Raw genomic sequence first — 118469 nt, 5'->3', positions numbered from 1 at the left:
TTTGAGACAGGGTTTCTCTGTGGCTTTGGAGGCTGTCCTGGAACTCGCTCTGTAGACGAGGCTGGCCTCGAACTCACAGAGATCCGCCTGCCTCTGCCTCCCGAGTGCTGGGATTAAAGGCGTGCGCCACCACCGCCCGGCTCAGCCACTGATTCTTCTGCCTCTGCTTCCCATGTCCTGGGATTCATTCATTACATGTGTAAATTGTATGTGTGTCTCTCCAGTCAGAGCATCCTGGCTAACAGGCAACTACTCTGTCAATTGGGCACCACATTCTGAACTAGTTTGTCTCTGAGACAATCTCACACTGTAGCCCATGCTGGCCTCGAGTTTTCCAAATCCTCTTGCCTCAGCCTTTTGAGAACCGAGATTATGGGCATTAGCTACTATGCTTAACGTCTTGTTCTTTTTAAATATTTAGTAAACTTGGGCTGGAGAGATGGCTCAGTGGTTAGGAGTTCGAATTGCTCTTCCAGAGAATCCAGCACCTACATCTAACAGTTCAAAACTGCCTATAATTCCAGGTCCAGGGGAACCAACGCCCTCTTCTGACCGCTATGAATACCTGCACTGACATGCACATACCCTGCTAGAGACAAATAATTTAAGGTAAATCTAAAAACAAGGAGAGAAGATTCGGTAAATTTAATACAAACTAGCTAAAACACCATGCTTCCCAATTCTGGCGCCCTAATTCTCCCGACTCTGTACCTGCCCCAAGCATAAATGACTTTTGTGCTCGTGTAGGGCAGCAGGAGGTTGCATTTTCAAGCTATGCTTGAAGAATCTAACTTCACAAAGCCTCACTGGAGTCCTCTGCCCAAAAGTGATACAATGTAAATAATGATACTTTCCTTAAACACCCAATACTAAATAAGACACAAATGTCTTCGGGTGAAGAGCAAGAAGGAGGCCTGAAAAAGGATAAGATGCGTAGAGGCCCAATAAACACGTGACAAGTTCCTAGTGCCACCCGACCCGAACTAAAAGGCGCACCCGGGGCTTTGCGGTCTCCGGCGAGTGCGGGCTAAGACTAGGAGCACACCGAAAGGCCCCGGTGTGCGAGGGCGGAGCCCATCAGAGTCTGGGAAGTGACGCAGGACGTGCGTGCGTACGTGTGTGCGTGCGGGCTCGCTCACGGCAGCGGCGGCGGAGCGGAGAGGCCAGAGCCGGAGACCGAGCTGGGATCGGGCCCCGGGCGGGGGCGGTGCGAGAGGCGCCGAGCGGATCCAGGGGGCGGGGACGGAGCCCGGGCGGGCGGGACTGGAGCAGAGCCCGGGAACGGGGCGGGAGGTCCCAGGGCCCCGGGTTGGGGGGTGGAACCGCACTTCGTCGCCGCGGGGGTGCCGGGACTCCGGCCGCAGTGCCGCCGCCATCACGGACTTCCTGTGGGACAAGCGCACGGGCCTCGCCGCCAGAACGGTGAGCGCGCGGGCTGACGGATCTTGGGGCCGCGGAAAGATGGCTACCACCAGACGGGCGGCGACGGGATGAGACGAAATTAGGAAGGAGTGTTGGGCTCTGGAAGCGGCAGAGTAGCGCGATAAGAGGGAGGGAGGAGGACCTGCCTCGCGGGAGCGGCGAGACCTGTAGTAAACTTGGAGGGAGCCGTAGAAGTGATGAGATAGGGACGGGAGCGCTTCCGTACGTGCAAAAGTTGGACTAAGGGTTTCATACGAACCGAGAAGTGTTACTTGAAGTGTACAGGAAGAGTTTGACTCTAGGGAATTATTCTGTGTTTTCTGCGTAAGAAAGGGGGAGGCAAGATTTAGAAGTTGAGAAAAGTTAGACTGGATTTGCTTTGCTAAGAAAGACCCGAGTGACAGTGTTGGTAGGGTCTCCGAAGTGAAATGGCAATTATGTTAATCAAGATTGAGTTACCTGGGCCAGTCTCGTGCTTCATCTTCTTGGTTTTCTGCCAGTCACTTTAGGCCAATGTACTGTAGGTCACCTTCCTTAATTTAAGAAGGTTGGGAGGAAGTGGCCCAGGATGGCAACCAGATGTTGGCGTTAAACCTGCAGACCTCATGTTCTCAGTCCTGGACCAAGGCTGTCCTTGAGACTCCTCTTACTCAGTTTGTCTTGTGCTTTTCCTGAATTATGACAGTGATTTCGCTCTGAGTTTTTCCTTTGACCGAAAAATTACTCATAAACCTTAACCAGCCCAGTTTTGTTTAATGGAGGCTCAGCTGTCAGCCAGGTAGTACTGATACTAGTTAAAAACTGGTTATTAGGCTGGGTTATAGTTCAGTTGATATGGCGGTGCTCACCTAGCAAGAATGAAGCCCCGGGTAAAGCCAGGCATGATGAGGCCGAGCCTATTCCTCCACTTGGAAGTAAAGGTGGGAGGATCAGACATTCAAGACCATCCTAGGTGACGTATCAAAACTGAGCACGGGGCTGGAGAGATGGCTCAGTGACTAAGAGTACTGGCTCCTCCTCCGGAGGAGGACCTGGGTTCAATTCCCAGCAGCCACATGGCAGCTCACAACTGTCTGTGACTCCAGTTCCTGGTGATTCGACACTCACACAGACATACATGCAAGCAAAACATCAATAAAGTAAATAATTTTTAAAAATTGAGGACAGCCTAGAATATGTTAAGTCGCACTTCCTACAAAAAGAAAACAAGCCAAGTGTGGTTGTGGAAGCCTTTCATCCCAGCACTCAGGAGGCAGAGACTAGAAAGATCTCTGAGTTCAAGTTCAGGTTTGTATAGCAAGTTCCAGGCCAGCCAGGGTTATATAAAATGACCTTGTCTCAAAACAACAACAACAAAAAGCCAGGCTATGGTAGTTCACACTTAATCTTAGCACTTGGGAGACAGAGGCAGGCAGAGTTCAAGACCAGCCTGGTCTACACAGAGTTCCAGGACAGCCAGAACTACAAAGAAACCCCATCTTGAAAAGTCAAAAATAGAAGGCAAATCTCAGTTATTTTCTACTTACTAAATACAGTGGTGGTGGGAATGTACAACTACCTTATGGTACTGTTTTACAACTTTGTCAGAAATTTGGTCAGATGTGCGAGAGACATTTATTTATAGGACCACACCCTGGTCCCTAGAACTTGCTAGTATCTGGTACTAGCTATTTGTAAGATCCTGGGAAACTGAATTCCTGCCCTTGTGGTACTCCGAATCTAGTAATGGGGGTTGTGTGTGTGATAAGATTTGCTGTTAATAACTAAAGCAGCCATGTAAACTGAAGCTTTATTTTGTTTGCTTGTGAAGAACTTGGGACGGCAGAGCTGCATAGCTTAGATTGCAGGAGAGATGAACTTTGGCAATATTTATCAGACACATTTGTCACCTCTCATGAACTGTGTGGCTCAGGCCTGATGGTCTTCATGGAGCCATGTTTGAGGGAGAGCAATTGAATTGGACTTTCTTGAGCTTTTAGCCAAAATTTGTAGGTGGCTGTATAGTCCGTAAAGGAAAATTTGTGAACACAAAGACTGAGGAATCTGTGTTAAAAGGCGTATAAGGCAGCTTCGCATCTTCATAAGCACACAGTCCCAGAGAGAGCTTCAAAAACTCAAGAGTGTTCCTACCATCTGCTTTTCCTCCCTTCCAGATGCCTCATCCACGAAGGTACCGTTCCTCAGAGCGTGGCAGCCGAGGGAGTTATCACGAACACTATCGGAGCCGAAAGCATAAACGAAGAAGAAGTCGGTCCTGGTCGAGTAGCAGCGACCGGACAAGGCGGCGGCGGAGGGAGGACAGCTATCATGTTCGGTCCCGAAGGTGAGGCCTCAGCAAGAGACTGACTCCAGGTCACTGGTTTTCTCATTCATTCAATAAATGGGCTAAGCAGCTGGCTGATGGTGACATGGGGCTAAGTATGTACTTCTGTGACAAAGCATGTACTTAACATAGCATGCATTTGTCCCTGGGTTCACTTCCTGGCATTACAAAAATGTTGGTGGTAGGTACCTATAACTCCCAGCACTTGGGATTAGGCAAGGAGGATTATGAGTCCAAGGATCATTTGGGCTTCGTACTGAGTTTGAGGCCAGCCTGGTCTATACAGTGAGACTCAAAGAAAAAAAGTATTTTTCTGAAAGGTGCTTTTGTAGAGGAAGTACTTAGGGGTGGAAGCTATGCCCCCCGGGCATTGTTGGAATGGATCTGGACCTGTGTAGTTAAGGGGAAACTTGCTTTTTTTTTCCCTTTAAATTTTATGTGTATGTGAGTTTTACCTGCATGTCTGTCTTGGATTACATGCACCCCTGTTACCCTCAGCGGTCAGAAGAGGGCATGGGACCCCTAGAACTGGAGGTGCAGATGGCTGTGAGCTGCCATGTGGGCCCTGGATCCTCTGAAAGAGCAGCCAGTGCTCCTAACCATTGTGCTGTCTCTCTAGTCCTTTGCTTTTGTTCCTGAGACAAGGTGTCACTGTATAGTTCTGGCTGGCCTAGAACTTTCTGTGGAGACCACAGGCACCGGCCTCCTCTGCTGGAGCACTTGGATTAGTGGTGTGTACCAGCATGCCTGACTCATGGACAGCCTCTTAAGAAAGGGAGGGACAAATGCAAATCAGTGGTGGAAATGTCCTCAGGTGGCAGACAGTACATGCCATGGACCAATAGCTGAAGAGAGCTCATGAACCACATGACAGTTAGGTCTGTGGGGCTTTAATAATTCAGTGGAATGGAGAGGAGTGGGTTGGATTGGAGCAAGGCTGCATTTCATTTGGAAACATTAGAGAGCAAACGGCTTCTTTGTTCCTTGTGTCATTGGGGGGGGGAGGAGCCCCCAGCAGAGAAGGTGCAGGTGCTTTCAGAGAAGGCTTGGTGATATGCAGGTGTGGGCAAGCACCCTCTGCCTCCTTGTGTTAGTCCCATGGTTCTTTTCCCTAATGTAGGACCGTGCTGCATGGTGTGACAGGGAATGTGGCCTGGCCTGACATTCCTAATGAATATTTGTTGTCCAACAGCAGCTATGATGATCATTCATCTGACCGGCGGGTATATGATCGTCGGTACTGTGGCAGCTACAGGCGCAATGACTACAGCCGAGAACGAGGAGAGGCCTACTATGACACTGACTTTCGCCATTCCTATGAGTACCATCGGGAGAACAGCAGTTACCGAAGCCAGCGCAGCAGCCGGAGGAAACATAGACGACGGAGAAGACATAGCCGCACGTTCAGCCGCTCATCTTCAGTGAGTGCCAGCCCGGGCCTTTCTCTCCCCATTCTTCTTGAGTCCCTCAGGGACCATGATAAATAAAAGTCCCTTGTTCTCAATCATGCTTTGGAGCATGAACATTGAAGTGGGCACTGAGTGTGCCTACCCTCTTGGAAGCTCTCCGACTTTTGAGGGACTCCAGGCCTGCTTTGGAGATAGAAGGGCATGGGACCTTTATGCCCTAAGTGATATGTTGGGTTTGTGTTGGGAGCAGCTGCTCTGCCTCGAGGCCTCCAGTTTTTGATGAGGACCTTGGTTTTGAAAGGCCGGTGTCTACCAAACCCTGGGCTCTGGCCCCTCAGCAGGAGAGTTCGGGTGGGGTGCAAGGGAAGACTTCGTCTGCCTAGAAGGGAGCTTTTTATAGCATGGGGTGTGGGTAACACTGGCAACATCATCACCTCTCTGCTCTGCCCGTGCCTCTCCCTGTCCTGATTTGGGTTTGGGGACTTGGGATTATGCGCCGCTCTCTCTTCTCACACCGATCCGCCTTACCGCATCTGACGTGTTCCCTTCCACTGTCCCCCATCATCGTCTGTCCCCCCCTGGCTGGGCGCCTGTGACCGGTGACCCCTCCACCACCCACCCCGTCTCCCTCCGGCCCCCGATCCGACACCTGGCTTGCTCCGACCCCCCCCACCCCCCGACAGCAGCACAGCAGCCGGAGAGCCAAGAGTGTAGAGGACGACGCTGAGGGCCACCTCATCTACCACGTCGGGGACTGGCTGCAAGAGCGATGTACAAGCCAAATCGTAACAATCCTATAGCCTGTAATGGTCCCATAGCCATCCTAACGTCCCATGCCAACCCAAGCCACGGCCTCTCGCCTTTTCTCAGTGGTGTTGCTCATCTGGGTGGTTTGAGTTGCTGTTGAGAATTGACCTGTTGTCCACTCCCAGCTCTCATGGCCCGTGGGTTAAAGGTGGTGGGAGTCACACAGGGGTTTTCTTCCCTTGCAGCCATCCATATCTGTTCCCCTTCCTTCATCTCCTCACCCCAGGCTGCTGTGCCCTGTTTTCTTCCAATTCATCTCATTCCCCCCCTTTTCTCCCTCCCTCTCCCCGACCCTGCTTTCTTTCGTTTCAGATGAAATTGTAAGCACCTTAGGAGAAGGGACCTTTGGCCGCGTGGTGCAGTGTGTGGACCATCGCAGGTAACTGCTGGCCTGCTGCTCCCTCCACATCTGTTAAGCGCAGAAGATTATGAGGGCATCAGATTTGTTTGCAGCTTAAACAGAATGAATGCCTTAGTGCTTACACTGATCCATTCTGTCTGAGATGTTCTTGAACCCAACAGAAGCCTCCCCTATTGACCTGCAGGGGTGGAGCAAGAGTTGCCCTGAAGATCATTAAGAATGTGGAGAAGTACAAGGAAGCAGCTCGACTAGAAATCAACGTGCTAGAGAAAATCAATGAGAAAGATCCTGACAACAAGAAGTAAGCAAAGGACTGTGAGGAGGCTAAGGGGCTCCACCCTCCAGAAGGAAGACTCCAGATGGGGCTAGGCAGGCAGGCAGGAGAATATAGAGTTTCTCATCCATTCAGTCTTTCCTTTTAAAGATACAGTTTTCCTGTGTGGTTCTTCCGGGCCTTGAACCTTTTTGCGGACAGGTTGGCCTTGAGCTCACAGAGACCCTCCTGAGCACTGAGATTAAAGGCCTGTGCCACCACACCCAGTCCATTCAACTTTTCTTTTTCTTTTAAGGATTTATCTATTTATTATGTACACAGTGTTCTGCCTTCATGTATTCCTGCAGGTCATAAGAGAGCACCAGACCTCATTACAGATGGTTGTGAGCCACCATGTGGTTGCTGGGAATCGAACTCAGGACCTCTGGAAGAGCAATCAGTGCTCTTAACCTCTGAGGCATCTCTCCAGCCCTCCATTCAACTTTTGATCCTATGAGTGCAGTAGACTAACCCTGACATTCTTTAACCCACTTGACTTGTTTATTATATGACATGCAGGTTGCTCTGCAATAAGGGAATGTACCTGGCATTGATGAGCATCACTATTGATGATGTAAGCCTATAATCCCAGCCACTTGGGAGCAGAGGAAAAGACAGATTGGAAGCACAAAGCCTGCCTGGGCCACAGAGCAAGCTCAAGGTGGCCTGAGCAATTTAGTAAGACCTTTTCTCACAAGTGAAAAGGTGCTGGAGGAGATGTAACTCGGGATGGAGTGCCAGCCAAGTGTCTTACAGAGCACTAAATTCAAACCCAGTACAACATGGACACACACTTGCTCAGGAAGCCGAGGCAGGACAGTCTGAAGCTTGAGACCAAGACTGCAGAGATGGCTCAGCAGCTAAGAGTGCATACTACCATTAGGTAGGATATGAGTATAGTTTCCAGCACCCACATAGGAGCTCACAATAGCTTTGCAGGGGCCAGGCAATGGTGGCACACAGCACTCGGGAGGCAGATGCTGCTGGGTCTCTGAGGTCAAGGCCTGGATGTACATAGTGAGTTATAACAGAACCGAGGCCATGCAGAGAAACCCTGTCTAGAAAAACAACAAATAGCTCTAGGGGAATCCAGCACCTCCAGCCTCCTCAGCAACCCGCAGTCACATGCACATAACTCACAAACATAATTAAAAATAAAATCTTAGCCGGGCGGTGGTGGTGCACGCCTTTAATCACAGCACTCGGGATTGGGACTAGGTCAGATTGGGCAACGGTGAGACCCAGACTTAATAAAAAGGTTATGTTGGTAGTTGAGAGTCCACATTGTTTGGAATTAGGTGCTAATAGCTCTTCAGCAAATAGTTGGGGGTGGGGTGCTCATTTGAGTTAGGGTCATATTACTTGGCCCGAGCTAGCCTTAAATTCATGGTGATCCTCCTGCCTCTAAGTTCCTGGGTGCTCTGATTGTTGGAGTCCACCACCACACCCTGCTTAACAGATTTTGTTTTCCTTGTTTTTTTTTTTTTTTTTTTTTTTTTTTTTGGTTTTTCGAGACAGGGTTTCTCTGTATTGTTTTGGAGGCTGTCCTGGAACTCACTCTGTAGACCAGGCTGGCCTCGAACTCACAGAGATCCGCCTGCCTCTGCCTCCCGAGGGCTGGGATTAAAGGCCTGCGCCACCAACGAACGCCCGGCTTGTTTTCCTTGTTTTGAGGTTGGGGATTGAACATGACCTCTTGCATGCCAGACAAGTGTTGTATGCCTGAATTACAGCCCAGGCCAGCCAATAGGTTTTTTTGTTTTTTGTTTCTTTTGTTTGTTTGTTTGGTTGGTTGTTGTTGTTTTGTTTAGTGTTTTTGTTTTTTGGTTTTTCGAGACAGAGTTTCTCTGTATTGTTTTGGAGGTTGTTCTGGAACTGCTCTGTAGACCAGGCTTGCCTGGAACTCACAGAGATCCACCTGCCTCTGCCTCCTGAGTGCTCGGACTAAAGGTGGGCGCCACCAACGCCCGGCCAACCAATAGGTTTTGAACTACTTAAACTGTTACAAAAATATGTTTGAGAATTTGCAGGTAGTGCTTTTTGGTACCTCCAAAAAGGCTATTCTCTTAACTGAATTTTGTTTTTTGTTTTTTGAGTTATGGGGTATCATGTAGCTCAGGCTAACCTTCTCAAACTCACTATGTAGTTGAGAATAACCTTGAGTTTATGATTCTCCTGCCTCCACCTCCCAAGTGCTGAAATTAAAGGTTCATGCCATTGTAACTTATATGTGATGCTGCAGATTGCACCTTGGGCCTTGTGCATGCTAAGTAGCCACTATACCAAGTGAGCTACATTCCTAGCCTTATTATTGATACTAACTGGTGTGTTTATACAACTGTGGAACCAACAACTGTGCGGCCCTTCCTTTTGGTGGGGTGGTGGGCTGTTGGGAGCTTATTGGACATCCAACTTCCCCTGTCTTTCCCCAGCCTCTGTGTCCAGATGTTTGACTGGTTTGACTACCATGGCCACATGTGTATCTCCTTTGAACTTCTGGGCCTTAGCACCTTCGATTTCCTCAAAGACAACAACTACCTGCCCTACCCCATCCACCAAGTGCGCCACATGGCCTTCCAGCTCTGCCAGGCCGTCAAGTGTGAGTGGGGTGGGTGAGGCGGACTCTGGGGCAGCCTTCCTTCCTTCCTTCCTTCCATCAGACCTCTGTCCTTGTGTGCTGGAAGCCCTTAGCCAGCCAGTGCACCTGCACACCTGTGGCTGTGCCGCCGTCTCCTGACTCCCCCGACTGATGTCTTCACCTCAGTGAGCTCCGTTGCTCTTCCTGCACGCCCACAGCACTTAGTGTCTTTTCCTCATCCCTTCTTTCCTGGAGCAGTGCTGGACAGCAGGCACAGACGCACAGACATACTCTTGCTGGAGTCTTAGGTGTGTGTAGTGAGGTACTCTTCATTCAGGCAGAGCAGATGGGAGAGCACTGAATCATTCTGCTTCGATGTGAGCTTCAGAATCTAGAGTCGTCGTCCTCTGCATTTTCACAGTGCTGCCATTTTAATGAATTGAGTTTGCAGAATGTCTGATAACTACATAGACCAGAGTGGAGACCAGACAAAAACTCCCACTGTGGCACACTGCTGCTTTTCTATCTGATGAACTATATGTGCGTTTTTTTATCGCTCAGGGTAGATCTTAGACCAGGCGTTTCATTTAGTTGCAGAGCAGAAAGTAGTCCCAGGAGAGTCTGGGTCTGCCTCCCCACCAGCTTTATCCTTGGTACTGCTGCCCGCTAGCACTAGCCACCTGGGTCAAGCCTGATCTAGCCTTCTCCCCTGCAGTCCTCCATGATAACAAGTTGACACATACGGACCTCAAACCTGAAAATATTCTGTTTGTGAATTCAGACTACGAACTCACCTACAACCTAGAGAAGGTAAGATGGACAGGGCCAGCCTCTGGCCAGAGGGGAAGGCGACTGGGCCGCGTGGCTTTTGGTTAGCACCTTGTGTTCTCTTACTAATGTTTCCCTGTTTGCCTCCAGCTGGGTAAAGCCAGTGTACACAATAAGGGAACAATTTAAGAAGTCTTAAATTGAAAGACAATTTGGAAAGTTTCTAACAGGGTGAAAATCTCCATGTTCCCTCTCTTAGATGTGCATTTCTGTGTGTTAGGGAAACAGCTTGCTTGGCAGCTTGAGGTCTCAGCACTAAAGGTCCTCTTCACCCTTCGCTACACATTACAGATTTCCAGAACAGTACACCAGACACTTGAGTCTAGTCTTCGGGTACTTAGAGACTTCCATATTATCCCATAATCATTTCTTAGTCTTCTTCCTTTCCTACTCTTAAGGTACTGGAAGAGATGGGTGTGGTGGCCCATGTCTGTAATCCCAGCACTTGGGAGGCTCTGAGGCAGGAGGATTGCTGCAGGTTTAAAGCCTGACTGGGATACATAGTGAAATCCTATTTTAAACAAACAACAAAATACCAGGAGCCAGATGTTCCTGGGTGTGGGACCAGGCTGCATTTTCTCAGACTCAAGCCCCTTAGCCTGGGAACCTCCGTCTGACAGATTCCTTCCCGCTGCTTTGCTCCTAGAAGCGAGATGAGCGCAGTGTGAAGAGCACGGCGGTGCGGGTGGTGGACTTCGGCAGCGCCACCTTTGACCACGAGCACCATAGCACTATTGTCTCCACTCGCCATTACCGAGCCCCAGAGGTCATTCTCGGTAAGGGAGCTCAGGGCTTCCCGGTGTGAGGTGATGTGAGGGTAGCGTGTCCTAAGCATCGTCATTCCCCTTGCTCCTCACTGCAGAGTTGGGCTGGTCACAGCCCTGTGACGTGTGGAGCATAGGCTGCATCATCTTTGAGTACTACGTGGGCTTCACCCTCTTCCAGGTAAGTAAGTGGCCATATTACTGGGCCACCTGGCATTCTTCTGATTGGTTTCTCGATCGGCTGAAAACGTACCCCTCAGTCCTCCACATTAGCCATCTACCAACTAGTCCCCAGCATTCCTTCCCGGTTTCATGCTTAGATCTATCTTTGTTTCCCAGACCCATGACAACAGAGAACATCTAGCCATGATGGAAAGGATCCTGGGTCCTATCCCTTCTCGGATGATCCGAAAGACAAGGTGAACCTTGAGCAGAAAGGGCTGCCCTTTTCTTTCCATGGGATTTGTCTGTTGTGTATCATCTTACCTCCCTAGCCCCCACTTTCACTTAGGTAAACAAGGGAAAGCATTTTATAAAAGGGGAACCTTCTGATGCAACAACCTCCCCTTCCCCTCTAGAAAACAGAAATATTTTTATCGGGGTCGTCTGGATTGGGATGAGAACACCTCAGCTGGGCGCTACGTCCGTGAGAACTGCAAACCACTACGGGTGAGCCCAGCCAGGGATACATATATATATATTTCCACAACCTAAAGGCTGCTTCCTTCTTAGGGTGGTTTGCCCCTGGAATGCATTTTATAAGCAGACGGTTGGGGGGGGACTGAAAGACGACAATATGATCAACAGTGGATAGAAAAGAATGCTCTCACAGAGGCAAGGAGGTTAGATAGCCTAACCTCGAGACGACCAGAGATCACAGCAAGTCCTGGATTCTTTAGGTCAGACAGAATAAAGTACCTTTGAAGAGCTTACGTTTTAATGTGGAGTAAAGATTCATGAAGTTGACAAGTAAAACTTCAAAGACTGTGAAGGCAATTGTGCTAGTAGGAAGGTGGGCCATGCTGTGGTTGTAGTAAGGTAGCATTCAAATTGTGTGCAAACCAAGCCTCGGTGCTGTTTTTCCAAAAGGGACAGGTAGGGCTTTAAAGGAGGCAGAGAGCTCAGCATGGTGGCACAGGCTTGTGATCCCAGCGCTTGGGGTACTGAGGCAGGAGAATATTGAGTTCAAAGTCAGCTGCAGTGCACAGTCCCAGAACCACCTGGGCTGCGTAGAGACCCTGACTGAGAGGAAAGAAAGGTGACACGAGTGTGTGAGGCGCCCTGCTCTACCTTATTCCTGCCTTCCACCAGCGGTATCTGACCTCAGAGGCAGAGGAACACCACCAGCTCTTCGATGTGATTGAAAATATGCTTGAGTATGAACCTGCTAAGCGGCTGACCTTAGGTGAAGCCCTTCAGCATCCTTTCTTCGCCTGCCTTCGGACTGAGCCACCCAACACCAAGTTGTGGGACTCCAGTCGGGATATCAGTCGGTGACAATCAGGCCTTGGACCCCCCTGCTTGTTGTGTAGCAGTGGGTGTCCAGTCCAGGACACTGGTGCTTTTTTATACAAGAGAACAGAGCCAGAAATCACCCCCTCTCCTGCCCCTGGCTCCTTTATACCTGTGAATATGTGACATAGTGTACATATGACAGATCTTGTACCTGTCACTGCAGCCCCTGCCTTGTACATACTGCTACTTACATGCTTCCAGCCTCGTCTGCCTCTTCTGTGGAGTTGGATGGGGGCAGAATGAGGTGACCAGGTGGTGTCTACCCCAGGTTTTATAAGGGATTTTGTACAGTCTTTGTGAAATAAAATGACATGCTTCATCTGACCCCCATCCCTGGAATTTGAGGTTCAAAGGTACTGGGGTAAAGGGGTAAAACGATTGATACCTATTTTGAATTTGAGTATGAAGGCAGAGCTTCTCTGCCCTGCTAATTTAGAGCCAGATTATGAGTTTAAATTGCACTTTGTGTTCGAAGGTACTGAAGATTAAAAAAGATGCAATCAGGTAGAACTTGTGTGATCTGGACTAGTTAGTGTTGGGAAACAGCTTTGACCCTGTAAATCACTGGATGTGTGACGGTAGCCCTGAGGCTGTCCCCACCCATACAGCCTGAAACCCATGTAGAAAACTCCCGCCACCGGCCAGTGCAAAAAATTCCCATCTGTACTGCTTTACACTAGTCTACCTGGGATAAGTAGTTCTTTCCTGCTAGGAGGTCACGTGGAGGAAGTGCAGCGGTAGGCTGCGGAGACTGGTTCAGAGTTGTCACGTGAGGTACTTCCCGCTTTAGGTTTTTTTTTTCTTTTTAACCAATGCGCAGGCGCAGTTCGCTACTGCTGCGGGAATCTTGGTGACTCTTCCGGTTGGTTCAGCTAATCGGAACACACAGAAGCGGGTGGCCCGAGTGCACCGGAGGGAGTTCTCAGGGCCGCTGCCGCCTTACTGCTGCGGCAGGGGCGTGGAGGGCAGGGGCGGCCGGGCTCAATTGCAAACATGGCTCAGAGCAGAGACGGCGGGAGCCCATTCCCCGACTCCGGCGAGCTTGACAATCCCTTCCAGGTGACTTGCGCCGGCCTCTTTTGGGCAGTCTTTTCCCCAGTTCTAAGGGGTCGGGCTACTATTCCCATTCGTGACATTTGACCCGGGGAAGGTACGTAGAGGTGATGGTAGCTCCAGACCATTGAGATTTGGGGCACTAATGGGGAGCGGGCACTGCTCCACTAATGAGTGGGTTCTAGCAGTGTAGGGTGAACTTGAAGGCAAATGTTGGAGACAACGGCGTGGCACCGAAGTCTCAGTACTTGGAGTCACGAGCAGTTTCAGGAAGTTCCTAGGAATTCCCGTAGCCCCGAGTGCCCGCTGAGCCAAGTCTCTGCTCTCAGGACCCAGCTGTGATCCAGCACCGACCCAGCCAGCAGTACGCCACGCTTGATGTCTACAACCCTTTTGAGAACCGAGAGGTGAGCAATTAGGAGCACAGAAGAGCAGGAAAGGGGGAGTGTGCCATAAACTGGGTCCGTGCACACTGGGTTTTGTTTTTGTTTTTGTTTAATGCAGAGAAGAGAATCGAGGTTGGGGCTAGTCAGGGTTGAGAAGCCGACTTAGGTGTGCGATTAGAGGGCAAACAATGAAGAAGAAACAAGTGAGTAGAGATTAAGGAGGGAGTCAACTGGTAAAGTGCCAGCTATCAAGTGCACTACCCTGTATTGATCCCCAGCCGAAGCACTACAGAAACGGAGTGTGATAGGTAACACAGCTGGGCAATCCTAGCACGTGAGAGGTACTGGCGGGAGTATTAGAAGTTCAGGTATCCTTGGGTAGTGGCAAGTTGGAGGCCAGGGTGCAGTGTGTGAGACCCGAGTTCAGTCCCCAAGAACGATGTGATGGAGGAAGAAAACAAGCTTCCACAAGGTACCCTCTGACCCCCACACTCACTCCATGATTCGAGAGAGCACAGACAGGAACGCACAATGAGTAGGTAAATTGATTTAAAAAAATAAGACGGGCCGGCGGTAGTGGCACACGACTTTAATCCCAGCACTGGGGAGGCAGAGGCAGAGGCAGGCAGATCTCTGAGTTTGAAACCAGCCTGGTCTACAAGAGCTAGTTCCAGGACAGCCTCCAAAGCCACAGAGAAACCCTGTCTCCTCAAAAAAATAAATAAATGAATGAATGAATAAAAAGTAAGACAGCCTGGCCTACAGAGGGAGTGCCAGAATAGGCTCCAATACTACACAGAGAAACCATGTCTCAAAAAACAAAGAAAAAAAATTAAAGACTTAAAGAGATGATACTGGGTAGATGCTTTAAGTGTTGCTGAAGCATCAGACATAAGAGGCTGTGGCCAGGATTGCTACAAGTTCTGATTAAGTTATCCAACTTAAATAAATTCACAGAAGAAGTAGCTTCCTATCTAGGAACGTGACACAGGGCTGTCAGTGCTTAGACTGAGGCATGAGGATTGCAAGTTCTAGGCCAGCCCAAATGTCTGTCTGTTATCTCAAAAACAAAGCAAACATCAAGGGGGCCCCTAACTTGTAGGGAGGAGCGCTGCTGATGTGACTGATGAGTTCTGGTTGCAGGTGGTATCAAGCAGACTAGCGCGTTAGCTGATCTCTAAGGCTTGTTTCCAACAGCCTCCCCCAGCCTATGAGCCTCCTGCCCCAGCTGCAGCCCCAGCCCCGTTGCCGCCTCCCACAGCTCCCTCTGTACAGTCCTCAAGAAAGCTCAGCCCCACAGAGCCCAAGAACTATGGCTCCTACAGCACTCAGGTAAGGGGTGTGCCGTTGGTAAGGACAGGAGCCAGTGCTGGGTCTGGAAATCACACCTTCCTATGCTCATGTCCCTTAGGCTTCTGCTGTGGCAGCCACTGCTGAGCTGCTCAAGAAGCAGGAGGAACTCAACCGGAAGGCGGAGGAGCTGGACCGCCGGGAGCGGGAACTGCAGCACGTTGCCCTGGGTGGCACAGGTAGTAAGTGGTTCCTGGTTAGGGTGAGAAAGAGTGCTGGACAGCTTGGAAGGAGCCACTAAAACATCTGAAGAACATGGGTTCATCAGTCAGATTGTTAAAGCTGAGTTATAATTATAGTTGGCACTGCTCCTCAGCCTTGGGTTCTTAAGCAGTTACATAATGGGTTGTTTGGTTTTTTTTTTTAAGATTTACTTACAATATTTTTATTTTACATGTGTGTTTTGCCTGCATGTTTATAAGTGAATCCATATGTGTGCAGTGTCCATGGAGACCAGAAGAGGGCAACTTACCCCTGACTCCCCGCTCCCTGTTGTTAACCCTCCTGTGGGTGCTGGAAACACCGCCCTGCGTCTGTGCCAGAGCAGCCTGTGCTTAAGCACAGAGCCATCTCTCCAGCCCTTGGGTGCTAATCTTAGGCATCCTGCCACTGAGCTACACCCCAAACATTTGGTACTTTATATTGAACACTTCAGCTTACTATTTTCTAAAGCATTCTTCTCATTTTACAAAAGGAGAAAATTGTGATGGTTGAATAAAATCGCCTATGTAGAGCTCTTGACATGAGCCTCAGATACTTCAAATAATAACTGTTTGCTTACCATTATTTTTCTGTTCTTTGTTTTGTCTTGGAAGGGTCTTGCTGTGTAGACCAGGCTGCACTGGAACTTTCTGTCCTCCTGCCTCAGCCTCCTCAGTGTGGGATTATAGGCAGCACTACCATGCCTACTATTTTCCACGTTTTGTTTCTTTGTACCTATAATTGAGGAGACGTAGGAATGGAGGGAGGGGAGTGTGTTCCTTCCTGATTCACTCGTTTTTTGAGGCATTCCTCCTGTTTTTTGCCTTACAGCTCGACAAAACAACTGGCCTCCCCTTCCATCTTTTTGCCCAGTTCAGCCTTGCTTTTTCCAGGACATCTCCATGGAGATCCCTCAAGAGTTCCAGAAGACAGTGTCCACCATGTACTACCTCTGGATGTGTGAGTGTGAGAAGTCTTTTTGGGAGGTGCTACAGATAAATCTGCTAAATGCCCTGGAACACACTCTTGAGAGCTTTAATGTTTCTTCAAGGACCCTTAGAGTTTCTCGTGTGTGTGTGTGTGTGTGTGTGTGTGTGTGTGTGTGTGTGTGTGTGTGTGTGTGTGTGAGTGTGGTGTGTATGTTCTTAGCCCACCTTCCCCTCTGCCACCATCCGTAAATGGATTCTGAATTTTTGCAAAGTCTCTTCAAGGAGATCATATCTGATCAGTGGGGTTGATTCTCCAGAGCGTGGGCCCCATCCTTTCATGCTGCTGCCTCATTGGAAAGGCATATGTGACAGGCTTCATTGCATTCCAGAAAGTTCCTTCATCCTGTCCTCTGCCCCTCAGGCAGCACTTTGGCTCTTCTCCTGAACTTCCTCGCCTGCCTGGCCAAGTTCTGTGTGGAGACCAGCAGTGGCTCAGGCTTCGGGCTGTCTATGCTTTGGCTCCTCCTCTTCACCCCCTGCTCCTTTGTCTGCTGGTATCGCCCAATGTATAAGGCTTTCCGGTAAGTGCTGGAGGGCGCCGCACGTCCCATAGCTGCTCCCCCAACCCTCATCTTCTAGTTCTCCCACACGTCTCTCTCTCTCTTTGCAGGAGTGACAGCTCATTCAATTTCTTCGTGTTTTTCTTCATTTTCTTCGTCCAGGATGTGTTCTTTGTCCTCCAGGCCATTGGCATCCCAGGGTGGGGCTTCAGGTGTGTGCGTTCCCGTTTATCCTCCCTCGCCTTGGTCTCCCACTCTGGGCAGTTCAGTTAGGAGGCAGAGTTGTCCAGCAAAAGGGCATGTGTGCATTCTCTGGAGAAGCTAATGTAACAAGAAGTCAGGATGCCTGGCCAGAGAGCCCAGAGAGCTCTAGACAGGCCGCAGCTGAAAGGAAGTCTTCCTGGGGGAGGCCATACCGCCGTGGTTGAAAGAAGGGGGCACCTTTGAAGGGATCATCCTCAAGTGAGAAGATCCTGTCCTGAGTGAGGGTGTGAGGAGAGTCGGGAGCTAATGCTTCAGAAACGAGTTACAAGTGTAAAGCGAATAGATGTGGTAGGGCTGGCTCATGGAATGCCACCACCTTGGCAGAGCAGTGACCACCGATGGGCATGGAGCGTGCCCGCAGCATGCCCAGTGAACACTGGGAAACAGCCCGCTCACCAACACCTCCTCCCCACAGTGGCTGGGTGTCTGCGATTGTGACGGTGAGCACCAACACCGCCGTCGCTGTGCTCATGCTGCTGGTTGCCCTGCTCTTCACTGGCGTGGCTGTGCTGGGAATTGTGATGCTGAAGCGGGTGAGGGCCTGGGTGGAAGTGGGGGTGGGGATCCTAAGTCCCTAGGGGCGCAGAGTGGAACGCTGAGAAGGAGCTCGGGAGGGCAAGTAGAGGGCCGGGTTCTCAACTAATGGACTTCCTTGGGTGGGTGAATTTATGTGTTTGCAGGGAGTGCCATCCCAGAAGGAAAGGCAAGAGCAGCATGCTGGAGGTGGTGGTGTCACTTGGGGTGAGCTGGAGGGCCTCGCCTGTGTTGTGATGTCGCTGCCATCTTCTTGCAGATTCACTCCTTGTACCGCCGAACAGGAGCCAGCTTTCAGAAAGCCCAGCAAGAATTTGCTGCCGGTGTCTTCTCCAACCCCGCAGTTCGAACTGCTGCCGCCAATGCAGCCGCCGGGGCTGCGGAAAATGCCTTCAGGACCCCATGACCTGACCGCCACTGGAATGTCCTGACCCTGCCACCTGTGGGAACTAAGATAGTCCCTGTCCCTGAAGTCACAGGGATTAAGAGACATCACTACTTACTGACTTCTATAGGGCTCTTAATTCCACAGCCATGACTCTAAAGCTGACTCAGAGGTGTGGGAGCCCACTGTGACTAGGTCATTACTTGCCTTTATTCCCCCATCTGGCCACATTGCTGCCGCCTCTCACATACCCCAAACCCAGTTTCCCTCTGCTGTGCCAAGGATGTCTCTTCCGTTATTTAAATTAAAAAAGAAAAAAAGTATAACTGAAACTCCCCATTTCCTGGATCTTTACTGGATGTAAACTTTTTGAAAGAGTGTTGAGAGGGTGACGAGTGGAAGCATGTCTGCAGGAGAGGTTTCGCTTGACACACTGGGTGGGGTGGTAGGAGCCCTGAGACACGGGGAGCACCTGCCCAGTCTGCTATCCCCTCCCATTAATGACATTAATGATGGGCAGTCAGCCTCTTCTGCTGAGAACTCTGCATCGTGGGGACCTGAAGCGTTGGGTAGGGCCGGAAATGGGCTCAGAAATGATACTTAACCAGCCAGGCTTCAGGGTGAGGCTGGGGTTGGAGGAGGGCCTCTCCCTATCTCCTCCCCTACCCAGGATTACTTTCGGACTACAGCTCCCAGGATGCACTGCACCAGCCACCACACCCCTTCTCCGCACCACACACCATCCCCCATCCCTGGCCTCTAGAGCCTGACTTGCTGCGGCTGGAGGAGCTAAGGGAGCTGAGCGTGGTGGGGAGGGGAGCGGGCCCCGCGACCCTGGAGACAGTTTCCGTGGCCTCTCCCCACCAGGCGGCCCTGGATCACCAAAGGCAGCTCTAGTCCCTGCATGCGAATCTTTCTCCTCTTCTGTAGACTTCTTTGCATCCCTCTCGCCTTTGCCCTCCCCACCCTGCCCTGGGCTCCGGAACGCTACTCTCTTCAGTCTGGGATCAGCCCTTCTCGGCACCCCTCTTCGTTAAGGAAATGCAATGAGCCAGTGCCTTCGCATCCTCATCGCTGCCGCGGGCACGGTACCCGTCTGGTGGTGGGGAGGGAGCTCCCCACTGCCCCTTCGTGACACCCCTCCTTTGGGCCTCCCTCCAGCTGGCATCCCTGGGCGATGTCCCAGAGGACCTAGCCAGGAGGTGGGCTTTACAGTGAGGGTGCTGGAAAGGATAAAGAACGGGGCCTTGGGCGCCTCTGAGATGCTCCCAAGTACCGAGGGGGACCGAGCGAGGTATGGGCAACCGGGCAGCAGGCATGATGCTCTCGCCTAGTGACTCCAGCCGCTCGCTCACCAGCCGGCCCAGTACCCGGGGCCTTACCCACCTCCGCCTCCACCGACCCTGGCTGCAGGCCCTGCTCACGTTGGGGCTAGCCCAGGTGCTCTTGGGCATCCTGGTGGTAACCTTCAGCATGGTGGCCTCCTCTGTCACCACCACCGAGAGCATCAAGAGGTCCTGCCCGTCTTGGGCTGGGTTCTCGGTGAGTTGGGTAAAGAGTGCTCAGTGGTGGGGTGGGAGAAACTTCTCAGGCCCCACCCCTCCTCACCTGCAAGCCCACATGCTTGTCTTTTCCTTCCTCTCCCAGTCCTCTCCCTCCTCCAGGGCTGGGTGCATCCTGTGGCGAGGGGCTCACTAAGGTGCTTCCCCTGCCAGGCTGAGCCTGTGCCCACTCTGTCCCTAGCTGGCGTTCTCCGGGTTGGTTGGCATTGTGTCCTGGAAGCGTCCATTCACTCTAGTGGTAGGTGCCAAAGCCCAATACCCACTGGGAGGCAGGTGCCCAACACCAGAGGGGATATACCCTTTATGCCCTCAGGAAGGGACTTGGCTTTCCAGTTGGTGCCAGGCTGGCAGGAAGTGTCTGTTAGGAGAAGAGGGTGGCTCATTCCGTGGAAGAGGAGTGCGGGTGCCGGCCCCAGCCCTGAGGTGACACCCTCTCTCCCCCAGATCTCCTTTTTCTCCTTGCTCTCGGTGCTCTGTGTCATGCTCAGCATGGCTGGCTCTGTTCTCTCCTGTAAGAATGCCCAGCTGGCTCGGGACTTCCGAGAATGTTCCATGGTGAGATGTAAGGGGGCAGATGTGAAAAGAAGTGGTGAGGGGAGGTGTGAGGGACCCTGAGTTTGCTCTGACCGCGCTGCCTTGCCCTTTCCACTCCACACAGGAAGGCAAGGTCTGTGTGTGCTGCCCCCCTATCCCTCTCCACAGGCCCTGTCCAGAGTGGGGCCAGGAACTGAAAGTTGCCCTTAACTCCACCTGTGACGAAGCCCGAGGGGCCCTCAAGGTGAACACGCCCTCCCCAGCCCCTTCCTCCTACACTATCATCCGGTTCTCCCTCCCCATGGCCCCCCTCCTGGGGTTCCCAAAGGCTCACATATGTGGGGTCTGCCCCTCCCAGGCCGTGGACTCCTCTCCTTTATCCTTCCTTCTCCAGAACCTGCTCTTCAGTGTCTGTGGGCTTACCATTTGTGCTGCAATAATCTGTACCCTCTCCGCTATTGTCTGCTGTGTCCAGATCTTCTCCCTGGATCTGGTGCATATGGTGAGAGAGACAAGACCAAGCAGACAGGGCGGGTGGGGGCGCGGAGTCTGTGCTGCGGTTGGGCTCGCAAATAAAGCTACAGGCTGGGTTTTGAGCTTGGGGTTCTGGGTCACCTGAGGATATTTATTACAGGGATGTTGAGGGCCAAAGGGAGTAAGGAAGACTGGACGGGGTGAAATCAGGAGGGTCCTAGATGGGAGTAGGGATACAGGACGGGTAGTCCTGTGGTGACTGGAAACAGGTGATAAGTGCAGACAGATGTGAAACTAAAACAGGTTTATGAGCGAGTGGATAAGGCTAGAGGTACCGAGGAGGCACAGGTCGAAGAGGGAACTGGGTGTGGTTCAGAAGGGCTGGAACTGGATCTTCTTGGAGGAGGTGGGACCATAAAAATAGTGGAAAGGAAAGAAATTTGAAACCAGGCTTGCTCCCCAGCAGCTGGCCCCTGAACGCTCAGTCTCGGGCCCCCTGGGGCCCCTGGCTTGTACCTCATCGCCTCCAGCTCCTCTCCTCCACACCATGCTGGACTTGGAGGAGTTTGTCCCACCTGTGCCCCCCCCACCCTACTACCCTCCAGAGTACACCTGCAGCTCAGAGACTGATGCGCAAAGGTAAGGCGGGGCCAGGTCCTGCGGGGGGGCCTGGGAAGGGGCCTGGGGAGGGGCCAGGTCCTGCGGGGGCCTGGGGAGGGGCCACGTCCTGCGGGGGGGCCTGGGGAGGGGCCACGTCCTGCGGGGGGGCCTGGGGAGGGGCCAGGTCCTGCGGGGGGGGCCTGGGGAGGGGCCAGGTCCTGCGGGGGGGACTTGGGCTGGGCGGGGACTGGTGGGGAGGTGTAGCTGTGGAGGAGGGGGGGCTGCTTGCCAGGCCCTGACCTTCCCCCTCATCCTGCCAGCATCACATACAACGGCTCCATGGATAGCCCAGTGCCCCTGTACCCTACTGATTGCCCTCCCTCTTACGAGGCCGTCATGGGGCTACGAAGAGACAGCCAGGTGAGGAGAAGGCTTGGTGAGGCTGGGAGCAGCGGATAGAGCCTGGAAAGCTGCTTGATAAGGATACGACTGTTCTCATGCCCTCTGTAGCACACCCACTGCCATCTTTGATGTGCCCTAGAGCTGCTGAGGTGGGTGGGAGACAAGCTAGTATTTCTCTATTAAAGATGTGCTGCTGAGTGCGATGGGGCACTCCTGTAATCCCAGCACCGGGAAGGCGGAAGCAGCAAGCGCCACAAGATCAGGGGCAACCTGGTCTACATGGAGAGGTCTAGGCCAGCCAGGCTTCAGTGACCTGTCTCAAAAGATAAAGACACAGAAACTAACGCCTCATAAGTGACCTACACAAAGGCAACTGTAGTGTCATGTGCCTATAAGCACAGCACTTGGGAAGTAGAGGCAGCAGGATTAGGAATTCAAAGGCTCAAAGGTTAAAAGCACTGGGTGCTCTTCCAGAGGTCCTGAGTTCAACTCCCAGCAACCACATGTTGGCTCATAACCACCTCTAATGAGATCTGATGCCCTCTTCTGGCCTGTAGGAACACGTGCAGACAGCACTGTATACATAATAAATAAATAAACTTTAAAAAAAAAAGGAATTCAAAGGCTAGCCTAGGCTGCTCAGTAAACCCTGTCTCAGAAACAAAAGCAAAACCCAGATAACTCACACAGAGTGACAAAGCTGCCCTGGAATCTCTAGTCCCCAGAGCTCTTCCCAGTGCATAGGAATGGTCATGTCAGTGTGATCCGCCAGACTTCTGACCCTGTATCTTCTGCAGGCCACTCTGTTTGATCCTCAGCTTCACGATGGCTCCTGTGTCTGTGAGCGGGTGGCCTCCATCGTAGATGGTGAGCGCAGTGGGGCCTGAGGGCCAGGGCAGGGTGGGGCCGTGAGGAGGGAAAAACAAGGCTGAAGTCAGCCGGTGGTTTGGAGTTGAGGACTGTGGCTTCTTAGAACCCTGGCCTATCTGTCTCCTTGAAGACAAAGCTGGAGTCAGATTGGCGCATGAAGAGCAGCTGCCCTCCTGCAATCCTACCTAGCGCTCCCTTGCCACCCACAGTGTCCATGGACAGCGGGTCCCTGGTGTTGTCAGCCATTGGCGACCTCCCTGGGGGCTCCAGCCCATCAGAAGACTCTTGCCTGCTGGAACTCCAGGGCTCTGTGCGCTCTGTGGATTATGTGCTCTTCCGCTCCATCCAGCGAAGCCGAGCAGGCTACTGCCTTAGCCTGGACTGCGGCCTGCGGGGCCCCTTTGAAGACAGCCCCTTGCCACGGCGACCCCCGCGGGCTGCCCGCTCCTATTCCTGCTCAGCCCCTGAAGCCCCACCCCCACTGGGTGCCCCCACAGCCGCTCGCAGTTGCCACCGGTTGGAGGGCTGGCCTCCCTGGGTGGGGCCTTGCTTCCCCGAGCTGAGGCGGCGGGTCCCCAGAGGAGGCAGCCGCTCAGCTGCACCCCCTCCTGCCCGAGCCCCCACTCGACGCTTCAGCGATAGCTCAGGTTCCCTCACCCCACCCGGGCACCGGCCTCCTCGCCGGACACCCCCTCCACCGCTGCTGCTGCCGAGGTCTCACAGCGACCCAGGCATCACCACCTCCAGCGACACTGGTGAGCCACACCCTCATCTGGTGCAGGGACGGGTAACCACTAGCTTTGGGACTCTGCAAGATTCCTGACAGGGAAGAAGGTGAAGTTAGTTACTCCTGTCTGAGTGCTCACCTCTGAGGGACAGAGGCTTCATGGCTAACCAGAAGGACGTGGTTCTTGATGCCTGGGCTACATAACCACCCAGTTATACAAACAGATCAACCAGAAGTCTCTGCAAGTTACTGAGAAAAGATAGAAAGCAAGATAGCTCACAGCCACACAGGAAGTCCCCATCTGGGGACAGAGCTGGGAGGCTGCAGCAGTGAGATCCCTTCTTCCTACATTATACCATGTAGTTGTGGGCAGAGATGACCCCTTGAATGGGGATGGAGCTTGAGAACCAGGAAAACCCCATTGAGCTTGGGCTCTAGCAGGACGGCGGACAGTGGGGGGAGGTGTGTGTGTTCATATAGAACTCACACTGTCCTTTTTTCTTTCCCCAGCTGACTTCAGGGACCTTTATACCAAAGTGCTTGAGGAAGAAGCTGCCTCTATCTCCTCTGCAGACACAGGTCAGGCGGTGGTGGACAGCTAGAGGGTGTGGGGCCACTGTGTGGCGCGCGCGCGCGCGCGCACACACACACACACACACACACACACACACACACACACACACACACACACACACACCCTCTCTCTGCAGGGCTCTGCTCCGAAGCCTGCCTTTTCCGCCTAGCCCGCTGCCCTTCGCCCAAGTTGCTGCGTGCCCGCTCCGCTGAGAAACGCCGCCCAGTGCCCACCTTCCAGAAGGTTCCCCTGCCTTCAGGTCCTGCACCCGCCCACTCTCTAGGGGACCTGAAAGGAAGCTGGCCAGGCCGAGGCCTGGTCACTCGTTTCCTTCAGCTGTCCAGGAAGTCCCCAGATCCCACAGGGACTGCAGCCCATGGACATAAGCAGGTGAGCATTAGCGGTGCCAAGAAGCATCACTAGGAAAGCCTGGCGCTTTAGGTTGGCCCATGCCAATGCCCTCTCCTGTGTCCCCTTCCAGGTGCGCAGGAGCCCATGGGGACGACCAGGTCGGGAGAGCCTCCACCTTCGCAGCTGTGGTGATTTGAGTTCTGGCGCCTCTCTAAGGCGACTCCTGTCTAGCCGCAGGCTGGAGCATGGAGTACGCCCACACAGCCTCAGCCTCAATGGAGGCAGCCGAGAGACCGGGCTCTGATTGGGCTTGTACCAAAGAACAGATCCAGATGAATGCTGCTGCCACAAGCCTCGGCTGGTCGGGACCTGCAGCCCTGTGTACTGGCTGGCTCAAAAGAAACCCGCTGCATACCCTCACAAGGCGTTCCTTTCCTGCCTGCCTTTGGGGGCTCCTGCTGCTTGCCTCTGTCCCTCTGGATGGGAGAGCTTCTGACCTGTGCTGCTTGGGTGTTCAAGCTGTGGGAGGAGACGCCCCCTGCTTCCAGCATTGATGGAGGGAAATGAGTAAACTCCCCCCAGCATGAGAGTGCCTCTTTCTGATATTTAATGGCACTGTATGGGGACAAACGGCTGAGTCTTTGAGACCAGGTTGATTTGTGCCTTGCCCTGTGGTGAGGCAGGCAAGAAAAGACAGGAATTTAGGTGGCTCTTGAGCTCCGCCGCCTCTAGCTGCATGACCTCGGCCAAGTTACTTAACCTTAATTGCCTGGCCTGTGAAACATTGTGAACGTGAATGTTTGTAACACTGAGTAAGCCTTCAATAAATTTCAGTTCCTCCCTTCTCTTTTGGACTGTTCTGTTGGTGTGTAAGCAGAGTTGATTAAAGGCATTCCTAACAGTTTTTTGTTTGACTTAGGCAGGGTTTCTCTACATAGCCCTGGCTGTCCTGAAACTCACTATGCAAACCAGACTGACCTCACTGGGATCCGCTTGCCTCTGCCTCCCAAGTGCTGGCATGTGCCATCGTGCCTAGCTTTTTAACATAGATCTTTTGGGGGGGTGAGACAGGGTTTCTCTGTGGCTTTGGAGGCTGTCCTGTAGACCAGTTTAGCATAGATCTTAAGCACAGAAGTTAATACAGGGATTTTTAGAGGAGTGAGATAGGGGCTGGAGAGATTCCTCAGTGGTTAAGGGCACTGGCTGGTTTTGTAATAGACCAGGATTCAATTCCTAGCACCTGCAATTATCAGCTAATCACTGTCTGGGACTCCATTCTTAGGGGGGTTTTGCTTTTTGAGGGGGTGTTGGTTGTTTTGAGAAACCGGTCTCATGTCACCCAGAAGGATCTCAAAGTTACTGTGTGGCTAAAGACGACTTTGAATTTTTGTTTATTTTTTTGTAGAATGGTGTGTGTTTATGTGTGTGTGTGTGCACGCACCAATGGTATACAGGTATGTGCACCACAGCATGTACAGAGTCAGAGGACAGTTCTGTGAAGTCAGCTGCTTCCTTCCACTCTTCCATGGGTGGCTCTGGGAACCCTAGCCCAGGTCACCAGGTGTGCACAGCAAGTTGACTCACTGAGCCATCTTAACAGCACGGTGAACTTTGCATGTCTGTGTTCTGGTGTGAGACCGCACGAGCAATGGTTGGTACGTGCGCCAGAGCACGTGTGGGAAAGTTAGAGGGTAGTGTCAGGCCTGGCCGTGCACCTTGTTTGAGACAGGGTCCCTAGTTTTCTCACTGCGTCTTCAAGGCTAGCTAGGCCTCAGCTTCTGGGTGTTCTGATTCTACCACAGAAGTAACTGGGATTATTGTCTTTTGACTTTATGTGGGCTGGGGACAAGTGAGCCTGGGTCCTCATGCTGATGGCAAGCACTTTACCCACTATTTCCCTAACCCCAACCTTCACTATATGAAAATATTTATTTACTTAATGTTTTGCCTGCATATATGTCTGTGTACCAAGTGCATTCGTGGTGCCTGCAGAGGCCAAAAGAGGACTTTAGGTCCCCGAGGACTGGAATTACATGTGGTCTTAAGCTGCCACGTGGGGGCTGCAAACTGAACCCTGGTCCTCTGGAAGAGCACCCATGGTCCCTGACCTTGAACACCTGATTCTCCTACCTCCACATCTCAAGTGCCAGGATTACAGGCCAGAATTAACATGCCTTCACCAAGTTTTTATTCAGTTCTGCCTGTATTTTATTTTATTTTAAACTGCAATCAACCAGCATTTTTCTTTTGAGTTTTCCCCTTCTCGTCTTTGGAGATACCACAGTTTACTGTTTTTCTTCTTTACTTTGCTCTCTGGGTATCCTTTACCAGCTTCTACATCATTATGCGTTGCTCAACACTGAGGGCCCCAGGGCATTCTCCACAACTTTCTTAATTTTTTAATTAATTATTTTTTTAAAAGTCCAATCCCAGTTTCCCTTCCCTCCTTTCTTCCCACTCCTCCCACTCCCACCCCCCATCTGCTCCACAGAGAGGGTAAGGCCTCCCCTAGGAAGTCTACTACGTCTGCCCCATCATCCCATTGAGGCAGGACCAAGGCACCTCTCCTCCCCACACCCCTGTGTCTAGACTGGGCAAGGTATCTCTCCATATAGAATGGGCTCCACTAAGTCAGTTTGGGCATTGGAGTTAGGTCTTGGACCCACTGCCAGGGACCTCATATATTGTCCCAGCCACACCATTGTCTCCTATATTAAAGGAGTCTAGTTTGGTTTTATGCAGGTTCCCCATTTGTCAGACCTGAGTCAGTGATGGCTCACTAGCTCGGGTCAGCTGATTCTGTGGGTTTCTCCATCATGGTCTTGACTCCTTTGTTCATATTTTTGCTCATCCCTCACTTCAATTGTACTCCAGGAGCTTGGCCCATTGGTTAGTTATGGATTTTTACATCTGCTTCCATCTGTTTCTGGAAGAGAGTTCTAGCTTCTCTGGGGTTGTGGATTTTGCTTTTGCTTTATGTCTGGTATCCACTTTTGAGTACATATTACATTTGTCTTTCTAGGTTACCTCACTCAGGATGGTTTTTTTCTAGTTCTGTCCATTTGCCTGCAAATTTTCGGGTGTCATTGTTTCTTACCTGAGTAGTACTCCATTGTGTAAATGTACCACATTTTTGTTATCCATTCTTTGGTTGAGGGGCATCTAGGTTGTTTCCAAGATCTGGCTGCTACAAATAATGTTGTATGAATGTCGTTGAGCAAATGTCCTTGTGGTGTGAATGTGCCTCTTAAGGGTATATGCCCAGAAGTGGTATTACAGGATCTTTTTTTTTTTCTTTTGGTTTTTCGAGACAGGATTTCTCTGTGGCTTTGGAGGCTGTCCTGGAACTCGCTTTGTAGACCAGGATGGCCTCGAACTCACAGAGATCCGCCTGCCTCCGCCTCCCGAGTGCTGGGATTAAAGGCACACGCCACCAACGCCTGGCAATTCCTAACTTTATTTTATGATAAGTCGCCTTACTGATTTCCACAGCAGCTGTACAAGTTTGCACTCCCACCAGCAGTGGAGGAGTGTTCCCCTTTCTCCACATCCTCTCCATCATAAACTGTCATCAATGTTTTTGATCTTAGCCATTCTGGTCAGTTAAGATGGTATCTCAGATTTGTTTTCATTTGCATTTCCCTGATGACTAAAGATGTTGGGCATGTCCTTAAGTGTCTTTCTGCCATATGAGATTGTTCTGTTGAAACTTCTTTATTTTTAAAACTGTGCATATATATATCATATATATTTGTTTTGTTTGCTTTGGGTGTTTTTTTTTTTTTTTGGTTTTTTGTTTTGTTTTGTTTTGTTTTTTGGTTTTTCCAGAAAGGGTTTCTCTATGGATTTGGAGGCTGTTCTGGAACTAGCTCATGTAGACCAGGCTGGTCTTGAACTCACAGAGATCCTCCTTCCTCTGCTTCCTGAGTGCTGGGATTAAAGGCATGTGCCACCAACACCCAGCTTTGTCTTTGTTTTTTGAGACAGGTTTTCTCTATGTTGCCCTGGCTGTCCTGGAACTCACCTTGCTGAACTCACAGTCATCTACCTGCCTCCACCTCCAGAGTGCTGGGATCAAAGGTGTGCACCACCACCGCCAGACTGAGTAATAGCATTTTACCTTCCATGTGTAGTAAGTACCACTCATGCCTGGTGCGCACGGAGGCCAGAAGAGGGCAATCCCCCAGAACTAGAGTTTCTAATGAGTATAAGCTGCCAAGTGAGTGCTAGGAACCTAACAAGTGCAGCATCTCTCCAGTACCAAAAAGCATGTGCGCGTGCGTGCGTGCGTGCGTGCGTGCGTGCGTGCGTGTGTGTGTGTGTGTGTGTGTGTGTGTGTGTGTGTGTGTAGGGAAACATTCTTGTTTACATGTGGAGGTCAGAAGACAATTTGCGGGAGTTTGTTGTCATTTTCCACCATGTGGGTCCAGGATAGTCAGGGCTGAGAAACCCTCTCTGGAAAACAAAGAAAAAGAATCCTTCCTTCCTTCCTTCCTTTCTTTTTTAGGACTAATTTTCACTATGTAGCCCTACTTGCTATGATCTTTAACTCATAGACACCCTGCCTGCCTCTGCTTCTCAATTAAAGGCATATGTCACCAAGACAACTGCGTTTATATGTATAATTTTAAAAATAAATGGGTACTCTGCCTGCATGTACGTCTGCCTAGTGCACTTAGAGGCCAGAAGAGGGCATCAGACCCTTTGGGACTGGAGCTATGGAGCCTCGAGAACTACCATGTGGTTGCTGAGAACAGAACCTAAGTCTTCTACAAGAGCAGCAAGTGCTCCTAACCATGGGGCCATTTCTCTAGCCCCCTCTGTTTTCTTTCTTTTTCATTACATTGTGGTGATATATTATTTATCATCTAATAAAGATTGCCTGAAGTATCAGAATGCAAAGTCAGCCGCACTAGTTAATTAAAGAAGTTAGGAGGTGGTAGTACGCATGTTTAATCTCAGGAAACAGGCAGGCAGATCTCTGTTAGTTCAAGGCCACACTGAGCTACAGGACATTGATCCAGTCCTAAAGAGAAACAGCTCACACAAAGATGATCTCAGCTCTTAGGATGCCTCACCTTTAATCTCAGCACTAGGGAGGTGGAGACAGGAGTAATATGGCTGGGCGGAGAGAAGAGAGAGGAATATAAGGTAGGAGGAGACAGGAGCTCAGGGCATTTGCTTCTGAGAAGTGCAGTCTGGGGCTTGGTGGAGAGCAGTGCAGTCTGGATTGCACTCTGAGGATTCATGGAGACAAGATCACCCATTGTGGTCTGAGATAGAGGCAAGAGCTAGTGGCTTGCTGCTCTGCTTCTCTGATCTTCAGCTTGAACCCCAATATCTGTCTCTGGGTTTTCGTGTTAACATTTTATTGTCATCCCTCCTTGCGTGCGTGTGTTTACCACAGGACGTGTATATGTGGAGGTCAGAGGATACTTTACAGTTGCCTGTTTTCTCCTTCTCTAACTAAAGGTCAGTAGGCTTGGAAATCTTGAGTCATGCACCTTTAATCCTGAGAGTTTGAAGCCAGCCTGGTCTATAGAGCGAAATCTAGGACATCCAGGGCTACACAAAGAAATGGGAGGCCTGCCCCTTTCTGAACAGAGTTGGAGGAGGAGTGGAAGAAGAGGGGGGTAAATTGGAAGGGGATCTGGAGGAGTGGAGGGAGTGGAAACTGTGGTCTGTATGTAAATAAATGGGAAAATGCTATTTAAATAAAATTAAATTAAAAAACCCTCCTTGAAAAAAAACTAACTAAATAAATAATTCTGGAGCTGGAGAATTGGCTCAGTAGTTAAGAACACTAGCTGCTCTTCCAGAGGACCTAGTTTCAATTCCAGCTCTCAACTGTCAGTAACTCCAGTTCCAAGGGAATCTGACGCCCTCCACTGGCATCAAAAGCACTGAATATACATGGTGCACAAACATCTATGCAAGCAAAACAACCATATATACACATTAAAAACAAATTAAAACCGGGGGCTGTTGGGCCAGGTGTGTTGGCACACTCCTTCAGTGCACCCGAGTCAAAGGCAGGCAGAGTTACAAACCAGCCAGTTACAAAGACCTTATCTCAATAACAAAAAACAAAACAAAAATTAAGGAGCTGGAAATAGTTCAATGGTGCTACAGCTCTTTTGGAAGACTTCCTTTGCTGGGCAGTGATGGACCACACCTTTGATCCCAGCAGGCAGCGGCAGGCAGATCTTAGTGAGTTCAAGGTCAGTCTGGTCTACAGAGCGAGTTCCAGGACAGCCATGACTTGTTACACAGAGAAGCCCTGTCTGGAAAAAAAACAAAACACAAAACAAACAAATGAAAAAGAGTTGTGTTCCCAGCATTCACCTGAAAGCCCACAACCACCTGTAACTCCAGTTCCAGGAGATCTGATGCCTTCAGCTCTTTGCAGGCTCCTGTGTGATTGTGGAGCACAGAAATGCAAGCAGGCAAACACACACACACAAATGAAACCTTTTTTAAAATTATTTTAAGCTCAGGGATGTAGGTCAGTGTTGGAGTGCTTGCCTAGCATTTGAGGCCCTGGGTTCAGTTCCCTGTGGAGCAAATAAAACAAAAAATTGTACCCAACTTTTAAACACATTATTATTTTAGTTTTTATTGACAGACTCTCTCTACATAGACCTAGCAGTCCTGGAACTCACTATGTAGACCAGACTGGCCTCAAACATACAGAGATCCATTTATTTCTGCCTCACTAGTACTGAGATTAAAAGTTCGAGCCACCATGCCCAGCTTTAAGATGTTTTGTTTTGTTTTTTGAGACAGGGTTTCTTGTGTAGCCCTGGTTGTCCTGGAACTCTCTGCAGACCAGGCTGGCCTTAACTCAGAGATCTGCTTGCCTCTGCCTCCTGAAAACTGGGATTAAAGTTGTTCACCACCAACACCCGGCTAAAATGTATCCCCAGGAACCTGTGAGACACAGTGTGTAGATACTACAGACTACCGGCTCCTCTAGAAGAGCAGGGAGTACTCTTAACCACAGAGCCAACTCTCCAGACTTTTTTTTTAATACACCATCTCACACCATAGAATATAGGCTTCAGATCAGGGATTTGCTCATTGAATCTAAAACAGTGTCTCCAACTAACACTAATATTGCCAGTCGTGGTGGCTCACACCTGTATCTCACAGCACTTGAGAGGCTGAGTGAGGCAGGAGGATTGCCGCGTGTTCAAAGTCTGGATAGAGTACAGACACCTTGTCTCAAACTTAAAACAAACCCCTACAAACAAACAAAAAACAACCCGTCAATTATCAAAGTGGCAGCAAAAGTACCATGTGAACAGGTTCCTACTACTGTGGGAGTAGCAAGATGCCCTTAAGTAACGGCAAAAGAAGAGGCACTGCCCAGAGATGGCGTCAGGCTGCAAGGCCTGTTGAATTATTCACAACCATAACAGTGTAGCCTCAGGAAGGGGTGGGGCGCAGCCAGGACGATAAAAAGAAGTAGCACGTGAATACTGCCCCCCAGGGCCAGTTTTTGGAGACTAGATCTGTCCTATGCCAATGCTCTTTAAGGAGTAAACTCGGGAATCTTGATCTGCTTCCGTGGAGCAAATCCAAATACCACCCCCACAACCACCCCAGGCAACATATTAGCAGAGCGAGGCCCTACGGACACAGTGACGCATGCGCCAACCCTTGCCTCACCACGCAATCCTGGCAGCAGTGTAATCTACACTGTAGACCAATAACAAATTTAGGCTGCACGTGAGCTACGCAAATTAGACAGGCAACTGTCCCTGGAGAACCAATGAAAAGTAAGAGAAGGCCCGGATCCAACCTTCTAACTAACCTAAACGAAGTCACTGCCTCTAGTCCCGCGACTGCGCATTTTTGGACTGCAGCTCTTGCCGCGCAGGCTCTGAGGGGCACACTCCTCGCGCCCCGCCCACCTCGTGCTCATCCAGTCTTAGGATTCGCTCCGCCTCCTGTCTGCTGACTGTCCCCACTCTACTCGTCCGTTTCCCCGCCCCCTCGGCTCAGGCCCTGCCCCCTGATCCCGCTTTCCGCCCCGCCCTGCCTCCCTTATTATGGCCCGCCCACTCGCCTTTTGGCTGCTGGGATTTCCCTTAGCCTCCTGTTGGGGTTGCTGTTTCTCCGATTAGACGTCAGGGCAAATTGATCCTGGTTTTGGAGTCTGAATTTTTCCCTTTCCAGCATTTACACTGAACCACCCCATTATCACTGTTAGTTGCTGGTTAGTTTTTGTCAGCTTGACACCAGCCAGGAAGAGAGACTCATTGAAGGAATCGTCTCCATCCGATTAGCCTGTAGAGCATTTTTTAAATTTTTTATTTATTATGTATACAGTGTTCTGTCTGCATGTATGCCTGCAGGCAGGAAGAGGGTATCAGATCTCATTACAGATGGTTGTGAGCCACCATGTGGTTGCTGGGAATTGAACTCCAGACCTCTGGAAGACCAACTAGACCATCTTTCCAGCCCTAGAGTATTTTTTAAATTGCTGATTGATGTGAGAGGGCCCAGCCCACTAGATGATGCTGCCCTTAGACAGGTGATCTGGGTGTGGTTGTGTAAGCTTTTTCCTTCTAAAACAGGGTTTCTCTGTGTAACAGCCCTAGCTGTCCTGATACTAGCTTTGTAGACCAGGTTGGCCTCGAACTCACAGAGATCCACCTACCTCTGCCTCCCTAGTGCTGAGATTAAAGGTGCACCACCACCACTACTGCCTGGTTGGTTGTGTAAATTTTTAATCCCAGCATTTGAGAGGCAGGAAGATCTCTGAGTCAGAGGCTAGGTTGTCTACATAGTGCTGGAATTAAAGGCCTGTGCTACCATGGCTCAGGAAATAATCAAGTTCTCTTTTAAAAATATTTTATTTATTTATTCTGTATACAGTCTTCTGCCTGCGTGCCAGCAGAGGGCACCAGATCTCATTCAAGGTGATTGTGAGCCACCATGTGGTTGCCGGGAATTGAACTCAGGACCTCTGGAAGAACAGTCAGTGCTCTTAACCGCTGAACCATCTCTCCAGCCCCAACAAGGTCTTATTCAAACAAAATTAAGCCCCTGGTAGTGGTAGCACACTGCTTTTTTTTTTTTTTTTTTTTTTTTTTTTGGTTTTTCGGTTTTTCGAGACAGGGTTTCTCTGTGGCTTTGGAGGCTGTCCTGGAACTCACTTTGTAGACCAGGCTGGCCTCGAACTCACAGAGATCCACCTGCCTCTGCCTCCTGAGTGCTGGGATTAAAGGCGTGCGCCACCAACGCCCGGCTGGTAGCACACTGCTTTAATCCCAACATTTGGGAGGCAGAGTCAGGTAGATCTCTGTGAGTTCCAGGTCAGCTTGATCTACAAAGCAAGCTCCAGAACAAAGAAGAAGAAGAAGAGGAGAAGGAGGAGGAGGAGGAAGAAAGAAAAAAAGAAGAGAAAGAGAAACCAGCAGCTCTGGCTGAGGTGATAGAGTGCTTGATTGGTAAGGCCACAAACACAAAACTCTGGACTTGTGGATGGATGAATTAGAGGGGAGTCAGGCAACATGGAGAACAGATCCTAGGCAACACTTCCTGGAATTCAGGAAGTCTAAAAAGGGTGGGTACAGACAGTCAGAGCCATACAGCAGTTCTATAAGTACAACAATTTGCCACCTATCCCTGTGACATAGTAGATGCCACAAAGGCTTGAGGCTCCTAGAACAAGTAAAACATTGCCTTGTAGGCTCCCACATAAACACTGTTTAGTTGCAACATTCAGTATGAAGTACTGTTCCAAACACACTCATCTCAAAATAGCGCTGTGAGGCGGCACTCCTCTCCTATAGATAAGAAGCAGGTTTAGAGGAATTAATTTACTGACCTCAACATGATAACCAAACAGTAAATGATTATGAGTTGCCAGGATTCAAACACTATGAATAGAAGCTACACTTAAATAAAGCCCGAATCCAAGATAAGTAATAAATTTTTAGACAGTATGTGGCAAAGGTTTCACTGTTATAATCATAAAAACATAAGAGACTCAGACTGGAGAAATGGCTCAGAGGTTAAGAGCACTGACTGCTCTTCCAGAGGTCCTGAGTTCAATTCCTATATGGCTCACAACCATCTATAATGAGACCTGGTGCCCTCTTCTGATTTGCAGGCAGAACAGTGTGTACATAATAAATAAATCTTAAAAATACATAAAGAGACTCAGTCAACAAGCGTAAGGCTCCTGATGCCTGTTAAGTGCCCCACTTGGTTTATCCTCCTGACTTCTGGAATGCCTCTGTGAGATTATGTTGTTGTCTCTGTTTTCCAAGAGAGGAAACAGGTTTAGTGACATGGAATTAGTCAGATCATATTGTATGTGTCACTACCAGTAAATCTTACTTGATGTGGTTCACAAAGAATCTTCATAGACAGCCCTCTTCCGAGTCCACCAAAGATATATAACTTTGTACAGCACGCTCCAGTCCTGGATTACTTCACCAACCTCCCAGTCTTGTGTGGGAAGATGACTGCTTTCCAGCCAGCATCTGATGATGAAATGAGGGGATCCAGGAAGAGCCAATGAGCACTGCTCCCTCCTAGTCCTGCCACCCATTGCGGGACTGTGACTCCCTCCACCTTCTCCTCTGCTAAGCCTTTATGGAGGAGTCACCAGCAGCAAAGGGTCCCTCTTCCTCTGTGCACACCTGTCAACATTTCTATCTGTCTTCATCTGTAACTGTGTAACTGACTCTTGTGCCTCCCTAGTCTCCTTAGGGCAAAGATTGTGTGCATGTACTTTATTTTTTTAATTATGTTATGTATATCCATGTGTGGTATGTGCATGAACCCTTGGAGGCTAGAAGTTCCTTCTGTCTTGGAAATAGGAGCCTCTACGCAGCTCTTCACACAAGTCCTTATTCTAGCCTCTTCCTAAAGCTGTCAACCACGTAGACTTCCCAGAGTGTCATAGGTTAAGCAATGAATGAACAGCCTGGAAGAACCCCCGCTGCCCACTACAAATATGGCTTCGATTGCTTCACTTCCTTATCAGGTGACCATCTCAGTCGTCACATGACTTTGCCCTCCCCCTTTAAGCCGGAATTAACTTGCTGTGCTGGTCCAGATCCTGTGGCTATGGTACCTACCTACAGTGCTGTTTTTATTTCATAGGTCTTCTATCTCTCCTCAACTCTAGAACTGCCACAATCTCCTCCTCATTCATCGACGCTGAAGAGCTCAAGTCTTCACGACCTTCTAGAAAGGTAAGCAGGCAGGATTGCAATTTGCCTTGTCAACCTTGCTTCTGGAATTCAACGAATGGCAGATTCTTCTTTAAAATTCAGGCCATCATGGCTCTTTGAGTAAGGCACAGATAGAGGAGGGCTGAAGGCTGAAATCGATGGGATGGGCAGGAAACTCACTGGCAGAGTGGCTGCAAAGAGGGACATATCCAGTGTCTGTGTGCATTGTGTAATCACTAACAAAGATGGGGGTCTATGCCGTGGGCATCCACAGGCAGCTAAGCCCTGTCCAGGAGAGTGGCTGGGAACAGAGAGGGGCTTACCTTCTAATCGTTTCTCATTCTGTTCTCAGGAGTGTCTCAGACACCTGGGCGGGGTAGGTATCATGGCTGCCAGGCTCATAGGATTCTTCCTACTTCAGGCAGCGTCATGGGCATATGGTAAGTGAGCCAAGGAGGAGGGTGGCAGCATGGACATTTGCTCTGCCCCACAGTCCTTTGGAAACCTCCCACTAAGATGGAGAGCTTTCCGCAGAGGCTCTAACTCTTTTAGAGTGCCTGAGACAACTATGGGCTGGGAGTGCAGTGGAGGGATTTTTAAAATATTATTGTTCAGCATCCTTGACTCTCATACCTGCTCCCCCAATCACCCACTTTGATGGTTGCCTTTGTTTGTGCCCCTGCCTTCTAGGTGCCCAGCCCTGCATCCCTAAAAGTTTTGGCTACAGCTCAGTGGTCTGTGTCTGCAATGCCACCTACTGTGACTCTCTTGACCCCCTGACCTTACCTGCTGCTGGTAGCTTCAGCCGCTATGAGAGCACTCGGAGTGGGCGTCGGATGGAGCTGAGTGTCGGATCCATCCAGGCCAATCGCACTGGCACAGGTAGCCACGTTATCTGCCACTCTAAGCCCGCTGGGCCCCCTGGCTTGAGGTCACACCACACCACGTTATCAGTGTGTTCTCGACTGTACACTAACTACGCCCCTCCTCTCCGCATCGTGTCCCCAGGGCTGCTACTGACCTTACAGCCAGAAGAGAGGTTCCAGAAAGTGAAAGGATTTGGAGGAGCAATGACGGATGCCACTGCGCTCAACATCCTTGCCTTGTCACCCTCTACCCAGAATCTGCTGCTCAAATCATATTTCTCTAGTGAAGGTGAGGAAGGGCAGTATAAGGTTACACAGTATAATTGATATCTTTTTTATACCCTGGTTTTATTTTTTTAATTTCTATTACATTTTATTATTTATTGTGTGTGCTATACGTGGGTGTGAGGCCAGAGAACAATTTTCAGGTGTGCATTGTCTCCTTCCACCGTGTGGATGGCGGGGATTGAATCAGGTCCTTGGGCTTGGCACCAGGCACCCCTACTCACTGAGCCATCCTGCCAGCCTTTTTACTCTGATTTTCATGTTCTTCCCTGAAATTTGCCTCCGCCCTTCTTCCTCTTCTCCCCTCCCCTCTCTCTCCTTCTCTGAGCAGGTCTCATGTATTCCAGATTCAAATTCACTATGTAGTCACTGATGACTTTGAACTCCCGACCCTCCCGAGTGCTGGACTACAGATTGTGTCACCACACCCAGTTTACTCAGTGCTGGAGCTCAAACTTGGGGCTTTGTGCATTCTTGGCAAGCTTTCTGCCACCTGAGTTACATCCCTGTCCTGCCTGTCTCTTTCCTCTCCCCCTCTGTCCCTTCCCTCCCTGTTTCTGTAGATCAGCCTTGCCGTGACTGGCCTCAAACTCTTCCTGACTTGGTCTCCCAAGGGCTGGGATCACACACAAGTCCCCAAGTGTTGGCGCCTCAGTGCCACTGAAACAGATCGCTTTAATATTCTGCTAAGTACTTAAGGGGACATGAAAACTGCTCAGGAGGGGCTTGTTCTTCACTCTGGTTCTGCTTCCTACAGTTCCATACCTCATTCCCTTTGGAGAAGCGACTGTATTGAATGAGACCCCATTGAGGACTAACACATGGTTAAAGTCAATTTCCATACTTGCTTTCTTTTTTTCCTTCTCTGCTTTTTTTCTTCTTTCTTTTTATCTTTTTTTTTTTCTTTCTTTTTTTGTAGCCCTGGCTGGCCTACTCACATGCCTCTAGAGGTATGGGATTACAGTCAAGGCGCCACCTCACTTGGCTCCATGCTCTGTTGATTCAGATTTCCCCATCTTGGCCATCCTTTTCTGCAGGAATTGAGTATAACATCATCCGGGTACCCATGGCCAGTTGTGACTTCTCCATCCGTATCTACACCTATGCTGATACCCCTAATGACTTTCAGTTATCCAACTTCAGCCTCCCGGAAGAAGACACCAAGCTCAAGGTGGGCATTCTGGTTGCTTCAGCCCTCTTGGCATTGCTGTCTGGGGACTGGGAAGGTCCAGGCTAGAGCTTTCTGCAGATCCAGGTAGAACCTTCTCCTGCAGCGTGTTTGACCTGGGGGTAGGAGGGTGGGGGCTGGAGGTTGGACCTGACGCACTGGTTAGGCTAGTTTGTGTTCAATTCTGGGTGTCTCTCTCTTCACGACATCTGTCTCCAGATACCCCTGATTCACCGAGCTCTGGAGATGTCCCCACGCCCCATCTCACTCTTTGCCAGTCCCTGGACATCGCCCACTTGGCTCAAGACCAATGGAGCAGTGAATGGGAAAGGGTCACTCAAGGGCCAGCCAGGGGACATCTACCACCAGACCTGGGCCAATTATTTCGTCAAGTAAGGGATCATCAGGGCCATGGGGTCTGTACCAACCTCTCTTTTGGACACCTCGGTCTATATCCTACCCTTTGACCGGCTCCACTTCCAGATTTCTACATTTTGTGCCCCTCAGATGGTCAGTTTTACCTATTCCCAAGGTCTTGGCCCATTTTCTTGGTCTTGATCATTCATGTCATTTCTCTCTTGCCAGGTTTCTGGATGCTTATGCTAGGCACAAGCTAAAATTCTGGGCAGTGACGGTGGAGAATGAGCCTTCTGCAGGGCTCATAACCGGGTACCCCTTTCAATGCCTGGGCTTCACTGCTGAACAACAGAGAGACTTCATTGCCCGTGACCTAGGGCCGGCGCTCTCCAACAGCTCTCACGACGTTCAGCTGTTCATGCTAGACGATCAGCGTTTGCTGTTGCCCCGCTGGGCACAGGTGGTAAGGTCTAGAACTTCCCAGGGTGTCCTAGTGGACCTCAAGTTGCCATCCAAAATGACTGGTTACAATTTTAGGGTTCCTTCCCTGTGCCAGGGTTGAGACAGGATCTTGTTATATACACTAGGCTGGCCTTGAAGTTGTGGTCATCCCCCTGCCTCTTAAGGGCTGGGATTATAGGCATGAGCCACCACACCTGACTTCTCCCACATTTATTTATTATGGGTTTCAAGACAGTGTTTCTCTGTATTTTGGAGACTATCCTGGAACTCGCTTTGTAGACCAGGCTGGCCTCGAACTCACAGAGATCCACCTGCCTCTGCCTCCCGAGTTCTGGGATTAAAGGTGTGTGCCACCACTACCGCCCGGCTATTATTTTTTTATTTATTTTAAAGAGGATTGCACTATGTAACTCTGATTGACCTGGAACTATGTAGACCAGACTGGGCTTGAACTCATAGAGATCTACTTGCTTCTGTCTCCAGAGTGTTGGGATTAAAGGCCCACACCACATACCTGTCCTCTCAACTCCTTTTTTATGTACATGTAGGTGCAGATGTGGGCCTTAGATAACAATTCAGGAGCAGCTGGTTTTAGTGTGTCCTTTGCTTTGTTTTGGTTTGTGAGCCTGAGTCCCTCACCGATTAGGCTAGGTTTGCCAGCCCCTGAGCCCCAGGGATGCACCTGCCCCTTACCTGCCCAGGTCCTCAGCTGCATGGCAAGCACTTTACCAGCTCCCAAAAGCCTCCTGGACCACCCTAGGCTGGATCTGGTTGCCAGGGCAGCGCCGTCTCTGGATGTCGGGATGGCTGTCCTGTCATTTCCAGGTCTCTCATCCTACTGCCCACTCCCCAGGATGTGTAGTTCCTTTCAGACCCCCCTGTGCAGGACGTGTGGCCAGGGCCCCTCCCTAATGTTCCTCCCATCTCTCTGCAGGTACTATCAGACCCAAACGCAGCGAAGTATGTTCACGGCATTGCTGTACACTGGTACATGGATTTCCTGGCTCCAGCCAAGCTCACTTTAGGGGAGACACACCGCTTGTTCCCCAACACCACACTCTTTGCTACAGAGGCCTGTGTGGGCTCCAAGTTCTGGGAACAGAGTGTCCGGTTGGGCTCCTGGGGTCGAGGGATGCAGTACAGTCACAGCATCATCACGGTGAGCCATGTCTCCCTCTCCAGTCTCAGCTGGCCGGGCAGCTTGCTCTTCGGTGCAGCTGTGGGATGCCCTGGTTCTTGTTCCCCTCACAGACGTGCATTCCGTCTCTCTTTCTTCATGCTTGGCCCAGACAGCCATACCTGCCTTAGATTTCCAGCTCCAGAGATGCCTCCATCTTCACAATCCTCTTCTCAGATATCGAGGCAGACCGCTCTTTCAAAGAACAAGCCCCTCCTAACCCCAACTTCCTGATGTGATTCTTACCTATCCTCTCTAGATATCTCACCCATTTAACTTCTACACTTGCATCTGCTCTAGAACCTCCTTTACCACGTGGCTGGATGGACCGACTGGAACCTTGCCCTGAACCCTGAAGGAGGGCCCAACTGGGTCCGCAACTTTGTTGATAGCCCCATTATTGTAGACATCCCCAAAGACACATTTTACAAGCAGCCCATGTTCTACCATCTTGGCCACTTCAGGTGAGTGGAGGGCGGGCATCCCCATTCCATACCAGGCCTATCTGTAACAGGCTTACATCATCCTATACCGTGAAGGAGCAGGAAGGGTTCAGGGTGGAAACCCTGGGAGGGCCACACTGCTCAGTTGCACCATGTAGGCAGGAAGTAACTAGGTGGCATCAGAGCTACAGATAATCCCTGGATGACTGATGCTAGAGTCGTGATGCAGGAGGACAAGGACAAGGCCCAGCAGCGCAGCTGAGGCTTAAAATTACGTGTGGCTGTGTTGCCCGGAAAACCTGTGGTTTCCTATTTCCCTGTCCAGGTCTCCCACATAGTTGTACATCCCCAGGTAGCTTTGGTAGATCCCAATAGCAGAGATGATGCTGAGGAGAGCTTGATGGACGGTACCCTCAGGGCTAGAGTCCCTGATGATGCCTGTCTTCACATTCAGCAAGTTCATTCCGGAGGGATCCCAGAGAGTGGGGCTGGTGGCCAGTGAGAAGAATGACTTGGACACGGTGGCACTGATACGCCCTGACGGCTCTGCAGTTGTGGTTGTGTTAAACCGGTAAGCTGGGTGCGGGGCAGGTCTGGGCCTGAGCAGTGTTGGCAGTCAGCCTCGGTGGGTTGATTCTCAGTTTTCCTTCTCTCCAGCTCCTCTAAGGATGTCCCTCTTACCATCAGTGATCCTGGCCTGGGCTTCCTGGAGACCATCTCACCCAGCTACTCCATTCACACTTACCTGTGGCGTCGCCAGTGATGGGACAGATACCCAAGCAGGCACTTGGGCTTAGCATGGGCATTAAAGGGCAGAGTTAGCTTCTGTGCTGTCTGTGACTAAAGAAGGCATGGCAGAGCCTGGGAGCCTTACAGTGGCCCAGGCACAGGAGCCACGTTTGGGTGTCTTATTCTCCCTTCCAGTATATGCTAGGGGTGGGAAGCCCTGGCTTCCTTCCAATTCCCCATGCTTGTAAAGTGTGTGCCATGTACTAGTTGCCTGTGGAATCTGGGCCTAAGTCCAGGGTGAGTTCCCTGTCGGTAAAACACAAACTAGGCGTGGGGACGACTCCGGAAGTTGGACCTATGCAGAGAAGCAATTTAAGGCAGTGTAAGGACTGAAGCAGGGTTAGAACCCAGCTGTCTACACTTAAGCATTCTTATTGAAGCATCTAGGAAAATGGCAGCACTATAAAGAAGATAATGTTTGATCCCAGTGTAAATAGCTTTATTCTATAGATAGCACCCCATTTTTGGCTGCTCCAACAATGAGGAGACAAAGGGGCATCTGGAATGAATGACAGTAGAAAAATCAGTCCTACGAGCATGAATACATCATTCCTCTTCATCCTCCTCAGTCATGCCCAAGGCCCGGGTACTTGGGGTCCGAGCAGGGGTTGCCCGGTGGATAGAAACAATGCCACTGAGCAAGGCATAGCCCACCATGGCTGCTAGCCCTGCCAGCACAGATAGAATCTGGTTCCGGCGCCGGTACGGCTCCTCCTCAGTCTCAGGGCCTGCTGGTGTCTGCTGTGGAGGTGGCACCTCAGCTAGGGGACAAGGAAGGAAAGTGGAAAAGGGAGCTTGTTCCCGGAGCCCAGCCCATCCTCCCCATCCGCTCCTTACCTCCATCCCGGGGAAAGTAGAGGCTAAGGATGTGGGTACAGTAGACACAGAGGTTGTGCAGCCCACGAAGGTGGGCCTGCAGCTTCCCATTGGGCAGCTTTGCCTGCAGCAGCAGGACCAAATGGCTAAAAACAAAGGCATCCAGGGAAGCAGGGCTGGAGAGACAGAAAATCGGGATGAAGTGGACAGCTGTGCAGGGTCAGCATGGACCAAGAGGAAAAGTCTGCTTTAGTGGAGAGAAGGCTCTGGGCAGCAAGGGTCACCAGGGGAAGGCAGGACACCTAGCTCTGGATTTGGTAAGGGGAGTTTCTCCCAGGTGGCGCCAGCCTGGCCCTGAATGAAGCTCTATCCCAGGGCTGCATAAAGGACACATTGAGTGCCCCACAGCCCGACAGACTCCTCCTGTGCCTGGCTGCTCTCCCATCCCACCCTCCTGTACCACCAAGGAGGTTCTAGTCCCACAGGCAGCCCCCTGTCACCGGAGTCAGTGTCTGTCCTAAGAACTTCTCATTCACACCCCAGCTCAGGCTTTGACACCTGAACCCGTATTTTCTTCAAACATCCATTTGTTCCCCTTGGCGTTTGACTCACGCATCGCCAAAGAAGAACTTCTGAGAACCCAGACGCTGAGAGAGAAGGGTTAGACACTCCCGAGCCTCTTGATACAGCTGCAGAAAGGACACAAGAATGTGGCTGGGGAGCTGCGCCCCTTCCTACTGTGGACACTCATTCTTAGCCACTGTCTTTGGGTTCACCTCATGTGCCACGACACTACCTCTTTCTCTAGTTCTTCCTCATTCTCTGTTCTGTGCTCGCCACACAGCAGCTGCAGCCGCTCCATGTGCTGGCGTTGCATGCGGCCGGGCAGGAAGAAGTTGAGGGGAAAGGGCATAGCCTCTGCATACCATTTCCGGGTCACTTCCACATAGTTCTTGGCGTCTATCCAAAAAGTATGTATCTGGATGGGCAGACACAATGGAAGGGAAACCTGAGCCAGTGCGCCTGCCTGTCACAGGGTGAGGTTCTATGTCCCATCCGCTCTGACGTGTGTGTGCCTCTGGCCCCTTTCTCACAGGCTGTGGACACTGGGTCTGGGCGTACTCACTAGCACAGGCAGTAGTTTCTCTTCCAGCAGAGACATGAAGGCTAGGGTATCCGCTCCTTGCCGAGCTGACAGATCATAATCAGCATTATACTTCTGTGGAAGAAACGTTCACAAGGTGAAGACTGAGCGCTTTCTCAGTAGGGAAGAACGGCACCCGCGCTAGCCTGAGTAGGGTGGAGGTAGAATAGGGAGCTTTTCCTACTGAGGGCTCCTTGCCTCAGCCCAGCCAGTAGCCTGTTGCTGTTGGCAGAAAGCCTGGGCTTTGGAGCCCACTGGCTGTCAAAGTCCTGCACCCACTGGGGGGAGGAAAGAAGGCCAGGCCACAAAGTGGGAGCAGCTCCCAGAGTTTTCCACGGAAAGCTGGCAACGTGCCCACTGACAGCAACTTTATAACAGTAGCTTCCTGATCCAGACACCACAGAGCTAGCAAAGTTGAGCTCAACTGTGGGCTGGGCCTCAGCCCATGACTTAGAAATTAGGGGGCACCATCCTTACCCTCCTTGGACCCAGTGAATTGATGCGCAGCTCCCCCCACCTCCAGCTTGCCTCTCCTGACCAAGCTCGTGGCTATCTCTTCCGCTTTACTCCAAAGCCTACATGCCGTCACTGCACATATAACCCACCAGCAGCCTCATCTTAGTGTGGCCTACTGTTCCCGGCTTCAGTCTGTCCCTCAGCATCTCCCTACACATACTAAGAAAGCTTTGTCCCCACATAACCTCTTGAGCATGACTCTTAAATCTCCCCGAACCCGTTTCTCCTTTATGGGATAAGATAGTCATCTTTTTCTCTCAATGTGGCTGGGTTTGGAAATAATTTAGGAAAGAACCCTTTGGAAACTGAAAAGGCTGTGTTTATTCGCAAGGAATCAAGGCAGCAACCAATATCCTGCCAGGAACTTTGGCTTTTATCTGGATTCCAAACTTCCAATACTTTCCCAGCTCCCTGGAAAGTTAGTGAGAAAGAGGAACTTATTTCTGATTGTATGTTCCCTCTTGGAACAAAACCACGGATGCCAGGCCTCTTAAATGTTGGCTAAGCCCCCTGGTTTTACAAGTGAAGAGTTTTGGTCAGTGAGACGGTTCAGCAGGTAAATGTACTTATTATCAAGTTTGAGGACATTCGTCCCATCCCAAGAGCCCATATAGTGAGAGGGGAGGAATGGATCCAGCAAGCTGTCCTCTGACCCCTCCAAGCAGCTGCAGTATGTGTACACACACCCCCCCACACACACACAAGATAAATGTTTAAAACCAAAAACAAGACTTTATTGCTCTGTTTGTTTGAGACAGGGTTTCTCTATGTGACAGCTCTGGCTGTCCTCGAACTCACTTTGTGGGTTAGGCTGACCTTGAACTCACAGAGACCTACCTCTGTCTCCCAAGTGTTGGGATTGAGGGCTCGAGCCACCACTGCCCCTATTGTTTTGGAAAGTGAAATTACTTGTCCCACATCCCAGTCAATGGCAGAAGAACAGAACTAAGGCCTCCCACTCTCTTGTAATTCTCAGCTTAGAACTAAGTTTTGTTCACCTCTCTCCAGCATAAAAAGATATAATCCTTAGTGGGGTTGGAGAGATGACTCAGCAGTTAAGAGCACTGGCTGCTCTTCCAGAGAACCTGAGTTCAGTTCTCAGCACCCACATGGTGACTGTCTGTAACTCCAGTTCAGAGGATCCAACACCTCCAACACACATAAAATAAAGTAAAAACTGGTATAATCCTTAGAAGTCCCTTCTTTCCTTTCTCCCTCTCCAACCCCTGACTCTCTTCCTTCTTTGGTAGGGTCTCACCATCTAGTCCTGGCTGGCCTGAAACTCACAGATTTGCCTGCCTCTGCCTTCCAAGTGCTGGGATGAAAGGTGCTCACTCCTGACTTCTCTCTCTTTTTGAGACATGTATCCCAGGCTGCCCATACACATATTATACAATGAAAGATAATCTTAAGTTTCTGATCGTCCTGCCTCTACCAAGTGCTGGGCCTATATGCACACGCCACCATGCCTATTTCTATTGGAAGCCCCTTTCCAGGGCCCCCCAAAGCCACCTGCTGCCCTCTGCTCTTATTTCCCTGTGTCATCAGCCTACCTTTTTCCTCCCTCCCTGCCTAGCATTCAGAAGAAATTTGATTTCTCATTCTGCCCTGTCACCAAGGCCTCTAAGTTTAATATCTGGCCAACTGCTTATCCTGCTTGGCATGCGTTTGGTGTTCAATAAACATTACGCTGAGTGGGCTGGACTTCTTTCACTGTTGGCCCCTAGTCACCTACCTCTTTACGAAGATGGGTGATGATCTTGTGTGGGACCGAGATCACCTCTCCACTGCTGGTTCGAAGGGCTGGCAGAGTCCCTGATATTGAGAAAGAAGTGTGTCAACAAGATCCCAGCTTGCCTACACATGCTCATTTATCACACTGGCATCTCCTGCTCCTCCCCTTGCACACCCCCTTCCTTACAGGACACCGTTTACCTGAAGGGCTCTGCCAGGGACTGCTGGCCTTTCGTACCTTCAGTGGGGCGCCTGTAAATCTGGCATAGGTCTGCAGAGAAGGAGGCAAAGGCAGAGAGTGGTTTCACAAAGTAACCAAGAAAAGAGCTGTTCACGCAGTACACCATGTGCCCTGAGCTCTACTTTATACCAGGAGGAAAGGCACTTACAAACGGGCAAGCATCCACAATTACATACTGGGAAAATCTCCCCTTCTGCCATCTGGGTTGTAAAACCTACCCTCAGAGCTTTTCCTGACTAACGTCCCTTCTCCTGGAAGTAATGACTTACTTTGGCGGTCTCTGTTCCCACTCTGACATCATATACCTGAGCATTTTATTATCTGCTTACATGTTTGCCTTTGTGTAAACAACGACACGGGGGTCAAAATCTTACTGCAAGGCAGTGTTTGACACTGTAAGAAGCATAGTAAATACTTTTACAATCCGGAAGAGGTTGAGTGAAATAAAGCAAATCTGTCTAGTTCCAAAGCCCTTCCTACAGTCCGGCTGTGGGCTGTCTGGTCTACAAAAACTAGACTCAATAATAAACTCTTAGTGACAAAGAGGGTGGAGAGGGCTGGGAGAGCAGAAACGCGAAATCTAGGATTACTAAAATCGTCCAGGAGGGATTACCCCAAGGTCATACAGCCAATAAATGGATAGGCAAGGTCTAAAACCTATCTTCTGAATCCCTGACCAGACCTGCTTCCACAGCTACACGAATTTATCCTAGTGAACCACAGCGTAAGGCACTGAGCCGTCGTCGGCCTTCGATTGCTTCAGTCTCTCTCAATATGCTCGTGTTTGGGCTCCCGGCAAAGTTCGTGCCCCCTCCCCGGCCCTCCAGGGGAGGACGCCTGCATCATCCCTCACCAGCACAGCCAGACTGTCCAGGTCCACAGACGGCAGCCCCCAGCCCCCAGCCCAGCAGAATAGCTCCATGGGCGCCGCCATCTTGCTCAGCCTCTGACCCGGAAGCACCTCCTTAGGCGCGTCCGCCTCCTCTCGCCGGGAACCGCCCCGGGCCGCTGCCTCTCTGGCGTCGGGGGGGTGGGGGTCTGGGGCGGCCTCCGGGCAGGCGCGGGTCTTCGCGGCCTGCGGGGCGGCGGGCCCGCAGGGGGTGGGGCCTGGGGCTCGGGCGGCGCGCGGCCGCGGGCTCATCCTGAGGCGGGCCCGGCAGGGGGGCTGGGCTGCCATCCTGGCGCGCCTGGCAGAGCCGAGGCGCCTGTGCCGGGAGCAGCAGCGAGCCGCCGAAGACACGCGGGGCTTGGCAGAGGGGCATCCGGTGCGGCTCGTCCGGCTCTGGGGACACTTGCCAAGCTGCGCGTGGCCTCGGCAGCCCCGGGCCCCCTCAGGTCTCAGCCCCGAGCGGGAGTGGCGGGGGCGTCCCCAGAGCCGCATGTTTTCCACAGCGCGTTATGTTTGGAGCGGACCGCGCGCTGCCTGTCGCCATGGAAACAAAACAGGGGCGGTGGCGGCGCCGGAGTGAGGCCCGGCTGGGGCCTGGGTGGGGGCAGGGGAGGTGCGGCTGGCGGGCTGTCGCCTTCGTAACGGGAACTCCGGGTTCACCCCGAAGCTCCCCTCGGGTTCACCCCGGACAAGGGCTCCCGCGGCCCCCGGGGTTCACCAGCCCCATGCTCGCCCCTGCTCCAGCCTCTGGCGATCTTTTCCCCTTTTCCCGATTTCTTCATTTCGGCCTCACTGACCAGTTTAGACTCCATCGTCCAGTTGCTGTCGGACGCTTGCAGACTTCCATTTTTTCCCAACAACGAGGGGACATGCCAGGGACCCAGCACCCCGTAATAAAAGTGTTTGCCGTGCCACAGCAATAAGCTTCGTGTCGTTGGTGTCCTCTATAGCAAGCCACTTTCAGCCAAGTCCCTTGCTGTCCTTCGCCGTCAACTGCCTAGAAATCCCATGGCGGGGTTTCTGCCCTCTCCAACCGCGGCTTCCAGAGAACAGTAGCATTTGGTAGCTTTATTTGAAAGCCCCCGAGAACCAGATGTCAAGGTAAAAAAGGGAGGCGAGGAAGGCTCTAGGACTCTTTCCCAGTACCCCTGGCTCCTGGGGCTGGTGATGCCTCCGAGGTGATTGGCAGCTCTTTGTTTCAGCCCCCCCTTGCCCGCCTGCTGCACCCCCCCCCAGCTCGCTCCTCAGTCCCTCCGCCCCCCCTCGCGCTCCTGCTCTCCCTCCGCCTAGTCTTTTCCCTCCCAGTCTCCTGTCTGCCAGGGGTAGTGAACCGGCTAGGCGGCATGGAGAAGCTGGGACGCTGGGGGGCCCTGGCTCTTCTCCTCCTCTGCTCTTACGCATGTGCCAGTCAGGACCTTCAGGGTAAGCTCGCACCCATCCTCTTTGACACCTCTTTGTCTCGTTGCTTGCCGCCAGCCAAGTAGCAGAGCACATGTGGGTTGGAGGAGAGAAAAGTTACACTCGGAAGAGTGAACAGTGGGCGATGATGTGGGAGGAGTGGGCACCGGAGAGGTGGGTGAGTGCAAACCCGCCCCGCGTCAGGCGCTGAAACCAGGACGGCTCAGGACCTGAATTCCAGGACTGCGTGACTGAGTTTGTGTGAGCGCAGCAGCGGGACGGTCTGGGAAAGCAACCTGATTAATGATGGTTGCACCGTGTGGGACCCTGGGCTCCGTCCCTCGCTTATCCTGGCTCTTGGCTACTAAAAGATAGGGTGGGGGTGGGGACTGAGCGGCTAGAGCTCTCCCGGAGGTCTGGTGGTGGGATGGGCCCAAGGGTGGTGTAGGAGAGGTAGTTGGAGCAGATGACACAAGCAAAGATTCTTTACTGGCTGGAGGGAAACCACAGATTGGCTAGGACACAGGAGGCAGAGGCAGAGGCGCTCGGTCCTACTTTCCCGGGGAGGTGGGGGAGTCGGAGTCCTTCGTGGACAGATGTTCTTATCTAGACACGTGCGGTGAGCCCCTAGGATGGGAGGAATGGCACTAGGGTTTGCAGGGAGCTAAACCCAGCAGCCGAGAGAAGCTACCGCTGGTTTCTGAGCGGCGGGCACCAGGTGCCACTCCAGACTCTGATCAGCAATGTCTCCCTTGCGCCACCTGGTGGGACCTAAGAAGTTTGTGGGGCGGCTTTGGAAGCAGCCGAAGTGCTGAGAGGGAGAATTGCTCCAGTCCCTGCTAACAAAAAGGGCTGAGGTTTTTGCTTTCATAGCTGGGGTCTTGTCGCCGGGTCTGTGCAGCTGAGGGTGGCTGCTAGCTTGAGGCAGCCGTCTCAGCCCGAGGTTACAGGCACGTACCGCCATCTCCAGTGAGTTTGGAGAAGGCGATTCATGCGATCCGGCGGCAAGTGGAGAACAATTTGGGACGCTCATCTTTGAGGGCTCAGGAGTGAGGGCAGGCCCCAACACTAACTCCTCTCTCTGACTTTGGTAATCCCTACCTGGCCAGTAATTGACCTGCTGACTGTGGGCGAGTCCCGGCAGATGGTAGCTGTGGCAGAGAAGATCCGAACAGCTTTACTCACTGCTGGGGACATCTACCTCTTATCTACGTTTCGCCTCCCCCCAAAGCAAGGTGGTGTCCTCTTTGGCCTCTACTCTCGGCAAGATAACACACGATGGCTAGAGGCCTCTGTCGTGGGCAAGATCAACAAAGGTGACTTGTGGGCGTGTCCTCTCCTGAGTCAATGACCCCTTGGGCGGCTTCCCTTATCCCACCCTCTTGAGTTCTGTGGGGACACCCGGTATGGAGGTACCCAGACAGTTGGGTAAGACCTGGTGTTTATAGGGATGGGTGACAGGTGGTATGCTGGGATACTCAGAGGGAGGGTGAGCCATCTGTGTCCCAACAGTAGTAGGACCACTTAGATTTGTGCTAAAGTTCAGTGGGTAGAGCTCTACCTGTCACCTTGGGAGAGGATCATCATCATCTGTGGCAATGAGAGCTAATAAGGTCCTCATCTGAGGTCAATTTGAAAAATGTTTATTGTGCACCTGTTACATACAAGGTGTCAAAAGATACATATACAAATTAGGAATTAGCCTTAAGACTTGTGCCGGGTGTTGGTGGCGCACACCTTTGCCTTTAATCCCAGCACTTGGGAGGCAGAGGCAGGTGGATCTCTGTGAGTTCGAGACCAGCCTGGTCTACAGAGCGAGTTCCAGGATAGCCTCCAAAGCAATACAGGAAACTTTGTCTCCAAAAACCCAAAAAAAAAAAAAAAAGTGCTATCAGCTAGGCATTGGTGGCGCACGCCTTTAATCCCAGCACTTGGGAGGCCGAGGGAGGCAGCCTGGTCTACAAAGCAAGTTCCAGGACAGTCAGAATTACACAGAGAAACCCTGTCTCAAGGGGGAGGGAGGGAGGGAGAGAATATCTAGCTGAGCTGTGAGCGGTGGTGGTGCACACCTTTAGTCCCAGCACTCAGGAGGCAGAGGCAGGTGGATCTCTGAATTCATGGCCAGTCTACTGAGTAGAGTAAGTTCCAGGGTTATACAAGGAAACTGTCTCAAAAAACAAAGCCAAACAAACCAGAGATGGATGGCCAGCAGGTGGGGGAAGTGGTTTCTATAAATGGTTCGAGTCAACTGGGTCGTGGGGTGGGGGCTAGTGCCCACGCTGACCTCTACTCCTGGGCAGTACTGGGTCGTGGGGTGGGGGCTAGTGCCCACGCTGACCTCTACTCCTGGGCAGTACTGGGTCGTGGGGTGGGGGCTAGTGCCCACGCTGACCTCTACTCCTGGGCAGTACTGGGTCGTGGGGTGGGGGCTAGTGCCCACGCTGACCTCTACTCCTGGGCAGTACTGGGTCGTGGGGTGGGGCTAGTGCCCACACTGACCTCTACTCCTGGGCAGTACTGGTGCGGTACCAGCGCGAAGATGGTAAAGTCCATGCAGTGAACCTACAGCAAGCAGGCCTGGCTGATGGGCGCACACACACTGCTCTCCTGAGGCTCCGAGGACCGTCGCGACCCAGCCTTGGCCTGCAGCTGTATGTGGACTGCAAACTGGGTGACCAACATGCTGGCCTTCCAGCACTGGCCCCAATTCCTCCAGCGGAGGTCAGTGGCCTGGAGATTAGAACCGGACAGAAGGCTTATCTGAGGATGCAGGTGAGAGGAAGCAGCCTCTGGTTTGGGAAATTGGTTTGTAGCACCAGGAGACGAGCTACTAGACACTCCCACCCCACTTGCTGACCCCTAGGGCTTTGTGGAATCGATGAAAATCATTATAGGCGGATCCATGGCACGGGTAGGAGCCCTGAGTGAGTGTCCGTTCCAAGGAGATGAATCCATTCACAGTGCAGGTAAAGGCTCCCATCCTCCCCTCTCCCATTCCTTACTTCCCATCCCTTTAGCTCACCCACTTCTGAGGCTTTTGACCCTATAACAACAAATCTTTCGCCCCTGACTTCATGACCTCGTGTAGGAGGTGTGGATCAGAGAAGTTTAGCAGAACTGTGACTGAGGAACTCTGGGGGGAGGGAGTAAGGTAAGCTGAGATGCTAGTCTCAAGGTTTTTGTAGTCCCTCTTGGCAGCTGTTACCTAGCAATGGGCAGCACCACTAGCCAAAGCCTCTCACCCTGGCCTCTGACAAGGATGCTCAAAGCCTCTTACCTAAGCAAACACCCACTTCTCCAGAGACTTCAAAGGGTTCTTCAAGCTGCAGTTTGGAGGGGGTTTGAAGTGGAATGTACCAGGGCCCTGGCCCTGCTTTGGTTGGAGGTACTACCAGGCAGGTACTACCATGCCTGGAATCCAAGATTTGGGTTCTTTACTTTCTTTGAGGCAAATGCCTAGAGGGCCTTTAGCCCAGGGGAAATGGCTGCTGCTGAGTATAGGGCTGTGGGAAGAGTCTTCTGTGCATGAGGCCGTGTAGCGTAGCACCTCCGTCCCGCGACTCTCGAATACTTCATCTTCACTGAGGTTCCTGTCCTGTCCCAGACCCCTCCCTCCCCCCAGCAGCCAACCCCCTGACTGCTATCACTTCTCCTCTAGTGACCAGCGCGCTGCAGTCCATCTTAGGTGAGTCAGCCATGGAGAGGCGGGCGGTTGAGGCGAGGGCAGTCGTCTGTCACGGGTGGGGTTTGAAGGTGTGGCGTGAACTCTGGGGCAAGAGCTGGCTTACAATCCAGAGAGGGCCCACAGCGGCTCCCTAGTTCTGAGTTTCTCCATACCCTGGACCTTGACAGGGGAGCAGACCAAGGCACTGGTCACCCAGCTCACCCTCTTCAACCAGATCCTAGTGGAGCTTCGGGACGACATCCGAGACCAGGTTTGGGTGGGCCAGCCAGGGAAGCTCCCGATTCTGGGGTGGGTGGCAGGTGTGGCGAGCTGACGGCTCCTCCTTCGTCAGGTGAAGGAAATGTCCCTCATCCGGAACACCATCATGGAGTGTCAGGTGTGCGGTGAGTGGGAGAGAAGAGGGGGGCTCCGCACAGCAGTGCCCCCCACTCTGTGGCTTCAGCTCCTCCTTCCTGGCAGTCGGCGCGGTGGCCCGAGACGCTGGCTCTGACTCTGCCCACCTCCCAGGTTTCCACGAGCAGCGTTCCCACTGCAGCCCCAACCCCTGCTTCAGAGGTGTGGACTGCATGGAAGTATATGAGTACCCCGGCTACCGCTGCGGGCCCTGCCCCCCTGGCCTGCAGGGCAACGGCACCCACTGTGAGGACATCAACGAGGTGAGGAACGGGCGGAGCCTTCGAGGGTACAGAAAGCTGGGTAAAAGCCGTGCAGAGGAATTTAGGGGAGGTCAGAGACCAGCAAAGCCAGGCTGCAGGAATGGCGCATAAGATAGGCTGGGGTTACAGTGACGGAGCTGGTGGAGAGGTAGGGGAGTTTGAGATGGCCAGCCAGGGGAAAGGCGCACCCTGAGGTTAGGCTGGGAGAGCCGCAGAAGGGACACCAGGAGCAAGGCTTCTAGGATCATGTGCAGCTGCCTCACTTTCCCAAGGAAATGCCTGACTTCCGCCTTCTCATCTGGTCCCCAGTGTGCTCACTCTGACCCCTGCTTCCCGGGCTCCAGCTGCATCAACACCATGCCGGGCTTCCACTGTGAGGCCTGCCCTCAAGGGTACAAGGGTACCCGAGTGTCTGGTGTAGGCATCGACTATGCTCGGGCCAGCAAGCAGGTCAGACTGTGCAGCCTGTGTGGGAGTGAGATGAGGCTGTCCCACATCTCCTCTGGCTTTGGGTCTACACATGCCCCGTCGATACCGACCTCTGTATCTGTGAGACCTAGCTCAACTCTGTCTTTTAGGTCTGCAATGACATCGATGAGTGCAATGATGGCAACAATGGAGGATGTGACCCAAATTCCATCTGCACCAACACGTTGGTGAGCTGAACGCCCGCCGTGCCCTGTGCATGACTGGGGATGGGGGACTTCCGGGTAACTAACTTCTTCATGTTTCCTGCTTCTTACTCCCCCGAGAGTGTTCCTGGCTGAGATTTCCAGGGTCTGCCTTTTACTAGCTGTGACCTTTAGCACATTACTTAATTTTCTGAACCTCAGCTTTCTCATTTGAAAAAGGGGGCTATTAGCTGCCTTAAAAGAGAACCTAGAGGGGGCTGGAGAGATGGCTCAGAGGTTAAGAGCACTAACTGCTCTTCCAGAGGTCCTGAGTTCAATTCCCAGCAACCATGTGGTGACTCACAACCATCTACAATTCAATCTGGTGCCCTCTTCTGGCAGAACACCGTATGTGCAATAAATAATAAATCTTTAAAAAAAGAGAGAGAACCTAGAGGAGAGATAGTCCTGGCCTGGCCCTAAGTGCCTTCTTATACTCCACAGGCAGAATGAAGTTAGTCCAGGGCTCCTGGTGAGTTTGTCCTTTCCTCCTAACTCTACCTCCCACTCATAGGGGTCTTTCAAATGTGGTCCCTGCCGCCTGGGTTTCCTGGGAAACCAGAGCCAGGGCTGCATCCCAGCAAGGACCTGCCACAGTCCAGCCCACAGCCCCTGCCATGTCCACGCTCACTGTCTCTTTGAACGCAATGGTGCAGTCTCTTGCCAGGTAACCTAGACAGGAGGAGAAAGGGAGGGATTTGGAGAAATGTTTAAGCCTAGTGAAATTTAGGGATTGACCTGAGTTCCTTCACGGGGAAAAAAAGTAGCCTGTGTCTGAGAACTTTCTAATCGGAGAACAGAGCGCCGAGCAGGGAGAGGTGTGGGGCAGGGCCCGGGGACACCAAGCCAAACTGCTGACGCCTACTTACGTTTTGCCCTAGTGTAATGTGGGCTGGGCAGGGAATGGGAACGTGTGTGGGCCTGACACAGACATCGACGGTTACCCAGACCAGGCGCTTCCCTGCATGGATAACAACAAGCACTGCAAGCAGGTACAGGGCCAAAGACTACCTGGGGGGGGTGGGGACGCTGCGGGCTGGGACTCACCCATCCTTTCCTCACTCTGAACCTCAGGACAACTGTCTTCTGACACCCAACTCTGGGCAAGAAGACGCTGATAATGATGGCGTGGGGGACCAGTGTGACGATGATGCCGACGGCGACGGCATCAAGAATGTCGAGGTATGGCCGATGGGGAGGCGCCGCAGCGTTAATGTGCAGGGCACACAGGACCTGTCCCCAGTGCCCACAGGGCGGCTCACAGCCATCTGTAACTCCAGCCCCACTTGTGACCTCCATAGGCACTCAGACGTGATGCACAGACATGGGTTCAGGCAGAACACCTATGTACGGAAAGTAAAAATGAATATCAAAAAGAGTTTTGAGGTCAACTTGTAATGTTGGCATGTGTCTGTAAACTCAGCACTCAGGAGGCGGAGGTCAGCCTGGGCTACAGAATGACACCCTGTTTCTAAAAACCAAACAAAGCCAGTGGGATGCTCAGCAGGTAAAGGCACTTGCCACCAAGGCTGGTGACCTGAGTTTAACCCCTGGAGCCCACATGCTGGGAAAAGAACATCGATTGCTACAAGTTGTCCTCTGCCTTCCGTATAGGCACAGTGGCACTCATGTGCCCACGGACACACACTAAACAAATAGGTACATGTAAGAAAAGAGAGGTGAAGTGAAAACCAGAACCAGGCCAGGCGTGGTGGTCCACACCTTCAATCCCAGTACTCAAGAGGTGGGCACTTGTGAGTTCAAGGCCATCTTGGTCTACATAGGTGAGTTCCAGGCCAGTCAGGGCTACAAAGTGAGGCCTTGTCTCAAAACAGACTAAAAACAGAACAATAGGGGCCTGGAGAGATGGCTCAGTGCTTAAGAGCACTGACTGCTCTTCAGGAGGACCAGGGTTCGAGTCCCAGCACCCACATGACAGCTCACAACTGTCTAACTCCAGTTCCAGGGGACCTGACATCCATGGCAAAACACCAATGTACATAAAATTTAGAAATTAAACAAAAGACCCCACCAGACAGCAAACCTCTGATGTCACAGGCTGTTCCTCCCCTCTCAGCTCCCTCTCTCTCCATGTTGTAGTAACTCTTGCTGAATCCCATTATCTTACCTCTTCTTGGCCCTGGACAATAACTCCCCAGTAAAGTTCTTACGCCATACATTGTGGAAATCTGTAGCTGGTGTCTGGGTTTAGGCAGACTATATAGAGATCAGTGAGTGGGACAGCAGCAAGCAGTGCACCATTACAGGGCATTATCTTTGACAAGGACAGGGACAACGTAAGTATGGGGACCTTTGATCCTTCTCTTGCTCTCCCTTTGTCCAGGACAATTGCCGACTGTTCCCCAACAAAGACCAGCAGAATTCAGACACAGATTCATTTGGTGACGCCTGTGACAACTGTCCCAATGTTCCCAACAATGACCAGAAGGACACAGATGGCAATGGAGAAGGAGATGCCTGTGACAACGATGTGGATGGGGATGGTGCAGGCCTGGGGCCCAGGGACGGCTGGGAGCGCCACAGGGATGAGGCTTGAGAGCCACAGGGATGAGGCTGGGAGAGCCACAGGGATGAGGGGATGAGGCTGGAGACCCACAGGGATGAGGCTGGGAGAGCCACAGGGATGAGGCTGGGAGAGCCACAGGGATGAGGCTGGGAGAGCCACAGGGATGAGGCTGGAGAGCCACAGGGATGAGGCTGGAGAGCCACAGGGATGAGGCGTGGAGGCTGGGAGTCAGTGGCTTAGAGACACTGGGCTACGAACACGGAGTGGTTAGAGAAGATGTCAGCAAAAGCAAGTTTCCTGACAAAGTTCAGGGCTTTCACCAGCAGAGAAAAGCATGCCACACAATTCACAGCAGCCTTGTTTCTCGTGTCTACTAGGCATCCCCAATGGATTGGACAACTGCCCTAAAGTACCCAACCCACTGCAGACAGACCGGGATGAAGATGGCGTGGGAGATGCTTGTGACAGCTGCCCTGAAATGAGCAATCCTACCCAGGTACAGGGGAATGTTGAGGGTGAGGGAGGGTGGGGGTTTGGTGGCTGAGGTCCTGTCCTTTAAATAAGAGGTGAAATCACCCTCTCCTGAGTTATTAAGAGATGGTGAGATCAGACCTCTCTTTCAGACAGACGCAGACAGCGACCTGGTGGGGGATGTCTGTGACACCAATGAAGACAGGTAGGGTCTAGGCCAAGAGACCCAAGGTCTCCCAGGGAGCATTTTCCTTCACTACATTCTCAGTTACCTCTATGATGCAGCCTTAATTCGCCATTCTCACAATCCACCCTCCATTCCAACTGCTGGATCTCCATCTCATCTGGATGGTGGCAAGGGGACCAGGTTGGAGGGTAGGCAGGCCCCAGAAGATAAGAAGATGAAACCTATATTTTCAGCTGGTATCTGTTGCCTTTTCTTCTGAGCAGCGATGGAGACGGGCATCAGGACACCAAGGACAACTGTCCTCAGCTGCCAAATAGCTCTCAGCTGGACTCAGACAATGACGGACTTGGAGACGAGTGTGACGCAGATGATGACAATGATGGTGTCCCAGATTATGTTCCTCCTGGGCCTGATAACTGTCGTCTGGTACCCAATCCTAATCAGAAAGACTCAGATGGTGAGGATGGCGTCCCAGAGACAGTTTGACTGATAGGGGCCGTGCTCAAGAGGCAGGCCTACTGAAGGGGAGTGAGGGATGGAAGGGCAGGGAGGGGTCAGGAATGGGAAATCCCAATGGTGACAGTTGGCGGGACCTGAGTATCTCGCCTCACTCTCTCCAGGCAACGGTGTTGGTGATGTGTGTGAGGACGACTTTGACAACGATGCCGTGGTTGACCCTCTGGATGTGTGTCCGGAAAGTGCAGAAGTTACCCTCACAGATTTCCGGGCCTATCAGACTGTGGTTCTGGATCCCGAGGGTGATGCTCAGATTGATCCAAACTGGGTAGTGCTCAACCAGGTATGGGGCGCAGCGGGCTGGGCAGTGCTGTCGGACCAGACCACTGTTGGCACCCGGTGGCATCAAGCACCTGCATCAGGACTTTTTTTCTTTCTTTCCTTAACACCCAGGGCATGGAAATTGTCCAGACTATGAACAGTGACCCAGGTCTTGCAGTAGGTATGTAAGAGATACCAGCTCGTAATTTCCAAGGGAAAGGCGCCTATAGAGGGTAGAGAAAGAACAAATGGGGAGGATGGGCGGGGTTTACCAAACGACCCCGGTCCTACACACGACAGGCATCTCTGCTTCCATACTCACCTACCACAGGCCACCAAGCAGCTCTAATGCCCACATTTATCCCATCCCCACCCCAGGATACACGGCCTTCAATGGAGTGGACTTTGAAGGCACTTTCCACGTGAACACGGTCACTGATGATGACTACGCAGGCTTCCTCTTCAGTTACCAGGACAGTGGCCGCTTCTATGTGGTCATGTGGAAACAGACAGAGCAGACCTACTGGCAGGCCACGCCTTTCCGAGCGGTGGCCCAACCAGGGCTGCAGCTCAAGGTATCCCAGCTGCCCAGTTTTCCCACCGCAGTGACTTTACTAAAGCTATTCCCGTCCACCTCAGGGGCCCCGCTGCAGGACCAGGAACCTTCTTACCCAGACATCTGGTCTGACCACCAGCTGTGGGACCCCCGAGAATTTTCCTGATCCTCTTGACTCCGGAGCTTTCTCACCATCTTCTGTCTCCCTTCACCCCGGCCCTGGGGTTGACACACTGTCTTTGTCAACAACTTCCAGGCAGTGACATCAGTGTCTGGCCCAGGTGAGCACCTCCGAAATGCTCTGTGGCACACTGGCCACACCCCTGATCAGGTACGACTACTGTGGACTGACCCTCGGAATGTGGGGTGGCGTGACAAGACATCCTATAGATGGCAGCTGCTGCACCGGCCCCAGGTTGGCTACATTCGGTAAGGGAGGGGCGTGAGCCCTGGGGAGAAAGGGCGGGGCGGGGCGGGGCTCAGCTTCCGTGGCCTTCCCTCTGCTCAGTTTCTTGGTGTCATGGGTAGGGCTTGCAGGCTCTTTCCCGTCTCAGCACAGAGGAGGCGATGGTTAGGCACACCATTCCTTTGCTCCAACTTTCCCCTCTAAACTCAGGCTATTGAGTCTTTCAGTTCTCCAGGCCTGGGGCAGTCCCGTAAGTGCCCAGAACTTGCTCCAGCAGCATCTAACTTTGGAAAAGGACCATGACTTAGAGAAGAGCAAACTGAGGTCCATGGTCTACAGGCCTCTCAATCTGGCATTTTGTTCACAACGTTGATTTTTCCCTCTTGCAAGTGTCCCTAGTTGGTGGGAAAGGCTTGAGAGGGGAAGGGAAAGGGGTCTGCTTAGAAGCTGAACTTCCTGTGGCCAAGAGCCTAGAATCCTGGGAGTTGAGTTGGTTTCTCTTTAAGGTATCTAGAGCGGTGGGGAGCCAGGGCAGAGGATAAAGGGGGGGTGTGGACTAGAGCCTGGGAAGCGGGTGACTTCACCCCCAGCCCTTTGTGTTCATTGTCATAGCAACCCAATCCTTGCTAGGAATGTGCTGGTGCTTTGAGATGCAAAAGGGGCAGACAAAGAGCTCGGGGCCCAAGGCCTGAGAAAAAGCCCCCTCCCTCCCCTTCCAGCCCCCCCTCCCCTCCCTCAGGACTAGTGGGCACAGGCGGGAGGAGGGTGCACAAAACCCCAGGACATGGTGGCACAGGGCCCCTGGCACCTTGGCACCAATGATACCTCTATCCTGGACAGGGTGAAGCTCTATGAGGGTCCCCAGCTAGTGGCGGATTCTGGGGTGATTATTGACACGTCCATGCGAGGGGGGCGTCTCGGTGTATTCTGCTTCTCCCAAGAAAACATCATTTGGTCCAATCTCCAGTATCGATGCAATGGTGAGGCTCTAGACTGAGGTTACCTTGACCCGTGCCCTGGGAAACCCCACCCTCTGACGGGCCTTATCTCCCCTCTTCAGACACAGTGCCTGAGGACTTTGAGCCATTCCGGAGGCAACTGCTCCAGGGAAGGGTGTGAGGAGGTGCCACCGGATTCAGAACCCTGATTGGAGACCTTTGACCTCGGGCTCTGTTCTGGAGACCCTGGGGTCTAAGCTACAGCTCCTCAACTTAACTGATGGTTCTCTGGCACCCATCAGGGAGCTCAGCCCCAGAGGGGTAGTGACCCCATGGTGCAGGGGTTGGGGAACTTTCAAGGGGTATTGCTCAGGTACTAACCCCAGGAAAGACATCATCAGCACATTGCCATAAAGTTTCAGTTATTTTCTAAGTCATGCAATCACTTATTTTAGGCCTTTTCTAGGACAGAAAGGAACCCGAGGGGTTAGAAAGGCTGGTAGCTGCAGCTTAGCGAGCTAGGCAAAGTTTGACTGAGTTGGGGTGTGGGTGGGAAAAGTCCCAAATGAAGGATGAGGTTGGAAGATGGTTAAAGTCCTTCCAGCCCCACTTACTCACCGTGGCGGCGGCGGCGACACTTCTGTCTAAGCTCCGCAGGGATGGAAAGGCCAGGGCTGGGGCTCGCCCGCTCTGGGTAAGGGGGCGCCGGGGGGGCCGAGGGGGCCGGAGGCCGGGACGAGTGCAATATTGGCGGGGCAAAGAACAACACTGCACCGCATCCCGTCCCTCCCGCCCGCCCGGGGCCCCGGAATCCCGCTCCTACCACCTGGGCCTTTGGAGCCCAGGGACTGGGGGCGCTCTGGGGAGCTGGGGTCACTTTAGAGGTACACCAGAGCCTGGGCGCCCAGGAGGGCGAAAGGGAGGGCGAAAGGGCGAGGAGAGAAGGGGAACCCCGGGTGCCCGGGAAGGCCACTTTCAGACGCCGAAGTGCGCGCGCTTGCTCTTTAAATACTCAGACTGAGAGGCGCGGAGCTATTGCCATGGTGACTGGTATCCCAGCAACCTAATTGAATGGCTGTTGCCTGGCAATTCCAGGAGTTGGGGTTTGCGGCCCGCCTACCTAAATTCTTGTGGGCGCGCTGACGTAGGGCGTCCTCACTCCGCCCAGGGCCGGCCTCAGAAAATCGTTCAGAGGCGTGATACACGGCGGGAGCGTGGGTCCCACGCCCCCCCATTTATGCACCTCGGAAAAGTTTCTAAAGTATCAACTTCCGTTTTGTGTCCGTTGGGACTAAGAACTGTTTGCCTACTCCAGTTGTAACTGCTCCTGCTCGTTTACACCTCAACCTACACCTGCAGGATCTGGCCTGGTACTCCGAGTCCGCATGCTGCTGTGAACCCAAAGCCCTCCCCGTCCCCAACTGTTTCTGCCCATCAGAATACTTCTCGGTTCTCCCTAAACACGCACGGGTTTGCCCTGCACACGTGCCTGTCCGCCCCAAATATCGTTCCGCTCCCAAATACAGCTCTGAGTTTCCCAAATTCCGTGGTCGCCCCACCTATCCTCTGCCTCCTAAATACCTAGCTGCCTGAACATAACCTGTCCCACTCCCCCCCACAATCCGATGCCCTCATCACTAAACTTGATGCCCCCTTCCACATACCTTGGGTCCCCCTCCCCCCCACTGAACCCCACTCCCCCCACCCAGACACTATCCCCAGAAGTCTGAGTAACCCAAACACTGATCCTTGCTCCTCCACCGCACTGTGCATTCCTTCCTATCTGTCCTAGGCATTGATTCTTTTCGTCAAGGCCCAACCAACTTCCTTAAGATCTCTGTCTCAACGTTGGTATGCTGCCAAAACTTCCCACAGGGTCTCAACTCCTGCCACTCGGCCGGTGCGGGTCGGCCGCGCGACGCTCCCTGTGACCACTAGAGGGCAGGCGTTCCCGGCCAGAAGGACCGGCCAGCCTGCCACTCAAGGTGGAGAGTTGGGTGGGAAGGACCTTAGGCTTCGGTAGAGTCCCAGTTTCGTCCTTTTTAAGTGGAAATTTCCCCCCCACCGCCTTTCTCGGGAGCAAGCCAAAGAGGGACCCAGGCTACTGGAAAGCCTGGCTGGGGCGGAGACTGTGGTTTTCAGAGTACAGGGAGCGGTTAGCAGGGTGGAGCTATTCCGGGAAGTGGTGGGGGGAGGGAGCCTAAAACTAGCGACCTGTCCGCTATTATCCAACCCCCTTGTGTCCTCTCAACCTATGGAAAGCCATTTTCAAGTATCCGCAGAGAGAATAGGAAACGGGATTGGGGGACCTAGGCATAGGTTTCCCTGGCTAGTTGTCCAGGGCCTTTCTGTGCTCCGTTTTCTCATCTTGACCATTGCTCAGGGGCTAAAACCAGAGCCAGGGGCCCCTGCCCCAGCTTTCCTCCACATACACACCTGGGGGACTCAAGGAGAGGTTGGTAAAAAGGAGAAGCCAATTGGAGAATAAACAAGTAGTCATAAGATTGAGTGATTGGAGCCTAAGTACCCTACCCAGGAATGGTTGGGGAGGAGGAGGAAAAGACAGGGGAGGGGGCGGAGTTTTGTCACCTGTCACCTGCTCTGGCTGTGCCTAGGGCGGGAGGGGGACTGGTATAAAGCAGCAGGCGCCAGAGCTGCTCCACCGCACACAGCCACAGCACCTGCCTTGAGTCTGTCTCGGCCCCCTTCCCGCCTGCTCACCACCATCATGACCCCAGGCATCCGGGCTCCTTTCCTCCTGACGCTACTTCTAGCGCTTGTAACAGGTGAGAGGCGCGGGGGCGGGGGTTGTGTTGTTCAGGTGGGATTCCTCAGCCTCCTTTTGCTTACTGTTAGATGGCACGAGAGTCATAAAGGGCAGACAAGGATGACCGAGTATGTGCCAGAGTGAAGGAGACTACGGACACAGGCTGAGAAGAGGTGACCCCCAGAGAGTAGGCAAATGCTCTGATGGTCACTGGGGCGTGCAGAGGGTGGACTGTGTCAGCAGAGATAATGAGTGGAAGAATGGGGTGCAGTGGTTAGGTTAAGACCAGCCTGCAGTTGAATCCTTATTTCAAAATACATAGTGGAGAAATGAATTAGCCAGAAGCAGGGGTGAGTCTTTTAGGGAGGGAGGGAGTAGCCAGGGAGGTTGTCAGCAAGGTAGAAGGCAAACAGGGGATGCCTTATGCTAACCTGATCCCCTTCTGGGGTTACTTTGGCTTTGGAGTATATTTTTTTCTCCTTACTCTGATTTTATTCACCAACCCAGTAGTAGTTTTTTACAATTTTCTGGCTCTAGTCAGAGCCAAAAAATCATGCAGGTTACCCAAAGCAACCTAGTATCCATCTCTGTTGAGAGGTGTGCAAGCATAAAAACGGTCTACTACCCACCTTCAACTCTGGCTCAGGCCTTCTTGCCCTTCCAGATCCAAACAGTGTCGCCTTATCTCAGGACACCAGCAGTTCCTCAACCTTGAACACCACCCCTGTCCACAGTGGTTCCTCGGCTCCAGCCACCAGCTCTGCAGTGGACTCGGCCACCACTCCAGGCCACAGTGGTTCCTCGGCCCCACCCACAAGCTCTGCAGTGAATTCGGCCACCACTCCAGGCCACAGTGGTTCCTCAGCCCCACCCACCAGCTCTGCAGTGAATTCGGCCACCACCCCCGTCCACAGTGGTTCCTCAGCCCCAGTCACCAGCTCTGCAGTGAATTCGGCCACCACTCCTGTCCACAGTGGTTCCTCAGCCCCACCCACCAGCTCTGCAGTGAATTCGGCCACCACTCCTGTCCACAGTGGTTCCTCGGCCCCAGTCACCAGCTCTGCAGTGAATTCGGCCACCACCCCCGTCCACAGTGGTTCCTCAGCCCCAGTCACCAGCTCTGCAGTGGACTCGGCCACCACTCCTGTCCACAGTGGTTCCTCAGCCCCACCCACCAGCTCTGCAGTGAATTCGGCCACCACTCCTGTCCACAGTGGTTCCTCGGCCCCAGTCACCAGCTCTGCAGTGAATTCGGCCACCACCCCCGTCCACAGTGGTTCCTCAGCCCCAGTCACCAGCTCTGCAGTGAATTCGGCCACCACTCCTGTCCACAGTGGTTCCTCGGCCCCACCCACCAGCTCAGTAGTGAATTCGGCCACCACCCCCGTCCACAGTGGTTCCTCGGCCCCACCCACAAGCTCTGCAGTGAATTTGGCCACCACCCCCGTCCACAGTGGTTCCTCGACTCCAGCCACCAACTCTACAACAGACTCAGCCACCACTCCAGTCCCCCCTGGTTCCTCCATGCAAACCACCGAGGCTATATCAGGCTCAGCTAACACTCCAATCCACAATGGCTCCTTGGTGCCAACTACCAGCTCTGCACTGGTCCCCACTACCAGTGCAGCCCACAGTGGTGCCTCAGCTATGACTAATAGCTCTGAATCAGACTTGGCTACCACTCCAATTGACAGTGGCACCTCTATCTCTACTACCAAGGCCCCTGCCACCACCCCAGTCCACAATGGCTCCTTGGTGCCAACTACCAGCTCTGTGTTGGGCTCAGCCACCACTCTGATCCATAATGACACCTCTACAATGGCTACTACAACTCCAGTTGGCAATGGTACCCAATCTTCAGTCCCAAGCCGGCACCCTGTGACTCCCACCCCTCCTGCCGTCTCCAGCAACAGCACCATTGCCCTAAGCACTTACTATAGCACGGCCCTCTCCCCTGCCTTCTCCAGCCATGCTGCACCGCAGGTGTCTGTTGGAGTCTCTTTCTTCTTGTTGTCTTTTCACATTTGGAACCACCAGTTTAATTCTTCCCTGGAAGATCCCAGCTCCAACTACTATCAAGAACTGAAGAGGAACGTCTCTGGATTGGTGGGTATCACCGGCCTGAGCAGCTCCTGAGGGCTGCATGAACCCTTTGCGTCAAACCTAAGTCTTTCCCTGTTATCCCAGTTTCTGCAGGTTTTTAGCCGAGCTTTCCTGGGGATCTCTACCATCGAGTTCAGGTACAGTCTGATTATGACTCATGGTGGGAGGGACCCTCGTGACTCCGGGATGGGGGGGGGGACTGAGCAGATACCTGTGGTTGAGCTGCCCATTTCCTGTGACCAGGTCAGGTTCCGTGGTCGTAGACTCGACTGTGATTTTCCGGGAGGGTGCTGTCAATGCCTCTGAGGTGAAGTCACAGCTTTTACAGCATGAGCAGGAGGCAGAAGAGTATAATCTGGCCATTTCAAAAATCAACGGTGAGGCAGGATCCCCAACTCTAGTGCCTGCTTGCTTGTGGCGAGAGCAGGGGGAAGTCCACCTCCTTTGGGAGACTTCCCTGACCACTGTTCTCCCTTTCAGTGGGTGAGATGCAGTTTCCTTCCTCTGCCCAGTCTTGGCCTGGGGTACCAGGCTGGGGCATTGCCCTGTTGGTGCTGGTCTGTATTTTGGTTGCTTTGGCCATCGTCTATCTCATTGCATTGGTAAGTCTCAGGCCTTCACCAGTGTGCTCTGGTAAATGGAATTGGACAAGCCAGCCAGCATAACCTCCTGTCTCCCCAGGCGGTGTGTCAGTGCCGCCGGAAGAACTATGGGCAGCTGGACATCTTCCCCATCCAGGACTCCTACCATCCTATGAGTGAATACCCCACCTACCACACTCATGGACGCTATGTGCCCCCTGGCAGTACCAAACGTAGCCCCTACGAGGAGGTAAATCTGTCGCACAGGTCGGGACAAGGGCCCTGACTTGGTGAGGGTTTCTGAAGAGGTACTTGGGAGACCCAAGGGGCTTCAAAGAGGTGAGCAGTGGATGGCTGGGCAAGGTGGGCCATGGAGGTAGAGTTCTGGGGGAGACTGCAGAAGAGAGGAAATGTCTGCACTAAAAGCCTTGGCATCAGCCGGGCATTGGTGGCGCACGCCTTTAATCCCAGCACTCGGGAGGCAGAGGCAGGCGGATCTCTGTGAGTTCGAGACCAGTCTGGAGTACCAAGCGAGTTCCAGAACAGCCTCCAAAGCCACAGAGAAACCCTGTCTCGAAAAAACCAAAAAAAAAAAAAGCCTTGGCATCTGACCGGACTGAATTCTGAACTGTGTTCATTAGGGTGTTCCGAGGTAAAGTGAGGGGAGCCCCACCTGAAGGGGTGAGCATTCATGTCCCACTCACCCCCTAGGGGTTGGGAAGTAGACACAGACAGCTGTGGTGGAAAAGAAGTTTCCTCTAATGAGAGAAGTGTGCCGAAAGGGTTCTTGGGAGTTTTAGGAAAGCAAGGGCCCCTCCCTCTGTCCATACTCAGTTTCTCGACAGGACAGGATCTGGTAAATAATTACTGCGGCCACCTGAGACTGGAAGGTCAGTGGGGGGGGGGGAAGAGACAAGAGCTGTTCTCCTAGGGATCTACACACAGACACACAGACACACCACACACACCACACACACACACAGAGATACACACACAGAGATACACAACCACACACCACACACACCACACACACACAGAGATACACACAGAGATACACACACACACCACACACACACACAGAGACACACACACAGATACACACACACCACACACACACACAGACACACCACACACACAGACACACACACCACACACACACCACACATACACACACACCACACATACACACACACCACACACACACACTGCACATACACACACACACCACACACAGACAGACACACACACCACACACACACACACACATACCACACACCACACACAGACAGACACACACACCACACACACACATACCACACACACACACACACACACACACACACACACGCAGAGCCCTTTGGTCCTGAGGATCAAAAAATAAAAGGAGAAAGAGGCAGGGGGGGCCTACAAGAGGCCGAGTGGGGACTTACAGCCAAAAGGGGGGAGGGGCAGTGGAGGAGTTGTGTGTTTACAGTCACCTGGCTGCTCTGAGGTCCAGCAGGTGCACACTCCGAATTAACTCCGTGAGAGCTTGCCAGGCCATAGCCAGGGGTGCCATGGGGTGGGCGTTCTCCCTCACAGACTTTTCCAGCCTGATTTTACTTTCCCTCCACTAGGTCTCGGCAGGCAATGGCAGCAGCCTCTCTTACACCAACCCAGTAGTGGCAACCACTTCGGCCAACTTGTAGGGCAAGCCACCCGCGCAGGGCAGCTGTGTAGTCTGCCCTCAGTCTTCACTGCCAGCCCCCCCCCCCCTGCACTCTGATCTGGGCTGGTGAGCCAGAGTTCTGATAGGCTGTTCCCAGCCTTCCTGACACGCGCCTGGTGAAGCCCAGCCCTGCCCTGGGGGACACCCTGGGGCAGGGGTTCAGTGGTGACTCTCAGGAGGACTGACCTAGAAAGGCTGGGGACGGAGATGGGAACCCAAGCCTGGCTGAATAAAAGCTGGCCTCCTGTTAGCTGTGCGACTGTGATTCTTCATGTGAAATCCAGGGGTCAGAGGGGTCAGAGTGAATCTGTGATGGCTCTGGTGGGGGTCTTTGGATAAAGACTCCTGAAGGCAAGGAAGCAGGGAGGGGTTAGCACATCTTAAACAATGGGGATATGGGGGAAAGGTGACACTGGGACACAGAGGTGGCCTGAGAAAGAACCCAGAAATCACCTCGCTGCCATGCCTGGCAGCCCTGGAGGAAGGAGGAAACGAAACCTAGGCTGGCTCCAATGGGCCTGCCCTGCCCGGCTCAGCCTGGGCCAGTGACTGTCTCTTCTAGGGCCAGTCCACGGCCTCTCCGGCTGGCACGGTGCCCCTAAGGCAGCTCTATTCTTAGTTGTCCAGGTGTGAAGCAAATCCTTGGGCCACAGATAACAGTGGAAGAGTCAACATAGCCATGATAAGCTGGGGCTGGGGCAGATCCGGGTGCTGCTGGCACCAGGCCCTGGCTGTCTGCCATCCCGCCCACCACTGCTTCTGGGTGGGCTCTCTGGCACCCTTGGAATGAGGAAGTGGTTCTAGTTCCCTGACCCCTTGGGCACGACACTACACCATGCCCTCAGCCCCATCCCCGCAGGGTCCGCTGCTATGGTTAGGCGTCCAAGTGGGGCGTGACGCTAGCAGCCAGCGCTGTGCCACACCCCGGCGTGAGCGTCAGCTGGGGCCCGGATCCTAGGTGCAGCAGGAGGCGGCGCACACCTAACTGAGGGACCTCCATCTCCCGGGGGCCATCACCACAGGTCACTCGGACCGGAAACTCCCAGAAATGGTCATACTCTGGGGAAACAGAAATGTGCCTGGTGTCACAGTTTATTGTTTACGAACCATGAAAATCACAGCTGTTGCTCAGCACAGGCCTAGCAATGCCCACTGCCAGGAGGCAGCAGCGGGCACCAGAGGCCCAGCTTGGCCCAACCCAGTGGGGACACCAGCCTCGGCGGAGTTCCCAAGGGAGACTTGGCACGTTGGCAGGGGGGCGGGGTAGGTAAAGCATGCAAGAGGGAGAGAGGGGCAGAAGGGACATGCGGCTGGGGTCCAGGTTCCTAAATAAAACTGGAGGTTCTCCTCCCTCTCACTGGGGAGGCTCAAAGCCTGGCTGCCAAGGCTGTAGCTCATCTTCATTGGAGCAGGGAACTTGGCAAGGCAAAGGGCAGAGCTGTCAATCACATCCACTGTTCTGGGTGCCCTCCCTCCCGGTAAGCCTGGGCCAGGGGCACAGGACAGGGGTGGGGTAGGGCTTTCTATGCCTTGGTTAAGATGCCAAGGGCAAGGCCTGGGGCAGAGACTTTGTGGGCCTGGGGGCCTAGGGCAACAGTAACTCGAAGAACATCCAGAGGTAAGCAGGGGAGAGCCCCTTAGTCAAGGGAAGCTCTGGGAAGACACGGCCGGCAAGGTATAGGGCAGGACCACATAGCTAGGAAAAGTCTGGGGGAGAAGCTGCTGGGCAAACAACCCGCTGCCTGGAGGCTGGAGAGCAGAGCCTAGGTCTGGAAAGGGGGCTGAAAGGCTCAGTCCAGCTTGGCAAAGCCCCCCGATGGTGACTTTCCTCTCCGCCTTGGTGCCCACGGGCTCCTGCAGTTGGACAGCGCCACCTCCAATGAAGCAGAAGGCGGGGCACACGGGCCCTGAACAGTCCAGGGGGCACTCGAGGAGCCCGCGGAAGGACACAGCATCCAGGAAGGAAACTCGCCCCCGCTCGTAGTCCAAGCAGATGCCCAGGCGGGGTGGCAGGGGCACTGTGCAGCCGGCTGCCGGGCCATCCCTTCCTGTCAGCCCTGCGTTGGAACTTGCTCCAGCGCCCAGCAGGATCTTGCCCATGCCGATGGTGAGGAAGGCGAAGGGCGGCAACGCCTCCACTGCGGCGTCTTCAGCACCGCTGTCGTGCCCGCTGTCTGGGTCGTATCTGCAGAGTGGGAATCGGGAAGGAGGTGTTGGGAGGCAGAGCGGGGGGTGGGGGGGTGGCCGGGAGGGACTGGGCGGCTGCAGTGTTGGGGAGCAAGCGGTTGCGGGCATCAAGGTGAACACTTGTTAAGGAGACCAGGGGTAGAGAGGGTAAGGCTCGGGGCTCCAGCTTGAGTAAGAAGGAGCGGGGGGAAGCGCACGAGAAAGGTGTGCGGGAGGGAGAGCTGGGCTGTTGCTGTAGCAGGTGAAGAAATACAGGGCTTGTCAGGGTAAAAGGTGCCGAGAAGTTTGCGGCTGGGGAAATCAGGTTGGCGGCTGTGTTGACGGCTGGGGATGTTGGAAGGATGGCAGAACAGTGACTAAGATGCGGTGGGGAGGGGCGGGAGCGGAGCAAGGGTGTTGGGAAGGTGGCATTGGGAGAAGATGAAGATGGAGTAGTGTTGGGGTTGTAGCGGGACACAGGAACGGGACAACAGAATCCCAATGGGAATTTGGGCCGGGAGAAGGCATTTGAAGGTGGAGGGCTCGGGAGAGAGGCTCTGGAGGGAAATGTGGAGCGGGTATAATGAGGCATGGGAGGCAAGCAGGGCTGTGGAGATGTTTAAGGGAAGACTATGAGATGTTGGGAAAGAGGTAGCTGAAGGAGAAACAACGTCCCGTAGAAATAGTGCTGGGGGAAAGAACATGGGAGGTCATGTACCGGTCCTGAGTGAAGGAAGAGGCAACGGCTCCCCTCCTGTCAACCTTCCCCAACTATACACTCTGAAACCAGTCCTCAAGAGACCCATCTGCCGAGCCCACATCTCTCCCATCATAAGCCCCCCAGTCTGGCTCCCATGCGACTTGTTCTTACGGCTCCCCAACTCCACCCCAGCAAGTGTGTGTCCCCTGCACCACCCCCGCCAACCCCAGCTCCTTCCCCAGGGCTTCATCCCCACCCCTTGCAGAAGGGCCTGACCTGGGGCTGATCACATCCGGGGTACCCTGGAAGCTTTCCTGCAGCTTGCTCTCCAGCCCGACGCCCACCTTGACCAAGTAGGAGGCAGGGTCTACTGCGCAGGCCCAGTAGCTGCGGCCCTGGGTCACAGCCACGTCACCCAGGACCACGTCCACACTCAGGTGGCAGCCTGTGAGCAGCCGCTCGGCAGCCAGCAGCAAGGGAAGCCCTGGGATGCTCCGCACCGCCCGCTGGTCCTTGCTGATAGCTAGCCGCTCTCGGCTCGCACCCCAGCGGCCGTCAAGGAAGAAGTGCAGGACTGGAAGCAGGAGGAGGTTAAGACAGAAGGAAAGGTTTCAGGGACACACTGGCACTGGGGGTCGTGGGGTGTCAGCACAAACACCGGGAATTGTGGGCACGGGAATAAGTTGTTAAGGGGTTCAGTCACCAGGAACTGGAAGGGGCCCCAGGGAACAGGGCGTGGGGAACTGAAAGAGGAAAGAAGGGGCATAGGCACGGGACCCAGGAGGAGCTGCAGGATGACTCGTGGGCAGAGAAAACACTGTGCCGTCCCTAGTTGACGTTTTCAGTGGTTGGCCTGTGGGCCATCTCCACTGTTGTCCTGCTCCATTGGTCACATTCCTGACACCACCGACCTGGACCTTCCGTCCCGTGCTCTGGAGCTCACACCTGACCCCTGTACCCAACCTCGGCTCTTTCGCCCTTTACCCCGGTGGTGAGCACACTTAGCAAGTCACTTTTTTTTTTTTTTTTTGAGACAGGGTTTCTCTGTGGCTTTGGAGCCTGTCCTGGAACTCGTTCTGTAAATCAGGCTGGTCTTGAACTCACAGAGATCTGCCTGCCTCTGCCTCCCAAGTGCTGGGATTAAAGGTGTGTGCCACCAACGCCCAGGGCAAGTCACTTTTTTTAACATTGTCTGAGCCCTTACTATGAGTCAGAAGGTTAACTCTTTAGATGTACCATCTTACAATGTGTTAACTACCAAACTCCCTATTAAATATTATTATTACCTCCATGGAAGAAAATTCTGAATGCTCGGAGAAGGAAAAAGTTGTGGCTAAGGACACACAGTTGTCAAGGGGCAAAGGTGGGTTTTGAACCCGGGTAGTTTAGCTCCAGAGGAAACATGTGTAACCCACACATTAAATTGTACAAATTACATAAAGCAAATTGTATTCAATTGCTCTTCCCATGCCCATTGGGAATCAGCTGAGTACCTGACCCATCCTGTATCCTCTGTGTAAGCGTCTAAGCATGGGACCACCTGGTGGGCATCTAAGCTCCCCGCATGGGACCACCTGGTGAGCATCTAAGCTCGCCGCATGGGACCACCTGGTGGGCATCTAAGCTCGCCGCATGGGACCTCACCGCTTGGGACCACCTGTCTGTGTACTCACCCGGCGCTGGAGGCGTGTGCAGGTGCACGTCCTCGCTGTACTCTCCGTAGCCAGCCTTGTTGCAGCCGCGAACGCGCAGCACATACACAGAGCCTGTGTCAGGGTTCTCGAGCAGGGCACTGGTGCCCCTCACCTCCTCCCGCCGCTGCCAGCGTGCAGGGCCTGGCTGGGCAGGGACATCTGTGCGCCGGAACTCAACGGTGTAATGCCAGGCAGGTGGTGAGTGGGGGGGCAGCCGCCAGCACAGGAAGATCTGGTCATAGGCAAAGGTGCGCTGGGTGTCGATGACGGGAGCCTCCGGCACTGTTGGAAGAGACACCGGGGGTCAGTCAGGGTCTGGCCGCTGGCCTGGCACGGAGACTGGGGCAGGCAGGAAAGAGGAAGCAGCGGGAGCCGGGGGGATGAGTGTAGGTGAGGGAGCTGGGGGAAGGGACCTGGGTGGGCAGGACACGCCCCAATGGAGAAAGACGTGGGCAAATGCTGGGCAGGGGCGGGAGCCCGAACTCTGGTCCTAGTTTGCCACTACCCTACTTTGGCCTGAAGTAAGCCGCTTTCCCTCTCCGGGCCTCAGTTTCCTCAAATGACAGCATCAGACCAACTGAGCTCTGAGGACCCTTCCGGCTTAGTCTTTGAGTTAAGAGGAGCCCCAGAACGAGGCAGGCAAAGGCCACTGGAACCCAGGCAAGAGAGCCCTGAGCAGAAGAGTTGGGGGGGGGGGTAGGTACCAGGGTCAGCAAGACAGAAGATAGGAAGGAAGCGGAGGGGAGCAAGCCTGCTCGCAGGGGAGTGCATGAAGGTCTAGAGGAGGAGCAGGAAAGTCCAGAAGGCAAGGGCCAAGATGAGGAAAGGTCAGAAGGACCAGGGTTATGCAATCGCCTAAAGAAGGCTCAGGGCGTTTGTCAAGTGGGAGGACCAAGAACTCAGAGTACAATAGGAGAGAAGGAAGCAAAATGTGGGTGGCCGAGCTGTGTGGGAGCACCGGGAAGGGAGTAGGGAGGGGGCCCAGCGGGTGGCAGGGCCCCCAGGGCAGGGCTGCTGACTTGCCTGGGGTGTTCCGGAGCAGAGTCCGCGGTGGCCACAGCCTACAAAGAGAGAGGGAGAAGCAGCGCTGAGCGCGGTGGGATGGTGTGGCGGGTTGGCTGGGTGGGAGTGGCTGGCCAGGCCAGGCAGGAGGCCGGGAGGTCCCTGGTGGGCACTGCCCCCCGGATCCGCTGCTGGGGGGGCGGGTAGAAGGCTCTGGCTGGACGCGGGCCTGGCTAGCTCCTTACCTCTCAGGAAGTTAAGCTCCGTCAGCAGCTTCATCTCGCGCCCCACATCCAGCTGGCAATGGCGGAAGGAGGAGCTGGCAGCTGGCCTGAATGTCTGGAGGGCTTCAGTGGCTCGGGCGATCCTAGAATGGGCAGACAAGGGTCAGGTACTGCCAGGTGGGCAGCAACCCCTCCTCAGGACCCTGCCCTGCCAACCCCTAGAGCCCCGCCTTCTGCTTCAGGCCTCCTCAGAAGCAGCTAGCATCAGTCTGACCGCATGAACATTCTCAGAGCCGCAGTGCTATGCCTGGGCATTCTAGCTGTCACCCCAGGCGCTAGCTCCACCCACGATGCCCGCCTGCACCCTCGGGCCATGTCCTTCAGTACCTGTTATGCAGCTGTTTGGCTGCTTGCACAAAGCAAGGCTGGTCTGTTTCCTTAAGGACTTCCTGGGCATAACCCACCAAACCCGAGCCGTCCAGCAGGCTCTGGTGCTCGTGGATCTGGGCGCCGAGCCGGGATAACCGCTCTTGCTGGCACTCCTCGATGGCCTGAAGCAGTGAGGCCCGTTTCTCTTCCAGCACAGCCCCCAGTCCCCGGACCAGCTGTGACACTTCCTCCTTCGCCTGCTGACCACTCACCTGTCCAGGGACCAACACCCAAGGCATGAATGACTTAACTATCTTCCTGGAGGCAGTACTTGTACCTAAGATGCCACACCATAGTGTCCTAGGGAATTTGGATATATTTAACCTATCCATCTCAATTGGGGCAGGGTTATGAGTGGCAAGGTACCTACACCACAGATGTGGTCCCCTCCTGACCACTTGTGCTAACTTTCCTGAATGCTTACATCATAATTGTAGGCCAGAGAGAGGCCCCTTCTATTTCCTAGATTTTTGGTTCAATATAGGAAACCAAATTGGTATAGGAGAAAACTACAAAAGCCATATTAATTTGATACATACTTGGGGAATCTCTCAAAAAGGATGTTTACTATTTTACGTGTACGGATGTTTTGCCTGTGTGTGTGTATGTATGTATACCAAGTGTGTGCCTGGTACCTGTGGAGACTAGAAAGGGCATCAGATACTCTGGGACTGCAGATGGCAGTGAACCACCATGTGGATGCTGGGAATTGAATCTGGGTTCTCTGGAAGAGCAGCAGTGCTCCTAACCCCTGAACCATCTTCCCAACCTTTACTCGGGGATCTCTGTGAGACACAGGATTTCATGTAGCCCAGGATGACCTTGAACTTGCTGTGTACTGGAGTGAGATTCCCCAGTCAATTTCCCCAGTCCTCAGATCACAGAGTAAGCCACCATGACCAGTTTAATTTTTTTTAAAGAATAATTTATGCCCGATGGTGGTGGCACACACCTTTAATCCCAGTACTCAGGAGGCAGAGGTAGGTGTATCACTGAGTTCAAGGCCAGCCTGGTCTATTGAGTGAGGGAAAGATGGAGAGATGCCTCAGTGGTTAAGAACAAGTAATGTTCCTTCAGAGGACCTGAGTTCAAATCCTAGCATCCATGTAAGGTAGCTGAGCCACCTGTGACTACAGCTCCAGGGGCCCCAATGCCTTTGGACTGCATGGGCGCCACACACACATAGCATATATATAATCACAGTGACACACATGCATGACACATGATTAAATTTTTTTTTTAAATTAAAGCCGGCAGTGGTAGTGCACACCTTTTACCCCAGCACTTGAGAGGCAGAGGTAGGTGGGCCTCTGTAAGTTCAATAAGTTCAAGGTCAACCTGATCTAGTCTACAGAACTAGTGTCAGGACAGCTAGGGTTGTTACATAGAGAAATCCTGCCTTAAAAAACTAATAACAGGGGCTGGAGAGATGGCTCAGTGGTTAAGGGCATTAGCTGCTCTTCCAGAGGACCTGAGTTCAGCTCCCAGCGACCACACAGTGGCTCACAACCATCTGTAATGAGATCTGGCGCACAGGCACACATGCAGGCAGAACTCTATATACATCATAAATAATTAAATCTTAAAAAATAAAATGTCCTTTCTATAAAAAACTAATAACAACAACAATAATAACCAATGCAGTTACATTTTAACTTAATTATGTCAGTTTTATGTTTTTTGTTTTTTTTTTTTTGGTTTTATGAGACAGGGTTTCTCTGTATTGTTTTGGAGGCTGTCGGTCCAGCCCAGCCTCGAACTCACAGAGATCCGCCTGCCTCTGCCTCCTGAGTGCTGGGATTAAAGGCGTGCGCCACCAACGCCCGGCCTCAGTTTTATGTTTTTTTTTTTTTACTGTGCCTTGATCATGTATTATTGCAGCAGATATACCTAGTCTTTCAACATATTTTTTATTAAAAAATATTTTGTTCATTGGTGTGTGCCTGTGTGAGTTTTTGTGCACCGTGAGTGTACAGAAGCCCATGAGGCCCGAAGGTATCAGACCTCCTGGGCCTGGAGTTCTAGGTGGTCATGAGCTGCCGTGTGGGAGCTGAGAACTGCATCTGGGTCCTCTGCAAGAGCGGGACGTGTTCCTGACCGCCGGGCTGGGCCATCTCTGCGCCCTCTTTGCCCTTTGTGACGGAGACGCCCATGCTCTGCCACCGGGCATCGCTGTCGGTCCCTGAGCAATGCACTCGTGAAGAAATGATGCTACAAGCGGACACAAGGGCTTAGCCATGCTGCCGAGAGACCGATGCGGGGGCTAAAAGCTACTGGAAAGAACATTCTCAATAGCCGGCTATGTGGTCACATTGCAGCCCCAATACCAGTGTCTGGGAAACAAGACTGTTTGACCTTAGTGTGTGAAGGAGGGCCTTCTTGCTGCGTGTCAGAGAATGCAGCAGATAGCCCTTTCTGAGCCTAGAGCTCTCAAGTGATTCAACCTTAAGTCACCATTGCACTAACTGGTCATATTTTGCCTTAGCCCTTAATCTCTTAGTGTCTCACCCAAATAAGAGAGGTCACGATTGCTCTAATGTCCGCTTTTGGATCGCACTGCCTATGGTGGCTACGCCACTGTTGTCACCCATTCCCACCTCAGTTCACTCAGACAGCCTCGCAGGAACTGCGCCTCACCCCAGCTCCAGGGTGGTGTCGTACCAAGCTGAGCCTACAGGCAGCTGCGCTCCTTAGTGCCCCCTGCAGCCCGCCTGCCCCCACTGCAGCCCTAGCTACAGCCTAAGCCGGGTCCTGGTGTTCTTGCCTATGAAGTTTAAACAGAGCCTCCACCCACACACATCCTCCTCCTGTGGGCTCTGCCCGGCCGCGAGGCAATGAGGCATGCGCATCCAAGCAGGACCCACGGCGCACATCCACGCCCGTCCTCACCTCAGTGTGCCTGATGGTCTCTTCCAGCTCACAGATCTGGGTCTGTACCGTGTCCTGGTTTCCCAAGATGTATGCCAGGCTCTTTGTCAGCTTATCCTAAGGGCAAAGAAAGAGGTGGGCATCATCCTGGCTCTGCAGAGGCAAGTGATCAGGCGCGTGCCGGCGTGTGTTGGCACTGGGGCTTTACCTTGAGGGCCTGGTAGGCACTGAGCACTGGCGTGATCTTGTGCCCACTGTGGGTGCGCCGTACTCTGCAGAGTTGGCACACCAGCCGTTGGCATGTCTTACAGTAGTGGGTCACCTCTTCCTTGTGGTCTGGACACATCAGACCCTAGAGGTACAAAGGACAGTGAAACAGTCAGCCCGTGGTGTGTGGAAGGGTGCTGACCTACCAGCCATTGACTGCTGGAGAGAGGGCTCCATAGTGCCATCTGATGGTGAGCACTGGCATTAAAGCATTTCCGAACTGGCCAAGCAATGTCCATTTCTCTAGCATTGCCTCTCCCTGCATCTGCTTCACCCAGATATGTATGTAGTGGTAACAACAATAATGATGATAATTAATATAACCCTGCAGTTCATCTTTGTTCACCATTGTATCCAATTTCTAGAATAGCAGCATCCTGCATATAAACAACTTTTTGTTGTTTTTTTGAGACAGGCTTTCTCTGTGTAACAGTCCTGGATTGCCTGGAACCCAATTTGCAGGCTGGCCTTCAACTTCCAAGTCTCTTGAGTCAACCTTTCGGTACTGAGAATGCAGGCATGTGCCATCATGCTTGGCCAGATAGCACTTTTTAAGGCAGCAGACATCTCCTGTGATCCTATCAACAGCCCTTTGGGTGTAGCTATTGTAGAGTAGATTCTCTCATCTCTGTGTAGCAGATGAGATGAGAGACCCATAGATACTGAACCATTTGTTCAGTGAATGTTAGAGACAGGGGCTGAGAGATACCCGGATGTGATGATGCATGTCTGTAATTCTAGAACTCAGGAAACTGAGGCAAGGGGCTTGCTATGAGTTCAAGGCTAGTGTGGGCTATGTGGCAAGGCTCTGTCTTTTTTCCTTAATATTTTATTTTGAAGTGTGTGTGTGTAGAAATATGCATATGAGTGCGGGTGCCCAGGCCAGAGGTGTTACCCCTGGAGCTGGAATTTCAGGGAAGCAAACTGGGATTCTCTGTAAGAGCTCTCAATCACAGAGTTCCGGCTCTAAGACTCTGTCTCTTTCTCTTTCACACACGTGCCAACACTTGTGCACACACACACAGTTATACATTCACACACACACACACACACACAGACAAAAACTCAACCTGGCCCCCCACCCTTTGGAAGCCCGAATGCCGCCGCTGGTTCAGCACCACAACACCCCTCCCACTTCAGAACTGGCTCACCTTGGGGCGGAATGAGAGGGTGGGCAGAGTGGGCTCATGCTGGGCCTTCTGAGTGCCCCAGGGGTGGAAGAGTTTGAAGCATTCGTTGCAGAAGGTAGCTCGGCACTCCGTGCAGCCCTTCGTGGCCTCTAGTGGTGGGGGCTTGCACAGCTGGCACCGGATGGAGCCCCCCACACTCACACTCTGTCGGTACCGCTCCACAACGCGCTCTAGGGTCAGGTTCCGGAAAAGCCCAGAAAGGCCCCGCTCCCCCAACTCCACATCGCCCTGGCAGGCTGGGCACGGGAATATGATGGTCTGAGGGTGCAAGGCACCCCGCTTCCGCCCAGGGTATGTCCCAAAGCCTGTGGAAGGACCCAGGAAGTAGAGATGAGAATTACAGCTGCCTGGGGGTGGGTGACATCAGAGCTCAGTTCTCATTAGAATCCAGATGAACAGTAAGTAGTTCCACCCCAGAATGACAGACAGATGCCCCTGGCCCTCATCCATCTTCCTGCATCCCCACCCCGTCCCGCAAACCCCATGCCCACCTGACTTAAGGAGCCGGTCCAAGCGATCTGGCTTGGGGAGAGTTCTCCGAGAGAGGCGGGGGCTGCGGGTGGAAGGGGTGGAAGCCGGAGAAGTGGGCTCCGAACTGGGGTCCCCACCATGGCCTATGTACCCCTGCTGGCCCAGAACCTCTCGCGCACAGGTCTGGCACACGTTGTGGGCACAAGGCAGCACCAGCGGCTGCGTGTACATCTCCTGGCACACCGGACACAGCAGCTCCTTCTCCATGTTCTTCATGCTTGTCTGTGGAGGACCAGGAGCTTGTTTGAGAGCTCGGACACTTGGGCACACCTCAGCCGCTCCCTTGGCCGCCAGGAAGGGGAGCACACGCTACCTATCGCTTTGGCCCAGTCCACCTGCCTTGGTTGGTTCACACACCTTCCTAGCCTTGTCCTGCTCCTGTTTCCCCCTTGGAGAGCTTAAAGCAAGGCATGGTTGGAGCTCTGGCCTCCCCCAGCATCACGCCCCACCCCCACCGCTACCGATGCAGGGGAGCTGGCAGACAGTCCTCCCTCCTCACCAGTCTCCACCCCTCCATCTCTGGGTTGCCGGCCTGCTCCTGGAATTTATTTCAAGGGCACCACCCATTCTCCATCTGGGTGCTGTCCCCTGCCCCTTTTTCTAGCAACCCACAGGCGCATGGCTGCTCCCCGCGGCCAGGGTGCGCTAGCTCAGCTCCCAGAACCGGCTGGGCACCGGCCCGTGGCCGCCCCAGCTCCCATCCTCCATTCCCCACTTCTATTTCTTCCAGTCTCCCCAAATCAAGCCATTCGTCTTCGCCTCCTATGCTCGAGCTCTCCGGCCCAGTCTGGTGGAAAAACTCGGCCTGCTGCAACCCTTTGCCCAGTCTGGGGGGGAGGGGGAGGCGCCCCGCCTACTTGCCCCCTCCCCACCGGAAGTATCCCTCCCCCCTTTGGTGAGGGGTCTTCAGGCTATTCCCCACCCCCACACCTCACCTTGGTCCCTCTCTTCGCAGCCATCCCGGTCAGGGGCGCAGCTGACACAAAGGAGGGAGGGACAGGGAGGGAGGGGGAAGGAAGTGGTGGGGGGGAGCAGGGTTGGCACCGCCTCTGGGAGAGACGGGCACGGGTTGCCATGGCAACCTCAGGCTGCACGGCAGCTCGCAGGGGGTGGGGGTGGTAGGGTGGGGGGTCGGGAGGGGTCCAAATTGGGAACTGCACCTAGGGACAGCTTTTTCATCACCCCCCCACGGCTTGTCTTGGGAATCATCCAAGCTCACACATGCCCCTTCTCATAACCCGGGTGCACTTGGCTGCCCCAACCCTACCCGCTGGCTACACCCGGCGGACCGGAATCTTTCGGGCACTCATCACTCGGCTGTCCCCAGGATCCCTGCACACCTGCCTCTCCGCCCTTCCCGGCATTTCTGTCTTACCTAGCCCCTGCTCTGCATTCCAGACTCTTCCTGGACCCCCACCTGTTCAAGGATCTGGCCTGCCCCGACCCCTCTACACCCCTCCCTTCCCCTCGACCCCACCTTAACTCACACTGATGCGGACTAGTGCATCCATGATGGAAGTGAAGGTCTGCATATCCTCACCCTCAGCCATGGCCCTACTGTGCCCGCCCGCCCCCGGGTGCCCGAGCCTGGCTGCTGCTGCGAACCCGGGGCTCGATGCAGGAGCCGGGTGGGGTGTAGGGAGGGGTGGGGAGAGTGAGACACCACTGCGCATGCTCCAGGGACCTGCCTCGAACTGCGCCCGTCGAGGTAGGGGCTGGGAAACAGTTCTTCCCACGTGGCTCTCCAAAAGCGGTCTAGGGGGTGGATGCCATGGAAGGATATTTGAGAGAGGAACCACTTCGTCTTTTAGAATCCTTCATTGATCCCTAGTCATGCTACTCACATAAAGCGAGAGGCTGCTCTCAGAGGAAGATGAACTCCTGGTTGAGAGCGCTACATTTTGGGTGGGGCATGTCTCCGGGAGCTGTTGAGGCAGTCAGAGTGGGGCAGGAGGTCTGAGGAACTTGTACTAGAGGTGACATAAATAGCACAGAAGACATAGGTGACTCTAGGCCGTGGGGTCATGACTGAGAGCCGTGAGTGCCGCGCGTCCTGAGAGGCAGCGATGCAGGAGACCGAGCAGGGCGGTGGTCTAGAATGCGCTTCGAAGCGTTATTTCCTCCCTGCCGCAAGAGGGCGCTGCGGCCCAGGCTCCTAGAGGAAGAAGTAAAGCAAGTCCGCGCTGGGCCCCGACGCCTGCGTACAGACACCCGCGCCGGCTTCGGCTCCCCTCCTTCTCCGCCGAGGCTCAGATTGGACCCACGGGCGGGGCGTGATGGGTAACCGAACCGGCGGGATGCCCGGGATGCCCCGGCGGGGGTGGGCGCTGGGGTGGCCCTCTTTTCCCGGTAGCCTCGGTAAAGCTGACGTGTCCCGGTTTCCAGGGAGCCAGCATTTCCTGGGGACAGGCGGGAACTTGGTGTGCGGGGCCGGGGGTTCCTGGAGGTCGCCGTGCGGTGGGGGTGGGGCAGGTGTGGCCCCGGAGCGCTAGGAAGGGGTTGGCAGGCCGAACCCCGGAGCGAGTCTGCCTGAAGCCTAGCCTGACTCTTTTTCTCATCTCCAGTGGTCGGTACCGGAACCTCCTTGGCGCTGTCCTCCCTCCTGTCCCTGCTGCTCTTCGCTGGCATGCAGATATACAGCCGCCAGCTGGCCTCCACCGAGTGGCTCACTATTCAGGGGGGCCTGCTGGGCTCCGGCCTTTTCGTCTTCTCCCTGACTGTATCCTCCCCAGGCTGGAAAAGGGCGGGGGGGTGTCGAACGGACGTGTTTCTCCTACTCCCCAGCCCTGGACGTTGATTGCCTCCTACTGCCCAGCCCTGTCTGTCGCAGGAGTTTCTCCTTAATTCCCTCAACCCAGGCCTTCAATAATCTCGAGAATCTGGTCTTTGGTAAAGGTTTCCAAGCAAAGATCTTCCCTGAGAGTAAGTGAAACGCGGTAGTTGATTGAACTCTTTTTAACTCCCCCAAACATGCTGCTGAATTTCCCTGTGCATATATGGTAAAGGAGAAATACACTTGCTAAAACTGTCTTGAAGACAGAGGATGCCTTTAGATCAAGCATTTTGTCCAGCTCCTGGCACTGGTGCTGGCAGAGAAGCACAAAAAAAAAAAAGAAAGAAAAGAAAAAAGAAAGGAAAAGGAGAAAGAAAAAGGGAAATGTGGCCTGTTCCCAGGAAAGGTTTCAAGCAAACAGTTCAGCTCGAGGTGATGTTTGGTAGGCATCCTCAGGAAGGTGCCCTTTGTCCCTGTGAGAAACGAAGGCAAGACAAGTCCACCGAGGGATTCCGATGTGAAACTGAGCCTGCTCTAGCGTTCTCTTGAGGGGACTGTGAAGTATCCACTCACTGGGATGTTACTGACAGCAGGACTCCTGGCCAAAGGAGAGTAGTGATTACTGTTAGATCCTCCTTGTCTCTTCCTCTTTCCTCCTCCCCTCTGTGGCTCAGACTGGCCTTGAACTTGCTATGTAGCTGAGGATGACTTTGAACTCTTGAACTGCTAACCCTGCCTCCAGCTTCCAAGCGCTGGAATTAGCACCACCTCATGTAGTTTATGTGGAGCTGGGTATGGAACGTGGGGCTTTGAGCATGATAGGTAAGCCCTCTCTCTACCCACATCTCCAGCCCTCATGGACCAGTTTTTGACGATCCTTGTTAGATGGTTCCTATAGAGATCCGATGGTTTCATTATTCATGGAGTTATTAAGTTCACAAAGCAAACTCAGCATCAGGACCACATCACGGGAGGAAAGCCACATGCTCAGAAACTCACAGAAGTGGTAGTCTTGTGAAAACCTCACCTGGTAACACCAAAACCTGTCACCAAAACCTGTCATTGTCCGTCCAGATTTCCTTGCCGGCACCTGGGTTTTGCTGTCTTCACAGCCCTGTTACAGGGTTCCAGAACTTTCACCAGCACTCTCAGAACGTCTGTCTCTTAAACTTCATTCCATGTTTATGGTCTTTGTTATTTTCTGAAAGAAACCATTGCTGGGGGACAAAATCCTTGTCTTTCCTTGCTGCCTCTGGTGTCTGGACAAGTGAGCCCCTATGCCCTGTCTGCCCTATCTCCTGTCCTGTCAGGCCTTAGTCGTCTTCCTAAATCACAGGAACACGCCTTGCTCTCCAAGCCCTGCTAGTACATTTGGTTTTATTTATTAATTACTTTTGAGAAAGGATCTCACTGTGTTTGCAGGCTGGTCTTGTCTTGAATCACTGGGTTGAAGTGAACCCTCTGCCTCAGCTATATATACCACTGCATTCAGCTTTCTCTTTCGAGGGCTTTTGGGTTGTTTGTGTTTTTTGGGGGGGGCAGGAAGTTAAATGGAATGTGGAGCAAAACTAGTAAAATAAAAACCAAACAAATCTCCATCCTTACCTTCCTGTTCTGAGCGATGTTAAGGCTGTCTGAACTCTCGGCTTTTAACAGGGCATCTCTTTTCTTGTTTTTGTTTTTTGTTTTTTTGAGACAGGGTTACTCTGTGTAGACCAGACTGGTCTGGAACTCACCTGCCTCTGGCTCCCTAGTGCTGGGGTTAAAGGCGTGCGCCACCAGGACATACCTTTTCAGGCAGCTTCCTCAAAAAGGCTCTCTATGTCTATATTTCTGTACTGACCCTCCTGTTTTGCCTCCCCAGTCCTCCTCTGCTTGCTGTTGGCCCTCTTTGCGTCCGGCCTCATCCACCGCGTCTGTGTCACCACCTGGTATGTATCTCTGTCTCTCAGTTGGGCAAGGGGTGCAACGATGCCTTGTCCTTTGGTACCAGATCCCCCTGTGATGTTGCTAGCTCCTTCCCTTCCTCCCATAAACCTTTTCCTCTGTTTCCTCTCTTCTTCTTCCCTGACTCCCCAAACCCAAACCTGAGTTCTTCCCCTGAAGCTAGTGTCTGCGCCGCTGATGTAATGACTTCTTTTGTCCTGTAGCTTCATCTTCTCCATGGTTGGTCTGTACTACATCAACAAGATATCCTCCACCCTGTACCAGGCGACAGCCCCCGTGCTCACACCCGCCAAAGCCACTGGCAAGGGCAAGAAGAGAAACTAATCCTGGTGACTAATAAAGTTGATTCTTTGTAGTTGGGTCTGTGGCTCTGATAATTTGTAGACCTCATCTGCCGACGTGTGAGCTTGGCAGGCTCTGCAGTGTCCACTGCTTCTGCTTACGAGAGCGCCATTGTCTTTCAGAACCAGAGTAGACGTTTTTAGTGTTGGTTGTGTGTGTGTGTGCACGTGCGTGCGTACACACCTGTGTGCACATGCGTACATGCCTAGAGGCTGAAGGGAAGGGAAGTGACAGGTGTTTTCTGTTGTTTAAAGCCAGAAAGATCTTCCAGTGGAAGTGGAACCCTTAACTTGGGGCTGTTGCAGGGCCCCCAGGCCAATCACTAGCTCTTTGCTCTGATTTAGTTTCCCCCTTTGTCTTGTGTCCAAGACATTGGGAAATTCATGGGTTTTCCCAGAGTATATGAAAGCATTGAGAGCACCCACCTCAGCCAGTCTTCATGGAACTGAGGCAAGGGGCCCCCGGACCCTGTCCTGTGCTATCATGAGAAGCAGCTCTAGCCAGAGAGCTTGTCGTCAGAACACCAGGACCCCTCCTGGGGATGCAGTAGGCTTGGGGAACACCTGGTCACTTGTGTGCTCAGTAGCGCCTGACAATGGAAAGTAGGTTGGTTGAATGAAAGAACTTACCCTTCGACCTTTCTAAAACAAAATTCTATTCTTTGGAGGCACCTAAAGGTTGGGGAATAAAGACTGGTAAAGATGAATAGAAGAGTCAAAGAGGTTTCCAGGGAGGGTGAGAGACCACCCCACCCTATGCCATACCCTAGGTTTCCTTCTGTCCCTGGCCTCAAGGGAGTGCTGCACAGTTTACACAATTTGCCTGCAGAGGGCGCTGTGAGCTCATCTGTCCTACGCACTTAGGCAGGCTGCTCCCTGCAGAGTGTCCCTAAGGGACCGCTAGGGGGTGCTCTAGTTCTTTGAAAGCCAACCTAGGGAAGCCAAGGGTCCACGATCCTTCCTGGGAGGGCAGAATTCTCTCTCCCCGTCCTGGGGCTGGGATTGGGGCAGAGTTTCAGCGGAGACCACAGTCTTCCTGAGGGTGGGGTTCCAGGCTCCAGGCTCACCTGGTGAGGCTGCAGGGAACTAAGAGGGATATGATGAGTAGGGCCCTCTGGGGAAGAAAGTGGGGGTGTCCAAAGCAGGGTCTACGGGAAGCTGGATGGTTCTAGATGGTGCTTTCAGACTTGGGCTTTCTCCTTTCCTGGAGTGGGAGCGGTGTGTAGGGCGCACACAGCCCTGGGGTGAGGCCAGGCAGACAGCATCTCTGCTCTGGCTAGGGGGGCGGGAAGACCAGAGAGCAGGCGTCTCAGCGGTGCTGAGGGATCCAGACACCTGCTGCGTAGGACCCGGGCGGTCTGCGCCTCGGGGATACTGACCCATTCCCCAGGAATGGGCGCGTTTACAAGGCAGGTCGGCGCCAACAGCAGCTTTATACTCAGCCTATCTGTGGTGTCTAGTTGCAGGCTGAGCACGGCTGACCTGCCAATTAGCCCTGGCGGGGATATCCAGCCCCTCATCACCGTCATTAGGAAAAGGGGCCTGAGGACATGGTGGCTCCCAAGGCCTGAAGGTGAAAGGGGCAAAGGGACCCGGGACTGCACCCGAGCCAGGAGACCTGAGGGAGAGGGGGGCAGCCCCTGGAGGACAGAGGGAGCAGATGCTTCCTCCTGCTCGCTCACACGTGGCGGTGACACCCGCCGGCGCCCAGCTCCGGAAACGGGAGTAAATAATACGTGGGCGGAGTCAGTGTGGCCTGGCGGGAGGCTTCTGGCCCCTGACCTGAGGTGCTCTCGGAGTCAAAGGTGATACCACCCTCCGAGAAGGCAGGCCACATTGAGACTGAGGCCAGTGGGCCGGGCTGGCCTCCCACGGGGACAGCACCCGCATGAGCAGCGCCTGGCATTTAGGGCACACCAGAGGGACAGGGCGGGCCCTGGGGGCGCCCCGGCAGGGGGAGGGCCAGTCTGCGCCGGCCTTGGCTCCAGCCCTTTCCGCCCCTTATTGTCCTTGGTGAGAACCGGACACTGTCCTGTTCCCACTGGCCCCTGCCTCCACAGCTCGGCTCCCCAGGGCCTCTGGAAGGATGTTGGGAAACAAGAGAGGGCCAGAGACCCATGGAGACCGAGGTGCCGAGAGAGGCACGGAGACAAATGCGCACGGGAAGGCGTCCCGTGAAGAGCGTGCCCCGAAGTTCTTTGTGAAGTCATCGGGTGGCAGGCCCGTGGGAACCCTGGAGGAACGGGAAGCTGGCAGCCCTGTCTTCTTTGGGGGATTCCAGCATTGTCTAATCTGTGCAGCCCTTGATTTAGGTTACAAATACCGCTGCCTCCAAAGCAAACAATGGTCAGAGCCCCAAGGCAGATAGTCCAGCTACCGAATTGTTCCCGTTAGGTACATTTCCTTGCCTCCCTGTAAGAGAAATGGAAGTTTCTGGGGGCTCAAGAGCCAGACCCAGGATCCCGCTCCCCAATCCACCCCTTCCAGGGCTGAGAGCCACTTGGACATATAAAACTTGTACCATAAATGCTATTTGGTTGAGTTCCTGCCGAGGCAGGGAGAAGCTCCTAATTGGCCATAGAGTTAGGTGTTCTCTATATCTATAGTATAGCTCTAGGCCAGCTACTGGCAGTGTAGACTTCAAAGCTTTCCCTTGGGCTTCCAGGGGCAGCCACGCCCAGCTAGCCTCTTCAGCACTGGGCCTGGGCAGGGTGGGAATTGCGGCCCGCAGGTCTCAGCAGCTCCTCCCTGGGATTCAGATCTTTGCCAGTTGGAGAGAGATCCAGGTCCCTATATCTATAGAGGTTTCAGCTACAGCTGGAAAAACCAGGCACGTCTCTACTTAACAAATGAATACTTTTCTTTCACGTATGGCTCGTGTGTGGTGTGCACACGTGCATGCGTGTTCACAAGTATGTGGGTAGATGGGTGTGCATGCAAGGTTGGAGGCCCAAAGTGTCTTCCTCAGTCTCTTCCTTCTTATTTCCAGAGGCAGAGTCTCTCGCTGAAACTGGAATCCACAGATTGGCAAGTCAAGCTAGCCAGCTCGCCCTGGGAATCCCCTGTCCCCTCATCCTGGGAGCTGGAACTGCAGGACGTTGCCATGTCTGCCTAGCTTTTAAATGGGTTTTAGTGATTTGAACTCCTGTCCTTACACAAGCGGCTTTTCCACTGAGCCATGTCCCCAGATCAAAATGAACAGTCCTTGACACAATTCAATCGCTATAGGATTTATAGAAATTCTCATGATAGAAACTAAGATCCTATTTTATGCCTTCAAGTCTGTGGTAATGGGCACACTGGATTCATTGTGCTATTCTGTGTTTTGTGTATATGCAAACTCAGAAACAAAAGTTCAATCCATTTTATGGCAAATCCCTTCTTTCTGTTTTACTAGAGTGACTGTGGCTTTAGTTACATTGGGAGATAAACCCAGAAATTTTCATTGGAGGCCCCTGGAAGCTATAAAATCTAAACCAAATGGTTTTCCTAACCTGTGAGGAGGAAGCCTGGAGGTTCCCTTAGAACTTCTCACACCTTGAAAAAGCTGGAGAAGCAAGGCAGGGGAGGTCTCCGGTGCAAGGGGAGGCTCCTCTGTGTACTCAGGGGACCTGGGGACCAGGGATACCGGCCAGATCCTGTGGAGAAAAGCTGTATTCTGTCTGTCTGGGTAGAGTTGCCTTGAGCACTGACTCAAGCTATTTCAAGGGGTTTCTGGGGCTGCGGTGTGTGTGTATGCCTCTGTGAGGATATAGAGCGAGCTAAGTGGGAGTCAGGGTTTGCAGGAGACCACCCTCCTGCCCTGTTTCTGGACTGTAAGTGGGAGTCAGGATTGCAGGAGACCACCCTCCTGCCCTGTTTCTGGACTGTGCCCCAGGCCAGGGTGAGAGTGGGAAAGGGGTGCTTCTTGATTCTGTTGTTGCTGCTGTTTAATTTAATTTGTATGTCTGCCTGTGAGTGTGTGCTTGGTGCCTGCAGAGGTCATAAGAGGACATTGAATCCCCTGGAACTGGAGCTGCGGATGTTTGTGAACCACCACAAGGGTGCTGGGAACCTAACCCAGGTCGTCTGCAAGAGCAACAAGTGCTGTTAACCTGAGCTGTGCCATTTTTTCCAGCCCCTGTTGTATTTTGGGGGCACTGCCTCATATATCCAGGCTGGTCTTGAATTTCTGTGTTACTAGGAATGATCGACTTCTGATCCACATACACCATACATCCACACGCACGCGCGCACACACACACACACACACACACACAGAGAGAGAGAGAGAGAGAGAGAGAGAGAGAGAGAGAGAGAGAGAGAGAGAGAGAGAGAGAGAGAGAGAGGAAAATCCTGGGTTCAACCCCAGCTTGAAACAAAAATGAGGTTGGTAGATTTTGAGTAAATCAGATTGCTCTCTGTGGTATGGATAAGCCTCATCCAAAAGCTGAAGGTCAGGTGGTTAGAACAGAAGATTCCTCTCCTTAGCAAGAGGGAACCGAGCACCGCACAGCCGTCACCTTGAACTGAGATACTGGATCTGCTGGTCTCCGGCCTGCTGACCCTAACCCTCAGGCTTTGGACTTGGCTAATTCCGCAGTTGCTGAGCCAATTCTTTAAAGTCAGTCTGTCAGTCCCTTTCTGTCTGCCACTGGTTCTGCTTTGTGGGAGAACCCTGACTCATGCACTGTTTTCACAAAAGGAAGGAAAGGCTAAAGTGATCTGCTCGAGACTACGCAATCTTGAGACTGGCAGGGCAGCGTACTGTCAACACTCACGCTTGCTGTTCCCATGCCCAGGGCTCCCCGCCCCCAGCTTAAACACTTTTAATTTTTTAAAATTACATTTATCTAATTTTATTTATTTTTAGTTTATGTTTTGCCTTCATGTATGTCTGTGTGAGGGTGTCATATCTTGGAGTTATAGACAGTTGTGAGCTGTCATGTGGGTGCTGGGAATTGAACCTGGGTCCTCTAGAAGAACAGCCAGTACTCTTAAATCATTGGGCCATCTCTCCAGCCCCCTAAACATTTGATTACATTTATTTATATGGCATGCCTGTGGAGACTAGGGGACTAACTGTGGGAGTTGCTTCTCTCCATCCACCGTGTGGGCCATCAGGCTTGGGGACAAGTGCCTTTACTATCTGAGTTATCTCACCAGCCCTTTTCCGGCTTTCCTAGGTAAAGTCTCACTCTATGGTACTAGCTGGCTTTCCTAGGTAAAGTCTCACTCTATGGTACTAGCTGGCTTTCCTAGCCCAGGACGGTCTCGAACATGCCAGTCCCTGGTCCTCAGCCTCCTATGTGATGGATATACACCGGCCCACCTGGCTTCTCACTTCTTGTTTCTTGTCTCTGTCCTATCACCATCCACCTCACGGAATGGAGGTGATTTGTCTGTTTAACGGCAAGTCCTGGGTAACTTTTTTCCTTGTTTGCAGAAGTGAGGACTCATGCGTACTAAGCAAATGCTCTGCCGCTGGTCCACGCCTCTGCTCAGAGGTGTTTCTGCTTTACGGCAGAGTCTCATTGTGCCTTCTAGACTTCTGTCAAACTCAAGCTCACGCTAGCCTCTTGCCTCAACTTCCTAAGCACCTGAGACTAAGTGGCACCGCTGCGCCAGCTAACAGGTGACTGTAGCCAGCACAAGTCCTGGTACTCACGGATAAACAAGCACCAGGGACACCACACAGAAGGCCCGGAGTAAGGTGGTTAATAGCCCGGTGACCTGGGCAGACAGGAGAGTCAGGGTACACCCAAATCCCCCACACTGTCCCGGACTCGCCCTCCCCAGGCCTTTATCTGCTTCTCAGTCAATAGAACCCATGCTTAGGGGCGATGTGGCATGTGTTTTACAGGTTGGTGACGTCTGTGCTCTCTGTATGACTGAGACCACACCACATCCTAGGCCCTTAAGCCATGGAACTCATCTTTATGGAAGAGGTCACATGTACTTTGCAAAAGAGTTTTGATGTAGTCACACTGAGCTTTATTGTGCACACGGGTTTGAGATAATTGTCACCAGGAATCCTTTCCCAAAATTACACTGTACTTAACTATGTCTAAAACAAACTGCATGGTATCAGACACTAGAAGTTAGAATCGGCACCAGCTAACTAAGTTGGGTTGAGCCTGACTTCCTTCTTGCCTCAGGCAAATCACAGATAGTGACTCTGCTGGCTGTGCTGTGTGCGGAGACCCCCACAGGTGTCTTTTGAAATGACAATCAAGACAGTTAGCAGTAGCATACCATGGCACATTGGACTTTGTTGAAACTCAGATTCTGCCTTGAGTCAGCTTGAAAACACTGAACTCAGATGAGACCCAGGTCTGTCTCTGGGCCCCTTCTCCCTGAAGCTGTCATCTCTACCTGTCTGGGTGCTTTAGGTTAAGTTCCCTGCAACCTGATTCCCCTGAGTCCAATCAGCACCACATCTTTGATCTATTGTTCCCCCGTAAAGCCTGTCTGTAATCTTCCCACTATGTGTTTTTGTTGATTATATGTGTGGCTGTTCTGTTGCCCCTAGGAAACTGGGCACCTTGAGGACAGGGCAGGGGCGGACACAGTCTGACTACCTGGAGCTCTCCTGAGGGACTCGGTAATCTCCATGACATCTGTGGGTACCTGTATGCAGGTCATAGGGTGAACCACTGACTAAGCCCTTCCCTCCAACATAAACACACTTTTCTCCCAACCTATTGGAGTTTGACCCGAGGGCCTTGTACATGTTAGGCAAACTAATACAAATACATTTTGAAAGTATTTATTTATTTTTATGTCTGTCCTCTGCCTGTCTGTATGCATATGCATAATGTGTGTGTCTAATGCCTACAGAGGACAAAAGAAGGCACCAGATCCTCTGGAGTTATAGATGGTTGTGAGCCACCATGCAGGTGGCAGGAACTAAACTTGGACCTCTGTAAGAGCAGTGAGTGCTCTCGACCACTGAGCCATCTCTCCAGCTCCAAGAATACTTTTAAAACAATTTTTAAAAAACAATTTATTTTATTAAACCGAGTATGATAACATACATCATTATTCCTAGCACTGGGGAGGCAAAGGCAGGTGGATCTCCATGAGTTTGAGGCCAGCTTGGTCTACATAGAGAGAGCCTCATGGCAGTAAGCACTATATAGAGAGACTTTGTTTTAAAAAAAATCAGAAAAAAGATTATTTTTATGATGTGTGATATGTACATAGGACTGTCGCTCCTGTGGGGTGGAGTCATAAGCAGTCGCAAGCTGACTGATGTAAGTACTGGGAACTGAACTCGGATCCTCTGCAAGGGCAGTCGGTGCTCTTAACCGCTGAGCCATCTCTCCAGCCCCAGCCCCCTGACAGAACACAATCACTTTTCAGGGGTCTTAATCACCTAATCCCGGCCAGTTTCCCCAGCCTTGTCTCCTGTACTTCCACCCCATGAAGCACTCTTTGTACTGGAGACAGCCACAGAGAATTACTCAGCATGAACTGTCACACCTCCATGCCCTGGCTCAGGCTGTTCTTACTCATCTTTCCACAGTCAGATCAGGTTCCTGGGCCTCCATGAAGTCTTCCTCCGAGGCAATCAAGCCTTCGTCCTCGCTGCTCTGGTAACAGCGCACATTCCTCACTCTTCAGTGACTAGGATGAGGAGACGTCCGGTTCAGGATTTGGTTCCTTCTAAAACCTAAGGTAGAAGTGTAGACAGTGCCAGTAACCACGTGCAGAAGTAGCTTCCTCCAGACGGTCTGAAAGATAATGGGAGTAGTGTGAGTCCACGCTGACTCCTCAGCAGGCGTCATTTTTATGTGTATGGGTGTTTTGTCTGCATGTTTGTCTGTGTACTGTGGTCATGCCTGGTGCCCTCGGAGGCCAGAGGTGTCGAATCTCCTGGAACTGGAGTCACTGATGGTTGTGAGTTGCCATGTGAGTGTTGGGCATTGGATCTAATTCCTTTGGGAGAGCAGCCAGTGCTCTTAACCACTGAGCCATCTCTCCAGCCCCCACACCAATTTTTTGTTTGTTTGTCAAGATGTGTTTCTCTGTCTAGCTTTGGAGCCTGTCCTAGAACTCTCTCTGTAGGCCACACTCCCTGGAATTTGCAGAGATCCTCCTGCCTATGCCGTCCAAGTGCTGGGCTTAAAGGCATGTGCCACCACTGTTCGGCTTGGATGCCACTTAAAAAATAAAAGGTATTTTTACTTTTTTTCAGACAAGGCCTCCAAGCTTGCCTCAAACATGGTCTGCAGTACAGGCTTGCCTTGACTTCATGCCAGTCCTCTGGATTCAGCTTCCCAAATACTGAGAATACAAGCCTGAGTCACCATGTCTGGCTCCTGCATTGACATAAAAATGTACTAGGTTTCTTGTTTGTTTGGCTGGATTTTTGTTAATGTTGCTGTTGTTTTGAGACAGGGTTTGCTGTGTAAAGTCATGGCTGCCCTGGAACTTGCAGAAATCCATCTGCATCTGCCTCCCAAGTGCTGGGATTAAAGTTGTGTGCCACAATGCCTACTAGATTTTTTAAAAAGTTTTATTTGTATTCGTGTTTATGTCTATACCACGTATAATATACAGGTGCTCTCTAAGGCCAGAGGAAGCTATGGTCTTTTCTCTTTTTTTTTTTTTTTTCTGAGACAGGGTTTCTCTGTGTAGCTTTGTAGATCAGGCTGGCCTAGAGCTCACATAGATCTGCCTGCCTCTGCCTACCAAGTGCGGGGACTAAAGGCGTGTGCCACCACCTCCTGGTACAGAGGAACATATGGAATCTCCTGGACAAAAGTTACAGTGGGATATGAAACTTCCAGACTTGGGATCGGAACTGAAGTCAGGCCCTCGGGAAGAGCAGCAAGCGCTCGTACGTGTTGCGCCGTCTTTCCAGCAAGCGCTCGTACGTGCTGTGCCGTCTTTCCAGCCCATGTGCTAGGTGTTTTGGTATAAGATATGAAGTTGATTTTAACCCAGTAATCAGGTGACTCTCTAAATTTGAGGCCAGCCCGGTCTACAGATATACCCTGGAGCGTTTGAAGGTCATGTGCAAGGACGCCCTCCGCGGAGAGTGCTGCAGAAATTCTCATCCTGGCTGACCTCCACAGCGCAGATCGGGCAGTGGATTTCATCAGCTACCATGCTTTGGATGTCTTGGAGACCTCTGGGTGGGAGCCGAGGGTGGTGTCCCATCCCCACTTAGTGACTGAAGCACACCGTTCTCTGGCTTCAGCACAGTGCCCTTTCCAAGCAAACCCCTGCAGCGGTCCTAAGATCCTGCCAGTTGTGAGACTTCATTTATTTTCTGGAAGCAGCAGCCACAGTTGCTGTCACTGACCAGGTAGACAGCGCAATCTGTGGAGCTTTTACTCTGTGTCAGGGGCAAGACTGCATCATGACCCAGAATTTAAAGCAGCACTAAATGACTTAGGGGAATGCGGGGGGGGGGGCAGGACTCAGGGTTACTCCCCCTAGTGAAAACTCTGTTGCTGTGTCACCCTATTCTCTTGGGCCTGACCAAGTTTGACATTGGAGTTCAGTTTAGGCTCTGGCCTCAAGCACACCCCAGCAGTGGTACTTTTGCCTCAGCAGAACAAATCGTCAGGTGCCTGGAGCAAAAAGGGAAAAAAATGGACATTTAGTTTTTTTTGTTTTGTTTGGTTTGGTTTTTTTTCGAGACAGGGTTTCTCTGTGGCTTTGGAGGCTGTTCTGGTACTCGCTTGGTAGTCCAGGCTGGTCTCGAACTCACAGAGATCCGCCTGCCTCTGCCTCCTGAGTGCTGGGATTAAATGCGTGCGCCACCAATGCCCAGCTGGACATTTAGTTTTAAGAAAGGGAAAAGAAGAATTTTTTTCAAAAGTCAGTTTGTGGATTCCAGTAGCATTTTATGTTGAAAGAAACAAATCTTGTCCTACCAGCTGTGCTGAACACCTCGCTATCATACAAGCATCGGAAGAGCTCTCTGGTTCGCACTTAAAGTTTGCAAGAACAGAGCACATGCTTTTATCCTTTTATGAAAAGCGGCCCATGAAGGCAAGGGAGAAGGAGTTATCTGATCTGCAAGATGAGTGTTTTGGTGGTAGTGACTTTTGCAAAAATCTTTATTGGTATTGAAAACTGGAAAAAATAATTCATCCAGAATTCATACAGTCTGGATAAGAACTATGGTTCTGCTTTTAGATATTGTGGAAAATGGGTTTTGTGTTTTGTTTTGTTTTTTGGCATTTTTCTCTGATTTTATTATTTCTTCTCTTCCCCCTCCCTTTTTTAAAAAGAAAGAAAGGAGGAGGAGGAGGAGGAGGAGGAGGAGGAGGAGGAGGAGGAGAAGAAGAAGAAGAAGAAGAAGAAGAAGAAGAAGAAGAAGAAGAAGGAGAAGAAGAAGAAGAAGAAACAAATTCAGAAAACACTTAAAACAAAGAAGAGAAAAAGAAATGCTAACTTTGCCTGCACAGGAACCAGTCCTGTCATTTCTGAGCAGCCCTCCTCCAAAGGGGGGGAGCTCCAAATGTTAATTTTTTTCTTTTAAAAGAAGATATGAGGTTGAAATCTATCTTATCTTTTTTTTAAGTAGTAACCTAGTTTCAGATGTATCTGCTTTGTTTTTGGTGCTAACGAGTGAACCCAGGGCCTGTCACACTAGTACTTCTTGTGGAGGCTTCCCCAACAAGCCATCTTAACCAGATTCCACCCCTAACGTGATAAAATGGGATGCTGTTCATTCAATTTCTTCCCTTCCTCCCCTTTTTAAAGTGTTGTTTTTATTTTAAAGATTTATTTAATATGCATTAGTGTTTTGCTTGCATGTATGTCTGTATGAGGGTGAATGATATCCTGGGACTGAAGTTATAGACTGTTGTGAACTGCCATGTGTGTAAGGACTCAGGCATCATGCTGGCCTGCCCCTGTCACCTGGCAGAATGCATTCAGGCAGTACCCTGGTCAGCCTAGGGTTCCATGACTGCTAGTTTGCATACAGGTGCAAATGACCCCTTTAAAAGAAAGACCCCTGCCCACTTATGCTCTCCCTCTCCTTCTCCCTCCTCTCCCTTTCCCTCTCCCTCTCTCTCATTTTTTCGAGGCAGAGTTTCTCTGTATTGTTTTGAAGGCTGTCCTGGAACTCGCTCTGTAGACCAGGCTGGCCTCGGACTCACAGAGATCCATGTGCCTCTCACTTGTATGTGTCTGGGCACCACCTACCTGTAAGTGTCTTCAGAAACCAGAAGAGAACATTAGATCTTCTGGAAATGGAGTTACAGATAGTTGTTAGTCACCATGTGTGATGGGAGATGTTATTCTGTATGTTTCTCTTATTGGTTGATGAACAAAACACTGATTGGCCAGGCAGGAAGATAGGTGGGGTTAAGAGACAAGGAGAATTCTGGGAAGTGGAGGAAGAAAGTCATCATGTGAGCCCAGGAAGAGAGGATGCCAGTCAGGCGTTCTCCAGTAAGATAAGACCATGTAGAAATACATACATGAGTAGTTATGGATTAATAATTTAGACAGAGCTAGCCAATAAGAAGCCCAAGCTACCAGCCAACAGTACTATAATTAATATAGTGTCTGTGTGTTCATTTGGGGCTGACACATTTGTGGGACCAGGCTGGTGGGAAGAACCATCCGTAACACATGTGGGTGCTGGGAACTGAACCCTGGTCCTCCACAGGAGCCTAACTGCTATTAACCACTGAGCCATTTCTCCAGCCCCCCCACCCCACTCTCTTTGGTTTCATGTGTCTTAGGCCGGCTGAAAACTCCTTATGTATCTGAGGATGACCTTGAACTTCTGATTCTCCCACTTCCTCCTTCCAAGTGCTGGAATTACAAGCATGTACCGCCACACCCAGTTATAGTTTTTCCCCTTCTTGTTCTGTTTTATTGATTTGGTGAAGGAGGTGCTGTATTTTAGTGGTGACCTCTGGAGTCAGATTGTCTGGTTCTGTTTCGTTTTCCTCGTGTGCTAACAGAGGCAGTAATAGCATGTGTTTTGTATGGCTGTTGTAATGACTGGATGAGCTAATGCAGGCTCAGCACTCTCCATGGCGCTTGGCACCTAGCAATCCACTGGTGAATGTCTCCTGCTCCAATCATCCCCATCTGCCCATTCCTGTGCCAGCAAAATAGAACAGAGAGATCTCCTAGAGTGCTTAGCATTACTAGTTCATGACCTTGGGCAAACTACTTATCCTTATAGTTTCTGGGTCTCGGTTTCTTCATTCGCAGAGGACCTCGGTTTGGTTCCCAGAACCCACGTCAGGAGCTCACAACTGCCTGGTACTCCAGCTCCAGGGAGTCAACACACTCTTCTGGACTCTGCAAGTAGCAGAACACATGTCTGTCTGTCTGTCTCTCTCTCACTCACACACACACACATGTACACACACACACACACACACACACACACACACACACACACACACGCATACACATTAATAAAAATTTAATTGTCCCCTGAGTGAATTTTTCTGCCTGAGATCATTGTGGAGTTGTTTTTATTTCTGAAGAGCTAAAGCTGGAAGGTTGGAAAAGATGCAGAATACTAAGCTTATTTCTCTAGTTCTGACCTAGCAGGGGTCTAACCAGGCCTGTGTCTGCCTCCCTCCTGAGGAGACCTAAGGCCCCTTCTGTCAGCATCGCTTTCCCTCCTGTAGGCTGACAGGGGACCACGGAGCAGCCAACAAGCAAGCCTTTGGGTGGGTGTGGACAAAGACCATGGGGTTAGAAGAAGCCTGGGCATCTCACCACATAGGAGCGGGCTCGACACCAGCACTACTGCTTCTGTCCCCTCTTTTCTCCTGGAGGAGGATAAGGGAGAGCCTGTGTGAGACACGTGTCCCAGTAGGGGGTCATCAGTGCTGCAGGTGGGGGAGCGTTTTTCTTTAAGCAAAACAATTTTCTTGCCAGGCGGTGGTGGCACACGCCTTTAATCCCAGCGGTCTAGAGACCTCATGAGCTTTCCGCTTCCATGTTGGCATGTCTCAACCCTAGACAAAGAACTACAGGCAACTAAGGGATCTTAGAGCAGGAGGAACAGTCTTCCCCAGGAGGGCACGCCAAATGGCCAGCACCCAAAATACATACAAGTAACATGATACTGACTGAACAGGTTGCATTTGTATATCAGGAATGTATGCGCACATGCACACACATAATAACAATGAAAGAGAAAGAGGCTGGGGCTGGAGAGATGGCTCAGAGGTTAAGATCACATACTGCTGGGCTGGAGAGATGGCTCAGAGGTTAAGAGCACCGACTGCTCTTCCAGAGGTCCTGAGTTCAATTCCCAACAACCACATGGTGGCTCACAACCATCTATAATGAGATCTGGTGCCCTGTCTGACCTGCAGGCATATATGCTGTATACATAATAAATAAATCTTAAAAAAAAAAGATCACGTACTGCACAGTTCAAGGGGATGTGGGGATGTGCTACCCTCTTCTGACCTTGGGTGTACACACACACACACACACACACACACACACACACACACACACACACACACACGGTGTATAAGTACATGCAGGCATAACATTGATACACATAGAATATAAATGTAAATTAAAGAGGCCATGTATTTGAAAGAGAACAAGGGAGAGATTGTAGGAAGGAAATGGAAGGGGAAGTCATACAATTAGACTCTCAAAACTTAAAAAAATATGCAGGTGGTGGTGGCATCGCAAGCCTTTAATCCCAGCACTCAGGAGGCAGAGACAGGTGGATCTCTGTGAGTTTGAGGCCAGCCTGGTTCACAGAAGGAATTCTAGGACGTTCAGAGCCACACAGTGAGACCACTCCTCAAACCCCACCCAGTCTTCCCAAAAATAAAAGTTTTGAGGCCATGTGGTGGTGGCACACTTGGGAGGCAGAGGCAGGCAGAAATCTAGATTTCAAGGCTAGCCTGGTCTACAGAGAAAGGGAGTTCTAGGACAGTCAAGGCTACACAGAAAAACCCCTTCTCAAAAGACAGAAACAAATAAAAAGTTTTGAGGATGAATCAGGAGTTTGTGCCAGGCCTGTTACTCTGTAAAATCTGCTTTGTTAGCCAACATCAAGGACACAGGGCTAAGAAACTCCCTTTTCTAAAGTGACAGACACAAACTACAACTTTGCTATTTGAAATCAGTCGATGAAAATGGCACATCCTACACTTGCCTGGTAGTCTGAGTAGTGTAGATTACTTTCTTTTTATTGTTCTTTTTTTTTTAAATAATAATTGCTGATAAACGATGAAGGCTTTGAGAAAATAAGGTTTTTTGGTTTTGTTTCTTGTAGACATATTTTTCTTTGGACCACCAATTCACAAATAATAACATGGAGACTTATTATTAATATTCAAGCACAGCTGATAGCTTAGGCTTGTTCCACTAGCTCTTATGACTTAAATGAACCCATTTCTATTCATCTACATTCTGCCATGTGACTTGTGGCTTTCTCCTCTCCTCCTGCGTGTCTTTCTCGCTCTGCATCTGGCCGGTGACTTTGCTCTCTTCTTCCCAGGGCTCTCTCTGACCAGAAGTCCCACCTATACCTCCTGCCTAGCTATTAGCAGTTTAGCTTTTGTTTACTTAATTTAATTTTTACATTCCAACCCCAGTTCCCCCTCCCTCCTCCCCTCCTACTCTCTCCACTCCCCTCTCCTCCCATCTGCTGCATGGAGAGTAAGGTCTCCCCTAGGAAGCTTACTAAGTCTGTCCCATCATCTAGCTGAGGCAGGACCAAGGCACCTCCCCACCCCCACATCCCTGTGTCTATGCTGGACAAGGTATCTCTCCATATAGAATGGGCTCCATGGCAGTTTCGCTTTTTATTAAACCCATCACAATGACACACCTTCACACAGTATAAAGGAATCTCCCCCCTTTTTGTCTAAATAAAAAAAAGTTTTAACTGTAACACAGTAAAACTGCAGTACAATAGGAACAATTATCAGGTAAGAATTAACATTTACAATGTCCAGGCCATTTGTATTTGACAAATTTAGAGAAAATATTCCATTATCTACTCTCTTGATGAGTCCAAAGTTTTATACTTAAAACTATCTTTTTTTTAGACCTTAAAACATTTTCTTAGGTAAACAATTTAAGTGTTCATGTTTCTCAACCTTGTAAACTTTACATCTCTTATGTAAGTTTCTTTTCTGAATTTAGTAACAAGGAAAACTGTAAAACTATAACTATCTAGTCTTCAATCTCCATCAGAGGCCCAAGAAGGATAAAATATTACTTGAATAAACAGGAAGTTCAGAGCAAACAACTTCCAAAACTATAGAAATGACAGAAACAGCTAGGTGGTGGGGCATTCACCCAAGTGTCTTCTGCAATATTGGGGCATCCATCTTTGGCCTATAGGCCTCCAATATCTGACAAACTTCTGTGAAGCAGGACTTTTGAAGGACTATCCTAGCTTGTCTTGGCAAAGTCTGGCAGATATGTTCCTTTGTGTCCTGCTTGTCCAATTTGGACAGCATACCGTCAGGAGTTGAGGCAAGGGCTGTTTCTTGCTCAGTGGCTAACTTTTGCAAAAAAGAAAGCAAACTCCATATGGAGGTTCTTCAATGCCCATCATTCTTTTTTTGAGGTCGATTGGTGATGCCAGAAGCAGACATGCCTCACTGTCATAAAAAGCCTTATGTTATTAAAACATTTTAAATATCACATTCTGTAGGTCTTTGAAATGTTTGAAGATCACCTATCTAAAATATATCTTTGTATGACCTTCAAAATATACCGAACATGACTATAAGTTTGATTGTTATAGATGATTAACTATTAATCTGTATTTCTTTACTATCCAATAAGCTTTCAAGTACTAAAATTATATTACATTTTTAAATGAGCTGTAAAGGTACAATATCTTTTTTGTTTTGTTTTGGTATTTTGTCTTTCAAGAAGGCTTTCTCTGTGTAGCCCTGACTATCCTGGAACTTACTCTGTAGACCAAACTGGCCTCAAACTCAAGAGATTCACCTGCCTCTACCTCCTGAATTCTGGGATTAAAGGTATGCACCACCACTACCTGGCTATTATTTTTTTTGTTTTGTTTTTGTTTTTTTGAGACAGGGTTTCTCTGTATTGTTTTGGAGGCTGTCCTGGAATCGGCTCTGTAGACCAGGCTGGCCTCAAACTCACAGAGATCCGCTTGCCTCTGCCTCCCGAGTGCTGGGATTAAAGGCGTGCGCCACCACCGCCCAGCCTATTATTTTTATTTTTAAAGACTTTATCTTGTTATTTATAAACTATTTTTTCTATGACTGCCTATACCCATTTTCTTTAATTTTAAGCCTATGAACATGTTTGAAACCCACTGTAACCTGTTCAGAAGCTTTTTTCTGTCTGGATCTGTCTTTACTGAGCATTTGTAGCATTCTCTGATGGCTTGAGACAAGTCTTAAACTGCTATGTCAGATGTCTTCAAAGCTCAGCTTAGCGCATGGCACTGGCAGCAGGCTCAAGCCATGGACAGCAACGGTAACTGCGTCTCTATATACCACTAAGCACCAGCCAACCTGAGAAACTGTAGGACTAGGAAACTACATCTGGCTCTTTGTCCAGAACTGTCCTTAGCTATCTGAGGCCCTATGTTTGGATATCCGAGGCCCTCATTGGGTGCCATATGCAGTCAGATTTTCCTTTGGGCTGCCAGCTCACAGAAATGACATGGAGACTTATTATTAATGAAAGCTCGGTTAGGCTTGTCCCACTAGTTCTTGTAATTTAAGTTAACCCATTTCTATTCACCTACATGTTGCCATACGACTCATGGCTTTTACCTCTTTTCCTGCGTGTCTTGGTCTCAGTGTCCAGCTGGTGACTCAGTCTTTCTTCTTCCCAGAGTCCTCTCTGTCCAGGTGTCCCTGCTATATCTCCTGTCTAGCTATTGGCCATTTAGCTTTTCATGAAACCAACCCATCTTCACTCAGTGTAAAGGAATATTCCTTAGCAGTTTCCATTTTATTTTATATGTGTAGGTGTTTTGTCTCATGTATGCCTGTGTTCTAAGAGGGCACCAGATCCCCTGGAACTGGATTACAGACTGTTGAGGGCATCATGTGGGGGCTCTTAACTGCTGCGCCATCCCTCCAGCCCTGTGGATTACTTTTTGGCATACCAAAGTAGTCTAGATTTCCAAATCCATGCACAAAACTCTGGACAGTGGATCTTTGAACATTACATTCTACTTTTATCTTCACTCTGTCGTTTCTAAGTGGACCTTCAATCCACTCAGATCAGATTTTTTTTTATTAGGATCTTCCTTATGTAGCTCACATTGGCCTTGAACTTGGAGTAATCCTCCTGGGTCCTGGTATTTTAGGTATAGACCATCTTTCCTGGTTTAGTCAGGACTTCTTGTTTCCTTGTTACTCTTCTGCCTGTCTTGAGCCCAACAGAATTGCTTCAGGTTGGGTGTGACGACACGTGCCTGCAATCCTTGTACTTGGAAGCAGAAGCTGAAGTATCAGGGCCATTCCCAGAGCATGTCATGCTCTCTGCCAGCCTGGAGTACATCAGACTCTGCCTCAAAGCCAAGCAAAACAACACAAAACCAAACCCAGGCTGGAAAGATGGTGCACTTGCTGCTTTTCCAAAGGATCACAGTTCGGTTCCTAGGACCAGTGTCACACAGCACAGCTCACAGCTGCTTGTAGCTGCAGCTCAGGGCATCTGATATCCTCTTCTGGCCTCTGCAGGCACCTGAATGTACATAGCACATGCTCACACAGACACACAAAAATAAAAGCTTTAGAGCCAAACAAAACAAAAACCAAACCAAACGAAAAACCCTCCTGTTTTATTTAAATTGGAATTCGAAAGCCTACCCTTTATCGTATCTTCAATGATCCTTTCTTTTGTTTAGTTGCCCTGGAATCATAGGTATGTGCCATTCTGACCATGGCCAGCCTGTTTCTTTCAGACGGGGTCTCAAATTGGAATTCAAGGTCATTCTGAGTAGTTAGTAAAATCTTTTTCAAAATAAAAAGGGCTCAGTGGTTGAGTGTTGCCTAGCAGGTGTGAGGCGGCACGTTCATCTTCAGTATTGGGAAGAATGCTTGAATAATTGAGTGGGGTTTCTGCGCTGGAGAACTGAGTTTAAGAGGGACAATATTACATTCCCATCTTACAGCAACGTTTTGGCGTATCCTCAGACTTTCCACAAATTCCCCCCAGCCTAGAGCAAAAGTTCTTCTGGACTTAGCCTGTGCGAAGAGCGGTCTGTAACTTTCCCGGACCTGAGCGCGGCCGGAAGTTCCCCAGGCGTTGTCAGGAGAACTACAGTTCCCAGAAGGCAATGCAGAGGAAGGGAGGGAGTAGAAGAGGACTTCCGGGCGCTGATGCGGACCTTGTCAGCGCGACGTTCAGAGGTACGCTTAGGTGGCGGGCTTAGTGGAAAGGGGAAAGAGGGTGGTAGTGACTGGGGATGATTTTCAGATGCAGAGCGGGGAATGGTAGAAAGGATCGCTAGCCTTGCTTTCTCTCCTTGCAGGGACCATGACGAAGTTAACCCAGTGGCTTTGGGGACTGGCGCTCTTGGGCTCTGCCTGGGCTGCCCTGACCATGGGAGCTCTGGGCCTGGAACTGCCTCTCCCCTGCCGGGAGGTCCTGTGGCCACTGCCTGCCTACCTGCTGGTGTCCGCTGGCTGCTATGCCCTGGGCACTGTGGGCTATCGTGTGGCCACCTTTCACGACTGCGAAGACGCCGCCCGAGAGCTGCAGAGCCAGATCCTGGAGGCGCGAGCAGATTTAACCCGCAGGGGGCTACACTTCTGACACCTTCGCCCATTCCTGTCCGGACAACCTTCCTCATTCCCTATTAAAGCGAAGTTTTATTTTCTAACCTGGTTTGGTTTTGAGTATGGAGGATGGCTCCTGGGGGCTCTGTATACCAGAAGTCAAGAAATGCGAGGCGGGAGGCCACCTTCCCAGGCTTTACCTTTGCCTGTTGGTGGTATTCTGTCCCCTTCTCAGAGTTTTATCTATTTATTTATCTCATGCATCCCAGACTGGTCTTGAACCCAGACATATGGTCTTGGATGATTCTGACTCTCTATCTCTTATCTCCTCTAATTACAGGCTAAACCACCACGACTAGATTATGTGGTGCTGGGGAATCGAACCTACTGGGCTTCAAACATGTAAGCCCTCAACTGAGCTACTTCCCCAAACATGTTTTATTTGTTTAGATGTTTTACTAAGTAGTCCAACTTGGTCTACAACTGGCAGGGTTGCCCAGGCTGCCCCAAACTTGTCCTCTTGCCTCAACCTTTTAGTTTGTTCAAGAGTTTCCCTGTGCAGCCCTGACTGCCCTGGAACTCCACTGTAGACCAGGCTAGCCTCAAGGCAGAGATCTGCCTCCCCAGTGCAGGTATTAAAGGTATGCGCCACCACCAGGCTCTGCTGGGATTCCAGGCTTCCCACACAAGGCCAGGCAAGAAGGATATACACCGAACACCCTTTTATATATATATATATATAACTTTCAAGTTTTTTTCTTTTTAAAATGTCTTCTGGGTCTGTGTGGCTTCTGGTTCTCTCAGACACCTTTTCTGAGGCAATCCTCAATCCTAGGTGCCCACCAGGAAGGTTGAAAGCCATGAAGAAAGCACAAACCCTACAGGCAGGGGTGGGGAACACTTTATTTTAAGGCACATTCTAAAGATACCACCTCAACCTTCAAAATGAGAAAAGATAATCTCTTTAAGAAAAATGTGATTTCATCCCATAGGTCCCATCTGATCTATGTAAAGGTCCTTCTTTGATCCCTGTATTTTAAAAATCAGCCTTTTTCTCACAACCTATTGCACCCATGGAATTGGTCAGGGGGACCGGCAGAGGCAGGAGCTCTTTGGTGTCACGTTGGCCCTAAGGCGGCTGTGGTCAGGTTTGCAGAAGGCGGTATTTCCTGTCATGTTCTGGGGGATACTTGCAGAAAAGCCCAAGGCGGACCAGGCTGGTCAGGATCCCTGGAAGGTTGGGTACCTGGGAGCACAAAGCTGTGGTAAGACAGGAACTAGTCCCTGCTTTGCAGACTCCGTCCCATCCAGGGTCTTACCGTGATGTACGGGTCTCCGAGTCGAACCCCGTAGATGGACCAGGAGGAGGAGGAAAGGAAGGTGGCCACGGTGAGTGAGAAGGAGAGACGCTGGGTTGACTTAGTCTTAATGATCTTGGCCTGAGGCAAAAGCACTCCTGGTTCAGGCTCACAGTGGCATTCCTGAACCCTAGCCTAAGAACTCCTCGTGGAAAAAAGACCCAAATCCCTCTAACCTTTGACCCAGCTCTCTCCTGCACCTCACTCGCCCCCTCTACTGCCTGGCCTTCTTCCAGGAGCTGGGTCTTTCCCTCTGGGGTATCAGCCAGGCTCTGGCTAAGGCGGCCCAGCCCCTCTGACCTCCCCTGCCCCGTGGCCACCCCACTCACCAGGTCAGCCAGCGGTGAGAGGTACATGCTGATGGTAAAGACACTGCAGAAGAGGCCTAGCTGCTGAAGCCGGGCCTCAAGGTCTGGCACCAGAAGCCAAAAGTAGCCATAACCCAGGAGCAGGACCCCCAGCAGGGCCGCAGTCTGCAGGAGCACAGCGTGCTGCAGAGGAGAAGCGTCTTACTGGCATCTGAGCCAGAGCACTGATTTCTCTCTGGGACCGCTCCATCCTCCTTCGTCCATGCTCTGATGGGGAAATCAGCCTTTATCCCAGCCTTCATTCATGTCTCTATCACCAATCACCCGAAGGAAGTCTCAGCCACACAACACTGGAGGCCTCCAGGGAAGGGAAAATTATCTTTTCATGTGAGCCTCAAACATACAGAAAGAGACTAACGGACTTTTTTGTGATCGAATGGGAAATCGGAGCTAATGGCCATTCTTAGCCACTGGCCCTGGTTCTAACCCTAAAGGAACCATCAGAGACAGTCCAGCCCTTTCTCCCCAGCCTGTTGGAGAGAATAGGTTAGTACTGGGACCACTGGGCTAGGTAAGCCACCAGCCCTGTGAGCAAGGGTTTGACAAAGGGTGGCTGTGTGTGTGTGTGTTTTGTAGGGTTGGCTCCAAGGGAAGGAGAATCAGAAGGGCATTCTAGGAAAAGGAAGTACTGCCATCCTACTGGTCTTCCAGGAAACGGTGTCTGCTCTGCTAACATGGCTGGGCGAGCAGCAGAGGTGGGTGCGAGGGAGGGCCTCTACCTTCTGAGGGCTGTAGTGCAGATATACCAGGATATAGAGCGTCTGGAGCACAGCACCCACGGTATTGACGATGATGAGGGTCCCATCTCCCTTCAAGACTCCATAACTCAGCCAGCCCAGGTTGCTGTGAGGGGAGGGGGTTTACGGTCCAAGGGGCTGAGTGTGGCAGGGGTCCCCAGGGTCCTCCTGAGCCTCCCTCAGCCTTTCCCGCCACAGCCAACAATGCTCTCACTTGACATCCGTGGTGAGAAAAGGCAGGAATTGGATGCTGTCCACGCTCCGTGTCCTCTGCATGTGCCTGAGGTCCGAGCTGGAAGGGGACCCAAAGGGAATTGTTAGGAATGGGCGGCCGATTCCTCAGGGCTTGTCACCCACCCTGAACAACAACAAGCAGATCTCCCCGCTCGGGCCGAGGGGCCAGCCTCACTCTCGCACCCCGGATCACCCAACCGTATTCCACTTTCATTCTGGCTGGAAATTGTAGCCACGTCTCCTGCCTCCTTTGCTTTCCTGGTTTACTGGTCCTCTCCCCAGCCCAGTCCATCCGTGCTCTCACAGGCCAGTGGAGAACATGCCCAGGGTGAAGAGCACGCAGGCACCGGAAAGGAAAGAGTCTGCCACGCCGCCCGCCTCCATCCCACCGGAGTCGGTTCCCTCGCCCAGCGCTGCGCACTCGAGCTGTTTAGGCCCAGCGCGGGCGCCCGCGAAGCCCCGCCCCTCCCCGCGGACCCGCGCCGGAACCCGCCCTCGCCAGAACTGCACCGGAACTCGGGGCCTCGGCCACACCAGCGCTGCGTGCTGGCGGGGTGCTTGGCTGTTGTGTGCGAGCCTGGTTCCCGAGCCTCCTCTTCGGATTGTGCTTAATGCTTTTAGTAGGGACCATGCATTTGTCCCCTCCTCCCACTCCGCTCACCCTTGAGTCATCTAGGCCACTAGCCTCAACGTCTGTGTTCCTATATGTCCTTGTACGCCAGAAGACAAACACCAGATTTAGTCCCACCCAGTCTTCAGCGGGCCATATCAGAACCTTGGGAGGTTCCCCCGGAGGTTACTGAAATCTTGTTAGCCTGTCCCTTAAATAGCAGGAATTGCCAGGCGGTGCCCATCTTCCTTCAGATACAACCTGCCCTCTCCATGGACAACCCTACCCTGGCCCCCTGTTCCAACATACTTGCTGCTGGGAACTTTCCCTCCCAGCCTCCCACGCAGCGCTGCTGGTGGGGCTGTGCACATGCTTCAGCTGGCTTCCAGCTCCCTGACTCACCCAGACAGCATGAGTACCTGTGTGGTATGCCAAAGCCCTGCGCTTGAGGCTGATGAGTGGGATAGAGTTGGACAGGAAGAACTTCACAGAATGGGGTGCGGAGAGGAATCCAGCAAACTACTACAGGGAATTCTCCTGTACACCCCCCAGAGGAGGAAAAATACCCTCCCTCCCTTTGACCTGGTAAGAGCATGTGTTTCTTAGGAAGAGAAAGAAATTAAAACCAAATTGTGTCACATCTTTTTTTCCCTTGATCTATCCATTTACTTATTTTTGTCTTTTATTTATTTTGTTATTTGTGAGACAAGGTTTCACTGTAGCCCAGCCTGGCATTGAAATTTTGGCAATCTTCTTGCTCAGCCTTCTGAGTGCTGGGATTACAGGCATGAGCCATAATGTTCTGTGCTGCTAAGAATTTAACCCAGGGCTTCACACATAGCAAGTTAGCACTCTACCTTTGTTTGTTTGTTTGTTCTTCAAGACAGACTTTCTCCATGTAGCTTTGGAGCCTGTCCTGGAACTCGCTCTGTAGATCAGGCTGGTCTCGAACTTACAGAGATCTGCTTGTCTCTGCCTCCCGAGTGCTTCTGGTGTTAAACTGAGCCTAACACACAGTAGGGACTATGAAGCCATCAATAGACATAGAAGGGCAGAAAAACATATCCAAAAAAACCAAGAAACATGACTTTATTATGAATCCAAGAACACTGTATAAAAACTCCAGTTGTAGAAATGAGCAGACACAGATGTTTATATACAGACACTGTACATATGGGTCCTGCCCGTTAAGCTACATTCTACACAGACGGTACACATGGGCACTGCCCTTTTGCTATACTCTAAAACCAGTATAGTCCTCATATTGGCACAGCTCCAGGGAATGCTGCCTGAAGGACGGGAGGATGCAGTCGGTGCCTGGCTACAAACCTCTCTGGCAGCTCAGCAGGTGGAGACCTCAGAGAGATGCTGGGTCAGCCCAAGCATGCTGCCTCTCCTGTACCTGGCTCCCACACAGGAAGCTGTGTCAGGCTTTTCCTTTAGTCAGTTCATCTGGACATCACGGCTTCCTCGGGGAAGGGCGTCTTTAGTGTCCAACTGCATGACCTCGGGCTCTTCCAGCTCATCTCCCTCTGGGCCCTGGAACGGGCCAGGCCTGCACAGCTTGACTCTTTGGCTTAAAGGTAGAAATCGCAGGGAAAGGACTGTCCCCACTTCTCTCTCCAGCCCCCTGACGTGGAGGCAGGAATGGCATAGTCAGGCTGGTTGAGCTCCTTTGGGTCGAAACCCTTAATACTGAACCTTCTGAGGCTTCAGGGTGGCAGCTTGTGCATGTTGTGGGAGTGGTTCCCAGGGCTGGAGCTTTGGGGTGCTGATCCCTGCCCTTAGCCCAGTTCCAATCCTTAAGTCAGGCGAAGCATCCGTCTTCACTGAGTTTGCAGCAGCAGCAGCGGGAGGAGCAGCACAGCCCAGACCAGCGGGAAGAGTCGGGGAGCAGCACTCTGACCAACGCTGTGCAGAACTTGAACCTCCGGGTCATCTGCGGGGTGAGAAGGTTAAGTGACCGGCTTCTAGCCCAACGGGATGGAGCCAGCCCCTGTGTGGCACAGGAGCCACTTCTAGCCCCACCCTCCTTGTAGCAAGCCCCTTCCTGTGAGCCCCCTACCTGCTGGAAGTCTCTTCTCCTGAGAATTGGCATGGGCCTGAGGGCTGTGAGCTGAAAGGTAAGAATCACAGTAGATCAGGCATTGCCACGGGAGGCAGAGGCAGCTCCCTTCCCATCCCAGACCACTAGACCCAGCTCAGTATGGGTGGGAGGAGGCATCCATAGGGTCTGACACTCACTGATTTTGCCATTGACAGTCACCTTCAGTTTCAAGCACTGGCTTTCTTGATGGTGGATAGGTTTGGCTGTAAAATAAGTCAATAGGAGTGTTAAGGAAAGAGCCTTTGCTAGAAGAAGTTACGAGTTCAAATCCGACTCTGCTCAGTGTCCTGCTTATTCTAACTAACTAATTAATTAGTTTAGACAAGATTTCACTATGTACCATTGGCTGCCCTAGAATTTGTTATGTAGACCAGGCTAGCTTCAAACTCACAAAAATCTACCTGGCCCTGTCTCCTGAGTGCTGGATAAAAGCACTCAACACCATACCCAACCTTTATTATTATTTTAATGTTTTTTTCTTCCTCTTCAGTGTATGTCGTGGTGCATGTGCGAATGACAGACCACAGATACTGGCCTCCCACCACACTGCATGCTCAGTAAGCCGACTGTTTTCTTTCTTTTTTGGGGAGGGGAGAGATAGGGTCTCTCTATAAAGCCCTTGCAGTCCTGAGATTGACTATGTAGACCAAGCTGGTCTCAAACTCAGAGAAACACGTGCCTATGCCTCTCAAGTGTTGGAATTAAAGGCTTGGACCACCATGTCCCACCAAGGCTAATTTTCTTGTCCCTGCCTTCCGTTACCCTACAGGAGTGCTGGGATTACAGATGTACGCCACTGCATCTGAGCTTCTATGTGGCTTCTGGATAGAATTTAGATTTTTGGGCTTATGCAGCAGCTTTCAGTTCGTTGTTTTTGCTCTTAGGCTCTTTGGACTCTTTGGGGGGACCCACCACCCAGCTCCCAAATAAATCACATACAGAGGCTTATTCTTAGTTATGAATGCCCAGCCTTAGCTTGGCTTGTTTTTTGCCAACTTTTCTTAAATTATCCCATCCATCTTGGGGCTTTTATCTTTCTCTATTCCTGTCTACCGTTTTCTCCTCTTCCTCCATGCCTGGCTGTGTAGCTTTGTAATTGGGTGGCTGTGGCCCCTGAAGCTCTCCCCTTCCTCTCTTGTTCCCCTATCCTTTTTCCTCCCAGAATTCTCCTCCTATTTCTCCTCTCTGCCTCCCAGCCCCACCTATTCCTCTCTTCTGCCTCGATAGTGGCCGTTCAGCTCTTTATCAGACCATCAGGTGTTTTGTTTTAGACAGGCAAAGTAACACAGCTTCACAGAGTTAAGCAAATGCAACATAAACAAAAGTAACACACCTTAAAATAATATTCCCCAATATTAGCTGCTTTTTATTTTTAATTTTTATTTATTTTGGTTTTTCAATACAGGGATTCCCTGTGTAGCCCTGGCTGGCCTTGAACTCAGAGACCCACCTGTCTCTCCTCTTGAGAGCTGGATTAAAGGTGTGGGCCACCACTGTCCAGCCGTCTTACTCCAGCCAACACTGACCCGAAACCTTGTCTGTAGCCCAGCTGCCCTTGGTATTTGTTTTCAGGTTTTGCCTACTTTCTGATCAGTGTTCAGTCCCACCTCTCCTTCTCTGGAACAACACTCAACTTTAGCAGTGGCAGTGACAGGAACATGGACAATGTCCCTTCCACACACACATCCCATCTGTCGTGACTCCCAGCCTGAAACTGGGTGAGGTGTTCACAGTGTGACTTCCCCTTCCCTGGGCCAAAGTCTTCCATGCTGGCCTAGACTCCGCCAGAGAATAAGCCCTGGATGTGGCCTTCACAAAGCCTGGGTCTTGTAACTCTCAGGATTCACCAGCGGGTCTCTGCCACCCTCAGGAGGAAGTTTAGACTCTTACTAATATTTGGGCTCCAAGACTCTGTGCGGTCCACTTTTCAAGCCTATCACTATTTCTTATTTGTCTCTCAGTCCAGGAGCTCCAGGAGCGGCCACTGTCCCTTGTGCATGTGCCACTTGTCCCTGTCATTCCATACTCAGTCATTTCTGTCTTTGACCCGGCAGGTACACAAGTCATTTTCCCAAGTGTCCTGTGTTCGTGTCTGTCACATCACACTCTTCTACTGGCCTGACGGTTTATATGGGTTCCTCCCCAGCTTCCTCGAAGACAGGGCTAGGAGTGTTTTAGTAACTTTGTGCCCATGTGTCAAACAGAGTGCCTAGGACACACGAGGCTTGTTCCTCGTCTGCCGTATGAATGGGAGAAAACCGAGTTGGAGAGGGGCGGGCTCTATGCTACTTGACTCCCCAGGAAGCAAGCACCCAGGCACATCTGCAGCCACCAGTGCAGTGTGACGTGTCCCTTATGTACTCACAGACGTAGTAGTAGCTGTGTCCTTCCTTGAACTCCTTGCCCAAGGTGAAGGGTGTGAAGCGCTGGAATTTCTCGGACAGCTTCTCTGGGCCATGCTTGGCACCAGGCTGGTTGCATTTCCAGCGGACCTGGTCCTTGGACTGGGGCTGGCACGCCACATACTCCTGGTGCTCCACCATGTACAGCGTGTACCGCTCCATGGCAGCGTCTGCCACGGAGTCATCCTCGTAATGTGGGCAGATGATGTCGAGGTAGTCATTCAGCCGCACGTGCACAGTGTAGTCCTCTTCCCGGAACCTGGGCCCATGCAAAGCAGGAGGAAGCAGATTACTCCAGAGTCAGGCCAGAGCCTGGCGCTTCCAGCTGGCCACATCATCCCTCTCACTTCAGCGGGAGCCCCAGAGATTTTTTCCAAAATCTTAACTGTGTTTACCGACCCTGATTTCTTTCGCCTTCCTCCAGCACCTTCAGCCATCCTTTCACCACAGCCCCTCCTACCCGTTCTCCAGATAACATCCACTCAGTATCTCTCAGGTTCCAAAGTACCTTCCGAGCCCCCAGCATTTGCCCAAGGATAGGCAGTTCTGAGTGTTTCTGCAGCCCACTCCCTGCCGTGTTTCCCCGGGTTCTTTTTTAAATGCCATTAGACTTCAGTTTGGGCCCTTCTGGATTCCGGAGCCCAGGTCCCTCTCTCTCGGCCGCGCTGCTGAGCCCCTCAGAGTCTCTCAGATTTCCACTACCCTTCAGCACCCAATCCCTGGTCCAAACCCAGGCTCACAGATAGTAAAACCATTCTTATCAATTTTCTCAAATCTCCCTTTCTTGTCACTCAGGCCTACGTCCTGACCTCCTTGTCCCATTTCCTCGGAGCACCCCCAAACATCCCTGTCTCTTTTACTTCCAAGAGTCACAATTCCACCTTCCCTGATGAAATTCTGCAATTCTTAGACCGGAGCCTACCTCTGCCTTTCCCTTCTCCCCAGGTGGAGTCAGCTCCCCTCCCCCAGCCGCTCCCCCCCAAGCCGTGCAGGCTCCAGCCTGACTGCCCACCAGCCCCTCCCCCCTTAGCTCCAGACACCTGGCTCCAGCCTGGGCAGGGTGTTAGCAGTGGAGAAGTGCTTCCCCCACCCGCTGAAAGCCAGTCAGCCTCTCGAAATCTCCCAAGCACTGCCAGTGAGAGGGTTAGCAGAGCTGGCTGCCAATTTGCTTCAAATCCAAGTCCTTGGCATGGGTGGTGCCCATGGTGATGGTGGGGTTCCATGGTGGCCACCCACTACCCAGGCATCGTGACCCTGTAGAGGCCTGGCCTTGCAACAGCTTGCAGCCTCCAGAACTAGGCTTAGCAGGCCCCTCCCCCACCCTGGGGAAAAGAGAGAGAAGCAGAGGGAGGCTTTTAAAATTCCTCTCCGGAGAGATAAACATAGGAGCCATTTCAGAACAGGTATTTCAGCTCTGGGCCTGGCGTCTTTCCCCCATTCCCGCGATGGGCACTGACTCATGCCTCATCTACCTCTGCTACCCGCCCAGACACTCTTGAGAGCCTGGGAACATTCACTTTGTCAAATGTAAGCAGCCCCAGGACCCCAGGACAGCCCAGAACTGGTTTTGCCCCAGCGCGGGCCTCTAGGAGCGGAGAAGTCTGAATAGTCAGGGTGCCTGTCTCTCCAGGACCGTGGGGGCCCAGGGCCCAGCTCACAGTGGCACCCTTCTCTGACACTGCCTCTGCCTGGAGATCCCAAGGCTAATGCCCACTGCCCTGAGTCACCTGTGCCAACCCTCCACCCGCCCTGCTCGTTGCCAACTCATCTCTTCCCCCAAGCTGGGCCTGGCTAGGCTGCCCATGACCTCCACTCTGCACTGGCTGTCCCACGGCTGTAAATAAGACAGGCATGTGTGCGTCCAGAGGGACGGGGCTGAGCCGTACTTAGTGGGGCATCCTCTGAGGGCACTATCTCCCCCACTTAGCCTGCCTATGACACAGTCTTCATCTGGAAGGGGGGCTACGCGAGTGGTGGAGAAGACAGGGAGGGGGCAAGGAAGAGGCTCCTTCCTGAAAGAGAGGAAACCTGGGAGCTTGGGAACGGAAAAGGCCAGGGTTCCCCCCTCCCTACTCATGGCTTCCTGTCCCCTCCTCCTCCTCCAGCCAACACCTGGCATGGGCATAAACAGGGACTTTGCTCTTTTCCACAGGACAGGACTAGGTCAGGGAGGCAAGGGCTGGCTGGGCCGCTGTGGGACCTCAGGGCCAGCGAGACATTGCCCTTAGGGCCGGCAGCTGGCACTATGCTGCCCTCTGACATGCCCTGGACAACAGGCCCTCAGCAGGCAATGCCAGTGCCAGAGGGAGCTGGCACAGCGTCCACCTCGGGAAGGGGGAGGTGGGCACACTGAGCTGGAGTGGTCCAGTGACACTCTGCGCCCCCACCCTTCAGGGACCAGAGTCTTTTCTCCTTGTCCCACCACACCCCCCTCTCAGGTTTTGCCCAGATGCCATTCCCACAACTTGAGGGAACTCAAGGGCAAGAACAAAGGGTCGGACAGCGCCTTGCTTCCAATACCATTTGCTCCCTAGCCCTAAAACCTGCCCAGGAGAAATTACCTCCTTCCTGTTAGCCCTTTGTAGCCCTGTGAACCCCTCTGCTCCTCCCCCAGCTTTCCAGTGACACCCCTGTCACCAGTTCCTAGGGTGACCACCTTGGCCACTCCCTCGGTCTATCCAGGCACAGCATGTACCTAATTTATGCCACCCCCAAAAAATCTTTGGGGTCACTCTCCAGGGTCACCGTAAATACAGATCTGATACCCGAAACCTAGACCCCCACTAAGGGTCTTCCAGGGTGAGTGCGAGCATCGTGTTTACTCTTGATTCAATAGGTGCCTGTCAGGACACAAATGCTCAAGGGGCACACAAGAAGAGAGGACACAGAAGTTTCGTGGGGGGACTTAAACAGCCCCGGAGGACAGGGCCAATGTTACAGTCTCAAGGCAAACACTCGGCATGAGATCCTTACTTTAGAGCGATGGGATGCCAGAGGGCAGGAAGACAAGGGCTGAAATAGCGCCTGTGCAAGCAGGCACGAGCAGGTTTCTGCCAGGGTCGGGTGTTGCCAGTTACTAAGCGTGGTAAAGACAGAGGTGGGGCGCTACAGAATCCTTCCCACCCCTGGCCTCCTCTCCTAGGCTCAGGCCAGGGGGTGGCCGGGACAGTTACCCTGAGGAAAGGCATTGCCAACCAGGCGCCCAGGCTGCCAGAGGGAGTCTCGGGGCTTACTTGGGATTTGAACTGTTCCAGAAGACGATGTGACGGTCAGCAGCGGCCAGACTGCAGCACAGACCCAAGAGAGGGGCCCAGAGGAACTCCATAGCGTGGGGCCGGGCCGGGCCAGGCCGGGTCGAGAGCTCTGCAGTGTAGGGTTCCCACAGGCTTCTCCACCGTACAGTAGGCACCGCGATCGCAAATCTGGCCTCTTCACTGCTCGACTCCGCCTTTTGGGCCGGCGCCGCCCGACACCCGCCCCGCCCCCGCCCCGCCCGGCGCGCGCTGCCCCAGGGCTTGGTGGCTAGGGAGGTGGAGGAAGGGAAATCGCTCGGGAAGGGGGGGCGCTGCCGCGTCCCCGGGGCCGAGCGCGCTCCGGGGGCTGCACAGATCTCCCCATAGCTGCGCGTTCGCTTACGGGGGGAGGGGGGAGGAGGGGAGACGTCTGTGTGAGGCTCTGTAGGCTTTGTGGGACTGGGCGCAGTCGCAAGCTGGGAAAGGGAAGAACTCACGCGTGTGGGTCTGGGAACCAGCGGCTGCAGGACCCGGCTTTGCAGCGCGGGGTGCCGATCCTGCCAGGGTGCGAAGTGGGGGGTATGCCCACACCTTCCCGAGATTCACACCCAGACCCGCGCACACGCCTTCTCACACTCTCGCTTGCGCCCGCCCCCCCCCTCCCCGCGCCCAGACTCTGCGCTTGGCTGCCCCTCCCCACACAGACGCGGCTGTTTGTTTTTGTTGGGTTTGTCAATGTTGTCTTTGTTCAAGAGATTGTGTCATCGCTTAGATGCCGGGAATAAAGTGCGACGCTGTGTGTGATCAAGTGTGTGCCGTGTGCGGCCAGGGCTAAGGGCGCCTGAGCCCATCAGGACTTTGTGCGAGAGGAGCAGATAGGAAGGACCCTCGGGCTCAGGAGGGGGTCTGCTCTTAATTTCTCAACAGCGCCAAAGTACGCTGATGACCTGTTTACATGTCTCACGTGTGTCTCAGGGGAAACGCGCTCTTGCAGATGGACTGTGGGAATGCGGTCACGAAGGGTGACAAACTAACCGACACTCGTGCATATGGCGTGTGTGGATGCGTGTGATGGCGGGTAGGTGCGAAGACACTTGTGAGTGTGTGCGGAAGCGTGCGAAACGCCTGGCACACGCCTGTGAGCTGTGTGAGGAAGAGGAGAAGCGTGTTTGGGCGTGCGGCGGGGGTAGTTTGGGCCGCGGTGTTTGGCTCCGTCTGACTTGGGTCTCGCAGCCGCCAGGACTTCAGTGCGGGGCTCAGATCCCCTCCCCCGCCCCGTGTAAACAACCTTGCAGGAATTCACCTCTCGAATCAGCAGCTGTCTGGAGAGGGCTGGCGGCGTCTGCGCCTGGGTTGGAGCTGGCGGGCAGGTGTTTGATTAGGCTCGAGTGCGTTCCTGGAGCCGGGAAGTGGAGAGCTGAGTGTGTTTTGGTAGTTTGCGTGTGTGGCTGTGGCCTGCAGGGTTTGAGCGGCCGGGGTTTAGTGCCCTCCCCCCTTCTCTGCGGCTGCGCATCAGGGCACGCCGCGGACCCGGGGCTCTTTGCCGACTCGGGCCCAGCTCTCTGGGCTTCCAGGCCGTTTCATCCTGGCTTTTTACGGCCAGGCCTGGCGGCAGAACCTGTAATTACGCCGGGCCAGGACGCCGCGGCCAGTCCGGCGCTGACCCTGCTGGGGAGGAGCCTGGGGTTGAGGAGGGCTCTGGCCTCCCTCCTCCTCTTCCTCCTCCTCCTCCGGGAGGTGGGCCCTTGTCGTGTCGTCGCTCTCACCATAAATATTTACTAAGCTCCAACTAGGTGCCGCGCCCTGTAACCCGGCTCCTGGGTCAGGGTCCGACTCTGCACAAACACGCGCCACCCGAGAGCACGCCCGCCCTGCGCGACGTGCCGGGGCCCCACGCGGACCCGAGGTGCGGCCCGCCCCTCCCGCCGGGTCCGAAGTTTATCAGCAGCGGCGGAGAAGCGCCTCACGCGCTCTTTGCTCATCTGGAGGAACACCTGGGTGAAGGTCCCCCACGTGCTCCTCGCGGTGCGAGTGCCCTCTCCAAGGTCCCTCGCTTCGCAGGGTTGTGTTCCGTTCTGTTCTGAGCAGCAGCCGCTCCGTGTCTGTGGAGTGAGGTCACTCACTGCAAAGGTGTAAACCTGTGACTGCAGAGACTCCCAAGGGGTTAGGCAGCGGTCCATCTTTAGAGAAAGTGGCCCAAGATTGTCTCTAGGGGGCACGGCTTGGGACCAGATCGCCTCGGTTGCCTGCCGCTGGGGTCCCGCGCTGCGCAGCCCCTCCTGGCAGGTTCAGCCTGGCAGGGACGCGTCCGCCTCCTGACTGCCCGGGTCCACCAGGAATGAGCTGGGTGGAGAGGGTGGCGGGAACCTCGGCGCCGACGTGACCAGAGCCGCGGTTAGGGACCTTCTCCAGCACTGTCACTTAAGGCCTGGACCCTGTCCTTATATTTGCGCTTTTAGAGAGAGGTGGCTCATCTGTTTTGGCTATCCCTTGGCACGTAGAGCGCAAAGATGAGGCTGAGGTAGTCTTTGCTTAGAGAAAGTCATTTGCCCACCTGGAGTCCCGTAGGAGGCAGGGAACTTGTGTTTGGGCATATGATTTCCTGGAACTGGGTAGTAGAGAAAATACTCCTGGCAAAACCGTCTTGCTGAAACTCAGACCCGCAACACAGTCTCACTACCCCTTGCTCCTGGAGCCGCTGCGCCGCCCGCTGGGCGGAGAGGAGAGCTTCAGGCACTGTGCGACGCACGGACGCGGACGATAGAAGGGACATCAGAACACAGACTAAATCCAGGCCTTCTGGGCATCCCAGTCGTAGCTCGCCCTGGCCTGTCTGGCTTTGTTTGGGGCTACCTGTTACCCTAAAGTTGTGTACCTTCGTTGTCTCTGAGCACTGCTACCCCCAGGCAAACATCTGTGTGAGGTGGCAAATATGTATGAGGTGTCTGTCTGTCTGGGGAAAACCCCTTTGTGAATCCCTTCTGGGAAATTTTCAGGGCTAGGGTTAACTCTGGGTGTGTTGTGTGGGGGTGGAGAGATCCTGCTTCCACCGAGGGCACTGCTCACCCGCAGGCAAGTTTTCCAGACTGAAGCAGCCGCAGCCACTCAGCGGCTTGTCTGACGCTTCAGAGTAGGGAGGCCAGAGCCGCTGCATGGGGCATCTCTAGGTACTTGTGTGCAGCAGTGGCGCAGTGGCCCTGGATTGGGAGCCGCTTCTGCTTTACTCTCTGAAGGTAATTTTGAAAACTGCAGTATACCGCTGTTCACTTCATTGGTACTGTAAGCAAACTTTTCAGTCTGGAAAACAAAGGGGGAAAGACAGGTTCTGATGAGGTGATGATTTCCTTTCTTCTCTTTTCTTTCCTCCTTCCTTCCTTCCTTCCTTCTTTCTTTTTTTTTTTTTTTTTTTTTTTTGAGCTAGGGTATCACTAATATGCAGCCAAGGATGCCCTGGAAGTCATTATGTAGACCAGGCTGGCCTCAAACTGATCTGCCTTCCTCTGCCTCCTGAGTGCTGGGGTTAAAGGTGTGTGTTATGGGGCTGGAGACATGGCATGGCAGTTAAAGCCATTGGCTGTCCATCCAGAAGACTAGAACTCTATTCTCAGCGCCTACATGGTGGCTGGAAACTGTCTGTAACTCCAGTCCCAGGGGACTGAGGCCCTCTTCTAGTTTCCGAAGTCAGGGGCATGTCGGTGGTGCAGAGACCTTCATGCAGACAAAAACACGTATTTTAAAAAGTTAGAAATTAAAAAACAAACAATCACGTGCCACCAGGGCCAGCACTTTTTCCATTGGGAGGGTGACGGTTAATATATGATCATCAGCAGGAGACAATTTCTGGGAATGCCTGTGAGGGTTTGAGTTAAGCGGGATGAGAAGAGGAAGATTTGCTCTGGATATCAGCGACACCACACCGTGGACTGGAGCCTGGACTGAAAGAGGAGGAAAAATCGAGCGCTTTCTGACTGTAGCTGCCCGCTGACCAGTCACCTCCTGTTCCCACCATCAAGTCTTCCCTGATACGACACACAGAGCTCTAATCCTGAGCCAAAGTAAAATCTTCATTACATTGCTGCTGTTTTTGTCACAGCGTGAGAAGAGTATTAATACAGGACTTTCCCTCATTAATTCTACAACAGAACCCTTTCCCATAGAACACAAATTGACATACCACACATTTCAATTCCGGGTATGAGTTGCTGTTATAACATGCTAGGCATGAGTTCTACCTACAATGGGGCCACACCCCAGCTCTGGAATTGATTTATTTTCCAAACCTAAGACCCATACATTGGAAACAATCCCTCTAATACTGACCTACATTCCCTAGTATCCATGAAGGATTGTTTTGTTTTGTTTTGTTTTCCAAGACAAAATTTCTCTGTGGCTTTGGAGGCTGTCCTGAAACTAGCTCTTGTAGACCAGGCTGGTCTCGAACTCACAGAGTTCTGCCTGCCTCTGCCTCCCGAGTGCTGGGATTAAAGGCGTGCACCACCACCGCCCTGCTCCATGAAGGATTTTTTTTAAAGACAGCATCTCATTATGCTATGTAGGCTAGCTTTAAACTCATGATCTACTTGCCTCAGACTCCTAAATGTAGAGATTACAGGCATGAGCCACCATACCCAGCTGCAAAATAATGCTTTTGATACTGCAAGCCAAGAGTCTTTTGGCTACTAGTCCAGGTATCTTACCAAGGGTGAAAGGCAGCAGAATCTAATGCACCTCCTTCTCTCATGTCCCACCCAGGTGAGACTCTGGGGGTTGGTGAGACTCTGGGGGTTGGTGAGACTCCCCTGAGGTCAGGGGAGGGGAGGTTGGGCAGGAGGAGGAGGAAAGGGACAGGGGAGATGGAGCTAAGGACCGGGCAATGGTTCCTTCATGGAGAGTACTAGAAGGGGATGTGCAATGCCTCTTCCACAAAAAGATTTACTAAGCACTAGTGAAATTTACTAATGCACTTGGCATTGTGTCCAATATTGTCCTGGGAGGCACTAGAGATACTGAGATGCCCCCTTGCCTTAAAGGACTCCATTGTACCAGGAAATGTGGACAAATGTGAGAATTCCAATAGAAGCTAAGACCTCACTGAAAAAAGCACATTTATTTTGGATGGGGAGGACATCATAGAGAAAGGCTGTTCGACATGGTCCTAGAGGAGACCTGGGCATTCACATCCACACAAAAAAGGACACACACAGAGTTATGGGTGTGCAGTGAACACTCTGGTGTAACAAACATCCCAGAATCTGAAAATATACCCGGCGGCATGGTACAGAGCTCTGTCCTCTGTAATGATGAGGCCATTATCATCTTGAAATCAGAGAGGGTGACTTTACCTATAAGACCCTCTGAGGGGATCAGGGATATTAATATCCCCTGTAGAAGGAGTTGGGAGTGGAGGAAAGCTCATTAGCCCCTCACCTGAGATTCCAGGGGCTCCCTCCTGCACACTCACCCCCATGCATATAAACCTGCCACAGCTATGGTCACTGCTCTCTGGGTGTGTGTGCGCGCATGTGCGCGCGCGCGCATGTGTGTGCGGGTGCATGTGTGTGCGTGTGTGTGTGTGTATGTGTGTGTGCGCATGTGCGCGCATGCGTTCATGCGTGTGCGTGCATGCGCGTGCATGTGTGTGCACACACGTGTGTGAAGTATACAGGAGAGAGAAGGCCAGCTGAAGGAGGGGTACCATCTGTGCAGCATTTGTGAGCTGGTTACTCACTTTGGGGTGCAGCCACTTTGGGGTGCCCTGGATCTTCTAGTCCTCTGCTCATGCTGCTGTATGTGAGTCCAGAAAACTCCTTGGTTCGCCAAGCCAGACTTGCGCGGAGTCATTTCTTGGTCTGTCGCTGGTGTTCAGTCTGGTGTGAATGGAGAGGTGTTCACATCTCCCAAGGAAGAGTCACACCACACTGCCTCACAGGAGCCACAGGAAGGACAGATTGGCAAAAGGTCTCCCAGGACGCTTCCCAGGGTTTTGCTGTGGGGCTCAGGCTGGCTTTGGTTCTTTTTTTACTGTTTTCTTTTTTTCTGCAGTGCTGGATCAAGCAGACCGTGTGTGGACACACCAGGCAATTTTTCTCCCAAGATATAGCTCTAACCCTTTCGCTATTTTGTTTGAGAACAAGGATCTTGCTAAATTGCCAAAGATGGACTTGATTCATGTAGCCCAAATTAGCTTTGCTCTTTCAATGGTACTGTTTCAGTTTCTGGAGTAGCGGTGGTTGCAGGTTATTTTAAGAATTATATGAAAATATAATATTTTTCTAATTATGAATGAGATGATCACTGCAGAAAGTTTGAAAAAAGCAATACAAAACAAAGAACAATTTTACCATGAAAGCTGTCCTCAACACGCATTGCATGTGATTTGTGGTTCTTACCCAAGACTCTGTAGTTCTTAAGGCAAACACCCCTGAGAGTTCATGTCTCGATGCTCAGGGGCCCAGGGCGGAATCTCTTGTATTTGCTGTAGGGTTTATGATAGCATTGTTCTTCTGCGCCTTTGATCATGCTCTCTCTGGTATTCATGGGCTCCTGCAAACACTGATTCAGGCAGAGCCCCAGAGCAATGGAGGAGAGTGAGGCTCAGACAGGACAGGGGGTATTGGGGTCTTAGATTGGTGTTGTTGCTGGGACTTAGGCCCTAAGGAATTATTTCTGCTCCCATCCACTGCCTGATAGCCATAGTCCTGGGGATAAAGGAAAGGTTTCAAAGTGCTGTTCGCTGTGCGAAAATGGAGAGCTGTACACAGAGAAGGAAAAAGAAAGGGCTAGAAGAGGGTGTCTGCCCAGAGCCAGACTATTGCGGGTATGCAGAAGGAGCTGGGTCCTAGAAATGGAGGCAAGAACACTTCCTCCCTGGAAATACAGCAACCAAACCCAGCTTTGACTGGAAGGAGGCCTGCGTTAGGCCTGCGGGAGTGGGGTTCTCACAGCAGTGTGTGGTCTGAGCCTTCACAGGCTCATTGGAAGTAAATGCGCCAATACTGGTGAAGAAGGGCGAGTCT

The 118469-nt window shown here is 52.2% G+C and overlaps 12 protein-coding genes and 1 long non-coding RNA gene across 35 annotated transcripts; 8 read left to right on the top strand and 5 right to left on the bottom strand.

The window, feature by feature from the left end:
- Nucleotides 1-1249: 1249 nt before the first annotated feature.
- Nucleotides 1250-12644, top strand: Clk2 (CDC like kinase 2). 4 transcript variants are annotated; one of them, XM_021233096.2, is made up of 13 exons: nucleotides 1250-1422; nucleotides 3576-3745; nucleotides 4941-5166; nucleotides 5841-5925; nucleotides 6274-6340; nucleotides 6507-6623; nucleotides 9068-9234; nucleotides 9929-10023; nucleotides 10688-10817; nucleotides 10904-10986; nucleotides 11145-11224; nucleotides 11384-11474; nucleotides 12117-12644. In XM_021233096.2, the coding sequence occupies exons 2-13, from the start codon at nucleotides 3576-3578 to the stop codon at nucleotides 12300-12302; spliced, it is 1497 nt and encodes a 498-aa protein (XP_021088755.1). In that variant the 5' UTR covers nucleotides 1250-1422; the 3' UTR covers nucleotides 12303-12644. The 4 variants fall into 4 exon arrangements, with proteins under 4 accessions (XP_021088755.1, XP_021088754.1, XP_021088753.1 ...); XM_021233095.2 differs by having other exon boundaries at nucleotides 1251-1422; nucleotides 5838-5925; XM_021233094.2 differs by having other exon boundaries at nucleotides 1253-1422; nucleotides 4938-5166.
- Nucleotides 12645-13150: 506 nt separating this feature from the next.
- Scamp3 (secretory carrier membrane protein 3) lies at nucleotides 13151-18314 on the top strand. 2 transcript variants are annotated; one of them, XM_005080147.4, is made up of 9 exons: nucleotides 13151-13379; nucleotides 13703-13780; nucleotides 14957-15091; nucleotides 15171-15291; nucleotides 16142-16270; nucleotides 16661-16820; nucleotides 16910-17011; nucleotides 17479-17596; nucleotides 17857-18314. In XM_005080147.4, the coding sequence occupies exons 1-9, from the start codon at nucleotides 13314-13316 to the stop codon at nucleotides 18001-18003; spliced, it is 1056 nt and encodes a 351-aa protein (XP_005080204.1). In that variant the 5' UTR covers nucleotides 13151-13313; the 3' UTR covers nucleotides 18004-18314. The 2 variants fall into 2 exon arrangements, with proteins under 2 accessions (XP_005080204.1, XP_012976083.1); XM_013120629.3 differs by having other exon boundaries at nucleotides 13155-13379; nucleotides 15171-15288.
- A 397-nt stretch (nucleotides 18315-18711) lies between these two features.
- On the top strand, nucleotides 18712-24921 carry Fam189b (family with sequence similarity 189 member B). 8 transcript variants are annotated; one of them, XM_021233093.2, is made up of 12 exons: nucleotides 18713-19524; nucleotides 19726-19782; nucleotides 19989-20099; nucleotides 20203-20322; nucleotides 20437-20580; nucleotides 21016-21191; nucleotides 21473-21572; nucleotides 22352-22421; nucleotides 22634-23179; nucleotides 23662-23730; nucleotides 23862-24115; nucleotides 24207-24921. In XM_021233093.2, exons 1-12 carry the CDS (start codon nucleotides 19279-19281, stop codon nucleotides 24378-24380), a joined length of 2067 nt encoding a protein of 688 aa, XP_021088752.1. In that variant the 5' UTR covers nucleotides 18713-19278; the 3' UTR covers nucleotides 24381-24921. The 8 variants fall into 8 exon arrangements, with proteins under 8 accessions (XP_021088750.1, XP_021088749.1, XP_021088751.1 ...); XM_005080150.4 differs by having other exon boundaries at nucleotides 18714-19524; nucleotides 20473-20580; nucleotides 21019-21191; XM_005080149.4 differs by having other exon boundaries at nucleotides 18714-19524; nucleotides 20473-20580.
- A 10189-nt stretch (nucleotides 24922-35110) lies between these two features.
- Gba (glucosylceramidase beta) lies at nucleotides 35111-40855 on the top strand. Its single transcript, XM_005080155.4, has 11 exons — nucleotides 35111-35292; nucleotides 35624-35711; nucleotides 35962-36153; nucleotides 36280-36426; nucleotides 37460-37593; nucleotides 37810-37982; nucleotides 38176-38410; nucleotides 39344-39568; nucleotides 39887-40050; nucleotides 40484-40600; nucleotides 40687-40855. Exons 2-11 carry the CDS (start codon nucleotides 35657-35659, stop codon nucleotides 40790-40792), a joined length of 1548 nt encoding a protein of 515 aa, XP_005080212.1. The 5' UTR covers nucleotides 35111-35292; nucleotides 35624-35656; the 3' UTR covers nucleotides 40793-40855.
- A 385-nt stretch (nucleotides 40856-41240) lies between these two features.
- Mtx1 (metaxin 1) lies at nucleotides 41241-46684 on the bottom strand. Of its 2 annotated transcripts, none has more exons than XM_040752410.1 (8): nucleotides 46231-46684; nucleotides 45230-45299; nucleotides 45030-45109; nucleotides 42761-42853; nucleotides 42431-42613; nucleotides 42247-42323; nucleotides 41656-41810; nucleotides 41241-41579 (listed from the first exon to the last, which is right to left on the bottom strand). In XM_040752410.1, the coding sequence occupies exons 1-8, from the start codon at nucleotides 46648-46650 to the stop codon at nucleotides 41365-41367; spliced, it is 1293 nt and encodes a 430-aa protein (XP_040608344.1). In that variant the 5' UTR covers nucleotides 46651-46684; the 3' UTR covers nucleotides 41241-41364. The 2 variants fall into 2 exon arrangements, with proteins under 2 accessions (XP_040608344.1, XP_005080213.1); XM_005080156.4 differs by having other exon boundaries at nucleotides 46123-46678.
- Nucleotides 46685-47428: 744 nt separating this feature from the next.
- Nucleotides 47429-58863, top strand: Thbs3 (thrombospondin 3). Its single transcript, XM_005080158.4, has 23 exons — nucleotides 47429-47580; nucleotides 48666-48872; nucleotides 50072-50328; nucleotides 50420-50522; nucleotides 51215-51241; nucleotides 51409-51491; nucleotides 51573-51624; nucleotides 51749-51897; nucleotides 52207-52347; nucleotides 52476-52553; nucleotides 53083-53235; nucleotides 53450-53560; nucleotides 53643-53750; nucleotides 54913-55072; nucleotides 55473-55591; nucleotides 55719-55771; nucleotides 56017-56210; nucleotides 56374-56552; nucleotides 56663-56711; nucleotides 56909-57105; nucleotides 57343-57515; nucleotides 58333-58472; nucleotides 58553-58863. Exons 1-23 carry the CDS (start codon nucleotides 47502-47504, stop codon nucleotides 58609-58611), a joined length of 2871 nt encoding a protein of 956 aa, XP_005080215.1. The 5' UTR covers nucleotides 47429-47501; the 3' UTR covers nucleotides 58612-58863.
- On the bottom strand, nucleotides 54951-60004 carry LOC121142435. Its single transcript, XR_005879465.1, has 4 exons — nucleotides 59049-60004; nucleotides 57202-57772; nucleotides 56853-57017; nucleotides 54951-56754 (listed from the first exon to the last, which is right to left on the bottom strand). It is a non-coding gene; the product is annotated as an uncharacterized LOC121142435 (long non-coding RNA).
- A 124-nt stretch (nucleotides 60005-60128) lies between these two features.
- Muc1 (mucin 1, cell surface associated) lies at nucleotides 60129-65839 on the top strand. Of its 3 annotated transcripts, none has more exons than XM_040752407.1 (7): nucleotides 60129-61216; nucleotides 61844-63303; nucleotides 63385-63437; nucleotides 63544-63677; nucleotides 63781-63902; nucleotides 63982-64131; nucleotides 65498-65839. In XM_040752407.1, exons 1-7 carry the CDS (start codon nucleotides 61159-61161, stop codon nucleotides 65567-65569), a joined length of 2049 nt encoding a protein of 682 aa, XP_040608341.1. In that variant the 5' UTR covers nucleotides 60129-61158; the 3' UTR covers nucleotides 65570-65839. The 3 variants fall into 3 exon arrangements, with proteins under 3 accessions (XP_040608341.1, XP_040608342.1, XP_040608343.1); XM_040752408.1 differs by having other exon boundaries at nucleotides 60131-61216; nucleotides 61862-63303; XM_040752409.1 differs by lacking the exon at nucleotides 60129-61216 and adding an exon at nucleotides 61287-61370 and having other exon boundaries at nucleotides 61862-63303.
- Nucleotides 65840-66665: 826 nt separating this feature from the next.
- Nucleotides 66666-78304, bottom strand: Trim46 (tripartite motif containing 46). Of its 5 annotated transcripts, none has more exons than XM_005080162.4 (10): nucleotides 78148-78304; nucleotides 76621-76882; nucleotides 76091-76434; nucleotides 74881-75024; nucleotides 74694-74789; nucleotides 71763-72016; nucleotides 71397-71518; nucleotides 70129-70431; nucleotides 68732-69029; nucleotides 66666-67774 (listed from the first exon to the last, which is right to left on the bottom strand). In XM_005080162.4, the coding sequence occupies exons 1-10, from the start codon at nucleotides 78208-78210 to the stop codon at nucleotides 67231-67233; spliced, it is 2430 nt and encodes an 809-aa protein (XP_005080219.3). In that variant the 5' UTR covers nucleotides 78211-78304; the 3' UTR covers nucleotides 66666-67230. The 5 variants fall into 5 exon arrangements, with proteins under 5 accessions (XP_005080219.3, XP_005080220.2, XP_012976121.2 ...); XM_005080163.4 differs by having other exon boundaries at nucleotides 78138-78297; XM_013120667.3 differs by lacking the exon at nucleotides 78148-78304 and adding an exon at nucleotides 77596-77724.
- Nucleotides 78305-78447: 143 nt separating this feature from the next.
- Krtcap2 (keratinocyte associated protein 2) lies at nucleotides 78448-81735 on the top strand. Its single transcript, XM_005080166.4, is given in 6 exon segments — nucleotides 78448-78842; nucleotides 78844-78940; nucleotides 79225-79379; nucleotides 79519-79582; nucleotides 81298-81364; nucleotides 81584-81735. Coding segments are annotated over 6 exon segments (588 nt in total). The 5' UTR covers nucleotides 78448-78758; the 3' UTR covers nucleotides 81705-81735.
- Nucleotides 81736-99890: 18155 nt separating this feature from the next.
- Dpm3 (dolichyl-phosphate mannosyltransferase subunit 3, regulatory) lies at nucleotides 99891-100508 on the top strand. The gene is made up of 2 exons (XM_005080167.4): nucleotides 99891-100035; nucleotides 100158-100508. Exons 1-2 carry the CDS (start codon nucleotides 99963-99965, stop codon nucleotides 100439-100441), a joined length of 357 nt encoding a protein of 118 aa, XP_005080224.2. The 5' UTR covers nucleotides 99891-99962; the 3' UTR covers nucleotides 100442-100508.
- A 781-nt stretch (nucleotides 100509-101289) lies between these two features.
- Slc50a1 (solute carrier family 50 member 1) lies at nucleotides 101290-103566 on the bottom strand. 4 transcript variants are annotated; one of them, XM_005080168.4, is made up of 6 exons: nucleotides 103406-103566; nucleotides 103082-103159; nucleotides 102850-102973; nucleotides 102092-102253; nucleotides 101724-101843; nucleotides 101290-101650 (listed from the first exon to the last, which is right to left on the bottom strand). In XM_005080168.4, exons 1-6 carry the CDS (start codon nucleotides 103483-103485, stop codon nucleotides 101549-101551), a joined length of 666 nt encoding a protein of 221 aa, XP_005080225.1. In that variant the 5' UTR covers nucleotides 103486-103566; the 3' UTR covers nucleotides 101290-101548. The 4 variants fall into 4 exon arrangements, with proteins under 4 accessions (XP_005080225.1, XP_012976012.1, XP_012976013.1 ...); XM_013120558.3 differs by having other exon boundaries at nucleotides 102877-102973; XM_013120559.3 differs by lacking the exon at nucleotides 103406-103566 and adding an exon at nucleotides 103285-103366.
- A 1209-nt stretch (nucleotides 103567-104775) lies between these two features.
- Nucleotides 104776-112939, bottom strand: Efna1 (ephrin A1). 2 transcript variants are annotated; one of them, XM_040752405.1, is made up of 5 exons: nucleotides 112757-112939; nucleotides 108184-108479; nucleotides 105956-106021; nucleotides 105777-105827; nucleotides 104776-105650 (listed from the first exon to the last, which is right to left on the bottom strand). In XM_040752405.1, the coding sequence occupies exons 2-5, from the start codon at nucleotides 108380-108382 to the stop codon at nucleotides 105538-105540; spliced, it is 429 nt and encodes a 142-aa protein (XP_040608339.1). In that variant the 5' UTR covers nucleotides 108383-108479; nucleotides 112757-112939; the 3' UTR covers nucleotides 104776-105537. The 2 variants fall into 2 exon arrangements, with proteins under 2 accessions (XP_040608339.1, XP_040608338.1); XM_040752404.1 differs by lacking the exon at nucleotides 112757-112939 and adding an exon at nucleotides 111454-111689.
- Between the last annotated feature and the right edge of the window lie 5530 nt (nucleotides 112940-118469).

The sequence above is a fragment of the Mesocricetus auratus genome, unplaced genomic scaffold (assembly GCF_017639785.1).
Source record: "Mesocricetus auratus isolate SY011 unplaced genomic scaffold, BCM_Maur_2.0 Super-Scaffold_100009, whole genome shotgun sequence".
Lineage (NCBI taxonomy): Eukaryota > Metazoa > Chordata > Mammalia > Rodentia > Cricetidae > Mesocricetus > Mesocricetus auratus.
This window is presented reverse-complemented; position numbering and strand designations above follow the sequence as displayed.

Excerpts from the sequence above, each read along its gene's own strand:
- Clk2 (XM_005080144.4), top strand. The coding sequence starts at position 3,576 with ATGCCTCATCCACGAAGGTACCGTTCCTCAGAGCGTGGCAGCCGAGGG. Across the intron at positions 10,024-10,687 it reads TCACCTACAACCTAGAGAAG|AAGCGAGATGAGCGCAGTGT; the intron begins GTAAGATGGACA and ends CTTTGCTCCTAG. Across the intron at positions 10,818-10,903 it reads AGCCCCAGAGGTCATTCTCG|AGTTGGGCTGGTCACAGCCC; the intron begins GTAAGGGAGCTC and ends TCCTCACTGCAG.
- Scamp3 (XM_005080147.4), top strand. The coding sequence starts at position 13,314 with ATGGCTCAGAGCAGAGACGGCGGGAGCCCATTCCCCGACTCCGGCGAG. Across the intron at positions 15,092-15,170 it reads ATGGCTCCTACAGCACTCAG|GCTTCTGCTGTGGCAGCCAC; the intron begins GTAAGGGGTGTG and ends CATGTCCCTTAG. Across the intron at positions 17,597-17,856 it reads GAATTGTGATGCTGAAGCGG|ATTCACTCCTTGTACCGCCG; the intron begins GTGAGGGCCTGG and ends ATCTTCTTGCAG.
- Fam189b (XM_021233090.2), top strand. The coding sequence starts at position 19,279 with ATGGGCAACCGGGCAGCAGGCATGATGCTCTCGCCTAGTGACTCCAGC. Across the intron at positions 21,573-22,351 it reads GGCTACGAAGAGACAGCCAG|GCCACTCTGTTTGATCCTCA; the intron begins GTGAGGAGAAGG and ends TATCTTCTGCAG. Across the intron at positions 23,180-23,661 it reads CACCACCTCCAGCGACACTG|CTGACTTCAGGGACCTTTAT; the intron begins GTGAGCCACACC and ends TTCTTTCCCCAG.
- Gba (XM_005080155.4), top strand. The coding sequence starts at position 35,657 with ATGGCTGCCAGGCTCATAGGATTCTTCCTACTTCAGGCAGCGTCATGG. Across the intron at positions 35,712-35,961 it reads GGCAGCGTCATGGGCATATG|GTGCCCAGCCCTGCATCCCT; the intron begins GTAAGTGAGCCA and ends CCTGCCTTCTAG. Across the intron at positions 40,601-40,686 it reads GTTGTGGTTGTGTTAAACCG|CTCCTCTAAGGATGTCCCTC; the intron begins GTAAGCTGGGTG and ends CCTTCTCTCCAG.
- Mtx1 (XM_005080156.4), bottom strand. The coding sequence starts at position 46,650 with ATGCGGCTCTGGGGACGCCCCCGCCACTCCCGCTCGGGGCTGAGACCT. Across the intron at positions 42,614-42,760 it reads AGAAACTACTGCCTGTGCTA|ATACATACTTTTTGGATAGA; the intron begins GTGAGTACGCCC and ends CTGCCCATCCAG. Across the intron at positions 42,324-42,430 it reads AGGAAGAACTAGAGAAAGAG|CTGTATCAAGAGGCTCGGGA; the intron begins GTAGTGTCGTGG and ends TCCTTTCTGCAG.
- Thbs3 (XM_005080158.4), top strand. The coding sequence starts at position 47,502 with ATGGAGAAGCTGGGACGCTGGGGGGCCCTGGCTCTTCTCCTCCTCTGC. Across the intron at positions 51,242-51,408 it reads CGCGCTGCAGTCCATCTTAG|GGGAGCAGACCAAGGCACTG; the intron begins GTGAGTCAGCCA and ends GGACCTTGACAG. Across the intron at positions 56,553-56,662 it reads ACTGGGTAGTGCTCAACCAG|GGCATGGAAATTGTCCAGAC; the intron begins GTATGGGGCGCA and ends CTTAACACCCAG.
- Muc1 (XM_040752407.1), top strand. The coding sequence starts at position 61,159 with ATGACCCCAGGCATCCGGGCTCCTTTCCTCCTGACGCTACTTCTAGCG. Across the intron at positions 61,217-61,843 it reads ACTTCTAGCGCTTGTAACAG|GCCTTCTTGCCCTTCCAGAT; the intron begins GTGAGAGGCGCG and ends ACTCTGGCTCAG. Across the intron at positions 63,304-63,384 it reads AGAGGAACGTCTCTGGATTG|TTTCTGCAGGTTTTTAGCCG; the intron begins GTGGGTATCACC and ends CTGTTATCCCAG.
- Trim46 (XM_005080162.4), bottom strand. The coding sequence starts at position 78,210 with ATGGCTGAGGGTGAGGATATGCAGACCTTCACTTCCATCATGGATGCA. Across the intron at positions 74,790-74,880 it reads GTGCCTACCAGGCCCTCAAG|GATAAGCTGACAAAGAGCCT; the intron begins GTAAAGCCCCAG and ends CTTTGCCCTTAG. Across the intron at positions 70,432-71,396 it reads GGAGCTTAACTTCCTGAGAG|TGCCGGAGGCTCCCGTCATC; the intron begins GTAAGGAGCTAG and ends CTCTTCCAACAG.
- Dpm3 (XM_005080167.4), top strand. The coding sequence starts at position 99,963 with ATGCAGAGGAAGGGAGGGAGTAGAAGAGGACTTCCGGGCGCTGATGCG. Across the intron at positions 100,036-100,157 it reads TGTCAGCGCGACGTTCAGAG|GGACCATGACGAAGTTAACC; the intron begins GTACGCTTAGGT and ends CTCTCCTTGCAG.
- Slc50a1 (XM_005080168.4), bottom strand. The coding sequence starts at position 103,485 with ATGGAGGCGGGCGGCGTGGCAGACTCTTTCCTTTCCGGTGCCTGCGTG. Across the intron at positions 102,974-103,081 it reads TTTCTCACCACGGATGTCAA|CAACCTGGGCTGGCTGAGTT; the intron begins GTGAGAGCATTG and ends CTCCCCTCACAG. Across the intron at positions 102,254-102,849 it reads TGCACTACAGCCCTCAGAAG|CACGCTGTGCTCCTGCAGAC; the intron begins GTAGAGGCCCTC and ends TCTCCTCTGCAG.
- Efna1 (XM_040752404.1), bottom strand. The coding sequence starts at position 111,545 with ATGGAGTTCCTCTGGGCCCCTCTCTTGGGTCTGTGCTGCAGTCTGGCC. Across the intron at positions 106,022-108,183 it reads ACACAGCTACTACTACGTCT|CCAAACCTATCCACCATCAA; the intron begins GTGAGTACATAA and ends CTTATTTTACAG. Across the intron at positions 105,828-105,955 it reads GACTGTCAATGGCAAAATCA|CTCACAGCCCTCAGGCCCAT; the intron begins GTGAGTGTCAGA and ends CTTACCTTTCAG.